The 121,896-nt window shown below is 39.1% G+C and overlaps 1 protein-coding gene across 5 annotated transcripts; it reads left to right on the top strand.

Annotated features, from left to right (window-relative positions):
- The first annotated feature begins 489 nt into the window (after positions 1 to 489).
- PAPOLA (poly(A) polymerase alpha) lies at positions 490 to 49,425 on the top strand. 5 transcript variants are annotated; one of them, XM_065635641.1, is made up of 23 exons: positions 490 to 746; positions 11,069 to 11,239; positions 11,885 to 11,951; positions 13,326 to 13,407; positions 13,914 to 14,023; positions 15,997 to 16,050; positions 18,781 to 18,892; positions 20,142 to 20,231; positions 20,330 to 20,468; positions 21,911 to 21,983; positions 23,456 to 23,576; positions 24,467 to 24,551; positions 29,316 to 29,369; positions 30,112 to 30,231; positions 31,918 to 32,027; positions 34,843 to 34,964; positions 36,623 to 36,765; positions 38,091 to 38,191; positions 39,742 to 39,962; positions 40,358 to 40,420; positions 44,877 to 44,951; positions 45,152 to 45,220; positions 47,082 to 49,425. In XM_065635641.1, the coding sequence occupies exons 1-23, from the start codon at positions 739 to 741 to the stop codon at positions 47,175 to 47,177; spliced, it is 2,286 nt and encodes a 761-aa protein (XP_065491713.1). In that variant the 5' UTR covers positions 490 to 738; the 3' UTR covers positions 47,178 to 49,425. The 5 variants fall into 5 exon arrangements, with proteins under 5 accessions (XP_065491713.1, XP_065491712.1, XP_065491715.1 ...); XM_065635640.1 differs by having other exon boundaries at positions 40,355 to 40,420; positions 47,082 to 49,424; XM_065635643.1 differs by lacking the exon at positions 45,152 to 45,220 and having other exon boundaries at positions 47,082 to 49,424.
- Positions 49,426 to 121,896: the final 72,471 nt, after the last annotated feature.

Below are 121,896 nucleotides of genomic sequence, written 5' to 3'. Positions count from 1 at the left end.
CTCCCGCAGGCAGCCGGCAGGCGCCGGCCCGGCGGCGGGACCTGCGCGGTGCGGCTCCATATCGAGCCCCTTCGGGCGGCCCGTTGCGATAAAGCGGTGCGGTCCCGCCGCCTGAGTTTCCATGGCAATGAAAGTCCGCGCTTCCCCTCGCTCGGAACCCCCCGGTGCCCAGGCACACCGGCAGTCGCGCCGGACTCTCCCCGGCAGCACAGCCCGGTGGCCCCCGAGCCACGTACCCGCCCCGGCCGCCTCCGCCTCGCCCGGCGCGACCCCGCCCCGCCGCACGCACGCGCCGCCTCGCAGCCGTTAGCGCTTTGTTTTCAAACTCCGGCTCTCTCCCCGCCGGAACTACAGCCCCCAGGATGCCCTTCGGCCTCGTGGCCATCTGAGCATGCGCGGGCGAGCTAGCGTGCGCCGCGTGCGGGGGTGGCCGCGCCGCTGCGTCAGGCTCCCCCCGTTCTAGAAGGTTACTTTGGTAGCGTCTGGGCGCCATGTTAGAAGGCCAGAGGGGAAGAGGAAAGTGAAGCGGTGGCGGCCGGGCCTAGCGAACAGCTTTCTCCTCCCTCTGAGGCCTGACCCCGGCCCCTACCATGGTCGCGATTCCCGCTTCTTGGCGGGACGAGTGACCGGCCCGGAGGCGGCAGTGGTGGGGGAGGACGAAGAGGAGGAGGGAGAAGGGGACGACGCGGTGGTGGCGGCGGCGACGGCGGCGGCGGCGGAGGAGGGGCCGGAGAGACGATGCCGTTGTAAGTTGGAAAGCTCACAGGGTGCCTTAAAGGCCTGTGTCGCGCCGGCCTTTACTCCTAGCGCCCAGTGCTCTCTGCCCGCCGTGGCCCTTTCTGCCGGTTCTCGCCCTGCCCCCTCTCCCCTGTCCCCGCTCCGGTCCCGGGCTCTTCCGGTGCCGCAGTGCGAGAGGCTGTGGATCCGCTGCTCTCCGCCCAGCGCGCCAGGACCTGCTTGTTTCTTCCTTGTGTCCCCCCCGCCCCGCGTCGCTGGGAGTCCCGAAGGAGACGCTGATGTAGCTTTTACGTTGTTGTCGTCGTCTTTTTCGTGATCTCGTGGCGGCCGCGGGGCGGATGGCTGCGGCGGCCCCTTTGACCCACACCGAGCCCGGCCACGTGAGGTGGCGGAGCGCCGCACGTTTGTCCTTTTCGCGCCCAGGCCGCAGGAGATGAAGCTCTTTTTCTCTCAAGGCTCCCGACAGAGCTTCTCTCCCCGCGGCCGCGCAAACGGTTTTTCCGGTGGCGGGAGAGGCGCAGGCGCTGGTTCCAGCGGGCGGCCCGAGCGGAGCCACTGCCCTTGCGAAACTCGCCCGCTCCCGGTGGCTCCGAGGCGCCGAGCGCTGCTGGGCTCGGGCCGGGCCGCGCGGGCAGCGCCCCCTGGCCGGCAGCGGCGGCCGGCGGGTCCCCCCGCTCCGGGAGCCCGGGGCTTCCGCGCCGCTCCGGTGGGGCTTGGAGCTGGTGTGCGGTTACCCTGCGCATAGTCATGAGTGACGAGGTGGGACGTAGTTTCATCGCCGTTTCTTGCCGATTTGTTTTAATCCAGCCCCGCTGTGTTTGTGGCTCTTTTTTATTTTTTTTTTTTTTAATTTTGTTTTGGACGACTCCGGGTTGAGACAACAAAACTTCCTGCTCCTCAGTTCCATAGTCCATAATGTCAGTATTTTATTGTTCTATGTAAGTTGAGGCAACCTGCGATGGGTAGATGGTGAAATGGCTTTTAAGAGTAAGGCATGTTTATATGCTAGGTTCGCGTGTTTAATTGAAGAAATGTAAAGAATTTGGAATTATTCACTGTTGTTTCACTATTGGGATTATTCACTATTGTTTAATTATTATTATTTGGGGATTAGTCACTATTGTTTTAAACGTGTAAACTTTATGTGAAGAATAACCGTGCTTGCCTGTTGTGCTATATACTGCTAAGTTAGTCGCGAGGTAGATAACATGAGATAAACTTAACCGAAAGAGTTTATGGCAGGAAAAACAAGTGAATGCAGAAAATAAAATGGTTGTGCCAAGTAGTTTCTAATGTTTGTATAATGAGGCTGCAATGTCTTTATAGATAACTTTTGCACATGTTCATTATGGCAATGAAAAATTACCAGAAACCATCTTTGAAGTTGGCCAGGCTTTTTGGCCTCAGGAAAATGGGAGGGCGTTTATTCTGCCTGCTTCCATTTTTAGTTTATTTCGTTGTGACATAAATTCCAAATGCTTAATAACAACATTTTAAATGTTTGGGCTACTTCTATGAATTGTAATAATAGCGGTCTTCAACTTTGACAAGTTTGGAGTGACTCGATCACTTTCTTAATGTAGGTGTTTATGATACTTTAACTAAAACTCTTGAGTAACATTACATAGCTGTATTTCCACTAATATATTGTAATTTTCAGTATAAACATTACTTGGCAACTTCACTGGTAAAGGAGGTTTATTTTAGTTAGGAAAAGCAAAGCTTTCTCAGATTCTGCATTTGCTCTTTCATTTTGTATGTTTGGAATGATTGATTTTTGTATTATTCAGCCAAGACTTCAAAGTTAATGTTTTAGTGCTAGTAAGTTGCAATAGTAATAATGTTAATTCTTGAGTTTATGAAGTGATGCATCTGACTTAAGTTTAGATGAAAAACAAGGAGAGCTTAGGAAGTTCCTTTTTTGTATAATTCTTTCCAGTCGATGCTTTCATGCTTTTGGATAAACTTATTGAGTGAGAGTAGAAGAACTGTATGTCACTGCAAAAAAAAAAAAAAACACAAACAAAATACACCACTTTTATTTTTTTTGTCCTGACCTTTGAAGAAATCCTTTAAACTTCATTTTTTAGGGTGGTGTCTACAATTGACAACCCTAGTCAGTGCTGATCTCCCATACAACCAGAGATTTGTTGTCATTCTCTACTTGAAAAGCAGTAGTTCAGGGTTCCGCATTTTTGATACTGCCCTCCATGTGTATGTGTGTGTATTTCTCTTAGCAGTATGGTACAAAACTATAAAACCAAGCGAATTATTTACGTACAAGGCACATCAGTAATAAGAGAGCAAGCTCTGGTTCTGGTGATGCTGATAGCTGGCATTTCAAAAGCCTTTTAATGTTTAAAAAATACTAAATTTATCCTAGGAATATGTGACTTCTTGTTATGATTCTTATGTTATCTCTTGTGTGAAGAGATAGCAGCTGCATAAGGGAAAACTCTTTAACTTTCAGCTGTTCAAAGGAGGTGATTAGAAAAAGGTGAATATTTCCCCTATTATAAAGATACATTTTAGTGAACTGTTAGGTACAGAATCTTCTTGTTTATCATCTGAAATGTAAGATCCTAAGAAAAAAAATGAAGCTCACTATCCTGTCCATATGTTTCAGTTAGGGCTAGGTTTTACACAGAAAGGCTACTGACTCAAGTGAAGCAGCAGCTATGTGTATGTGAATTGATGATGTGGTCTTTTTATGTAACCTGGGCCTTTCTGACCCTCCAAATAGAGATGTAGCACCATGAATCTGTTTCTTGTTAAGCTGCTGATATTATTGCACTTACAGCTTCTTTGCCGAACTTCTGTATCCGCTAAAATAATGGTAAAAGACTTTTGTTTTTAACCAGAAGTGGAAAAGTGCATTGAGTGATATATCTGAACACTTAAAAGTGCTGTAAGTGCTATAAATTTCAACTATTGTTGGTATTGGAAATAGAGTTTTGGAATTTTTTTTTCAGTCTTTATTGTGGACAGTCAAGCTTATTCTCACTTCTGATGTAAGACTTCTTATATGTTTTCTTTCACTGAACTTTGCTTTAAATATATGCAAAGTCATTGTTTTCTTGACTTAATTAGTGACTGTCAATTTGTATGCCAGAAGTAGTACAACACTATATTTAATATGGCTTGTACCAATTAGGAGTGGATAAATAGCATATTTCCGAACAGAGGGCTCAGGTTTTTATAGACCGTAATTGAAGGAGTGACATTATCCCTGACTTTGCAAAGCACAGGACTTACTTTAGAAGAACAGGTGCCTTAATTTAAAGTGATAGCTTTATTAATCAAGAAGAAATTAATATAAAAATCTATACTGAGGATTAATTTGTTAGCTGTACTACAGAGGAACTGGATGGCAAGTCATGTGGTTTTGCCATAGCTTTCAGTTTTCTAACATCACTCCAAAAAGACCAAGTTTATACCTGTTAACACAGAGGCACTGCACACAACTTGGAAACCCAGATATTTTGGGCTGCGCAGATTTCACTGCTGAGACAAATGAATCTCTTAGAGTGAAACGCTTCATGGGATTCCTAGTTCTTGTTTTGATACTTCCTGATATCTTTGGATTCAACCATGCTGAATTTCTTAAATTGGTACCTCTGGAGTTTTTTGTCTCTGTAATAGCAGTACACCTAATTTCTGGTTAAAGTGCTGCCTGCAGATTTTGTTTAAACTTGAGAAACTTTCTGAAACTGTTGTTAGTAAGAATGTTGTGGGTGGGTGTGTGTCTGGACATGCTGCCTTCACTATTCTGTACAAATGGAAGAGCCAGAGAGAACTCAGAATTGAGTCAAAAGTTAGCAGAATATGTATGAATGTTCTTTCTTTTGCCATAGGTGAGTCTCTTCTTCCAGAGGCCTGTCATTGCTCCAATACCTATGTTCGAATCTGTTTGGGCTATCTTGAACATTTCATACTGACAGTTGAAAACTTAATTAATTGTCTAAATGATCCAGCAGCTTTCTGCTACATATTTAAACTTCTGTCCAGGAAGGGCAGCTGGATTGTCTCAATCATTTAAGACGTGTGTTGCCCGGTAACTGATTTGCACAGACTTCGGTGAGATTTTCTGCCTAGATTTCTGAAATTTTGCATGGAGTGATGGTGTTAGCATTAAGCCAGAAGCTTTAGTCTGAAATTGCAGAAGTCAGTACTTGGTGGAGGAGAACTTAAGACAAGCAAACAAAACTCCTCAAAATGCCTCCTCTGAAATGTGGCACAGTGTAGCTTGAGCTTTGTGAATTTAGCTCCAACTGATTGAGATGGTGTGATGACCAGTATTGCTTCAGGAATCTGACTTGAGTATCTTGCATCAGTAAATAAGACAGACTGAATTTTAGTGAGGTAATTGGTAGAGGCAAATAGAGAAGAGAGGATAGTCATTGAGATTCCTTAGGTTGTGTATTTTGTCTTGGTATATGGATGTAAGACTGAATGAGCCAAAGGTCCTGACTGAAGTTAAAAGTTTGAAGTCTATGTTCTGTGGGTTGTTGGCACTTTTTTAAGACACTTAACAGCCCACAGTTTGCCTTCCTTCACTGGCGCTGGCCTTAATGTGCATGTCTGTGTGGACAAACTTAATCCTCAGCTGAGGTTTAGTGATATGAAAAGGGTTATATAACTTCTAGCAAAAGCAAGGCTTGATCGCCAAAAGCTGGAAGGGATTTTTGCATGTACTTGGCATGCATTTAGATGAGTTAGATCTTGGGTGGTTAAGATCTATTTCAGGATCAGAGATGACTTTTAAACTTACACAGGATTCAAACTGTTATCATGTGTTAAGTATTATGGCATCTGGTTTTAAGATTTCATCTATTTGTTATCTTTTATTTCTGTGAAGTATCCAAATTTCAGGAGCATGATGTTTAGATAATGTGGTGCTGATTGCAACTGTATTTTGTTTGTAATAAGAAACGTAAAATCTTAATTCAAATAACATGCTAAAAATATCACCTGTAGATCTGAGGTAGAGTACAGGGAGTGAAGAGGAAAAAGTGCTTAGAACAACAGGGATTTTCAAGTGGATGTAGGAGGAGAGTTAAATACAAAGCATGTTTGGAAAAAAAAAGTTTGTGACAGGATACTTGTTTCTTCTGAGGGTGGAGAAAGGTTCCAGTGTTGTAAAAGAAAGTAGTACAGTACTTCGAATTTGTATCTAACTCATAGGTATGGGGCAGCGTTGTGTAGATACACCTGTATTTGCTCTAAGTCTATTTTCAGTTTAGGTGGATATATGTTAACTTTGTAACCTGATCTTTAAAAGATGCATTAGAAAGTTTTTTCCCATATCTCACAATTTTTCCAGCTCTCTACCTTGGAACAATGCAATGCGTAAGTCACTTACATTTGAAGGAGTTTTAAGGTGTACAGCTCTGTATAGTTTTAACAGTGGCCATAGTAGGGGGCGTTGTTCTTTTTGATTCAGTAGTTATTGATAACAATATAAGAAGATACTACCTAACGTTTTCTTCAGAACCCAAAGTTTTTAGTTGTACTGTTGTCAGCTTAGTACAGACTAAACTTTGTGCATTTGTGGTTTTATATGGAGAAAAAGTATATGTGCATTTCTCTGGGAGATGAGATTCATAATTGAATATGAAGTATTGGCTCATAACACTTCAGAATCAAACTGCGGTTGCTGCTGCTCGATTTGCAGATGGTTTAAACTGTCGGTATATGCTCTTCAAAAATTGAGGTCTAATCAGAACAACAACAATAGCATGTTAAATTTAAGCCTACATCATTTTCTGTAACTTTATTTTATGTTTGTCCTATTGACAGGTAGCTCATATTCATAGGAGAGCGAGAGCAAGATCTTCATGTGTATGTGTGGTTGACTAGAAATAAACAGAAGAGCCCCAAACTGTACCTTAATTTCTATTGTGATGTTAAGAAAAGCTTTTTTTAATTAAAAAACAAGCCCTGAACATGCTTTGAGTTGAGTGTCAGACCTTGGCGAGGACTGCTAAATGTGCCTCAGTGGTAGTCAAGATTGAGCAGCTGGGATGGGACTTTCCGTTGCTGTTTAATACTTTTTGATTTTTGTTGATGCTTAACTTCAATGGCTAGCAGATATGACATGTCCCAAGGCCTTAACTTCCCTAATCCTCTCTGGTAGAAGGTTAGCATTGCTACTTACCTGTTCTTTCTCTTGGAATGAATATCCTAGTTTAAATTAAGAGATTCGAAGAGTGATATATCATGATGTATCACAGGTAGAAACTAGAATGTCCATATGACTTTTCAAGAGGGAAGATGCTGGAGTACAGTGTGATCTTCATGGTTTGAGGAAAAAGTAAAAGATATGCCTTAGTGTTGATCGTTAGCATTTTCTGGCTAAAATGTAACATGTAAATACAATATTGAAGTTGGAAAAATGAGCACTTTATTTCTCAGAGATAGTTCACTTTTCATTTAAAAAGCAGCTAGCAAATGCTTTATTTGAAGTTTCTTGGCTTTGTGGGATGTAGGGAGTGGGGAGAGGATATACCTTTACTTGTTTGTTTTTATAACAACTCTCATGACTTGCTGTCATTTAAACAAAATAACAGTTACTTAGCACTGGTTAGTTTATTGCTTCCTCAAATGAGTTTAACTAACTTTTTTTGCTAAGTACTATTTTTTCTGTCATTTTGCAAAGGCACTTTTCTGCTATCTTTTGGTGTGCTAGAGAAACTTTAGAACAGCCTTCAGCCTTACACCTTCAGTAGGTGTAAACAGCTGAGCTTTAAATGTTTTTAGCTGGATATAACCTATATTCTCTTCGATACTAACATGTTTAAATGTAAGCTTTATTGTATCTTCTGGAGTTGTAACAATCCTCAGCACAGTTGCCTTCCAGATTTTATGTACTGTCCCAGTGAAAGTGTTCTTTTTAACTCCTCAACCTTCAAACAGGTGAAACATTTGCATAGGAAAGTTGTGTGCTGTTGTCAATATCCTTAATTCATTCTTACAAAATACATTAATATAAAAGCAGAAACTGTAAAATCTGTAACTGTTTTTGTGTAACAATTACTAAAGATGTACATCAGCTGATTGTTTGTTAGTAGGTTGTTTAAAGCTGTCATTTTAGTGACCAGTTAAAGCTTATTTCATGCCCTGTGACCATGTGCCGATGGTCCTGTAGAGGCTGGAGATAATAGTGGTTTAAGTCATGTTAACACCTTGTTCTGCGAAGACAAACCTGCACATTGCACTGCCAGGATTGTGCTGTAAACCAGATCAGGGAAGTTATCTGATGTTTGGTTGGTTTTTATGAATTACAATTTTGGGGGCAAGGTGAAGGATTATTTTTTTAAGTTATTAGTTCTCAAATTGGTGAAGCATGGCCCTTACAAACACATGGAAGATGGAGGGCTCTGTCAGTATTACTGACTTCAGGAGTCTGCTTCACAGAATCCGGGTCTGAGAGATGTTTGTGTCTCTTTTTGAAATGTAGTGACAGCCTCTGCCAGCCTGTGTTTTGTCAACCCTTTCAATGAAGACTGATGTCTGTTGAATTGGATACAGTGTCTAGTTATGAATGGGTGAAAATTACAGTCAGACCATCAAGAAATTGTCACACTAAAATATTGTTTGCTTTAGGTTACTGCTTGAAAAATCTGTAAAAATAAACTGCAAAATCTTAAATTGAAAAGGAAATTTACTTTTTCAAATTAACAGTTGGCAAAAGTGGAGAAATTGTAGTTCAAATTTAACTACCTGCTTTGTGGTGTAAGTAAAAATATCCAAAGGATGCTTATGTATTCAGACTTTTTGTCTTCTGACTGCTTTTTTTTGATAGGAGCTAAGTGACTGAAGCTACTATTTGTGTTGACATTCCTAAAATTTTTTCTTTTGAAAAAGAGAAATTGTTTTGGTGATTTTCTTTGTCCTTAATTTGAATTACTGTTTTTTATATAATTCATCTGAGCGGGTTTGGTTTTTTTTTTCTTGTATTTACATTCACACTCAGTCCTAAGATCTATGTGATTTGTTCAGCTGCTACCAGATTCTTCATTAGGTGACTAAAACCTCTTACCTGAAGGAAGCAATGTCAAATAATGCTCCCAGACATGATTACTTGGGGTTTGCTGTTGTTTAATATACAACGGCTTTTTTCCTGCTTTATTTTTTTTTCCTTTTGCTAACAAGCAAAGGAACAAATGTGCTTGAACTTGTGAGAAACTTGCTTTGCAACTGAATTCTTGATTTCAAACAAATTATTGTACTTGGTTTATAAAATGGGTTTAACTTGTAGGAAATTACATTAGATTTTGTTGATTCCTGTCAATTTAAAGTTATTTTGTAATAATTAGTCCTCATGGAAATGAGGAATGAAATCCTGAGGAGATAACAGGTTACAGAAGTAAAAGTGGAGTTGTTTTGTAGTTTTCCGCACGTAATATGTACTTAGCCTGAAAAATAGTTTCTTTTTTTTATGACAGAAATAGTGTAATATGTAAACATGGACTGCTTGTACAGCAATGTACAGGGGAATGTTGTGTTTGCCAATGGACTTTCACATAAGCAGTCAGCTTGAATTTTTGACATGGAGGATTTTTTCTTTAGACTTTATCTTTGTGAAAGCTGAAGGAGACCAAACTGATGATAAAGTTTTTGCCCTAGTCAAATGAATAATTGATTTCAAGGAAAAAAAGATATTAATGCATAATCTGAATTTTAAATACTAGTTATACATTTGGTATTAAAATGTTACTTTATGCCTTTGAAAGGGAGTAATCTTATGTAGTAGGAGTGTAACTTAAATAATGAGGATTTGACACTTTTATACATGCGTTGCCTTAACTTTCAGTTAATACTTGCTTTAACTGTTGTTAGGGCTTTTTGAGTAGCTGTTGATATAATAGCCACATTTTCTGAAACATGTATTTTAGTGAGAGATGATAATGCTTTTTACTGGTCACTGAAAGGTGATTATTTTAAGTAACAAGTTGATTTCAGGAAAGAAGCTTTACAGTATGTTTAAAAAGATTTGTCGTTTTCAGAAATCAAAGGTGGGGGAGTAATAGTCATAATTTAGAGAAAAGTTGCCTATATATCAATATAAAACTAGTATTTAATGCTGCTAGTAATCTTTAGAGCTTTTTTAAATACAGATTTAAGTAGTGTATTTTTTAAACTTGTAAGGTATATAATGAGCAAGACTAAGTGTTCCTAGACTTAAAATTTGGCTATCTTAAATGTTAAAGTATGTAATTTATTCTACAATACTGAATATGTTTAAGATTTTTTTTTAATGACTACCTGTTGTTGTTAGTATCAATTCAAAAAAGTTTTACCTATATGTGTATAGTGTGCAGTAATCACTGAATCCAAACACTTGTATGTTACACAGGAACGAATTCAGCTTTGAAACACTTAGAATTACTAGCTTTAAAGCTCAGACTGTTCTGAAAATAAAACTGTGTTTCAATGTGAACATCATGAACAAATATATGCCCATTATGAAAAAATGCCTGGCTGTTTTTCATCTAGGAAAGCTGTTAGTTTTCACAGTATGATAACTTCTGTGTTTCTTTTGAAGTTCTTTTGTGTGCTCTTGTGTCCTTGCAATGTCGAAATATGGGCAGTTGATTTGAGAGTATCGTCCTTGTGCTTGAAGGTTCGCTCCATATCTGTTTGTGTAGCTTAGAAAAGTGCAAGGTGAGGATGCTATGAGGCTTGTAATTAAACTGTTTACTACTGGACTAGGTCCTTGCAGATTTAACCCATTGTAGTGGGTTGGGTTTTCTTGAGGCTTACTTTGCTGTTTAGAGAAATAATTACATGAAGTAAAATGTCATGTTATGGAAACATGAGGGATGTGGAGGGAGTAGTGCTTGCTTCGTTGGTACTTGTGCTAGGCAAAGTCTAACACAAACCTCTGTTCTCCCCCCATCCCCATAATGAAGCAAGGCTATATGTAATATTGCAACGTGGACTGAACTGATGTTGTTCATCTAACCATCCTCTTACGCTAGCCAGAAGAGAAGTCGGCTTAAAGCTAACTGTATGATGCTATTAGGCTCAAAAATATACTAAAGCCTCCTTACTTAGATAAATGTTTTGAGTGTGTGAAGTCAGCTGATATAAAATCAACTTGTAATCCTTCAATCAATATTTAGAGTTGGAGAAAGGTTATTCTGCTGTTGTCCTTAACAACACAGATTTAACACAGATTGATCTGGGATATAAATGCTAACAGTAGGCTTAACTTCTTGTTTCCTTAGTATACACCTATTGTCTTCTACTCTGGAAAAAAAAAAAAACACAACTTTTTTTTGTTGTTCTGTTTCTGTCAGTAACTTTATTTAATTGCCTTTATTAGTCCCGTTACAACCCAGGGATCACAGACACAGCAACTACAGAAGCATTATGGCATTACCTCACCTATCAGTTTAGCTGCCCCCAAGGAGTCTGACTGCATGCTTACCCAGAAATTAATCGAAACCCTAAAACCTTATGGTGTATTTGAAGAGGAAGAAGAACTGCAACGCAGGTGAGTTAACACTCACTCTAGCAGTGGTTTTCTCTGATCTTGAGGTTGACTACTGAACCCCAAGCATGTTTATGTTCTTTCAGATGCTTTCTTAAAAGCCTAGTGGAATACTAAGATTGATTTCTCCCTCCCTACCTGATCCCATGCACCTTAAGTGGAATATCTCAGAACACAGAAAGGAATTTAAATGGCTTTTAAATTATGGAGGCTGTGCATTTTTTTTCCCTTTCATAACTCTTTTGTTGTAGTGGCCCCTATACTTTTTTCCTTACTAAGTTTTCTAGAGTTTTTTGTTCTCGGTACTGCTTCTCACTGCTTTTAGGTGCATTTGTTTTATGAATTGAGGTTTTATTTTGAAAGTGAGTAGAATTCATATAATTCACATATGTGTAGGCCTTGCATGCTTGCATTTTTTCTGATCTTAAATCCCATGAATGTCTTTGAAAGAGAGAAAATATTAGGAATGTTTTAAGAGTGAGTTTATTTCAGTGTATGTATATATATAAATATATATAAAATAAGATCTGTAATTAGGCCTGCAACGTTACTGTAGTTGACTTACTGTGTAATGGTGATCAGGGTCTTAAAAAATACTACTAGTTTGGTCTAAGTTCGTGACCTGTGATTCTGCTGTTTTATCAATAGGATTCTAATTTTGGGAAAATTAAATAACCTTGTAAAGGAATGGATACGGGAAATCAGTGAAAGCAAGGTATGGCTGTATTTTACATGGAACTGCTTATACTAAGACTGCTGTAGGAGAACAATTACAACATAAGTTCCCAGTTCAAACAGGATGAGTCTTAGATTTGGGGATCAAATTTGATTAAATTGTAAAAGCAAATATCACCTTTGAGTAGCTGCTTTTGTTTCCAAGCAGCATCACCCCTTGAAAGTAGAACCTTTTTAAAGAAAGAAACTGATAAATACTGGAAAAAGTCATGGTAGTGGTAATAGGAATTTTCAATTGTTCCTTCTTCTCCCTAGGTAGAAATGTAAATAGACTGACTTTTTGTTAAAATACATATGTATAATAATTATATGCTTAGATTATTTGGCTTTGTGAACCAGTGCTAGCTCTAAAAATAGACTTCTTGCAGCGTTATGATCTGTGGTCTTCTTTAATGTCAGTCCTGTAATGTTACTTTTGTAGACTCTGATAGTAAGGTTTTTTTGTCAGGTTATAGTCCCTCTCCACCCCTACACACACTTTTTTTTTTTCCCGAATGATTATAGACTTGCAAAAATGTGAAGATGGAAGTGGCTTTTTTTAAGGAGTAAAAACATAATTTTTTTAAGCTATTTTGCTTTAAGTATATGTTGTATTTATTCTGTACACTTCTCCTATGAAATGGGATTTTATACATGAACAAGATTACAGAGAGAAGACCCTGGTTGATCCTTGAAATCAAAATAGTGAGCGTGTCTTTACTGGTGTAAGATTGGAAACTGCTTAAGTTAATCCAATATACTTTGCGAAATAATTAATTTGATTTATTTATATCTTTTGTTGTGTGACCATTAGTGTAGGGCTTCAAACTGTAACATTGAATCTTGTTATGGAAAGGTAATTGTCTTTGCCCACAGTACTGTGGATTCAAGAGGTTTTTTTAAGATACCTGAACAATTTTAACATAAGTATCTTTCCCAAAACCACACTTTAAAGAATGTAGTACAGATGTCTTTGAAAGCAGTTTATTAAACACTGATACTCTAAATAGTATTTTTCTGTTGCTCTAAATTGGAGTCCATCAATTTCTGAGGCAGTCTAAAATGCCAGAGTATTGGGCAAAATGTGTTTAATGTCCGTAATATTTTAAAGCTGTTGTACCTGAAGTGTAGAACTGCTGAAACAATTACTAAGTCTGAGGCAGTAATGCGTGATAGAGTAGAAATGTTACACATAGTTTGCAAGTGGCAAACATACTTCTGTCTTTCCTGTAAATACTAAGGTTATTATTCGAGTAGTAGCTATACCTTAAACAACATACATTCTGTGCAGTATTTTTCCTTTTGTTTTAAAGTAAATTGTTTATGCCGTTATAGCTTGTTAAGGTAAAGTAACTATTTTTTTTTCTCCATTTAGAATCTTCCACAGTCTGTTATAGAAAATGTTGGAGGAAAAATTTTTACATTTGGATCCTATAGATTAGGGGTTCATACAAAAGGTAATATTTACTTTTATAGAAACTCATGTGCTTGAGCTAATGATGTGTTTGTAAATGTCACATTTAAGTAACAAAAACTTGGTATCTTTTGAGGTGGTGTTAGATTTTTGCCATTTTTTGTCAGTCATCTCCATTCTTCGCTCTAAATCAATATGTTCCTATATTATGTTCATGTCATGGGTTGTGGAATGGACAAAAATGTTGGAAACAATTTAAAAATAGAGAAAGTCGTATACTTGGGTTTTCATAGTTTGTTCTTTGAAAATTACTACGAGTGTTTTGCAGTTGAAAGAAGAATGAATGTATGTATGTATTCAGTATGCTTAATGGCCATTAACACTTAAATTTTTTTTTCCTCATTTGTTTTGACTTAGTATTACCAAAGAAAATCCATTCTACAAGTAGAGAAACTGATTTTTCCTATTTGGTTTCAAAAAAATTTCTGGGTATTGCTGGCATTTCATGTACATGAAGTGCAATTTATTTGTTCTAATAAACAATTTCAGGTGCTGATATTGATGCCCTGTGCGTTGCACCAAGACATGTTGAAAGAAGTGATTTTTTCACATCGTTTTATGAAAAACTGAAACAACAAGAAGAAGTAAAAGATCTGAGGGTATGTGAACTGCCTGATACTGCTAGCTGAAAGGATGATACTGAAAAGCTAATGGTGAAAGATGATATATTAAATAAGTAAATATAACTTTACTATTAAGGCTTGCAGTGGATTTTTAGTTAGCTTGCAGCAAAGCCTATCACCGTAGTTGAAATAAACAGAGATTCGTCCAAATTTTCTGTTTCTACTTCCTAGAGACTCATTTAAAAATCTGGATGTCAGAATGATCTCCTAGCATGTGTTAGTATTTCAAAATTGCTGCTTGCTCTCTACCAACAGGCAGATGCAAATAGAAGTGTTTGGTCCTGAACCCTTTCAAGCTAAGTTTTGTGTTTTTAATGAAGGTTTTAAAGTGTATCGTTATGCTACTGTTCTATAATTTTATGCTTATATAAACAATTACAATGATTGATATTAATCACAACTTCTATATTGGCCTTCAACTGCGCATTTGGAGGCAAATGGAGGTTACATTTTTAGTGTGTCTTATTAGATGCTTGTGCAAGATTTTTAGCAGGTAAAGATGCAGATTTCCTCTGTAGGAATGGAAGACACAATGGTATACAGTATTTTGTTTTTATTATACCTGAATGACAAGCCTCCCTAGGCCAACTGGTGAGAGTCTTAATGTTTTGTTGCAGTGTTGCTGCAATTTTTTTTTGTTTTGATTTTGTTCTTTTGGTGAAGGTAGTTGCTGGCAAGTATTATGCTTTGTTTGTTTTAGTCCTGCTCCCATAAATGGATCTGTCTCTACAGCGTTCATTCACTCTGTGCACCTTGTAGTTGGTAACTACCAGGGTAGTGCAGACATTTGGTGGTAATATTAATGCATTAAACCAACTGTTTTGAATGCTTTATTATCACAACGCTTTTAGTAATCTTTAAATCAACACGCTTTCATTAAGAGGTTTATGATTTTCAGATTTCCAATTAACTTTGCTATGAACTCTAACTCAAGCTAATGTAGTTGATTTAGCAGCAAGGTAGATCAATGTATGCTGTTCAGTGTAGCTCTGCAGTGATGCAATAACCTTTAGATCAGGGTTCATTAACATTTTTAAATCATTCCAGCTCAGTCTAAGAAAGTTTGTAAGTCTCCATCTTTAGGGAACCTAGCTTTCTTAATGATCGCTCTAGCAAGTGAGTCCGAGAGACTTGTGAACTTCATATTTTGCTTAGGATCCATTCTGCCAACCAGTAATGTTAAGGTAACCTTAACTAAGGTTAAGCGCAGAGTAGTGTTGTCTTCTGCTCTTGTTAATATCTGGAACACTTTTAGAACTGTTTAGCTTCTGGCATTACCCAACATTTCTTATCTGGAAGTATGCAGTGTCGTTTGCTTTTATGAAAGTAGCACTCTGCACATCTGCATTTAGTTCAGATGCTCAGTTCAGGAAGATGGCATTCCTAGCTGATTGTGGAGTAGATACCAAGTTTCATGGTTTCATCATGGTTTTTACTGATTGTCAAAGTATCTTACTAATGACTACATTTAGAGAAGATGCTTGAGCTCTGGAGGCTAGTAACTTGCAATTGATTTAGGTGGAATCAGACTGCAGAGTTGTACAGTTGTCTCTTTGTCATTTCTCAAAAACCTGACTGCAGATATGTAGAGATAAGAGGCCTCTTAGAGTAAGAATCCCTATAGGTTGGCCTTAGAATACTTAGAGCTGCTGTGAGGAGTAAAAGATGCTTTGATTGTGTCCCACGTGTAGTGAGGGACTTGGACCTTGAGGTAGTCAGAGCTGATTGATATGAGTTTGGATTATAATTAGCATGTAGCACATAGATCAGTGCTTACTGCATAAATCCTCAATGATCGAGAAAGACATTTCTGTTTTCAGGGCAATTTTTGTCAGCAAAGCATCTGTATAAATAGCATTTCATTGTGATTGTTTAGACCTGGTAGTTATTGCTTGTAAATGTGTTTTTCTCTATACTGAAAATAAAATATAACTATTTTTTCCCCCCAGGCTGTTGAAGAAGCTTTTGTCCCAGTTATTAAACTTTGTTTTGATGGAATAGAGGTAAAAACCTTATTTTGTTTTGATAGAGCATGCTTAAAACAAAGTTTTCAAAGTCTACATGACTCATGTAGTATTAATATGACTACTACTAAAGTGACTCTTGTAAGTTCATAGGCAAGTGTTTGACAACAGTCTTCAGTTGTGTAATTTAAAGTGGGGCTTTAAGACTGAAACAAGGCTTTCTTGATGTACTTAATGCTGCTTGTAGAATATGTCCCCATTCTTCTCTAGGCACTGCTCCCCACTTGTACTGATTAGTTTACTGACCTGTAAAGTACTGGTATTGGCATTATTAGCACTTAACATTTAATAGAAATTAAATTCTTAAATAATGTGGGTTTAATAATTTTTTGGCTTCTAATGGTGAACTGTCCAAACCTTACCTTCAGATTTGCTTCAATACCCTATACTATAGGAAGTTGTGTGATCTTTGAGTTCTCAAGGATGTACTGCTGAAGGCAGACAAGTTACCCCTGTGTCTTGATCTCTCTGGACTTTAGTAAACATATGACCAAAACAATGGTTTGGGGATGCCAGTTTCTGTCCAGTTTGCCTGTAGCCTGATAAATGGGCTGTCTTGAAGTGATGAACTTGCTTAACTTGATTTTTAGTATTTTGGGAGAAGTTGCTGAGAAAACAGAAACACTGCTTTCAAAAGATAACTCTGTTAATCTTTTTTGGACTAATTTATAGTCAACCTGTCATCTTTTCTTGGTGACAAGACAAAAGCGTATGAACTGTTCATATGCACAGTTCGGCAGACTTGTACTCGGATTATGTCAGCCAGTAACTGGTGGGTACAAGAATGGTACTTCACAGTGGGGAAAGAACTCCCATGTTAATCTTCTGTTTGTGTTTTTTCAGTCATTTACATTATTTCAAGCCAGTATTGTCTCTTTTTTAAAAAATGAAATTCAAAATAGAAACCTAAATAGGGAAATAGAAGGATTGTCGGCTGTAAGAGTAGCAGTATCTTGCTCAAATGTAGTAATTTATGGTGGGCTCTGACGGCTTGGGTTTATGACTGAGACTTAACCCGTTTTGCTGACAGTACATGAGACTTCTCCGGTCTTGAACACCAACTTGTCATAAGTACTCTTTTGTATATATACCAGTGTTGTTAGGCCACAATTTCTGATGGTTGCATTTGTGCCTAGTGTGTCTGTATCAGAAGATTTGAATTTAGTTTTCCTAATCCAGGCAAAAGGTGTTAGAAGTTACTCTCACTGTAAAGAAAACCTTAGAACTGAGGAAAAGAATTTTAAAAGGATTTTAAAAGGATTTTAGCTTTGTGGTGATCCCGTCAATTAAACTTCAGAAGTTTTTGCCAGTACCAGTTTATACATATGCATCTTATGTTCTTGCTTAAAATAAAGAAGAATCTTCATTTTTTTGGTTCTTCCTGTAGAAAACTCTTTCCCTGTCCCATCTGCATATGCCCCCTCCCCCCGCAATGACATAGGACAGGCTATTAATTTAGTGATTTGAAAAATACTTTTATTGTCAATGAACTTTGGATCTTTAGAGGTGTTAGACCTTCTAGAGCTCAGAATAGAGCTTCAAGCTCAATTTAATTTTGAACTTCTTTTACATTGCAAAGTAATACTTTTGACTTAAGTAGAAACTTCTGCTTCTAGTACTGAATGTAAAATCAAAAGTTTTTGATAGTTGGTCTTAAAAGTGCATGGAATACTTTAGAAATTACTTTGGAGAAGTGCTTTATAGTTTGAAACAGATGGATGCAAAGTTTTAAGTGCCTATGAAAAGTTCTTCATTTTAAGATCTCTTCAGCTGCACTTTATCCAAAATAATTTTAACATAACTGAAATGGTTTTGTTCTTGGTGCAGTAGCACTAGCTATTTCACTATCTTGTAGGTGAAGTGGTATCAGTTCACGATGATTAAAAGCCTCATCTGATGAAGGGGGCTTGTTGCCTTGCAGGGGAGGTGCTAACATGTAATTTCTATTCTCATTATACTGACTGACTGATACCTAATCTAAGACTGGAATGGCAAACTGACTTCTCTGTGTAGGTCCTTGCCGTGTATGGGACAATTTAAAACTCTAGTTCAGTGCTGAGTAGTCTTAGATTTTCTTGACCTAGAAGAACTGGTGTCAAATAATTGCAGACATAATGGCAAACAAATTGAACATGATTTCAAAGATTTATACAAATTTATACACTTGCTTATCTTACTGCATTTTCACAACTACCCGTTTTCTCTAATCAGATGAGATTTTGTCATAGATACTCATCCTATACAGAGGGAGCTAGTTGCACATCACGTGTGCTTTACTGTACTAGATGGAAAAGATCTCTTTTTCTATAATTCAGTGATAATTTTGAGAATATTTAGATTAAAACTAGGTTGTGTTTTCATGACTTGCTATGATGTAGTAGAATTTTATATTCTGGACCTGGAGGTGGTGCTTATCCCCAAATGATTTTTACTTACATTGACAGTTGATGTAGACTTTCATGTACTGGTTCTGTATTTATCTTAATGTGTACTTTATTGTCTTGGAAAAGGAACCATGTGATAGATGAAGCATCTGAAAGTGTTTCTTTTAATGTATGTGAAAGGTGTTAGTATGTATTGTTTAAGGAGATTCTTTGTGCTAGGAAGGCTGCTGTTACTGTTAGTAAACTTGATGAAAATTGGGTTATAGAATTAATTCTACAGAAGAAGAAAAAACAGTTTTTAATTTCCTTTTTTTTTTTCTTCAAGATTGATATTTTGTTTGCAAGATTAGCACTGCAAACTATTCCTGAGGACTTAGATCTACGAGATGATAGCCTACTCAAAAATTTAGACATTAGATGCATACGAAGTCTTAATGGTATGTATATGCAGTTTTGTGTATAAACTTCTTGTCTGAACTTTAGTAAGTATCCTAGATTGTTTAATACAGTAGTTTAGTTGTGGACTTGTCTTACATATCTGGAAATAAAGTCGTAGCCAGTTGTATATATCTTTTTTGGAATGAAGTGTTGTTTCTTATTGGCTAGATTTTTATAAAACTTTTAGTTTGGGTAGTAAATGGTGCTGTCTAGAAATTAATGGGACTTGCAAGACTTATGTGGAGCACTGTCTATTTCTATAAATGTGCGCACGTTTTTTAATTTGTACGTGTTACGGTATGCATAAACATACACACAATTGCTTCAGTGATAAATTGGGGACTTCAGAATACTGTCAGTTTGAGGTCAGGTCTTTAGTAGCTTACTAGCTTGTGTAACCCTTAACTTTTTTATAATACTGTAGTTTAAAAAAATTGTTTATGTATGGAGCAGTTGAGGCTGCAACTTGGCAGGGAAGAGGAGTGTGTGATGTCACTGACTTCTGTTATGATCTGAAAACTTGATAATTTGACACTGCCACAGCAATTTGCACTGTTTTGTGAAATTCACATTTGTGTAGTCTCTAGAATTCATACTTGCCTCTAACTTGCTTTGAAAGGAACTCCTAGTCTTAGATAATACTATTTTCTTGCAACCAGCTCTCTGTAACTATTTAGTAACTATGAGCAACTACCTGGTTTTGATTTTTAAAAAAAGGTGGTTGATATTGTTATCTGTAATGTTATTTTTAAGCTTGAAAATATCCCATCAAAGTAATGGTACAACTCATATGTCTAAAAACTAATTTTTTTTGGTCTGTTCTCATAAAAATTCAAACAAAATTTTGACCTCTGACTTCAAGGTTTTCTGTAGGTCTGTGGAGACTCATGCTTTTAAAAATGCCTGCATGTTTTATGGTATACTGCATGTAATTCCATAACAGCAGAACTTAAAACTCGTTTGTTTCTTAAACAGCTTTTACAGTTCATTAATAACAGAAAATCAAGTAGCAGTTCAAAACTACATGTGCATGGATTGTCTTCCTGTGTGCTGCTGTAAAACAGTAATAAAAGGAAAAAAACCAAACTGAAATATGTTGAGCTTTCTAATTCAAAACAAAAGCAAAGAAAATACCAACTGAGTTGCCAGCATGCTGATCTAAAAAGTTTGGTAGCTTTCAAGGTGAGGGAGGGTAAACCAGCAAAATCTTTGGAGGCAGCAAGTGTAACGGATTCTTTCTTTTGGCAGGTTGCCGGGTAACCGATGAAATTCTGCATCTAGTACCAAACATTGACAACTTCAGGTTAACACTGAGAGCTATCAAACTGTGGGCAAAACGTAAGCAGTTTTATTCAAAAAATCTGTGAAGTTTTCATTAACTCTGAGGTTTTCATTAGCTCTAACTCCTTTTGTCTCTTTTCCTTTTCAATCTGCAGGCCACAACATCTATTCCAATATACTAGGTTTCCTTGGCGGTGTTTCCTGGGCTATGCTAGTAGCCAGAACTTGCCAGCTTTATCCAAATGCAATAGCATCAACTCTTGTACATAAATTTTTCTTGGTATTTTCTAAATGGTATGTTTTGGTTTTTTTTTTTGTTTTGATTTAGATTACACTAAAATAAAATTGTTTGTAGACACTACATTTTAGTCCTGTTTTTATGGTATCATTTTCAGCTGTTAACCAGACTAAGATGGTAGTTATAAGCATTGTTCTTGCTGACAGAAGGCTCTTAGCTTGAAGTTTTCAGTAAGTCATCTAACATGTCTTGTACTTAAAGTATCCAAAATGAAAACACTTGTTTTTTAATTAAAATTTTCTTAAGTATTTGTCGTAATTCAACAATACTCTTCAGATAAAATACTTAAATAGTGCAAAATAAGAGTAGACACCCCATAATTAGTTGTTTAACATTCAGATACTGGAATAATGAGAAAAGGAGATATGTCACCATCTCTTTTAGACACATAGCTTAAATGGAGTTCAGGAGTACCAATAGTGAAAAGTGTAGTTTTTAATCTCCTCAGTGTGGAGAGGTAGGTGTTTTGGAATTACATACGGTTTCATACTCCTGAGCTAGTTACCTCAGAAGGATGGCTTGAATAACTTATGGGAGCAATGGTAACACTCCAAGGAAATTTAGAATGAATGGGACAGAAGTATACTTTAGAGATAACAAATGAGTACTCTTGTTCTTGAAAGAGCATGTCTGGATACCTATATTTGTCATGAGACATTGACATATTTTAAGAAGCATTGTACCAAGTTGTTGCTTCAAGTATAGTGTCTTGCCTTCTTAATGTGAAGATAATTTCCATTTTCACTGTCTTGAATCCATAGGCTTTATAACCTCTTTGAGATACCTGGTTTTTAATAATATCTTGCCATAATATCTTGTCCTTACACTGCTGTCCATTTTACATGTGCATAGCATAGGAGCAGTTATGTAGAAATACCAACAGATTAACAGACTTCTACTCTTTATAGGAAGATAACGTTATTTGTGGGAGTAGAGATGACTTGAAGAACAGAAATGTTACTTTCTTTTTTTAGCATGGCTTCTTGTCTTGATTTGAAGGTTTTTTTAATACATATGCTTTGTAATGATACTATAATGCTGCATTCATGCTAGCTGTTTCTTCTATTGTTTGTCCATGAAACAGCTAACTTGAAAATGGACCCAATGTCAACCTTCATAGAGGAATTTCTGTTTGATAGGTATATTTCAAGACAAATTTAGAGGAGCTTACTTTAGTTACTTAAGACAGTGTTTACAAAGGTCCAAGACTACAGAAAATTCGTTGTTCTACTGCCCTGAAAAAAGCTAGTTACAGCTGTGTTGTTGTTCATCAGTATAGTTTTGTTTAAGCAACTCCAGTTAGACCAACTTAGTCGTGAGGAAATGATGCTATACCTTGAGAGCAGGGTTAAGAAGGATCACATTCAAAAGTATTGTTTGTTGAACATACATGGTTGTATCCAATAGTCTTATTCAGTGCTACAATCTTTTTGAACAGGGAATGGCCAAATCCAGTGCTATTGAAACAGCCAGAAGAATGCAATCTTAATTTGCCTGTATGGGACCCAAGGGTTAGTGTATTATTTTTTCCCCTTTAAGTCACACTGTACAATAAATTCAGTTGCTTAAAGAATCCTAGATGAACTTCATTTTGGGTTTATTAAACTTAATATTGTGGTATCATGTCATCTTTATAAATGACCTCTAGTTCTGAGTGTGGAACAAAGTTAGTTTTGTAAACTGACCACTTGAAGCACACTTGCTGATGAGCAATGTACTTTTTACTTCCAACTTTTGTAATATGTGATCTTAATAACTATTCAGTATAATTGGATACATACCTTAAAGCTATGCATTTTAAATCTGCTTATCTTAAAACCATTTGCTGCTGACTTAAAACCTGTTCATTTTGCAAGTATATTGAATTCACTTCAGTACAGCAGTCACAACTGGATAGATTTGGTTCCATATAGTTGTAGTAATGTGTCTTCATCTCGGACCAAAGAAGATCTTGTGTATTATTTATAATATTTAATCTCTATCTTTGTAGCACTTTTATATTAAGGTCATTGGACATGAATGTCCTTAAGGCAGTCAATAAAACAGCTTGCAGCAGATGCACACTCACATTCTGAGATTTGAGTAGGGCACAGTGTGAATGTGTTCAGTGCTGTTTTGTCAATTTTGGAAAAGTTAGTGTTCAACTAATCTTTCTGGAGAATAGTGTAAGCACCAGATGTTGAGTTGTATGCCCTTCTGTACTTCAGATTTGCTTTTCTGATTGACAAAAGTCCATATTTAAATAACGTGAGATGGTTGAAAAAGTGTTCTTGAGTCTTACTGGTATTCCTGGAGTAGGGGGTTTGAGATCAGTGTGTGTGGTGGGAACTATGTTGTAGTAGCTAAATGAAGTGGGGTAAGTTAAAGTGGGGTAAGTTAATGACAGGGTTTTATCTTTAATTTACCCTCTAGAAGATTGCTACCCTAATGCTACTTTAAATGTATTTTGTATGTGTGTTTTGTCCCTTTTTTTTTTGTTTCCCAGTGTGCTGCTTAATAAAAGATACACTAACACAAGTGATGCTTCTGTCAGGTTACCTAGAGCCTCAGCCTCTCTTCTTAAGCTGGCTTTTTATTTTCAGTACTATTACAAAAATAAAGTAAAATTTTTCACAAGGTCTAAAGACAGTCATTCTTCTGAAGGTGCTCCTGTGATAAGGTATCCTTGTTTTGACATGATCACAAGCTAATTTCCTTTAAAGAGAGGAATTGTTCTGTTCAGTTGGAATTTCCGCACTTAAGAATGCCTGCAACTTGATCTTGCTGTGCTGACAGATTACAGCCCTCCGTCACTGATTGAAAATAATGTCCTTTGTGAAAATGTTATCCTTGTTTTCTAAACTTCCTCAGAACTATTGGTAAATTTCCTTGGTCTGCAAACTAAGATCTCTTAGAAATTCTCAGTTGTAGTAAAGGGAAAAATCCAAATTTGGTAACTCATGTGTATGCTTGAAGAAAACTGATTGGCTGTTGTTATACGTAGGTAAACCCCAGTGATAGGTACCATCTTATGCCTATAATTACACCAGCATACCCACAGCAGAACTCTACCTACAATGTGTCCGTTTCCACACGGATGGTCATGGTTGAGGAATTTAAACAAGGTAAGTATTATCTTATGCTCTCTATATAAATGTATTCAAACATTTAAAATAGATCTGTTGTGGGTGTGCTTTCTGGGGTGGGGGGTGGAAGGATGTTAAATCGCTTCTTGATGTGAGACTCTCTTCTGAGGGAGGTAGAACTTGGTCTGTTATGTGGCTTAAAGTTCCACATTCAGTGGACTTCTGCAGATCTGCCCTTCACTCTTAGAAACTGAGGGTAATTAATTAGAATGCCTTGTGCTCTGAAAATGAGGACTAACAGTACAGTATCTTTGTTTGTTTTAGTGGCCTTAGATTGTGTCCTGCCACATGGAAGATTCTTATAGTAATCCCATTTGATGGCCATTTCCAGGCCTAATGTAAGACAATATACTTGCTCAGAGATGAGTCCTCTAGATTTGTCCTAGTAATCTACTTGGATTATAGTAGACATGAAAATGTTGTCAAGGCAAGGAGTAGACCTGATGCAGAGAGCAGCTAGCAGCAGCTCTCTCAGGCAGAGCAGTATCTTATTGTATCACTGTTTTTTGCCTTGTACAATGCCTTGCACAAGAGATGATTAAAGTACTATAAGGAAAAAGAACTTTCTTCTTTGGACTGAGTAGTTACTGTGGCATATAGAAAAGATTTAATTGAGCTGTTACACTGCAGAGCAAAATAAATGAAGTCATCAGTCTGACCAATTAACATACATCTCTAAACTTACTGAGGTTCTTTTTAATAATATGATTTGCACAACTAATGACCACTTAAGGTATGACTGGAATATAAAGCTTGTTGTTAAATTCCTTTGAATTTGAAGGGGGGAAATAATTTGTAGTAAGCTGGTTTTATTCTGAGTATTTAACTGTAATTAAAAAAAAAAGATTAAATGTTTTTTTATAATTTAGGTCTTGCTATCACAGATGAAATTTTGCTGAGTAAGGCAGAGTGGTCCAAACTTTTTGAAGCTCCAAACTTCTTTCAGAAGTACAAGTATGTATTTTATGGCATGGCAGAATATTTTAAGTTTTATCAGTTAAATTATTTGATAGCGCACTGTAGCATAGGATCTTAGATATACATACATTAGAATTCCAAAGTGTTTTGTTACAATTTCTCTATAGAGAGGGGGAGTGAATGCACTATTGTCCTTTCTCTTAAAAAATGAATTATTTCCTCAGATACTACTTTTTTCTTTGTCTTTAGTGTGTATTTCAGAAACCCGTTAGTCCCTGACCAGATATTTAGAATGTCACCAGTTAACTATACAATTGGTATTCTACCAATAAAATTGAAGACATATCAGCTGGTTTGACTAACAGAAATGTTCTTTACTGGTGTCAGTAAGCGTTCTGAAAATGGGTCTTGCCTCCCAGGAAACAAGATATTAAGAAAACTAATTCTGAAGGTCAATATTTAAGATGAATACGTACGTGAAACTGCGTGTTTTCTTATGTCAATATAGTCAACAGTTCACTCTAATAATAAAATATATTTTTGCAATTGTGTTGACTAACTGTCAGATGTACCAGTTACTACTAGATTTTTTTTTTCATTAAAACTTAAGGCTTTTGGCTCTTCGTTAATAATAATCTTTCACAACTAGATTCTTGAATTTTGTAATGTCTCTAAGGGAAATACTGAAGTTCACACTTCACACTTTTAGGATTTCTAGTAATATGCTTGTGGGGCAGAAGCTTGTTAAATGTATATGGACTTGCTGAAAGTTGTATTTTTATAATAAATATGGATTATTAAAATATGGACTACATCTTCTTTGCCCTCAGTTGAAATTTGAGACCCATTTTTCTTGAATCAAGATCAAATATATTTTACACTTGTTTCTGTGTTGGGTGGTTGGTTGGTTATGTACTAATCTAAACAAAATTGAAATATACAGTTCCCCCATTAAAAGAGACTGATGACCTTCATGATGTGTCTGTGTTTTGTTTTTATACCTTTTGCATGATAAAAGCTTTTATGTTGTACCTTGGAGATTAAGCTTGAAAACACTTTAAAGAGCACTGTAAAGTTATGTTATAATATTTTTTGAAGTTAAAAGTGGCCTGCAGATAAATCAGTTTCGGCTCAAGAGGTTGCTAATAAGTTCCCTAGTACATTTCCTTTGTTTCTTTCAAAACTAGGAAAAAATAGGAAATATTAAATGTTATTTGAAATCTCAATTTTTAATGCGGGTTTTTTTTTTTGGTCTACTGGCATTAACCATTTTGTCAGTTTTAGCAATAAAGGCTTCTGTAGCCAACACTAAATATCCAGGTTTTGTATTTTTTCCATAAAAACTCTCTGCTTTATCTTTTTTTTTAAACTGTGGAATGGTGTTATAGAGCCTACTTTAAATTACCCTAGGTTTTATCCATTTTACCTTAGTAGATTAATTTAAAGCTTTGATTAGTAACCTTTACAAAATGAAGTCATTATATGCCATCACCACTATGCAATAAATGTGGCTCTATTGGTCAAATCTCCATCTGAAAGTTAAATGTTTCAGATTTTTTTCCCTCTCTTCATGCTCCCCTCCTGTTTAAATTGTAGATGGCTTGACTTGTTCCTGCTGAAATTCAGAGCAGTGTGTAGTGCTCTGCCAGATAAGAGAACATCTGATACTTGCTCTGAGATACTTTTAAAAAACGTTTATTCTCTGAAAGCATAGTTTTAGTAAACTGTATCTCTCAGTGGCAATTAGTTGCTAAACATCTGTGGTGATTGTAAACACTTTTGACTCATGAGCCATGTTTAAAATAAACTTCAATGATGTGTGACTACAGAAATCTGGAGGCTACTGCATACCTGCATGACAGGGGCAGATTAGAAATTGCAAAAATGGGGAAATCTGGTTTTATTTATTTTATTTTTCTTATTTTTGAAATGTCAGCAATTACTTGGAGTTAGGGAGTTGCAACATGTTGTGTGCCCCTTCATGTAGGTGTAAATTTTTAAAATGGGGATAAACAACAACAAAGAACATAGACTTGCTGGATAATGGTGTTTTACAGTGAAAGGATAATAATTTCAAACGGATATGACACTATGAAGTGTTACATGAGAATGAAATTATTAGAGCTTAAAACCAAGAGAGAAGTACAATGATGAGAGAAGTAACACTCATTTAATGAGCTCTAGCATATTGTTTCTCTGCTAAATGAATAGAATATAAACATACCTTTTAGAAAAGTATGTTGAACACTTGCATTGATAGGACTTTATCTAAAGCACTGGATAATTTAAAGTATAAATCTTCAATAGCTTAGTGAAGAAAAATTAAAATGAACATGTTCAGGTGTGTGTTCTCGTCTTTTCAGAAAGTAGTATGACTCTTAAATATACTCTGGATTTTTTTTGTAGGTACAGATGTTAATGGTGTAAGATAATTCCATAATATTTACATTAGGTTATTCTTATAAAAACAGTACAGATAGGGAGACAGTGAGAGAGAAACAGCACAATTTTCAAAAAAAGCAACAAACCAACAACCAAAAAGCAAAAAAAGCAACAAACAAACCCCAAAACATATACTTCAAAATAATACCCTGCATCTAAAAATTGCCACTGAATGGTAGAAGCCTAACTTTAGAATTGGTTTTATCATGAAGTAATGAATACTTCTGAATTTGACATGTTCTTTGTGATAAAATTATGAATGAAGTACTGCTAACAAATCTTGCTGTGGTAAAATTTTAGTAGTGAGACCTTGAGACTCTGTAACAGAATAGAGTCTTAATTTTGAACAGCTTTTGCTGTTTACTATTTATGCTTTACTGAAAATGGCAGTAGCACATTTCCAGTGATTGATTCCCCGTGAGCGCTGTTTAACAACTGCGGCGAGCAAGTTGCGGGGGTAGAAATTGCATCTCTTCCTTTTCTTTCTTTTTCAACTAGCACTACCTGAGCAAAAATAGTGAATCGTTATACTTATTTTCAGAAATTAGTCTTAGCTTTTTTTTTCCCCCTAGGTGCTCATCAGCTAGTTGAGGCTGAACAATAGCCAAATTAACTTTTTTTAAAATAAGTCTTCAAAAGTTTGTTTCAAAGAGCTGGTTTTAATATGTAACTGGCAAATTAGTTTCTTCAAATACTTGCAGATTTGAAATTTGTGTCTTTCAGTTCATACATGCATGGTTAAAAACAGCAAAAAAAACCTTAAGTTGTCCTTCCTACTATATGAAACATTCTGCAAGTGTGTGTGGTATGTAGGAATCTTATGGGTGATAGCTGCATGTCTAGTGCTCCTTAGAAGTTGAAATTAGACATGAGTTACTTCTCATACAGAATTCGAACAAAGGACCCTTATTCTCTTTTTTAAGGTTCCTGCATCATTGCTAAATTCCACTTGAGTTGGCAGAATGTGTATTCCCGGAGATACTTAACTTTCTGGAAAAATCTATTTATGCTTCTGTTTTTTTCTTTATTTTTCCTAAGCAATAATTCAGAAATTTTAGGAATAGAAATGGTTGAGTTGTATCCTATAACTAAAATGAGGATTTAAATAAGATAACAGGAAAGAGTCCTTAATGTTTTTCTATAAAGCAGCTAATATTGCCAAAATGCAAAAAGTCAGTAGATAAAATAGCCTATTCAGGAGGGGGAAGAAGTTTCTCCAAACCTCTCTCTTCCAGTCCTCTTATTTCACTGACATTCTCTGACTGAATTCAAAGTAGCGTTTAGCAAGTTTTTTTTCTATTGCCACCTAAAGATAAGTGCAGAAACATATAGCTACTGATTTGATCTGTTGATTCTGATTTACTGATATGATTTGAAGGCCGATGGCATCAGAGAACTTTTTATACCGCAGTTTTTCACCATCATTGACTATGCATTCTTGTCTATGACGTATATTATATTGTACTAGGGTCTAATCCCTCATGTTACTACTGTTCTTTAAATCCTTCTCTGCAGATACCTAAATATACCATATCAGTATAGAGTAATGCCAAATTGGGTGACTTAGGATGTTAAAATAAACTTCCAGAAAACTTCTGAAAAACCCGACTGTAAAAATGTAAGGTTCCCTCATCTCCCTCATTATGAACTCAAGTTGAAAGTAATTGCCCATTCCATGTCCTTGGGCTTCTTTGTTTAAAATACCATTCTTGCTTTGTATACTGTTTGGAATTTACTTACAGTGGGTATACACTAATTATCCTGGAATATAATTGAGAGCTTAAGAGTTATCATGAGAGGAAACATTCCTTGTGAAATGTCAGATAAGTGTCTTCAGACAATTCTAAAATGCAGATATAATTTTTTTTAAACCCCACTTGATAGTGTTATTTTTGACTTTGAACAAATGAATGTATGCTAACCACTCTTGTAACTGTTCAAAAATAGTGTTGCAACTAAGGCTACTGACATACTTGTGGATGGTTGTATACAATTGTTTTTACTTGCAAGGAATCTTTAGTAATTGGCTATATCCCTGATCTCATTAAGTACTGAAATTTCTGTACTGTTTTTCAACTAGTGCTGTGTTCCTAGCCTTTTATTAAGGTTATTGGTATTAAAATGTTGTTTCAAATGTCCCTAAAATCTGAAATGTTTTGAGAAGTCCATTAGTCACATGCTTGGGGGGATATAGCTTCTTTGTCTACTTAACAATGCTTAATTTTATTATAGGGCATATACTTAAGCTAATAATCAATAGTTTGCAATGTAGAACATACTGCTAAGTGTTAATATTAAGGTTTGAATGTCTAGTTTTAGAAGTATAAATAGAATAGCATATTGTCTTTATCTCCAAAGGCATTATATTGTACTTCTAGCAAGCGCACCGACAGAAAAACAGCGACTAGAATGGTGAGTATAATGCTTGCTATTTAAAAGAAAAACAAAAAACACTGAACAGCAAAAACCTGTCAACCTTGGATGCAAGGGAATATCTAGTGTACTTTTAAATGCAACAAAGTGGAGCTTCAGTGTTTCAAAATGAAATGAATGAAGATGGTGTGCTTCTGAAAAACAGTAAAAATAAATAATGAGGGAGTGAAGGCTGTCGCTTGAGTTTTGCTTCCTTACAGCACTCTCAGGATCACTTTACAAAGCCTATTTTCTTAAGGCTTTTGCATCTTTTTAATAAGTGGTATGAGGAGGTATGTTTTCAATCTCTGTAACTACTGTTTCTGAAAACAAAAATACCTCTTGTTTCTGCTCTGTTTTATTAGAAAAGTTATGATATTGTCAGGTACTGGGAATTTCTTAATATTTAAAATTAATGATCTGATGCCAAAAGAATATTGGAGAAATAGGTAGGAGTGTCTTGCTGACCGCCTTTTACTGATGTGTAATGTCTTGCTATTTAATTCCATTTGTAAAATGAGGCCATAATGAGAGCTTCAGGGCTTTCTGAACTTTCCCTTGCAGCAGTTTTTGAAACACGTTCACTTAATGTATTGATCGGAATTACTCTGTCATGTATAGTATGCTACTTCATTTGTAGTCCCAAATATTAGTATAAGGAGGATTTATCCTGATATATGAACTTAGATACTACTTTTATTTCCTGTGAATGAGAACTTGCTAATAAGTGACATCTATGCAGGGTGGGCTTGGTGGAATCAAAAATCCGTATTCTAGTTGGAAACCTGGAGAAGAATGAATTCATTACACTGGCTCATGTGAATCCACAGTCATTCCCAGCACCCAAGGAGAATCCTGACAAGTAAGCAAATCCATTTTTTCATGTAATGCTGAGAAACTAACTTAGCTAGAATACCAATTCATTAATAAATAAAATAACATTTTTATATAATCTTAAATGGATTAATTTTTAATGACAGCATCTAAAGGCAAACAGTTTTAAGCTCTTCCCACATACTATTTGTGAAATTAGATATTCTTCATTGTGTATCAGAATGTTGTTAAGCCAGAAAATAACTTTAAGGAAACGATACATTTTTGCTAATAGCTGTTGCATAATTTTTTGCCAATGATCCATGTTAGCTACTGCTAGGTAGCTGCTGTTGTTCGAGCATCTAATATTGGTTGGTAAAACCATTTTAATTGAGGCAGCACTGAGAATTGGGTAGAGCATGGGGCACATTGGACCTGAAATCTTGAATGACTACATTTAATGTTACTAGATATAGCAGTTGAGATTAATACCGTTTAACCTTGGTAATGGCTGATGTTAGAATTCCTCAGGATGTAGAAAAGGAGAGAATACCAAGCACTTCAAATTGTTTAGGATTATATTTTTTTAAATTGCTTCCCCTCTCTGCCACTCCTTTCTTCCCCACTCTAAGGATTGATTGCAGGTATGTGGGCCAAAAACTTTATTTCTAGATAGTGTTGTAATTAACTTGTAAGGAATCGTATTGTTTGTGTTAATTGTAAGCACAGGGAAGAAATTTGTGTTTACTGAAGGTATGTGAAAAGCATGTTTACCTTCCACACAGCTTTTTCCAGATATCAACTGCTTCGAGTGACAGTATGGTGCTATTTTTTTTTTTTAGAGTTATATACATAAATTACCTGCATGTTTCAAGTGAAGTTGGACAAAAGCAGGGAGTAACTCTTTGGGATCATTTTAGTGAGTAAATACAGCTACCAGTGCCTGCATGATCACAGGCTCCGCTTAGCTCTTTTTTTCAGAGGACTTGGTGTGGGCAATGCTTTTAGGAAAGGTCATTTTCCCCATGTAAGCAATGTATGTTCTTTCACCTGCCTGCCTAAATCTGTTCATTGATTGATTGGAAAACAGTGTTGTTCTGAAATAGTCTTACAGGGAAAAATGTTTGAATTAAAACATTGAATAATGTCTTGAGCTGCTATAGAAGTGTTACACTATATTCTGTGATAGGATATAATAATTCCTCTTCCATTATACTATGTGAAGGTGAGCTGTCAAAGGAAGGCTCTTCTTACCTGAAAACTGTACTTTGTGGTCAGTTACAGCTGAGAAATTTAAAAGTTGAACACAAGTTTAGTTGGCAAAACAGAAGTTGTTTAGTCAGAGAATAGATTCTATAATTACTTTCGGTGCCAGGTGCTGAAAACCTCATATCCTTGCAAATCTATTTCCTTTACAATTGTGATGGCTAGTTGTAACTCCTAAAAATGAGAGAATCTATACAGAAGCACAGTTGAATGACATAGTCTACTGATGATCTTAGTTCATTGAGTTTGCTGGAAATAGATGTCAGTGTTTCATGGCTTTTTTTTTTTTTGTACTGCAAATGAAAAAGAAATATCTTTAAGTCAGCCTTGTTTTTTGCCTTTCTATAGCTAGTTCCCCATTGCTAGTGGAGCTAAAACATACAACTGTTGTCTCTTGCTGTAGATACCTTACTAAGTTATTCAGTTCTTCTGTCAGTATTATATGACTATTTTATATAAAATTTTCCAGGGAAGAATACCGTACAATGTGGGTGATTGGGTTGGTGTTTAAGAAAACAGAAAATTCTGAAAATTTAAGTGTTGATCTTACCTACGACATTCAGTCTTTTACAGACACAGGTGAGTTTTACTATCTACATGTTCTGGTATTAGTAAACTTGTTGAAGTTACTGTCTTTGTTCAAAAAGTAGTCTGTTTCTGTAGTAGGATTGTATCTAGACATAAAGTAAAAGGAATTCAGCGAAGGATTAGGGTGTTATTTAATGAATTACAGTTTTAATGAGTTTTAATGCTTCTAGATGCTCGAATGTAATAATTTTCAGTTCTTTTCATTAAAACTGACTAAAATGATGCACACAAATATTTCGGATCTCACTAAAAATGGTACATTATATTGTGATCTTTAATAAACAGATAAATGGCTTACCATATGGAAACTGCCTAGCCTAACCCCATTTTGGTAATGTGTATAGTTTAAATATTTCTATTACTTGGTGAAACAGAATTTGTTAGTGGATTAAAGCTGAGTATATGGTAGACTCTAGAACAAAATGCCTTTTATTCCATGGTGTTTCATGCTAGTAACTTACTGTCACATCCAACAGTCAGTGCAAGAAAACCATGTTTGTTTTTTGCTTCATGAAAATGATTTAGAATGTGCATGTGAAATTTGTAAGCAGAGTATTGGTAACGGTGGGAGTGTGACTCTCCAGAGTCAGAGACTAAGAAAAGAATAATACCTTTGACAGTCTTTTCTAATAAATTTGCTTTTTTTAAAAACAAAACACACACACACACACAAAAAACAAAACAAAACAAAAAAACCCTAACCAAATGACAGTTAAGGCTCAAGTATTACATATTTACAGTGTTAAAGAATAGGTTCAAGTGCTACCTAATGCAACCCTGCTCTCTGGGTTTCTAAGACTGGAAGAAAGGAAATCCCCCAATCCTCTTCCACCCCTCGCCCCCCCCCAATGTGAGTGTATAAGTGAATATATTATAAATATAAACATATATGTGTATAAGTAAATCATGCCAAGGTTTGAAAGTTCATTATCATATATAGCTGCAGTGAGAGGTCTGTGTGTGTATATATATATGTGTGTGTATATATATGTATATATATTTGCCTTTTCCAGTCAAAGATATTTTTATTTTCTTAGGCGACGTGGAATATTCCTTTTGATTTTAAGTGTTGAAGGGTAAAACTATAGACTCATCATCTTAATTTTAGGAAATTTAGAAAAGGCATAACAGCTTGCCTGCTGTTTTGAAGGAGCAATGGAATCTATGAATTAGTTTCTCATGTCTTTTATTGTTTATAAACAAAAATTTCAATACTGTACTTGTCAGATTTTTGGTATAAAAATACTAAAACTTGCACTTATTATGTTAATCTGATTTGTTTGCACTACATGCAAATCTGGAGTTTGTCTAAATATATGCAGTTTTATATGAAGTAGCATTTTATCAAAATCATTGTAGACTGTTAGGCATAGTTTTATGTTCAGTTTGTAAATACACTTCCAAAGGTAACCAACTAGTGAACTTTGTGTTGTCAGTTTCTTTGTTCTCTCAAATTAATGTGGGTCTGTCTTCATTGTTTTTAATTCATCCCCAAAACTTCAGTTTGCCCTCTCTTTTGGAAGAGATGCTAAGGTTTTATCAAAACTGCTGAAGCATTTTCAAGACTGAAATTAAGGAATAGCTTGCTTTTCAGTGGGAGCAGGGGGAGGAAGAGTGAGCTAGATTTTCCTTGTGTTGAAACTTTGGTAAGACCTAATGTCAGGAATATGGAATGCTTTACAATGTCTGGCTTTCCTAACTGTGTCCCTATCTTAACAGTAACTTGTAGAATCCTTGTGTACAGGCTTTATGACCTTCTTCGATACCAAGAATTAGTGTAGCAGGCTCTTTAATAGGCAGTATTCATTGAGCCATTTGTGTGTTTGTCTCATAACAGCTCTTTAATTACACATTCAGAGCCTATTCAGTGAGATTCCTTAACATTTGTAGAATAGACACTGAATAAGGGAGATACCTCTTAAGTTTTTGTATTTACGTCCTACAGGACAATTTTTTCATTTGTATGTCTGCCACAGCTTTGTTCAACATCATATAGAAAGCCAGCATGAAAGAACAACAAATTTTTAATTTTTACCTGGCTTTACTTGAACACAAAATATTGTGTTATAGTGTAGTTCCTTTAATAGCACCATGTTGATTTGCCAGAAAAATGTTCTCAGGTGAAGAGAAATAGCTCATTATAGTAGACATAATTAAAAACAAAAAGGGGAAGAAAACCCACAAACCAAAAAAACCCCACAACCAACCAAAAACAACAAAAAAACTCCACAGCCCCAAAACTAAAGCAAACCAACCAAAAATTACCCAAAACACAGCAGGAGGAAAAACAAACAAACCAACCATAAATCACTTTTGTATCTGAGTTGCCAGAATAATTTGAAATACATTAGCTGGCACACAAGCATTCAATTCCTGAATTAGACTCCATTTGTTACAGGAGCTGCAGAAATACAAGCTGCGTCAACTTTGAATAAAATAGTTTCATGTAAATATTGTAATTCTTATGAAGAAAACTTATTTCCATCTTTAGTCCCTTTGAGATGAAGAATTAACTTCAGAGCTGTTACTGTTTAAAACTTGTTAACAATATAGCTTAGAGAACTGCACACTTGCAAGATATTTTTCTTGGAAAATAGGTCACATATTTCCAAAATAATGTTTTGGTGTTTGTACTATCAGTGCTGGCATAGTAGGCAGTTAACTTTTTTCCTCCAGAACAAGGAAGACTCTATGCTTATCCTTGAGAGTAATAAATGTTCTGAAATGCAAATTGCTTCTGCCTGTGCAAGTTAAGTGGACTTTGCAAAATGCTTCAATATGTCTTAATGTTATTTTAATTGTGTAGTTTATAGGCAAGCAATAAACAGCAAGATGTTTGAGATGGATATGAAGATTGCTGCAAGGCATGTGAAACGTAAGCAACTTCATCAACTGCTACCTAGTCATGTGCTTCAGAAAAAGAAAAAGGTAAACTTTACAAATATTTGAAAAAACAAAAATGCCATTAAGAAATGATTCCTCAGCTTTCTAGGTTTACTAATCAAAGAACTAAAATCACATTTTGAAAGCTTAGTTTTACCTGTATAAGCAATGTGATCTCATTTGACTGTAGCAGTTTTACTAGATGCACTAAATATAATACTGGATTTCGCAGAACATCAAAAACATAGATAGTATCTTCAGGTCTGGCTGGAATATGATATTTTGTTGGCCTTCCTAAATTAAACATAGTTAAAACAGTGTAATAATAATGTTTTAAAGCTCTCGCTATTTTAGCATGCAGGTCACCTAAAGGAAACATCTGTAACAATACCAATAGAACAGTCAAGCAATACTTGCTATCTCCAGCTTTTTCCTCTTAAATTATTATTACTTAGATTTTCCTGTAAGTCTCCTAAATGTAAAATTTCAAGTCATCAAATAGAAGCAATGTAGAATGTTGAACTTGTTGCTGCCTTTTGTATCGAATATGAGTCTGTTGCTGTAACTGAGACTGAATACTTTGAGAATAATCTGAAGAGAAGTATTCTTCAACGTGCAACTTGACAGCTTTTAGTATTGTATACTCTTGTAATGAAGGGATTTAAATGACAGTTTTGACATAAGAAAATTGCCCATTGCTTAGCCAAGACTATTTTCTCTCTCAATATCTAGTTTACCTGTGGAGTCATACATGAGAATGGTAGCATAATTTTTAATTAAGCCGTTGTGTTAAATGTGATTTACTTTCAGTGAAGGCAGAAAGAGGAGGGTTGAATATTGAATTTAACAATTTAGTCTATATTTCAGAATCTCTGCTTCTTAGTGTTAGCTTAATGTGAGAGCAGTACAGGTTTGCCTGTTTTTGTGAATACCTAAAGCACTGTTATATACTGTGTTTTAGGTGTATCTGAATAATGTTTTATTACTGTAGCTGTTTTATATTAACAGCTTTTTTAAGGAATAGGAAATCTTTTACTGGAATCAAGTGTAAATCTGTTTGTAATGCATTTCAGAGGACAATGTAAATATTAAGTAATGCATCTCTGTAAGTAGTACTATGTCGTAGGAGGGTTTTTCTTCTCCAGTCACTGTCTTAAGTTCAAATCGTTCTCTGAAGTCTTTGTTTTAATTGTGGGTTTGGTGTACATTTGTATTACTTTGAAGTTAATGACAGCAATATCTATAAACCCACAAAATTAAAAAAATGAAATAAAGCTGAAAATAAAATCACTAAATATAATAACAGTTTATGTTATGGTTTTGAACACCACTGCTTTAGACAGATCTGTACCTGAATTGTGAACGTGAAGATGTAAATGCTTGTAGTGACAGGGTAGAGGATTATTGGCATGCAAAAGAATTTGAAAATTTTTCATTTACATTTTGTGTTTTTTAAATGCTCCTGCTTTTTATTTCTAAAAATGTACTTAAATTTAATTGCATTTAAGGCATGCATACATGGCACACATACATGCTTAGTTTATGGTAGAAGCTTGTTACTTTTAAATCATCTCTCGTTTCTTTTTTCTTCACAGATGTAACAGCTAACACTTTGCATAACTGAAATATTACGTTATTTGAGTTCTGCATTGATGTTTTTAAGCCCTTAATAAGACTAATATATTTTCTTTTGTGGGTTGCAGCATTCGACAGAAGGGATCAGGTTGACAGCTCTGAATGACAGCAGTCTAGACTTGTCTATGGACAGTGATAACAGCACGTCTGTGCCTTCACCTACTAGTGCTATGAAGACGAGTCCGTTGAACAGTTCTGGAAGTTCTCAGGGGTAACGAAGACTTTGTCTTGTTGCTGCTTTTTCTGTTCCTCAACTACTTGTGCTAAAAGCGTAGCAAATGCTGCATGTGTGAGATACTACAGTTATCAAGGTGTGAATGTTCCAAAATGATGCTTGCATACATTTGTATTTCCAGTTTGAGCACTAGAGCAGGGCTAAATCTGGGGGATAGGGAACTTGGCATTGGGCTTTAGAGAAGGAGTTAAAAGGTTAGGTAAAGATGCCGGGAAGAAAAAGGTAATGTAAGAACTTGGAGGTGTTGTAGCAGGAGGTTGTGAGAGATGTTGAGCAGGAAGTTGATGTCTAAGAGTCAGGAAGTTACATGAGTTTTGGGTTGAAATGTGAGACAGTAGAGAAGTTTAGACTTTCTGTCTGGGAAACCAGTAGTGCTACTGCTATTACTGATGATATCTATGCAAATGAAGCTTAGGAACATATATTCTGTTGTACTTTCAAGTTAACATATTAATGTTTATCTTGATCCTAGCTTGCTGTATTCTTTTCCTATGTAAACTTCAATTTGCCCAAGTAAACAGGATTCTACAGTCTCTTCTTTCAAGAGCCTTGAGTTTGTCTATTTGATACACGGAGAAGTTAACATCGTTCTCCTACAGTTGTGTGGTACTAGATGTATATTATAGGAAGTTGTGTAGGATAAAATACTTCAGTGAACTTATTCCTTTTTTCAGTTGCTCATTTAGTGAGTCTTCCTTGGTGATTTCCAATAGTTGATGCCACTGGCCATGCTATTAAAACAAGTTTGTAATATCTAGGAATGTCACACTTGAAGTGGAAATGGTCCTGTGTTGTTTTTAGGCACGTGTTACTTCCCTATTTCTTGAAAATGAAAAACCACTTTTTTTTAATGTGAAATCCTAGGCCTTTCCTTGGGAAGTCCAGACTGAAATCATAAGTCATAATAGTGTGCGTAGATGAAAAAGAAACTTTCTATTCTTGTCCTACTATGCTGATTTTGTTCTGTCCTTCACGAAAAGAGATGCTGTGTTTTCCCTTGCACCTTATTTGGGTAAACATTGCCTTAATTTTTGACTTTGTTTAATGCATCATCTTACTGGTCTGAAAAACTGTCTTTGAAGAGATTCAGATATTGAATATTTGAAATAGCTGCTGTTGCTCAAGTTTGATAGTAGATTGCCAATGCTCATTTCTGTCTTTCTACTGTGACATAATATTGCAAGTTCTGTTCTGTAATGTAGGTAGAATCCTGGTGACTATGATATGATGTGAAGAAAGGCAGATCATAGAGCACCATAGCTTTACTAATGTTCAGCATTTTGTCATTTTTCTCTTTTTAGCAGAAGCAGTCCTGCGCCAGCTGTAACTGCAGCATCTGTGACCAACATACAGGCTTCTGAAGTAACTGTGCCACAAATAAATTCCAGTGAAAGCTCAGGGGGTAAGAAAAATGGCACAGTATATTATTTTTATTCATTTTCATAATGTTTGTAAAGCAGGTTTACTTAAAAGTCTTTACTTAACACATGTTCTCCTTGATGTACAAATTTAAATAATTTTAGGACTGAGGAAATCATGGTGGAATATTTTGTGCCACAATGTTTGTTTACTCTTTTATTCTTAGGGATTTATATTTGCCATTCACAATAGCAATCCTTTTCTGATCTGATGCAGGTCTGTAATTCAGCTGATCAAAGGAGGAAAAACTATCTAAAGCTGGAAGAGCGATATTTTTTTTTTTAAATTTTTTTTAATCCATTATGTAGAGGTGGTTCTGTACTGTCTGTAATCTATGCTTCCGTGTTCCTGCTCCTTGTGCTTCACAAAATTGATTGAGTATAAAAAAGACTCAGATATAAGCAGAACATGTGCTGCTTACTGATGTCTTTTCAAATATGTCCCACTTCATCCTCGGTAGTTTCTCCAAGAAAAAGTATTCTTCACTTAATTTATTTAAGAAGTCAAATTTTTTTTTTTTTTGGTGAAAGAGCAAAGGCATCTGGTAAAAATGTTTACTTAGACTCAGGTGCTCTTCTTTTTTGATAGAACTTCAGCTGCCTATAAGCAGCAAGTGAGAAATGGATGGAAGAGAGGACCAAGTGGTTAGCCTTTGAAGATGAGATCTCTCTTATTTCACTCTCAAATATGTGGGACAGCAGAGTCCTACTGTTCTCTGATATTTTTTTATTTTGTATAAGTCACAGGTGCATCAATGTGCGTGAGTTTGTCCATGGGCACTAAATGGAGCTTAAATGGCAAGGCTGTTTTTGGATGTGGAAGCATATCAGGAGTTCTTCATTCTTGTATTTTGGTTAATCAAAAGCAGTCACCTGACAGTTAATGAAAAATTTCCTTAATATAATTCTTTTTCATCCCGGAGCATCTCCCTATGTGTGCTTATTGGTTTGAGGTAGGCTGTTGATAAGGTGGAGCTTTGTCATCTGGAGCATTTTTCAAAAGGATGTATGGAATGTCAGATCTTTGGTTGGTGCTCTGTGATAGCTTCATATCTGTCAGCAAACTTCATTTTTGAGTGAGAAACAACAAACATCATGTTTGAATGACAAAGAGAGTATCAGATCGTTCTTGGATTTGATTTAAGGCAGTCTTTGGCACTGCATATGTATATCAGTACAGAAACAGTAGGACTTTGGATATCAAGAATAATATAACTATTTTAGCACAAATCTCTGGGCTAGTATACCCTGCTGTTAAGCAGGTTGATTAGACAAAGCATAATGTCACTGACATGACTGTCTGGTACAGGAGTTCTCTCTCGGAATGAGCTTGAAAGGAAACTGTGCTGTGGATGCACATCCGTTGTTTCAAATGTGATGCTTGTACCATGGACTGTAGCACTAACTATACCACTTCCTTGATGGCTGCTTGATAACAATGGTTTTGCATAGAGACCAAAAATACTAGTGATTGAACTGAAATGGTTGTGTTGAAAATCATCCTGTTGACGCTTTTTAAATTATTTATCTATAGGTACTTCAAATGAAAGCATTCCTCAAACTGCCACGCAACCAGCCATTTCTCCACCACCAAAGCCTACCATCTCTAGAATTGTTTCCTCTGCATATCTATTAAATCCATCACCAAGAACTTCAGGAAATGTTGCAACAAAAATGCCTAGCCCTGTCACAGCAGTGAAAAGGACATCTTCTCCACATAAAGAAGAGTCTCCCAAGAAAATGAAAATTGAAGAGGTATTTGAGATTTTGAGTTCATACCATAGGAATGTCTAAAACTTGGAATATTGATTTCAGACACAGAGTGCTGATTCTCATATTCCGGGTTTCAAATATTTCGTTGAATTTTCTACTCTGATTGCCTTGCTGCTTTATGTATTCAACTTGCTTGTGTTAGTGATTTTATTTTTATTATGCTGATAATTCATCACATGACACATACTGTGTTAGCACAAATGCTTAGATTCTAAATTCTTAAAAGCAATTTTTTGTTAGAATATAATCTTAAGTCTCACAACTGATTCTGTCATAAAGTGGTTTTGAAGACCTTATTTTCTTGCTTATTTTTTGAAGTTTGGTTTTGTGAGGGTTTTTTTTTTTAATAGTTTCTGGTTTTGTTTGCATTTCAGCAGGATGAAATAAGTGAAGATACTAGCTGTATAGATTTGAATGAGCATGAAAAAATGGAAACTAAGGTATCTATGCCTAGACCATACAACTTTGTATATATTAATTGGGACTCTTTCTTGTGAAATGCCTATGTTTCCCTCTAGGAATGACTAAGAGGATACAGATATAGTAGACTATATAGTAGATATATAGTATTATACATCTATATATAGCAGATATATAGACTATATAGTAGATATAGTATAGACTCTCCAGTAAAGATATCAAAATGATGTTATTTTTCAATGTATATGTCAATCTGAATAAATTGCAGTACATTACCTGCTGCCAGGCTAACCTGAGCCTGAGTCCATGGTCACATAGGACAGTGATATCTTTACTGGTCATTCACACATTATTATGCATAGTGAAAAAATTAATGATATTTATGTTTAAATGTGTTAGGTTATGGGTATGTCTGTATGCTTTGCTTTTGCCTGCAACCCAAACTTGTGTTACTTTAAAGAACAGTTGTTCTATGTATTCCATTGGGATTTTTGCAAGCTGGGCTGAGAATCCCAGCCAGGTTCTACCTTGTTCACTTTTTAAATTAAAAAAAAATTCAAATGGTGGTAAATAAACATTTTCTGATAGTAAAACTATTGTATATAGTAACAGCATACACTTTGAGGACTTCCAGAGATTCAAGCGTGTTCCTTCAGTATCTTGTAATTCAGCAGACAATTTTTCTGCATATTGGTTGGTAACAGAAAGGGTGACAGTCAGTCACCCTTTAGCCTCAGGATAGCAGCTCTCCACTTCGGTGCATACAGATTTACAGGGCACGTTCTGTTTTCTTTGGAATACTCTGGAAAATATGCCAAGAAATTAAAATATCTATAAAACGTTTAAGTTCTTTGGTGTATAGTTTCCACACCCTGAAGTGAGGAATTGTATCTTGTTATGTAGTTGCCATAATCTCTTTGAACTCTAGACAGGTGAAGGCAGAAATGCATGTAAGCATTTAATTCTAACATGGAAAATAGATCCTCTGGATACAGATCATAGATAATCCCGTTAGCTTTTCTTGTCAGTCTCCTTTAAATCTCACGTCCTTAACATGCATAGAAGGAAATGGTGAAATGAAATTCTTTAATGTAAACATAAGTTTTTCTCCATTGAAATGTATGCTTTTTTGTTAGAATATGGTACAATTTTAACTAACAGCTTGTTTTCATTAAAATGAGAATGTGCCGCTGTCCTGCTTTAGCCATGCAGTCCAACTGTTTTACCTGAAAAACTGTCTCTGACATTTATCTCTTTGTCCAGAAAGCTGATTCAACCCATTAAAGTAGCAGGAAAACTTTTTTGGCAGAATGGTGAAAGGATTGGAAAAGCAGTTGAATTTGTAACAAATTCAGTAGCTTTTCACATGGTCTTCCCTGATACTGGTGGCAATTACAGAGACATGGTGGGACAGCTCACATGACTGGAATGTGGTCATGGATGGCTATGTCCTTTTCAGGAAAGACAGGCCAGCCAAGCGTGGTGGTGGAGTTGCTCTTTATGTGAGAGAGCAACTACAATGTATAGAGTACTGTCCAAGCGCGGTCGAGGAGCGAGTTGAGAGTCTGTGGGTGAGAATTAAGGGCCAGGCTGGCAGGGCTGATACTGTCGTGGGAGTCTATTATAGGCCACCAGATCAGGGTGAGGAAGTTGATGAGGCCTTCTACGGGCAGCTGAGCGTGGCCTCGCAGTCGCAGGCTCTGGTTGTTATGGGGGATTTTAACTACCCAGATGTTTGCTGGAAGGACTACTGAGCCAGCCAGCCTCAGTCTAGGAGGTTCCTCCAGTGCATTGATGATAACTTTCTGATGCAAATGGTGGAGGAGCCAACTAGGAGAGGTGCGCTGCTGGATCTCGTCCTCGCTAACAAGGAGGGTCTGGTTGAAGCAGTAAAGGTGGAGGGCTGCCTTGGTTGCAGCGACCATGAAATGGTGGAGTTCAGGATCTCGAGTGGCGGGAGCAGAATACCGAGCAGAATTGCAACCCTGGACTTCAGCAGGGCCAACTTTGGCCTGTTCAAACAATTGCTGGGGGAAATCCCATGGGCAAGACTGCTTGTAGGTAAAGGGGCCCAAGATAGTTGGTTAGCATTCAGGGACTGCTTCCACCAAACTCAAGATCAGTGCATCCCGACACGTAGGAAGTCAAGGAGGGGAGCCAGGAGACCTGTGTGGTTAAACAGGGAACTGCTGGGCAAACTCAAGTGGAAGAGGAGGGTTTACCAATCATGGAAGGAGGGGCTGGCCACTTGGGAAGAATATAAGGCTGTTGTTAAAGAATGTAGGGAGGCAACTAGGAAAGCTAAAGCCTCCTTAGAATTAAACCTGGCGAGAGGGGTCAAGGACAACAGAAAGAGCTTCTTCAAATACATGGCAGATAAAACTAACACCAGGAGCAGTGTAGGCCTGCTGATGAATGGGGTGGGTGCCCTGGTGACAGAAGATACAGAGAAGGCAGAGTTACTGAATGCCTTTTTTGTCTCTGTCTACTCTGCCAGAGGCTGTCCTGAGGAGCCCCGTACCCCTGAGGCCCCAGAGGAAGGCAGGGCAATGGAGGAGTTTGCCTTGCTTGATGACGACTGGGTTAGGGAGCAATTACGCAATCTGGACATCCATAAATCCATGGGTCCAGATGGGGTGCACCCACGGGTGATGAGGGACCTGGCTGAAGTCATTGCTGGACCACTCTCCATCATCTTTGCCGAGTCTTGGGAAACGGGAGAGGTGCCTGAGGACTGGAGGAAAGCAAATGTCACTCCGGTCTTCAAAAAGGGCAAGAAGGGGGACCCGGTCAACTATAGACCGCTCAGCCTCACCTCCATCCCTGGGAAAGTGATGGAACACCACATCCTTGGTGCCATCTTAAAGGCATATCAAGGATAAGAGGGTCATCAGGGGCAGTCAACATGGCTTCACCAAGGGGAAGTCGTGCTTGACCAACCTCATAGCCTTTTATGAAGACATAACAAGGTGGATTGATGAAGGCAGAGCGGTGGATGTAGTCTACCTTGACTTCAGCAAAGCATTTGAGACTGTCTCCCACAGCATCCTCATGGCTAAACTGAGGAAGTGTGGACTGGATGATTGGGTAGTGAGGTGGACCGCAAACTGGCTGAAGGAAAGGAGCCAGAGAGTCGTGGTCAATGGGGCAGAGTCTGGTTGGAGGCCTGTATCTAGTGGAGTGCCTCAAGGGTCAGTTCTGGGACCAATACTATTCAATATATTCATCAACGACTTGGATGAGGGAATTGAGTGTACTATCAGCAAGTTTGCTGATGACACCAAGCTGGGAGGAGTGGCTGACATGCCAGAAGGCTGTGCTGCCATCCAGCAAGATCTGGACAGGCTAGAGAGTTGGGTGGGGAAAAAATTAATGAAATATAACAAGGGAAAATGTAGAGTCTTACATCTGGGCAGGAACAACCCCCGGTTCCAGTATAGGTTGGGGAATGACCTATTAGAGAGCAGTGTAGGGGAAAGGGACCTGGGGGTCCTGGTGGACAGCAGGATGACCATGAGCCAGCACTGTGCCCTTGTGGCCAAGAAGTCCAATGGCATGCTGGGGTGTATTAGAAGGGGGGTGGTTAGTAGGTCGAGAGAGGTTCTCCTTCTCCTCTACTCTGCCCAGGTGAGACCTCATCTGGAATATTGTGTCCAGTTCTGGGCCCCTCAGTTCAAGAAGGACAAGGAACTGCTGGAGAGAGTCGAGTGCAGGGCAACGAAGATGATTAAGGGAGTGGAGCATCTCCCTTATGAGGAAAGGCTGAGGGAGCTGGGTCTCTTTAGCTTGGAAAAGAGGAGACTAAGGGGTGACCTCATTAATGTTTATAAATATATAAAGGGTGGGTGTCACGAGGATGGAGCCAGGCTCTTCTTGGTGACAACCAACAGTAAGACAAGGGGTAATGGGTTCAAGCTGGAACACAAGAGGTTCCACTTAAACATGAGAAGAAACTTCTTCTCAGTGAGGGTGACAGAACACTGGAACAGGCTGCCCAGGGAGGAGTCTTCTTCTCTGGAGACATTCAAAACCTGCCTGGACGCCTTCCTGTGTAACCTCACCTAGGTGTTCCTGCTCCGGCAGGGGGATTGGACTAGATGATCTTTTGAGGTCCCTTCCAATCCCTAACATTCTGTGATTCTGTGATACTACACTTCTGTCTTTAATGAGTTAAATTATGTTTAATGTTTTCCTATAGGATTCTGTATAAAAGGCATTAAGTGGTTAAACAAGTGGCAACTGAGGAATTTTGTGGCTTGTGTTGATGTCAAATTCCTAATCAGTAAAACATCTTCTAGTGTGGTGATTTCCGTATTATAAAAGCATGGGTATTAATGCAGCATGTATTGATACTTGTCTTTTTTCTTTTGCTGTATATGCACAACTTAAGGCATTCTGGTTAATGGAGTTTGGTATAAATAGCTTTTATAATTGGAAGTGGTGTAACTGTTGTGATGCCTTTTTTTTTTTTTTTAGGAGCAACTTGAGACAGAAGTGAATGTTAATTCTCAAACAGAAACTCTTCAGACAACTTCTCTGCAAGCTCCTCAGGTACTGTTTTCAAAAACAACACCTCGCTCTCTATGTGTGTGCTAATCTGTGGTGAAAACATTGAAATTGAAATGAGTCCAGATTTTAAAAATAAATGTATAATTTTTAATATAAATCCATTGTATGGAAAGCTGTTTGTTGTTACTGTCATGATTTTTGTGTTTTAGATGGTCATTGATCTTATTGAATGTGCATTGTAGCTAAACATGTATGGCTTGCCATACAAACTGACCGAAGCTGGATTCGCTCTTCTGAATTGTGCCTTCAAAGTAAGGGGCTCAGTTTATTCCTTTGTGCTTTGCACATCACAGAATAATCCTTTCTAACAAGGAAACAAATGCTTTAAATAGCTGCTGCTCAAAGATATCTTGGTAGAGGTTGAGAATGTCTGAAATGTAACTTCAGATTCTGATATTTGGTATAAGAGAGAGAGAAGTGGTAATCTTATAATTCATTAGCCAGCTGTGTTGCTTCACTGCAGGTATTCTAAGTGTAAGGAACATTGGAAAAACAGGCACTAAGTTAAGAATTGTGTCATTCTCTTGAATTTTTGTTCCTAATATTGTAACAACTTTTAGAGAGTCTGTCTTTACTAGCCTTTTTAAGCTTCTCATAGTGCTCTACTGATTAAAGTTTCGCTATTGCAAAGCATTTTATGCACTTTACTCATGATGTGTAGTAAATACATTGATTAAAAATTGAGATATATTGTGATAATATTAATGGTATTTCTTATTGGACTTTTTGAACTACATGAGCAGTACTGAATAGAGGTACCAAAATTGTTTGGCAAAAATTCTAGATGTTGCATGAGCAACATGTAACTGCTTCAGAAAAATTTTTAAATCATTTAGTATACCAGGTTTATTTTGCCTGTTTTTGAGGGATGATTATGTAAAACTTTTGTAGCTTTCACAAGTGCAGTAGTTGTTGCTTTAGCAAAGGTAATCTAGAAACTGCAAAACTATGGTGGGCTTCTTCAGTCATCTTTCAGTATTCTCTTGGCTTTGTTTAAAACACTGCTCACATTGCAGAAAATAGAAACATGTTAAACTGCAGGTCAGCACTGACCAGAGTAGGCTAGAGGGGGCAGGGGGAGCTGGGAGCTCAAAGCTATTTTGCCTTGAGTCCTTGTTGCATTGTGCTTTGCTACTGTATCAGTGTTAACTGGATTGACTACTTCTTAAAAAAACAACACTTATGGGCAGTCATTTTAATGCAGTTTTTACCATGTATCAAATGTACCTTATATTAGTTTTGAGTGTTTATAACAGAAAACATTTTACGATAAACCTTGAGAAGCAATGCATAATAACTATGTTATTTGGGTTGTCAATCTGCCAAAGTGAAGGAGAAATAATTCAAAATAATAAAAATAAACCCCAACAACAACACACTTAAAAGCAAACACCACCAACAATAGACTTACTAAGCATATGAGAAATTAAACAATCATGCTGAATCTTGAGAGTGCTCTTTGTTTTCCTTTATTTGGCTTTAGATATAATTTTGCTGAATGGGGTTAGGTCTTTTGAGGGAGAAAAGAATGTTCAGATAATTTTCAAGGTGGAATTCTTAACCCAGTCATATAGGACTCTTTTAGAGTTCATCGTACCTTTTCCATGTAAATCTAAACCAATATGAAATGTTGGAAATTTGGCTGTAAAGAGCTTTTAAACAGTCTGAAATGTGAATATATGAAGACTCATACTTTGCATTGGGGACAGTTTTTCTTCATTCAACTTTGAGGGCTGAGGCTTACGACTGCATTGTTCAAAAGAATTTTTAGATACTAAAGATGTAGATCAGATAGTAGATGTCACCAATTGAGCACTGTTATTATGTGGATATTATGTTTTATTATATTGCAGGTTATTACTAGGCTCAGCTTTATCTGCAGCACTTCCTAATTTCTTGCAGTTGTCGAAAAAGGAAATGCACACTATGAAAGACTGTATAGGCAAAGGAAATATCTGCTTCTTTATTTATAATTTGTAATTTTCCTCATCTTGGTATATTCCGAAAAACTCCTCTAAAGATCTTGTTTTTGAAAGTTAGTGCAAATTACTACCATATTTTTACTTTGATATTTACCAAGTTAGAATATAACCAAACTTCTTTTTTTTTCAGAAAACACCCAGTACAGACCTTTCAGATATCCCTGCTCTCCCTGCAAATCCTATTCCCGTTATCAAGAATTCAATAAAATTGAGATTGAACCGGTAAAAACAACCTCAGGGGTCCAATAAACAGTATCTGCCAACTCAACCTGTTGTCTTCTAATGCTAGAAAAAAGGAGAACGAAGGGTGCAAGACTAGAACATGACCGCAAATGGATTTAGGTATATTTTGTGCACTTCCCTTTCTGGGCTAAAATCACCACTTGGTTGGATGTCCAGGTTAGTATGTGAAGCCAGGAGTACAATTAATGTGTTAGCAACAGTTGCATTAAATACTTCGAAGGATTACTGCCTTTAAAAACATGAACACTATTTGTAGCCATATTTGACATTCTGATTTGTTTGATTCATTGTTTCAAAATTGAGATAAAACTGGCATAAGAATCCCTTAAATGCACTTTTATGTACTTTTTTTATTGAAGTATGACTAATTTTAGATCTTCAGCTGATACACTTTGATTTTATTGAAGAATCTCTTCAGTAGTAGTAATCTGCAAATTGGATGACGTTCTATGATATACTATACATAGAGAACAAAGTGTACAGTATATCTAGTTCAACTGCCATCAAGCAGCAGTAAGCCTTTAAAATGAAACGTCAAATCTTGAGGTTAGAAGACTTATGTTGAGGAAGTAATTGGGAAGTTTTGGTGTTGGTGGGACATGATTAAGATGTGGTCTACTTTTATTTATAGGATTGTTTTAAGGTGCATACGGATCAGCAGTCAAACAGCAAATAAACTTTTCTTTGAGCTAACCGAACTCCTTATTCCCTTTTTGATCCCTTTATTTCTTGGGGAAAGCTTTTGTGTTTAATGTTGGGTTGGTGTGTTGTGTTTTGGTTTTTTTTTTTTTTTTGCAGCTTGTATGCACCATATAGGACAATAGCTACTTATGCAAAAGAAAAGCCAGATCCTCATTTGGGTTTCTCCCTGCCCCTTACCTAATCATAATAGCTTGTGGCCTGTAGGCACAAATTCAAAATTTTGTCCCATGACTGAAGTGTTTTAGAAAATATTGCGTGCCTGTGAAATACAACACCTGTCTTGATGGCCTTTGAATCACTAAATATAAGATCATTTTTGTACACTCCACAGAAGTCCTGTATGCAGTAAAAAGCTTCAAATTTTAAATAGGCAAAAATATTTTCCCTAAGAATTTTAATCTTTTTTTATTTTTAGATGGCTCGTGGGAAATAGTTTTACATACTGAACAACACTGAATTTATAAAAATCATATTTCTAGTAAGCACTTGACATCTAGTAAGCTCTCTTACTCCTATGTTTTGTTCTTGTAGTCCTATCAAAAAAGATAAGTAACAACTTTTTCTTTTGAAAGAACTGAATCTCTCATGGCAAAGAACAGCAGTATTTGAGGAACGTGAGGAATGCCAACAGTAATACCAGATGTAGATAACAAACTTCATGTTGTTATTACTTAAGTCTGAAATACATGGGATGTCAAATCATACTTCCCATACTTTGATTAGCATGTTTTATGAACTCCCTTCTCCTGTTGTGCTCCATCCTATTACATGTGCATCTTTCATGTTAAAATTAAATTACTTACACTCTTGCCCTTATCCTTCTAAATTAATTCTCCAAAGTCAGAGTGTAGCTTCTCTTTTACTTAGGCTGTGCAGTAACTGAAGGGGTTTTTTTGCCATTTGTCTAAGATGTCTAGTATACAATATTTCTCTTTTCCTTGCCCTGTGCAGCCTGCTGTTGTCTGCCCCCCAAAGAAGGTTATATTAACAGTTGAAGTGTACAAGGTGTCTGTGTATTTTGTGTAGCTATGGAGTTTAGATTGAAATTGCCAGGCACAAATTTAGTCTTGTCATTTTGTTTACACATCGGAAAATCTTTTTCATTTTATTAAACGTTTCATGTAACTGCACCCAAGTTTTGCCAAGCTGGAAACTTGGAACTTTTCTGTATAGTGACTTTTTAATTCTAGTTTTCATAACCTGGAGATCAGACTGTTGCTTTCGCATGATGTACGTAGTGTCTCATGACTGGAGTTTGCTTTGTTTTATAGTATCTGTACTCCTTGTATTTTTCAAGAGCTATTTTGTAAACAGATGATGTATTTCTCCATTGAAAACACAATAAAAAACAGCACAATCCCATAGTTGTCTGATTTTTCTGAATTCATAAAATTTGTTTTACTCAATTCATATTTAGCTCTTAAATTTTCTGCTAAGACAAAATACGGTATGTCCTAAAGGAAATGATACACAAATGTTCTCTAAATAAGCCTGATATTAGGTACAGGAAGGGGAAGGAACACTCAGCAGGATATTGAGTTCTAGGCTGTTAGAGGGAAAGGTGGTGGATTGTGCAGTTGCTTGGTGGGGGCGGAGGTTATTGCCAAAAAAACCCCAATTTTTAAGAGCATCTGTTCCTTGTCTCCTGACTAGGGGTCCATCTCAGAAGCTTAAATTCTTAAAAGCTGACAAAAAATATAAGAAATCTGTGCCTAAACAATTTTGGGGTATACTATTTTCTTTAAAAGTTTGAACTCCATTTAATTAGCTGTAACAGTTTTGGCATCTAACACTTGCCTTTCTTGCAAGTGACTATTTCGTATGTCAGCAGATGGCACTGTTTCTCTTTTTGTCAAACAGTTTAAGCTTGCTTTGAAATAAAAATAAAAAATTACAAGTAGCTGTGCATCACTTAATTGATCTTTGTATCAGCATGAGCCCAATCCTCCAAATGCTTGATGTGAGTAACTTTAAGTAGCCTCCTTTTGACTGAATTTCTTTAACTGCTAAAACTGCTGATGATTATGGTCTTCATATTATAATTATCCTGCCTAAAACAATAAAACTTTGTGTTGTATATATTTTTCACAGCACGCAATCGCTTGTCTTGTTTAGAATGGATTCATCATCTTTATATCTTGCCCATGCCCTCTCTGTTTCATCACAGCTGATGTTATTTATGACTTTAATTCCTCTTTTATTTTCTCTGACCAATAAAAATCTACTAGGAGATACAAATTTCTGTTCAGTGTTTCTCGATCTGCTGGCTATAGGCTTCAATAGACTTGTTTCTCTGATTTACCCACCACGAACCTCCAGAAGTAAGTTCACGGACTCATAAGGATCTGCAAACAAAAAGCTGAAAATTACTGTTGTAGCCAAAATAATTAACATTAATAAGCCATGATTCTAACAGATGGCTTTAGACATACTGATTTGAATCAGACATTTGAGTTGATGAGTTCTAGCTGACGTTGTGCTTCCTTCCTGTAGGTAGTATGTGTGCATGCCATTTCTTAGTGCATTTTTTTAACTGAAATCTTTGAAATTGTAGCTACAACTATATGATAACTGACTAGTAATGAGTGTCAATTGATGGTAAATGTACCTTGATGAGAACCAATTTTAATGAACAATAAAAGGTAAAACAGTTCTTCAGCTTCTAGAGTAACAAAAAATAATTCAGTATAGCAAGAACATGCTTACTGAGCCAGAATCTGTACTTAAGTGCAAGAAAAACTACTGTAGTAGTTACTGAGGAAGCAGAGTGTTTTTTCTCGTATATTTTTTTTCTTGTGTGCATTTGTGCAGCATTTTGCATGTTGAAGTGATACTGGCATTCTTATATAACTTTATAAACACACTAGTCATGTAGCTCTGCTAGGCTTAATCTCTCTTTGGCATCATTGTGACTTCAAAAATTTTGTCACTTTAAAATGTGCAAGTCTTGGTAGTACACTCACAAATGTCTATACACATACATTAGCTGAGTACTTGGGAGGTTCAATTTTTTTTCAAGATTCAATGTTTGTATTGGAAAAAATTCAGTAATCATCTTTATTTTAATAATCTTAGTAGAATTAAGGATCTGTTCAATAGATACAAAGTGCCTTGGATTTGTTGATAGAGGCAGATGCAATTTGATACGCCTACAAAGTTCAAACTAATAGTCTGAAATATCTACGAACATCAAACATCTGCCGCTATCATCACCAAAAGAATGTGAACTTTGGTATCAAACTTCAGAGGGCATGTTTTATTATGAAAGAGATAATACGATGAACCACTGCTGGATGTCCCATCTGCTTTTCAGATACTTAAACTCTAATGATTTTTTTCATAAAGTTTAGGCGTATTTGTATTCTGACTAAATTCTGGAATGCCATCTTTAGGTAACTTTTTTTTTTCTTTTTCCCACTCTTGGTGAATTAAGCAGATCACAGTTCCTATTCAGCATGCCTGGTTTGTTAATGACCTTGGTATTTTTATGACCTCTGTATTTATTGGAATGTTTAAAATAAACTAAGATTGACAGTGTCGCACACACTTTATTAGATTTTTACTTCATAAACTCTAATGATACTGAGTTTAGAAAAGTCAAATTGAACAGCATACTAATGATAGGAAAAAAAACCTGTTCAATGGTATATGCAGATATTATTAGGCTTGCTTATTGCAGTAAATTACTGTCTTTAAGAACTGGAATCCAGGCAAATAATAGGAAAGGATAAAGAGGAAAATTACTGTTGATGTAGGGTGATAAAAACTCCAGCTTGTTGGGTAAGGAAAGCTGCATTTATTTATTTAACTTAAGAAAATAGCCAATGCATTTAAACCGCCCCATAATAACTGTGGCCCACACAGATAGGGCACAGCTTACAAGTGCAAATGTCTTTTGTTTCTATTTGTAAGCTGGCACAACTACTTCATTCATTTTATGTTTGTATCCTTAGAAGTAAATTTCCTCAATAAGGCTACTTCAGTGTTCTACATGCTTAAAATCTACGTATCAATTAAAACTTTTCAGCTCATCTAAAATTATCTATTATTAAATACTTATTCAGTTAGGATAACATGCTAACCTAAATCAGATAAACTTATTAAAGTTGAGTGGAATGTTGGATCACACACCCTTCACTGATTGGGCATTTCAAATGGCATCAAAATAAAACTGGAGTATGTGTGCGGGGAAATCCTTGACAGCTGAGGAATAACCTTCCCCCTGCCCCTACCCTGGCCTCTCCCCAGTTAAGAGTTTAATTCTAAGTAAATATTACAAACCATGATACTTATTACAACAGCACGGAAGAGTTTTGTGCTGCAGCTTCTGCTTCAGCTTTCCGGAGCCCTGCCTGGCGCGGCTGCCGCTGCCCCCCCGCAGCCTGCCGTGCGCGCTGCCCTCCCGCGCCTTCCCAGTCTGCGGCGGAGCTGTTAATAAAGAGATTGATGATAAAGTTGTCGAGAAGAGACAGTTGGACAGGACTGCTCGCCATGAGTGACAGAGGGCACGCTCTGCCTTCACAGCCAAGAACGGTGCCCCCAGCAGCGCGCTGGCCACGCCTGGATGCTGTGCCAAGCCTCTTCAGCACGTGGGGAGAGGAGCCTGCAGCTTATACGGAGGATTTCTATTAGATTTTTTAGCTTGTGTTCTTAAAGTGAGATTTCCTTTATTTAGGATCGTCGCATAATTTTTTAACAACTTTATGTGGCCTCCTGAGAACAAATGCGGTTTCGGCAGCAATATAAAGGCTAGCGTTAGGGAAGTTCTGAAATTGGTGTGAATGATCTGTTAGGACTTTTTAAATAATTCATTGTGGTCTGGTTCGATGAAGTGAAATAGAGATCTCTTGTTCTTAAAATTAACAATTTTTGCTTTTATGGGGAATAAATGCATTATTCATGTATTCAGTCTAGGAATTAGCTTCTGTAGGAATCTCCCTGCCAAGGTGTCATAAACTTGATTCAACTCAGTCACATGGTTGGAATAAGAGAAGCCCAGAATGATGGATGGAAGCATTCATTATCTCAGCCACTGTTTATCATGTATATTTTTTTATCCATCACAATGTAAGAAACAGCAAGGCTGATAAAACATTTGATAGTTCAGGCCATCTGCTCACACAGTATACTAAAATTATTAGTGATTATTCCTACTGTTTCTTATTTTCATGCAGAACAGTGTGTGGATTTTCTATACACTAATAATCACTCTGACCACTAAATGCAATGTCTTATTTAGAAGGTTATGGTTGTGGTTTTTTTTTTTTCCCTTGTAGCACCTAGTCCTTACAGGTAAGCGAGACAAAAAGATCCTCACAACTGTAATGAAGAACAATGACTTAAAAAGCAGTTTCAACAGCCCACATTCCAATGTTTTTCTTTTGAATGTATTTACAGGATGAAGATCAATCCTTTTGGTCTGATCACATTTTAAGTGGTGGTAGATCATTTTCTGTGGACAAATTGTACAAGTACTACTATAGACTTTTCCCAGGGTTGTTTCTCACTGGATTTTGTTTCCTAATTTATTTTAACTGGATTGAAATATGTAGTAGTTTACCAATGAATTAATAAATTCATTCTTTATATATGTATACTTTCTCATTCTTAAAACAATAAAATGGCTAAAGAAAAGGGCTTCTGTTCTATGAGACTTCAACCTAGATAGGGATGAAATCTTGTTTTGTAGTTGCTGTGAATAAAAAAATGCTGAATTCATGTAGTAACATTTTTTCAGCAGCTGATAGAAGCACAAGAAATTTATTCTTAATTTTTACATTTTGCATCTTGACTGAGGCCACTTAAAAAAAAATCAAAGTTTGTTATATGAAAATGTGGGTTAAATTGTTGAGAATCTCAAGTCTGTCAATTAACTGATTGTGATAATAGTAACCTAAGAAGTTTTGGGGTTTTTTTGTTTGTTTTTTGTTTTGTTTTGTGGTGTTTTTTTGGTAGGGATATAAAGTAGCTCCATCTTGCGTTAATGTTTGTTTTGAAGGTATATGAATTGGTTCATAGTCTCTGTAGTGTTGCTCTGAATAGGGCCTGTCTAGCCAGAAGCACACCCGATGTTCTGTCTTTGCAAGTCAAAATGGCAAGTTTGATCTAGTACCATTAGGACTTTTTTTTTTAAGCTTAAATAATACTTTTATGTTTGATTTACTATAGGTTGTATGTTTAAAAATGCATGGAAGTCACACTTTGAGCTGTTGCAGGCGCCACAAAGAGCCAGTATTCCTTTCTGGTCCATTAGTTTTTCAAGGGTAATCTGAACATTCATTATGAAAGTAAACTTCTAGTTTTGTTTAAAGTAAAGATATATTTACCATTTATTACTATTCAATGTTCTAGTATGTTAATTTTTTAGATTACCCGAAATTACTCATTTATTTTCAGCACCCATGTGTGTCAGACTGAACCAGACAAAACATTTCAAAGAACTGTGGGAGTGAATTGTCCATTCCTGTGCATTCCACCAACATCGCACGTCATCAGTGCCACCTGCAGCTGTAACAGCCTATTTTGGTGCTATAGGATGTTTCCTGTTATAAAATAGTGCCAGTGGTTTGGTTTCATCAAAATTAAACATGTCATAGTCATATTATTTGAAAGATGCTTTAATGTGGCTAAATGAGGAGAAATAATATATAATGTGTAAACAAACAAACTCCAGCTATGACTCGTCAGGATGATATGAAGCAGTTTGTTATGAAGACTGGTGCACAGCAAAGCCAAACCTGAATTCTAATTCTGATGTGTATACGTGACCTTGACAGGGCTATTGACTCTTTGCTTCAACCTTCCTGTATATGAAATGAGATTAGTGATTATCAGACATTTCACACATCCTGGCTGTTAACATTTGAAAATGTCTTGGAATTTTCACGTAGAAGATACTTGAAAATTATTCCATGGGATTTTAGTGTAAGCATGAATCACACACCACTTGAAACTCGCACTCGTTTTCCAGTCTCTGTTGTGTATCAAATACATCATCTTTATATCCTGCTGTAAATAAGTTCTAAGGGCATCATATGAAAGAGGAAAGGTTCCTGTACGTGCTATTAGAACAATCTTCCAGTAGAGGAAAACAAAATTGGGCAACTTAAAACTCTTAAAACTGTTTTTATTTCTTTAGAGACATAGTGCATCCTATTTTGCCACTTTTTTTAAAAATCTGTATAAACACACAGACCTGCATGTGGTGCTTTTTCCCCAGGAAAAATACAGTCATTTAAATCCTAAAACCTGTTTACCTACTTGCTGTTCTGATTATCAGCTATTTAATGCTGATTTTGTCTTTCCATTTGCTTATGTATTGTCTGCAAGCTTTGTAGCTCACAGATATGTTGGTATAATGCATGTCAAGTATAACATATCTGAAAAGACATTTTGGCCACACCAATTTTCAGCTTCTGATGATACAAACTAATGATGTAGATCTGTGGTCTGTCTCACCCTGGAAACAAAACCATAAAGGTGGTGAGGGCATTGTTGGAAGACTGGCTTCTATTTGTTTACAATTTATGAATTTTTCTAGTTGTCCAAGCTCCAGTTGCTTGCATATGGAAGCTTGTCTGAAAATTGGGGAAGACATTCTTGTATGAGTCTGTTCATGGTTTGCATTTGGGTTCTTCACAAGCGTAAGTGTAAAGGGTTTCAATTTTTTTTAAGGAGAACTTTTGAAGTGCAATTCACCCAGTAAATGCAAAAATAATGTACCATTTCTGTTTTTCTATTGATTTCAATTAATTAAAAAAAAAAAGTCCTTTTTAATTTAGTACACTGGACAACTCTAGATGAAAGAAAAGCATGTTACTTTTCCAAAGCTGCAGAAGGCAGCGCGTTGCTACTCCAGCGTGCATAGTGCTGCACGGAAGCGCTACCAGGATATATCCAAGTTAGTCTAAGCAAATAGTGGACATTCAAGTTTACCACCTTTTGACGGTCAGCCTGTCCAGCACTGCGGAATGAAAACTGGAAGCAACGTGGATCCCTGCAGCTGTTCTGTAGATAACTACTGCTGGGCCGGCTGACTTCATCCCAAACCAAGCGTCCTGTGCTAGTGAACAGGATGTCCCCTATGGCGAGCTCCTTTTCCCTCAGATCTTCTCGCCTTCCAATGTTTTCTAGTTTACTTCCAGCACTCTTCTAAGTAGTCCTGTTGTTTTAAAACCCCCTCCTTTGTTTTTCTACCTGGAGAACTGAACTGAGGCAGCAAAAATGAAACATAATCAGGAATTACATCAACGTCTGCTACGCTGAACACTTGCCAATAATGCTTTGATTGCTGTCCACATCTTTTACCTCATGTTATCCAAGCCTGTCTCTGTCACAGGCCCCTCAAAGTATCTGAAGCTTGGCCTCATATCTTCTGCTTTAGCTGTATTTTTTCTTGGACAGGATGAACATGTTCAGTGCTTTCCCTTCCCACAGAAGCACCCTTAAACTTTTTGTTTGTGGGAGATGGGTTGCAATTAAAAACTGGGAATACAAAAGGTACATACGCTGGGCTTTGGGGTGGGTGGGTTGACACGTCATGGTATTGAGCAAATCCACCTTCAGCTGGCCTGGTCCTGCCTGAAGTACCACAGGACCCAAGAAGTGAAGCTGTGTTGCATTATCTTGGATTGCTTCTGTGAGCAATTGTAAGGCCAGACTACTTCTTGTCAGGAAAATAATGAGAACAGTGTCTTCTGATGGGGATCCAGTCAGCCAAGGCATAGAGTTGATTCGGGATCTTGGAGGTAGTTCTAATTCTTTAGTGAAAAAGGTAATAGTGGTGACCTAGATGCTATAGCATTAGGATCCTTGGGGAAAGGGGAGTTTCTTATTCATTCAGCCACTGGTTATGTGCTTGCAGATATTAAATTCAAGCTCTTCCTCATAAAACAGGCAAGGCAAGATGCTTCTCAGTGTCCATTGATCAAAAAATTACAGTATATAAAAATGTTAAGTCAAGCTCTGTATGTGCTGCTGACTGCCACTGGGAATTTTTCTATAGAGTATAGAACCACTCTGGAGGAAGGACTTCTTTTGTGTTGAAATCAAAGTGTAATAAACATCTTCCCAAGAGTTTCTTTTACAGCTTTCTAACTGTTTTCAGATCTACAAACTGTGGTGACTGGTTCTGTACACAGTGGAACACACATGAGACTTTATTTAAACAGCCGTGCATATTTCCACTGATAAACTGGAAACTGAAATATGGACAATACTGATAGGAGAAGCCGTTTGTCCAATTGACTCTCTTGGCACCTATCCATTTTTTTCTCATTTACTTTATAATACTTTGGACTTACATAAGCACCTTTCATCTCACGATCTCAAAGCTTTTTGCAAACATTAATTAAGCCTCTCGATGCCCCTGTGAGCTAAATAAATACAACAGGTGTGGTTTAGATGGGTGAATGAAAATACAGAGTAGTTCTCTTGCCCAAGGTCGCCTAGTAATTTAGAAGTGGGGCGAAGAGGCAGGAAACTATCCGTGTCTGATCCTTTCCAATCACTACATTTAAATCAGATTTTCCCAGATAACTGCAAATGACAACAATCTTTCACACTGGGAAAGATGGACACAGCAAATAATTGCAGTTTGTATTCTGACAATGACCAGAGCTTTTGTACAATTCTGAACTGTTACTAGTCTCTGCAAAAATAATCATCTGCCTCATGTAACCAGCCCAGTGAAAGAATTAATTAAAATAATAATAAAGTCACAACTCAAAACTGTAGTTCTGGTTAATATTTCCTATTTTTACTTAACACTTCTTAAGTTGTCATCATATATTTTCATGGTTTACTCATCTGCATCCAAGAAGAGGCTCTGCAACACTTTAAAAATATCCCATATCAGGAATGGAATTAGTGGGAATATGGAGCAGGGATGAGGAAATAACAAAAATGGAGGTAGATCTCAGAGGACCTTAAGCTTAGTATTTCTGATAGGAATTTGTTTCTCATCAGAAGGTTATTGTATCTACTTTGTCACCTGGATACAGAAAGCACGTACCTACTTTTGCTGCTAGGCTGAAAATGGAGAAGTCTGGCTTGCTGTTTGCAATATGTGAAGACTGTGTATGTGTAAAAGGGTACATGTGGGAGCATTACCTTCACAGAGGACATGGGTCTTACATTCAGAACAGGAGGACGACTTTATTTCTCCTAGTTCTTTTAGTGCAAAAAATGTTTTGGAGTCCTTTTAGGATCTGACAGTGTCAAACTCATTTGGTGTCGACTCTTCTTGCTACTAGTAAAATAGCTAATGCTGCTAGTGACTTCCATGATAACTTCATTATTTATAAATTTTTGCTTTCTGCATCAAGTATCTTTATTAGAATAAGAACTAGTTAATGATCTCCTGCCATCCCGCTGTGTTTCTGAGCAGAATGCTGGAGATGCTGTGCCGCTAAACTCACAGAGTGCAACCTGCATCTTTCAGAGGGAGACCGCCAAAAAGTTACAAATTAACTTCTGCAGGAAGACTTACACTTTCTATGCGGTATACTGCTGCAGGAGTGAACACCTCGAATTGTTCTGATACTTGATGGAAGTGGCAAGCATTTTGCAGGCTGGTGCAGGGAGTTGGGAGACAAGAGTAAATGAGTGAACACAGCTCAGTTTAACAACTGTTTAGTTTTCTAGTTGATGATTCTCTTGCTTTTTGGTTCTGCCTCTTCCTGATGCAGAAATAAGGACATAGATTAAGTCTGGAGTTAGGCAATGGAAACACTTTTCAGTTTCTTTTAACATTTGGCAAAATATGTAGGTTGATACCCAGTGAAATGCAGCTGTTTCTAGTCTGGCAGTCAATGGTACATGGAATGCAGGGCAGTAATGATGGAAAGCTATCAGCTCAATAACATCCTCATCGAACTCAGGCTGATTTGACCTTATGGTACCTTGCTTACCTCAGAAGTGCACAATGAGGTGATTGCAGTGCCTTTGTTTAGTCAGGAAAAAGAATTAATCCAAATCAGAACACACATTGCAGGAACAATCTTGCAAAGTGTAGAAAAGTTGAATAAATTTAATGTAGGAAAACTATAATACATTTTTGACCAACTCCAGTTCATGGGCTAGAGGTGAATTTCTGATTTTTTTAACATGCCCACATAATTAATATACATCAATCTAATTTTAAAAATTCCTATTTGAATTTCCAAGTATCTGCACAAATGTATAGGAAATACATCTAAAGTTTGTTGTCCATATCTCATTTAGAAACATTTTTTTCTTAGGTACATGTTTAATCAAGTATACATTAAAGAAAAATATTTTTTTCTGTCAAGCTGTCTCATGAATGTTATTCTGTTTTTTTGTGGAAAATCCTGAGAGATGAGTTTTGCTTCGTGATCTGAAGTTCAACACCCACAGGTCCTGACAGGTTTGGATGGTAGACAAAGCAGCTTCTGAAGATGAGGGTTAATTTCAATAGCCTGCCTTCCAAATCACTGAGCTACAATGCATTTTTTTAATATAAAAATACAGTAATAACAATAATAACAGCAACAATAGTAATAATAATAAAAATGAAAAAATCCCGCCACCTACAACTGGCCAGGGTACCTTTAATTAGTTTCCCTAGCACCCTGGCAGCCACTGAGCCCAAAGCCTGAGAACCACGAGGAATAGAAGAATTTTGGCTCATGTGTCTACCAATGCTACGAGGACCGGATGACGTATGTAACACACAGGACTTATATACTGGATAGGACGAGGATGTGTGCTATAATCTGAGCACATATACACTTGGTTGTAGCAGCTCCACACGCAGTTTGTGTTGACACACGCTCCCTCCATCAGTGCGCTGCACCTCATTAGCAGTCTCTTTCCGTGGAGTGTAAGAAACTCCCTTTGACCAGGGCATGTTGTTTACTTCCAAACCTATGTACAGCTGGCGTAAATCCCTCCAGGCTGTGGTCAGAGCTGGAAGTTGGCCATTAATACAGGCTTCTTCTTTGTCGTCAGATAGACTTAAAGAAAAGAAAGCAGGTGCCCTCCTGGCATTTTATAAAGAGTCATTCATGAATACAAGATACCGCATTTTGCATATTAGTGTGAGTGCCAATATAAACCCAGCTGTGTGCAAAATAAAGTGAAATATGTATTTCAAAAACTAGGCCACAGCTTTTCTATGGTGTAATCTGAAAGCATTTGAATCAACTTTGCATATGCATAGCCTTTTCTTTTAAAATTATATTTTTCCTTGGGATTTTTTCTTTTTTTTTTCTTTTTGATTTTTTAAATGTGGTGATTTTGTGATGCTTCTCCCAAGGTAGTAAGACAATAACAGAAGCACAAGCAGATGCCACAAAATGCATCTTGAAAACGCACCTCTGTGACAACCTTCCAGCCTTGTCTCTGGTCCCAAACTGGAGCCCTCCTCTGGAGTGGAGCTCTCCTTCCACACGCAGCTATTTCTGAGAAGGCTGTTGACACTTGTGCTGGGGATTTTATACTTTAGACCGAACTCTGCAAAGCTAAAAGTTCTTTAGTGCTACTTTTTGATCCTAGAGGTTGAAAAATATGGATTTTTAGGGCCCACAGTAAAAAACTAGTACTGGCTGATTGTCTTCCTGCTGAAGGGAGGAGAAATAAGAGCGACAAGGGAGCACAGGAGAAGTAGAAGAAAATGCTCTGGACCATGGTGGAGTTATTGACCATAGCAGGTAACACCCACCAGGCAGGTAACATCAGAAGTCATCTGTTCTGTGGGCCTGGGTGTAACTTGGCCCTTCTTGATCCCTTTATATACTTAATTGCTTTTATTGTCTTCACAGATAGTCAACTATTTCAAGAAACACTTCTGTGGAAATAAAAATGACGTGTCCAGTTTTTTTGGTCAGGTAATTAAATGCGAGATGCGTTTGATGGCCGCACTGATGGCAATGCTTATTTTCCAGTAGTAGCAGGTGATGTGTGGTTGTGAGATGTTACAAGCTTTTCCTTGCACCAAGTTTCAGTACTGTTTCCGAAGGAAAATGAAACTGAATTCTTGTTGCTGTGGTCCTGTCATACCCTGCTGCAATGAAAATAAAAAGAGGTGAAAGCTGAAATACAGGAAAGGGAATTTTTTTCCTTTGCCTGTTAGTTTTGGGGAGTTTCTCCACAGATTTAACCCGTACATTCATCAGGAAGAGGTCATTTGTATAGCAAATGTGGGTCTCCACTGCCCAGCCCCTGTGGGACACAGTTTCAGGACTGCAGTAATTGCAGGTGGCTCTAAGGATTCACCTGGGGGCTGCTCCAGTCCTGGCGTGAAGGGGAAGGCAATGTCCTGCTGCTGAGCCTCTGTGGGGACCTGCACAAGGGACAGCTGAGAGGTAAAATAGGTTTGTCCCTGAGCATCCCTTGCCTTCTCTGCACAGTCCAGGGACACGAGGGATCATTGCTGAGCAGCTGGTGGGCCAGGCTCGAGAGCCTGGCTGTGGATGAAGGTGAAGATGCTCTCATTTAATAAGTGAAGATATTCGGGTGCTGTATTAAGCTACGTATGGGGCTGCAGAGGGAACTAGTGATGCAGCAGGAACCTCTGCACCACAAGCTATGCTTCCAGGTTCTGTAATCCAGCCAGCAGATGACACTACCTTCTTTTTTTTTGTGCACTTCTCTTAAATCCCACAATGGATCCATCTGCATTCATATGCAGTTTAAAAGTCTGATCCAATGACAACTCATTTCTCTGCAGTGAATTGTGACCGACAGAGTGCGGCGCTAACAAAACCAGAGGAGTTTTAAACTGCCTGTATGCACTTGTGAAATCAAGACGTGGGGGGTTCGAGATGCACTGATAATAGAAATTTGTGTATGTAGAACTATAACTGATTCATTTTGATCTATGGTTAGCAGTGTTTTGTTTTATTAGGATTCTTTTGTTTGTGCTAACAGGTGCTTGGCTTTACCAATATCCTTTCACTGTTTGGTTCTGGTAGGTTTAATAGCATAGTTGCTAAATTGAGTTTAGATAGCTTACCCTGTATATATTTAGAGATAAGAAGTTCATTTAGGGATTAGGGAATGCTTCTTCTATATGCACCATTAAGCATAGCGCATCTGCTACTGAACTAACAATCAGCAGAATATTGATAAAAGTTATAAAGAAATCTTTTTGTTCATGTGAACACGTTTATATGCAAGGTTCTAGACGCTTACATGATGAATTAAGTAGCTCTAAGAGCTGTAAATTTAATACAGATTCGTGCTATGCTTGGCGAAATACAAGTACTGGTCTTGGTTAGAAACTGTTGCAGTGGAAGTGGGTCAAAAGAAGTGGTGATTAAAAAATTCATCATACAGCAAAAGAAAGATTTACCTTTTAGTTGCATGTCCTGCTTTGAAGAGAGAAAGAGGAGATTGTTTCCTAGTATATGGGAGGAAGCCGAACAAACAGTAAGTTGTGAGAATAGTGAAGAGGAAAAATTAAATACAGACATTCATATATTATTCGTTTTAACTGGAGAGTCAGGCCTCTAAGAGCAGCCTTCAGAGCAGAAATCAAAACACAGCACAGTTTTTCTTTAAAAAAAAATATGACAAAAGAATCCAAAAAGCTAAGTGCTTTAAGTAATGGGGAAGCAGTGAAATTCCCAGACCATTTGGGAGAGTTGGGGAGCAGAGTGACCACATCACTGACACTCACCAGCTGGTAACCAAAACCAAGGAGGGAGCAGTGAAAATGAAGAGATTCATCAAAATCGTTGGGTTATCTAGTCCTTATTCATAGCGAATGCAACGCTTTATATTGCAATTAACAGAAAAGTGATTAAATCTTTGAAACGTGGAGATGAGCCTTTCAGACATGCAGGTGGTCCTTCTGCAATGCCTGCTTGTGGAGGAGAGATCTGTGTGTCTGTTTGCGCACGGGCAGCTCTGCTCCCAGCAAGCAGCCCAAGGAAGCTTTTCTGGGCTATTTATATACTTTATGGCAGGCTTTTTGCTTTATAAGAGGAAAAGCTGATTCATGCTGGTGTGGCAGCTGATTGTGCTGCCAAAGGGAGAGGCAAATTTGAGGTACACGAGGATAATTCAGCAGGAGATATGTATGATTCAAAAATATGGATATATTTTTCTAAATGAGATGTTTGCGTGTTTGTGCATGGGGCTCAACTGCAGGTGTCACTGTGAGATTTAAAATAATGGTTTCCTCTTTCACTATTGCTGTCACAATAGACTCATTTTCTTACCAAAGTCGCACTTGTGATAGTAATATAAAATCTAGAAAACGTGTAGTAAATAGCAATCAATTCAAGCTCTATGTGTGAGTCCATGTGTGCACATGTGCTTGTGTATGTACCAAGGGTGTACCTGTACTTTGGGTGGATATCTGGGCATGTATATGCGCCACCAAGAACTATAGCAGCATCTTTACGATGAGCTCAAACATCTCTACAAATCAGACTTACAACTTTTAGTCTGAATGTTTTGAAATCTTCCCATGCTTTGGGATGGATATTTAACTTCCACTGACCCTTAGCAAAGTGATGATGGAATCTTTAATACAGCTGTAGAATGTGTAAGCGTTAACATGGGGATTTGATAGCGAGCATCTGAAATTGTTTACAGTGATTTGCAATAGCTCAGTAATTCCATTCTCCGCAAATGAATTTGCTTGGTCTTATTTGTGGTTTTTTTGTTTGCTTGCTTTTTTTTCAGGCAAAGAGGCCTGACTCTTTCATGGTTGTTATTCAGATAATGCATAAAGTGCTGCAAGTTGTTTTTCACTCTCTTTCACTTTTTTGTTTTCTCTTTTTTTTTTCTTTTCCTCTTTTTTGAAGAAAAAAGAGGGAATGAAAAAGAACTAAAGAAAAGGGATTTAAAAAATCTGAGTAAAACCTACCCATGTGCCTAATTTGAAATGTCAACATACTGTTTAGAAAACGAATAAAAAATATGATTCTGTGTGTGTTTTGGAGTAGCTCCACAACAGCTTTTTATACAAGAAATGCAATAATTTATAAGAGAAATGCAATACTTCCATTAAGTGCTAATCTCCACAGCCTGTTCTTCCCCACCTGGATACCATGCCTTCAAAGCTGGTAATCTGGCACATGACACTGATTAGCTCACTAAATTAATGTTTATGATGCTTTGTCATTGTTTTGTTTGGTTGGTTTGTTTTGCTTTTTTATTTTCTTGGTGGTAGCTTTTTCAAAGTATTTATGTGCTTTTATGGAGTATATCCCTAATCTAGATCACTTTATCACTATTGCTTCATTCACAACTTTCACTTCTTAAAATGCTGTGTTACACACCTATTTAGGGGTTTTTTTGTTTCTTCTCAATTCCTGCCAAATGTATTTGGTAAAGCAAATGTGTTAGTGAGATTAAAAAATACTCTTTCCTCGAATGAGACAATGGAGTTTTTCACTTGAACCAATAACTGCATATATCCCTGAATAAGTTCACTCTAATTGAATCCTGAACATTCTGGAGGGATTTAGACCTCCCTTTTTAATTTTTCTCAAAACAAAACCTAGAAATGAGAAAATATTTTAAGGTGGGAAGGAAAGGGAGGGGGAATAGGAAAATAAAGCAAATAAATTTTTGAATAAGAATGACCCGTGTACTGTGACCGGAGGGCAAATGCAAATGTCTGTTTTCAAACACAGACTCGTGAATTCTTATTAGGGGTTCGTGACTGTGCCTCCAAGCACATCATTACATATTCATAAGTGTGGGGAAAATAGACTCCTTCCACATTCAGGTGTGTTCAACTAAATGCTGGCCCTTTAATCTTAAAGAACAGCTCATTTGGTCTATTTTCTTCAGTTCACAAAGTGTTAAGGGAATATGAGATAAAAGATGCACACACACAAAAAGAAAAAGAAGCAGCAATATTCCACAAAGATCTTTTTAGTGTCAACTTAAATGCACACAAATAGCAGATGATGATCTCTTTTATTGGACTAACATTTATCCAGTAATATCCACACACTTTTAAAACCATTGAGACCTCCTCTTCAGGTGTTCATTTGAATAGAAATAGCTGAATGAGTGTTTTTATAATTGATCCCCTGAGTACTGAATGTCTAGTGCTGCATAACCAACATTTTCCCATTGCTGATTTTTTTTTTTTCCAAATTGCTACTCTGCAAAATTAGGATTTTGTATAGTTTTGATAAGAAAATTAACCTTCCAAATGCCAGATCCCCTTAATGTTACTTAGGAACTGGTGTGAAGGTATAGCTGGAACTCTTGTTCTCAAAGAGATTATTTCATGTACGTGAGGAAAAAAAAATCTTTTCTTCCATAAAATTACACAGAAACTAGAGCTCCCCACTTAAAAAAAGGTTGGAAGTTGTTTGTTTTAGTTGAATTTCGTATCGCTGTCCCTTGGATAAGAAGCTGTCATCTTTAGAATGTGCTTAATGAAATGCCTTTGCTTTCAACAGCAACACAGAAACTTCGTAGTACTTGTTTGCTATTGCTTGATTTTTGTGCTGGATGAAAGATCGGATATATTTTCAACTTTTCTTTTTATCTTTAAAGTCACCTTAAGAAGATTTTTCTTGTAACATACATTGTGTGTCATAAGAACTAAGTTTTCCAGAGACACAACCAGGTACAGCGCATATGTATGTACTTACTTATTAAATATGAAAAAATACCTAGGTAATGCTCGCAATTTTGGACATAGAGTTTAAAAAACCTGTTGTGAAGATTAAAGGAGCTGAAGTTTAACAGCATGCATTACAGCTGGCTGTTCCTTCAGTAGCCCCTTGAAGGAAATGGAATTCCTAATTGATATGAAATCATTTTGTAGCAGCAACACCTGAAGAGTAGAGAGAAAAGGAAGAACATATGATAATGACTGTGTGATAAAACCGGTTAGCATTTGTGTGCCATAGTAAACACTCCTGAGTATAAAGAAAATACTAGCTAGCCACTAGAGATATCCACTTATGTTCATGATACAACCACTACAAACTCTAGTTCTATCAAACTAGCATCAAGCACAAGATCCATCTCTAATTAATTTAATCCTGTAGAGCTGAGACTCATTTTATTTGTGACTGTGCAGAGAGAAATTACACTTTCATACTTGCCTTGAACTTCAACCTTATCCTTCCCTATCAGTCATATTGAATAACACAAAAGCACATGCTCTGAAATTCATGTCCCATTATTTTTTTCCCCAAAGATTATTCAGATCTTCCTACATGTGAATCACTCAATAAAAAGCACAGAAAATGCCTCCCCCTGTTCCTCCTCCTTTAGGAGAAAGAGTGATTTCTTTTGCAGAGGGGAAACAGCTTATCAAATCATAAGTCTTTCTCATAATGAATAAGAAGCACGTAAATTCTAGAACAAGGCAGATAGGTTTCTTTCCTGTCTTTGGTGCAGGAATGAACAAACCTTGCCCCGCTGAAGGCCATACCTAATGGAGATAGAATGGTGTGTTTTGCCTTTTTTCCCCCGCCTTTAAAAATGTACTTTGTGGAAATTACATATTCTGCATGTGCTACTTTCTATTTCTGTAACTCATTGCAGATGTGCCATGGTACTGCACACGCCTGGGATCAGCCCAGCACTGAGGGTATGAAGGGCTCCTCATGGTCAAGTCATTTCCCGAGTTCACCTCTTACAAGGAACAATAGATAAGTTCTTTTAAAGTTGTTGGGGTTTTGTTTGTTTGTTTGTTTTGTTTTGTTTTGTTTTGTTTTCCGAAGAAAACAAAGGCAGAACTATGACCCACCCCAGGGGAATCAGCCAGTGGTGAGCGCTTCATGAAACTTTAAACCAGCGCAATTTCTAGGGCAGGAGTGCTGCTTCTCACCTTGGATGGCCAGACTCAGTGTGAAGTTGTGGTATCACTGCGTAAGGCATGTGTCAGGGTTTGTGGCATCTCTGATACAGCCATGAAAATATGTGAATTGGGGAAAACACTGTGTGCATCTTGGTGGCGCGTCTTTAAGGTGCAAAAAGCTCCAGGTTTCATGCCAGCCCCTAATTTGTGGGCCCTAGTTGTGGTTCTTCTCATGTACAGGGGTGCAGGGAAGAAAGTTCCTCGCCTGCCACTTAAAAATAAAACAGTATCTCTCGCTTTTTCCTCCCCAAAATCAGCAAAAGCTAAAGGAGTCCAATAAGTAAACTCTAAGGAAAAAATTGCTGGGCTTCCCTTTCCCAGCAGGCTGCTGGAAGGCTGGATGTGCCTTTGCTCCCACATAAGCCTTTTGCTTTGGGATGTGTCCCAGGGAAAGTTTTGCTTTCTCTCAAATTCTTATGCCAGCCCTGTGTGCAGGAAAAAGGGTAGTAAGCATGGCCAACCTTGCTTGGGTAGAAAAACTTCAGGAATACCATAGTTTATTTTGATTTACAGACTAAACACTGCCAAGCTTTGTAGACAGCAGTTATTATCTCTTTAATTTCCTCTTATCCTTGTGGTCATCTGTCAATCTTTAATCCCTCTGGTTTGTTACTCTTAATAGAGATCATAGCCTAAGCAAATACTCATTTGCGAGTTTGAGAATCTCTGCATTTAAAAAAAATGTTACTGGTAATTTGCAGGCATACAGTAACATTGAAGTTACACATAAGGTATTTCACATAAGTTAAATTACACGTTAAACCTGGAACTACCTCCAGTTTACAGACAGGGGAGTGCAGAGAATAACATGAGCAACCTCTTCAAATGGGCCAAAAAACGTTGTGATTTCTTTTTTTTAACTGCCAAAATTAGAAAGACCTCAGTCAAAATTTCTGTGCATTGCACAGTTTTGTTATTTCCAGCTGAATCTCTGCATGGTCTGACTTCTAAAATACAAGGCCCAGAATGTCTCAGTGCAAGACACAAAAATCAAGACAACTCTCAAATAGTTTGATCCATGGCTCTTCCTTCCAGTCCTGCCCACAAGAACTCTTGCCTTCTTCAGAAGATTACTGTTATGCCTGCTTACTATTTTTTCCTCTCAATATTTCTGTTTTCTCTCACACATAAGAGGAGAGAATAAGAGAATTAAATGTCAAGAATTACCTCATTTTAATAGGTAGGATTTCTGTGATCTGAGCCTGCTGCCAGCCTACCATTCAGCAAAGCCAAGTTCCTGTGTTTTATCACTAGCTTTATCAACAAGGCCTTTGCTAATTCTTCACCACCTACAAACACAGTCTTTATTAGTATTTTTCCTATTAAAACCAGTCCAGTGGTTCAGTTCATTAGTATGAAAAAGCACTGCTTTGGCATTGCATTTCAAAGTTTCGGCATCTTGCTGCTCTCTGCCGTTCTTGGCTTACATTTTGCTGCCTTTTGACACACTTTATTTTCCTTTTGTAAATTTTACTCCACTGGTTGAATTCCTGTCTCTTCTTTTGCAACTTTTACTCTGGTGTGGAAGAAAGGATGGATCTCCTATATGAATATTTCCTGTGCCAGGCCATCTTTCTCTGGTAATGGAATTGCCTCTTGCTGTGACTGAACAAGAGAGTTATTTTCTACCCTCCTCCCTATAACGAAGTCACTTCGGGCTCTTAATTCCACCTTCCTCTGCTTCTATTCTGGATTTATTTTTCTTATGGGCTAATAATAATAATACTTACCTGCCTCTCAGGAGTGTTGTGAAGATTAATTAGTTAATGAGCTCCAAAGATGAAAAGTGCTGCATCATTGCTAAATATTATTGTTGTTCTTATTCTGTATAGATTGAACTCATCAATATCAGTATTTCAATTATAAATCTCACCCTACCATTTTTCAATTAGGTCCACTAGATCAGGTTATCCATCATTCACTCTACCCTCTTGTGCCCCCAGCTTACTTCTACCTTTTTGTTTTTTAGAATAGACACATAATGACTGTATGTTCCTGTAAATAAAGGATTCACCTTTTGTTTCAGAATGCTCCCATCTTTTTATAATATTAAAAATTAGAGTTATCAGAGGACTCTGAGCAAGGTGATAGTTCCTCTTCCTTTATCTGAAGTAAAATCTTCTTTAAAGTCTATTGCATTACTGTATAAAAATCGTATCTTCAGCAGAACGTCTGTAGGAAGTCACATAACCAACTGGTCTACAATACCTCTCTCTTGTTGGATCATCATGATGGGGACAGACTTTTTAGCAGGGCCTGTTAGAACAAGACAAGGGGTAATGGTTTTAAACTAAAAGAGGGGAGATTCAGGCTAGACATGAGGAAGAAATTTTTTACAGTGCGGGTGGTGAAACACCGGCACAGGTTGCCCAGAGAGGTGGTAGATGCCCCATCCCCAGAAACATTCAAGGCCAGGCTGGACAGCCCCTGAGCAACCTGATCTAGTTGAAGAAGTCCCTGCTCATTGCATGGAGGTTGGACTAGATCAACTTTTTAGATCCCTTCCAACCCAAACTAATCTATGACTCTGTGATCATCATGAGCTGTTTTCTTGCCTTCTTTCAGCAGTTATCAGAGTTATCTTTGACTCCATGAGATCTTCCTTTGCTCCTATTGATTGCAGTGGATCTGTTGAGTGAAACAAGAAATAAGGATTTCACAGAATCACAGAATCACAGAATGTTAGGGATTGGAAGGGACCTCAAAAGATCATCTAGTCCAATCCCCCTGCCAGAGCAGGAACACCTAGGTGAGGTTACACAGGAAGGCATCCAGGCGGGTTTTGAATGTCTCCAGAGAAGGAGACTCCACAACCCCCCTGGGCAGCCTGTTCCAGTGTTCCGTCACCCTACTGAGAAGAAGTTTCTTCTCAAATTTAAGTGGAACCTCTTGTGTTCCAGCTTGAAACCATTACCCCTTGTCTTACTGTTGGTTGTCACCGAGAAGAGCCTGGCTCCATCCTCGTGACACTCACTCTTTATGTATTTATAAACATTGATGAGGTCACCCCTAAGTCTCATCTTCTCCAAGCTAAAGAGACCCAGCTCCCTCAGCCTTTCCTCATAAGGGAGATGCTCCACTCCCTTAATCATCTTTGTGGCCCTGCACTGGACTCTCTCCAGCAGTTCCCTATCCTTCTTGAACTGAGGGGCCCAGAACTGGACACAATATTCCAGATGAGGTCTCACCAGGGCAGAGTAGAGGGGAAGGAGAACCTCTCTGGACCTACTAACCACCCCCCTTCTAATACACCCCAGGATGCCATTGGACTTCTTGGCCACAAGAGCCCAGTGCTGGCTCATGGTCATCCTGCTGTCCACCAGGACCCCCAGGTCCCTTTCCCCTACACTGCTCTCTAATAGGTCATTCCCCAACCTATACTGGAACCTGGGGTTGTTCCTGCCCAGATGTAAGACTCTACATTTTCCCTTGTTATATTTCATTAAATTTTTCCCCGCCCAACTCTCCAGCCTGTCCAGATCTCGCTGGATGGCAGCACAGCCTTCTGGCGTGTCAGCCACTCCTCCCAGCTTGGTGTCATCAGCAAACTTGCTGATAGTACACTCAATTCCCTCATCCAAGTCGTTGATGAATATATTGAATAATACCGGTCCCAGAACTGACCCTTGAGGGACTCCACTAGATACAGGCCTCCAACCAGACTCCGCCCCATTGACCACGACTCTCTGGCTTCTCTCCTTCAGCCAGTTTGCGGTCCACCTCACTACCCGATCATCCAGTCCACACTTCCTCAGTTTAGCCATGAGGATGCTGTGGGAGACAGTGTCAAATGCTTTACTGAAGTCAAGGTAGACCACATCCACCTCTCTGCCTTCATCAATCCACCTTGTTATGTCTTCATAAAAGGCTATGAGGTTGGTCAAACACGACTTCCCCTTGGTGAAGCCATGTTGACTGCCCCTGATGACCCTCTTATCCTTGATATGCCCTAAGATGGCACCAAGGATAAGGTGTTCCATCACTTTCCCAGGGATGGAGGTGAGGCTGACTGGTCTATAGTTGCCTGAGTCTTCCTTCTTGCCCTTTTTGAAGACTGGAGTGACATTTGCTTTCCTCCAGTCCTCAGGCACCTCTCCCGTTTCCCAAGACTTGGCAAAGATGATGGAGAGTGGTCCAGCAACGACTTCAGCCAGCTCCCTCAGCACCTGTGGGTTCCCAGAACTCTTTAGCTCATCCTGAAAATCTTCTCATGGTGCTGCTTTCATGGAAGCTAGGAAGTACCATGCCTTGTTATTTCCTTTAACCAAACTGGAGATGTGCCTGGCTGTACTCTGAGTTGAGTGGTCAGCCAGCACCACTGCTTTTTTTCTGATTAATCTTTTTCCTTTTCATCCATGGTTCATGTTCTGTCTTTGGACGCTGCTTAGTGTCATGTTCTTCAAAATGTGCTGAAAAGATACCTTTAAAATATAGATTTGCCTGGGACTCCGTGTCACCTAGTCCATCTTTTCAGGTTTCTGTCTCAATTTAGTCTGCACCACCCTGTTTGAGAAACATGGTGACCATTCCATAAAAATGATCCTCAACCTTAACTTCCACAAGTTCCTTTGGTATAGATAACAGAATACTAAAAGCAAGGGCTGCCATTCTGCAAACATGGCAGGGGAGCCAGAGATGCTCTGGTTTGGGTGCAGGGTTTCGCTGTGCTGCAGTCTGTGGTTTCTGGCACAGCAGGCAAGGATTGCTCAGGTGCAACTCCAAGATTTTAATTTCTTCATTGAAGCAAATCTGCATCTCCCTTAAAATCTGTAAAAGTTAAATGATTCCCACCACCCTATGAATGCACATGTGGGAGTGGACACAAATTTGGAACAATCAGAGGCAAACTGCCTATTTACATCCCAGGCAAATGCCTTCAGCCCAGGACTATAATCTTGGCCGCCTTTTCTTACTCTCCTCAGAGCTTTTCCAGCTTGCACAAATAATTAAATAGTCATTGCGCCTGAGAGAGGGAGGTATCTACAACACTGCTTGCAGTAAGGCAAGGACATGATCAGCCCAAACTGCTTGCAAAAGAGCTTCTAAACTCAACAAACCCTGTCAGATATCTTAACTCTTCTGTCTCATGTCTAGACCTCGGGAAGCATAATCTTTCTTTAGAGAAGCATTGTCAGATCAAGCAGAAATTATGCTGGCTGAGCTTAAAGAACGACCATATTTGATATTTTCTGCTGATTGAGCTGTCCAGTTGACTGGAAAGGGCTGACAGCAGAGAGAGCCCTGGTCTGAGCAGAGCAGCTCCCAGGCCAGCTGGCGAGGGAATGGGTCTGCGCCAGGTAATTATTGCCTAGTGCAGAGGTCGAAAGCCTCAGAGAGGCTGATGTACTAATGAAACACAAATGGGACATCTGTGTTCAGGAGTTCAGCAAAGCACAGAAAACAGAGCTTTGCCAGGAATATATGTACTACTCAAAGCAAACTCACTTTCCTGAGCTAAGGGAAACCCACTGAAGAGTAAAGGCATGAGAAAGCCTTTTGCGATGGACAACTTTTTGTTTGCACGACAACTTAAAGGTTTCTACTGATTGCTCTAGATACCGCAGCATTACAGAGGGGAAATGGGTGCATCCGAATAGCATGATTCATGGTCACTTGTGAATACTAAGCGGGGTTGAGAGAGGTAGTAAAAGAAAAGTTGAGGTAAACGAGATTACCCTATATTGACATGAAAAAACAGCATGGTACTGAGTAGGTGGGTTGTTACTTCTCAATGGCTGTAGTTACAGATGCATATGAATTCAAGGTCTGATTTTTTGTGCCTCACATAGCCATGTCATTAGAGCTGTGTTTCTAAATTTTCTCTGTTTCACACTGGCACAAAGTGGACATATTAGATATATGCACACATGAATATTTGTAAAAGTATAAGAGAGCACTTTCTGCAAAACAACTACCAGAAGGCTCAAGGCCCTGACATTACTGAAAACCACTGTCATAGTCACATTTAAGTGGAGACTTAGGGCACATATCAGGTAAAAAGGTTTCAAGTTAAAGCCTGCACATCAAGAACAGCCTCTCAGACTGGCCAGGATTGATTTGAGCAGTTCTTTAGGGCATGCTTATCAACTTAACTTTGCTATGTGTTCAGGGATGTTAGTTACCTATTCTGGAGGTGCAGCATAGTTTGGTGAAGGGGAAGAAGCTGTGAGGCAAGGAGCTGAAATTCACCTTTTCGACTGGAAAATAAAGTTTAATTGTGATATCCTTCAAGTTTTTGCAAGCTTCACCGAAGTGGAGGGGGAAGGAGGTGCACTGAGGTTTGTGCAGGTGCATCTGTGTCCTTGGTGCAGCCAAAGGCCTGTGAGTACCTGTCCTGCTACTCCCAGCAGTGCACAGGCTGGGTGGGAAGCACCGGCACCCAAGGCAGGTCTGTTCTGGTGACCATGAAGCTTGAGAGACAAAAAGCCCCAGGTGCTGCTCAGCCTCACTAGGAGCTGGGGTTCAAGCTTCTTTGATCCCCATGTGAGCAGCTGTTCAGCAAGGAGGGAAAGCCAGGCTTATCCTTGCCCTTTCCCAGCTTTGTCCTTTTCCACTAAGTTCACAGTGAGAAAGGAAAAATAAATTAACTTAGCTAGAGCTATTAATACTATACCTGGATCTCTCCTAGCCACAGAAATCCTTGCAGTGTTCCCCTACCCAAAGTTATCAAGGTGCCCTCAGAGCAGTGGGACTTGAAGTTAGGTGTCCTTTTCTGCAGAGCAGAAGTCAATATTTCTGTTGGTTGGAGGAGGTTTAGTGAGCCCTCAGGTTGTCCCTGTGAAGATGAATACAGCACTTCTCTAATATTTCATTGCGGTCTCAGTGCTGGGTGTGAGCTGATGTCTGATGCAAGATGAATCTAGGACCTTCTGGCTGAGAGGTGAAAGTGTGAATGCTGACACAGAGGTCTTGACTCTGAAATGTCATGAATGAACTTTGCTCAAAAGTGGTCTCTAAAAATAAATAACAGCAATTGTAGCATAGGTGTTTCTCTTGCACCTTCTGGGTTGCTGGCTCTGAACGTTTTCATTTTGCCCATAAGCTATTTGAGGACTCATTTTAGAATTAATGCCTCCAAATATGAAGAGTATATGCATATTTCCTCCCTGATATTAAGATTATAATCAAGAATGTCAGAGTACAAAGTCTGTAGCACAGGAAATCTGAGCTAGAATTGGCTGGTGCTGTGACACTGCCTCAGGATGTGACCTGGCCACCTCCCCGTAGCCAGGCAGAAGGAGGATCTCAGGGGAAACACATGTTGGTTTTGGCACTTAACAAGGACATTCTTCCCATCTGGAAGCTGCTAATTCTCCCCCAACACAGAAAGGACTCTGTGGCTGGCTTCTGTGTGAGGCATAGTCAGTGTCTTGCACTGACATCTTACAGTATTACTTGTAAGAATGGGGCATTTGCTGTGTCCTCCTATTACCCACCAATTTAGGTAATTGTGTTTAACATATTGAATACTTTCTCCTGTTTTCTTAACTGCACGTAGTATTCCTTGTCTTCTGTGGTATGTTGCTACATCATGTTCATTTGCCTTGTTTGAACATTGCAGATCTTCAACGGCATTAATTACAGTGATGGGTGAATCGTAGGTATTTAAAGCTTCAGCTTACTGAACATGGTTTGAAATCCTTATCTAAAAGTGGAATTTTTATGTCATCTGTTATTGTAAAAAACCCCACCGACCTACACTTGGATAATGTAACAGGGCAAGTAACACAATGCTGCATTCTGTCACCACTTTTAGGCCCTGCTTGGATTCCTTTCCCATGATTCTCATATTACAAGTTGTTGTAATTCAAGAATTTAGGAGATGATAACTTATGCTTAGTGATGTACTTTGATTGGCTGTCCTAGCCTGCTTCTTGCACACTGTGAATGCTGACTGCTATACCAAGCTTTTGGTTACTACATTCGTCTGTTTGCATATAGGTATGACTTGTCTGGAGAGGAAGCTAGATTGTGATGAGCCAGTGGCTACTGGATCAACTGAGACTTTATCCAGGTGAACACTGGATTAATTGCTAAATCTGAGAAAAAACCATTTGGAGGAGGTGAAAGTGAACTCATTTTTTCTAATGAGAAGCAGCTTCTTTGGTGCTTCTGGCTCTTGAGTAAACTTGTGGGAGCAGATACACAAAATACACTTGGCTATTGCTGTGATTAAATCTTAACCCACTTGTTTGAACTACTTGTGTAGAAAAGAAGTGGTCTCTTTTTAGACTTGTCCTAGTCTTGGTGAAGGATGCCTGTCCTTCGAAGTAGTAGGAAAGAGAAATCTAGGCTGAGGAGCCCTGAGTGATGAAACCCCAGGTAATAGGAAGAGCCAGGAGTGCAGCACTATGCAGCAGAGCTCTGGAAGCAGCCATCAGTGGAATTAAAATCAAACCAAATTACTTTAAAACAAATTCCTCTAGAAAAGCATGAAATACTCAGCATAGGTGAGAAAGAAGGCCACATGGTCTTTTGTTTCACTACTTTATCAATGGAATGAAAGGTGGGAAGCTGAAAATGAGCTGAGTTCAACTTTCTTAGGATTATCCAGAAGTTCTATTGTGTAGCACAAGGAATGATACCAGATAATTTTGTTCATTCAGATACTTTTCCTCATATCCTGCCTTCTCACTGATGGAGCTGGCTTCTGGTTACCCAACTTTAAAGAAATTCCAGGCACAGCCAGGGCAGTCTGTGTTGACACACATACAAACAGCCACTACCCAGATATGAATTTCTCCCTGTTAATATTTGTGGGATTCTGTGGACATAAGTGAAAGGAGAGCAAAGTGTGCTCTGTAGTGAGTGTCTGTGCTGATCATTTGGCCAAGACAGAGACTGGTTGGATGTAGCCACATAAATTACTAAGGTGACACCGGAAGCATGGGGTCAGCCCCAGTAAAAAGCTACCGTAAACAGATGTATGGACCTGGGATGCATACTGCAGTCCTGGAAAAGGTGGTTGTGGCTGCCACTCAGGTGTAATCGGAGATCTGCTACTCCAGATATTGCTTCCTCCCGCCCCCACCCCCCGCCGCTCCTAGCCATTAGAGATGTGGGAATTTGAAGTCTGCTATTTACTGAGCATTGTGGAGTGTATTGTGCTCTTAGCTGAGAGAACAGTTAGCATCATAAACCTTGGCTAAGTCTAAAGCTGGTGTAGAGACCTGAAGGTTGAAGCTAAAATAGTCATTTTACCTGCCCTATCTGTTGCACTTCCCTCTGTGTACCGTATCTATAGTAATAATTTTCTTACATTTTCTTTCTAACACTCTCTTTTTCTTACACCTGAAGAGAAAAGGAGACATCCCAGCCAGCCCTTGGGAGCCAGAATTATCTTAATTGAGTTAATCCAGATCTCAGTCCAAATCCCTTTGAATTATTGTTCAGAAGAAATGGTTAGCCTGAAAAATCTGGAGTACTGCACGGTATCTCCAGCTGGGTGGCTTTGTTTAATCTACTCAGTGACTCTACAATACACAAATTAGCTCATTTAATATGAGGGAATGTAGATGAAGCTGGAATTGTTTGTCCTAACAGCTTTGGGGAAGATTATCAAAAGGAACTAGCACTGGAGCCTAGAGAGAAGAGAGGGAAAACCTGTCCAAGTTCTGCAGACTGTAACTGTCAGTGGATACTACTGACAATGGTAATCAGATAGAAGGTTTCCCTATAGAAAAAAAGGGCTGAGAAGTGGTGTCCCTTCTTTGGACCATTCTTCCAAGCACAGTTCCTGCTGTGTCAGAAAAATTAAGATATGTCATAGATAAAAATCTATTACCTGGAAAGAAAAATATGCCCATAATGCCACTTGAAAAAGGCAGTTTGGAGGTATCAGAAGTCAGCTTGTAGGAGGGGGTGACTTTCCGTAGGCTTTCAGACAGCAGTTGCACCACTGGGTAAGGAGGATTCGGTCTAAGCTCGTCCTATCCTCATCGCCCAGCTGAGTTTTGGAAGCCACCAAAATCTACTGTTGCTCATGTCCTTGGACCATTCTCAAAATCGATTCTGGCTTGGACTCACAGGCAGTTTTTTTAAAAAGGCTTTTCTTTGTTTTCACTGTACTATGTGGAGGTTCCATCCACACCTCAGAGGACAACATCCAGGGGACAACCGTGTTGTAAGGTCAGCTGTAAATTTTCTGAATGGCCTTCCAATGAGCTTCTTCCTCCTTTATCTCCACATGTCTATCAGAGAAGTAATTGCCCAGCTGTTTCCACAAAGAGACAGATCCTCACTGCCAGGAGGTGCTTGCCTTCCTCTGGTGACCATTTAGCTCCCCAGGGTTTGTTTCTCAGAGTTGCTCCAGTCCCTCCATCACCCACTGGCTCTGCAATCCACCTGGGGTCTGTGGAGTGTGGCCTGAGCAGCACCGAGTTAAACAGCTGCGTTTTCATCATTGTTGAGGGAACGCGGGCACTCCTACCTCCCACCCTTTTCTGTAGGAGTGGAGCCCTCACCCTCAGGGCAGCTAGTGCTTGGGCAGGGACCAGGATGTTCTCCTTGGTGGTGTGGAGCGTCGCAGGTGCTACACCCCTGCAGTACTGCTGGGCAATGAGACTGGTCAAGGTTGATATGGAGCCTTGCTAGCTGAGAAACACCTTAATGGCCTGGATGGCCATCTGGATGGCCACACATGGCTTGGCATGACTCCTGTTGAAAATGATGAGTGAGGAAAGACTGGCAGTTGTGCTTCCCATTAGGTTCCGTGCACACACAGCAGAGGCCCAACAAAGCCCTCAGAGGGAGAGGAGAAAGGGCATGTTCAGTCTGTCTGATTTTTCTGGCTTTGCTTGTTTGAGCCTTTTGGGGTGATGTATGGAGTACAGAGGCCTTGCCCACTCTTCAATGAAGATAGCCAGGAAATAACTGTGTTTGAGGAGGAAGAAGTGGATTTCAGTGGTTTGGGCACAGGGTCAGAACTCCAATACCTGGCTCCTGACTTTGCCACTGGGCTGATGAAGGACTCAGAGCAGGTCACAGCCTGGGAGGATGGAGAGGAAGCTCATTCCTGCAGCTGGTGCAACACAGGCCGTGGTTCTGTGACTCTCCAACCTGGGTTCTTCAAGGGTTAGACTGCTCTCCCACTGGTCTCGCCTCAGTGCTGGAGATAGACAGTCACAGCACTACTTTGGAAGTTTTCAAGACCCAGCTGGTGATCTGGTCTGGGCTCAAGGCTGACCTTGCTTTGAGCATGAGCTTGGGCTAGAGCCTTTCAAGGTCCGTGCCAGCCTGAATTGCCCTCTGAGCTGAAAGCATCAGACAAAATGGTGAGTCACTGCTTCCCTTGGCTGGAGATGATGGTGATCGCAGCTGGCAGGGCCTCAGTGCTTTTCCTTGGTGGCACTGTGGAAGTGCCTTGCCCTCCTGGCTGTGCTCTTGCCTTTCAGAAGTTAAGGGCGTGACCGAATTTGGGGCTTCCCAAATAATAGGATTGGTGGAAGTGACAGAGATATTGACAGCCATGGCCTCTTTCATAAATGCCTGTAGATTTATTCAGATTATTCAAAGTGCTGCATTTACCTTGAGTCACCAAAGGAAAGGTCTAATTATGGCACTAAGTTGGGAGGTGCTGAGCTTCTTTGAAACTTTGGCTGCAAACGTGGCCATGGGAAGAGAAGAACTCCTGGTGCTCTCAGGAACCTAAGCCTGAAGTGTGTAAGTGGGATCTGAGTGCTGCTGAAAGAAAGTCTGATGTGGCATTGGGTGCCTAGGCCTCAAAAATGTGTCCAGAGCTGTATTTCGGCTTTGGCTCAGAGCTGTGAAAATGAGTATCAAAGGACACTGTCCTGTCTTCCATACACTCATCATGCTGACATGCGTGATCACTTACCATGGAGCTCAAGGGAGAGGAGGGCAACACCATGTGAAGGCAGCCAGGGGCCAGGCTGAGTGCTGACAGAGATGTCGAGAGGCTGAGGATACAGAAAATGCTGCCTAAGCCCAGTTCTATGCTCTGAGTAGACGGTACAATACAGAAGAGGAAAAAAAAATCATGCTCTGGTCTTAGAAAAAATCATATGCTTTCACTTAAAAATGGAAAGAACACACAAACAAACAAACAAAAATCCCCAAATAGGCTTTTAATCTTCATAAGTGCAGATGATCTGTACATTCGACAAAAAAAGAGATGTGGAAAACACACACACACCTTTTAACTAGTGAGCAATTTAAAGACTAATAGGATTCATCCATAATTACATAGTTAAGTAAAATTTATGTATGAAGGAATTAACTGATTTCCCTGAGGGCAATATAAACCATAGAGACAGTGCTCTCATTTAAAAGCACCATCTCAATGTTAAAATACTTTGTCATTCTTCTGTAGCGGTGGTTAGGTGCTGTGAGAGCCACATGGAAGTTTATTTACTGATCCGCAGACAACTGATAACAGATCTCTGCTTTGTTTGGAATAGAAAACTTGAACAGCTTGTCTGCACCTCTCCACTCGGACATTAAATCAACATGGCTCTATTAGTGGCCCTAGGATGCCAGCTGAGCCATCTCTAAGCCTGTCACCGTGATGTCTTCATCTGTAACCAGAGCAGACGTGAGCTCCTGGCAGCTTCGGGAGGTGACAACAAATCCAATTAGCTCCTCTCCATGGCGCCACAATACTACTGTGAAACGGCCTGACAGGGAGGGTGGCTGCAATACCCCGCACAGTGGGCCATATCCTTCGTATTTAAAAAAAAAAAGTCTCCCAACACTTAATTGCTGGAGTGACTTTCCAGGCGGCTGCTGGAACCTTGTGCACAATCTGGTCAGAAATGTGAGCTGTCCTGGAGGGCTGGATCATGCACAACTTGGGGAGGGCTTTGTGAAAGGGTAAAATGCTCCAAGAGGATAACTCTGTGCCAGTGCTGTCGCACCCCTCCCTCACAAGGAAAATTTGGTCTGGAAATCATGCAAAAGCCAGCCCTTTCCTGCTCCAGTCCCATGTTGCACAAAGATGGGTACTTCTGGTGCCCGGAGGTGGTGTGTGTTCTGTGCTGTCTCTTTTGGCTGTGGTGTAAGCCAAAAGATGGAAGCAAACTCCCCACTCCAGACTTTGTCTCCTGGGTGGAAAGTGAGGGAGCTGTTCAGCAGATGTAGAATTTGGAAGTAGACAATCTAGCAGAACTCTTCCAGTGTTGAATGGGAGGGGTCGATAACACTGCTCAGAAGTCAGAGCTTCCTTCTTCCCAAACTGGTTAGCTAGTGGGAAGAAATGTTTCACATACTGACTAAAAGCTGCTGTTGTCCCATGGGGCATAATGCATTGAGTCATTTAATTCTTTTAGGCTCTATCGCTAATGTGATTTTTGTGCATTTTCTCACCAGGACTTGTATCTAACAGTGCAAGGTGAAGTAAGCTGAGGAAAAATAGAGACTGAAGTTAGAGTCCTCTCAAGTGAGAAACTAAATCTAGTTTCTGCTGCTTTGTTCTTAAGGTCACAGAGGCCATCAGCGAAACCCAAGCATCCCTGCTGCTGAAACACAGTATACTTGAGATGCAAGAGTGCTTCCCAGTGTTTGTGTTCAGGTGTTCTCCAGCTCCATTCATGTAGGTAAATTCTAGCTCTTCCAATGTGGGAAGTTTTGGGAATCATTGTAACCAGACACTAATCCTAGACAAATGATTAAAGCTAGTAACTAACTTAATTACTCTGCTTTCAGTGGAGTGAACCTGGAATGACATCAGGGTAACTGTGTTACAGTCTTTAGTCAGTCTAAATCAGACACCTCTGACAGTATAAATTCTGTTTTTTAAGGTGGAGACTATTTGTCTTTTGCATTTCGTGACTGTGTTAATGTGTAATGTTAACAGAACTGGTTTGCAGCTGGCTACGAACTTAGAGGAAGGAATGGTCCAGCAAAGCAACAGTAAAATGGTTGCATTGCTGCATGTCTGCAAACTTGTTTGAATGGAGGATTTTCGTTTCTCCAAGGACAGCATGTCTTAAACCCAGAGAGAAGACAGCATTCATCTGGAGCCTGGATCTGCCTTGTCTGTGTAGTTACTGGTGATTTGGGTTCAGTGAAGAGAAAAACAACTCAAAAACCTGCAGAAATGGTGTTGAGAGGGAGCACAGTATTATTATTTCTAGCAACTTAAATGGATGGTTTTTAACTGGTTCCTCTGATGCTCAACTTCCTTGCTTTAAAAGTGCAGTGAGATCTGGGAACATTTCAGCACTAGTCATGCTTTCTGAGGATGGATTTCTCCAGGGAGAGCATATTGCAGCAGCATTTGCCTCCCACAGCCAAGCACACACTCCAGTCAATGGGTAGCAGTTGGCAGGCCACCTCTCCCTTGTCAAGAAGCCAGTTGTGCTGTTGTATCCTGTCACATCCCTGAAGAATACCTGTGGGCACTGGCAGCCACACAGCTGATGAGAGAAAGGGAAAAAGGTGTAACTGGGTTAAAACAAATTTCTGTTTTGTTTTGTTTTGTTTTTCGTTTTTTTGGTTTTTTTAACAGAAGCAGCTTTTTGCAAATATACATTGTTAAATCAAACTCATTCCAGATTAATTGGGCACGATATCTAGGCATGTGGCTGGTTTACAGAGCAACCAAACACTCAGTGAGCCTTGGAACTAATGAACTGGTTTTGGAAACCAATCGAGTGCTGCCAGGCCCAATTATTTTCAGCAACGTCTTTCTGCTACCAAAATGTGGCACTGTGGACTTTGTCCTGCCTGGTAAGAGCTACTCTGCTAGCTCACTGATGAGCACCATCCAGACTGCAGACCTTGAAATGAGCCTGCACAGCACAGAGAAAAGGATACCCTGGTCATCAGCAAACTGCTTTATCTTAACCAGAAATTAGCAGCGGTAGCGGTTAAGCCTGACTTTTATTTTAGGCTAATTACACATATGCCGTGTGTAACAGTGCAGTAGGCAATTGAAGGAAAGCCTTGCATTCTTCAGGATGAGAATGCAAACAGGTGATGGGACTTAAGGTCCTAGTTACCCCAGCTGCAGATGTACATGGACTTGCATCCATATAGCAAAGAGAAAATTTCAGGGAGAAATATTTCTAGAGATCTGGAGCAGCATGTGAGACCACAGAGCTGATTTGTTGGGGAAATATTCCCAGCACAGCTCGCATCACAGCCTGCTCAGCTGGTCTTATTTGACCGCAAACTTCATAGTCAGGCCAGCTCCGCCAAGACAGTGGTGTCTAATGTAAATACTTCGCAGTGAGTCTGATTGATGCAGTTCATGAGTTGGCTGAGAATTTGCATTATTGTGTGGCTTCAAGGAAAAAATTTGTGTGGCTTTGCTGGTGGCAACTGAGTTTTGCTTTGCCATTTAAGGGAGACTGAAGGGACGGCTACAAAGTGAAGCTTCAAGATTGCTACTTCTGTACTGGGCATCACTGAAGCTTTTAACAAGCCCTTGTCCCCTACCCCTGCCTAAGTTACACATTTCTAATGTGCTTACAGACAACAGTGCCCTGAGCATCACGACTTCCCACCCCAGCATGCAAGGAGAGCTTGCTTTGACACTTTGGCAATGAGAAATAGGACATGCTTTTCTGTTGACATGTTGGTCTCCTCCTAAAATTCAGCTTTTATGATGAACTCAAAAAAAGTCTGGCCATAAAACTCTGAGTCTCACTGAGGTGTCAGGACAGTGAAAATGGCACTGAGATTGCAGAGACTTCAAATACAGGGACAAGAGGAAGCCCAGGTATATTCTATCTGGGAAATCAGATGGAAGAACAGAAGACATTGATAAAGTTACAGCAGAAACGTTTAAAGAGCAGCAAAGAAGCAGAGAAGATATTTGAGGGGCTAGGAATGGAGGACTTACCTCATTTGACAGCTGAAGCTGATAAAGGCACAAGAGGAAGCAGGAAAGGAGAAAGCATGAGGCCATATGCTTCTTAGGCAGGTGCATCAGGGAAACACAAATATGTCTTATTTCCTGGAGTTTTTGCACCAGCTAGTAACATTGGCTATACAGAGCCCTCCAACCTACTTCTCTAGCAGATCATCCCAAACTGAATACACATTCCAAACACTAACTTTTTGCTATTCTCTAGTTAGCAGTAAATACTGGTTGCAATTATGTTTCCTGCCAAATCTTAACTCAATAGAACCTCTATCAAAGCAAAACATATGGCTTCAGTTATTGGGAAGTTTGGGGAAAATTAGCTGCCTGGATTATCACAGGAGCTGAGAAACCAGCCTTGAGACATAGTCTTTAAAAGGAAATTTGACGACTGAAAGTCTTCTCTCCTCTGGAGGTCTATGAGATACTGCTCTACAAAGATTTGACAACAAAACTGGAGGATTTTCTCAGAAAACCTTCACCAGCTCTCACAAATTCAAGACAAGATCTGCCCTGTCTTGAAGGAGGAGTTCCTAAATACGATCATTCTTTCTCTTTGTGGGATGTGACCAGCTGCGACTGGGACTTTCTTACTGAAATCTCTGAGACACACACTGTGGAGAATGGTGCTTGTATAGTCAAGCATCAGTTGTAATTTCAAAGCTAACTAATCAGAATAGCATGTCTTCTGAGCATTCCTAACCTGTTTAAAGGTTGGAGAGGCATCTCACAAGAGCTGGCATTAGTCAAACAGCTCCCTCGGTAGACAAAGGGTCTGTTCTGATAGCTTCAGGGAGCCTATAGTTTAAATCAAATGGATTTTGTTGACTTATTTTCTTTGCATGAAGTTTTTAAATATGTCAGAAGTATCTGCCTCTGTTGGAAGCAGATGGTGGTTTACACATTTGTGTCACCAGACCTACATGGCACTATATGATTTCCTCTCTTTAACTTGAAGAGAAATCAGGTTTAGAAGCTACAGTTTTACAGTCTCTTGGGCTGTCTTGCAACTTTGGCTCCTAGTAAGACTGGAATCCAAGTTTTTTAAAAAAACATATTCTGAAATGGGACTCTTGGAAAAGTATAGTGTTGTTATGAAGAAAATAACTAGCAAAGATGGTGGCACAGCCAAGACAATTTCCCCTTGGTTTTTGGCCAAACCCTCTAGTGCTTACATAGATACCATCTGCCACTTTTCTCTATGGTACTGCAAATCCCCATAGGCTTTAGGGCTGCTGTAGGCAAAGAGATATAATTGCACCAAAAATCATTATTTGAATCACAACATTAAGTTTCACTCAGGACAACAGCTTCAAGAAATACTGTCTTCTACCCAGGCTTGGTTTTATCTACCCAGATGCCACCTTTCCCTGCCTTGTAATATTGCTGTGCTGAGTACTTGCATTACTCTAGTGCCCAAGAGTCCAAGTCATGGACTTAACTCTTTTAGGGGCTAAGCACAACATTAAGGTTAGTTTTCCTTGGCGAAATAGAAAACAGAGCAACGAAAATATTGTTCAGTAATCCTTTTCCTAGTGTTGGGGCTTGCTCAAGGTGATGTTCAAGAGGAGTTCCCACTCTGAAAACAATTTGCCTGGCAGGTGATGGAATTAGGATATTCATGCAAGATTATTTAAGACACATGACTGGAGCAATGGGGAGAACTGTTTCTCCTCTTGAGGTGAGGATGGGTTAGATGGTTTGTTCTTGCTTCTTCCCTAGCCTTGGCTCAAAAGACCTAGAAATCTCTTTCTCCCCATGGCACAGCTTTTTCAAAAGTGGGGGGAAGTGTTCCTGCCTGAAGCCCAGTTGCTCTGCTGTGTTTCCCAAAGGAACATACTGATGAAATATAGTGGAAATATCCCTCCAAGGGGTCTGGTGCCATGAGACAATGTAGCTCAAGGCCATGTGGTGGTACCAGCTCCGATTGCCCAAGCAAAAAGTGTCATGTTCATGTGGCAGTATTGCACGTGAGGAAACAAGCCCTGTACCTTTTCCAGACCAATAGGACCTTCTGCATCTTGCAAAACCAGTGAGTATTCACACTGGCTTCTGGGGAAGGAGTGCTTGTCTTGCTTTTACATGTTTTCAGGAAGAAGCTGAGTATCAGAACACTGTTAGTTGGGTTTAGAAAACCTTTCTTCCCAACCTGGAGGCTTCACAGCTCCTGGCAGCTTTGGAAACAAGCTCAACCAGGATTCAGACCTAGGCCTCTTACCTGGGGCTACGTAACATTTCTTCCAGACCAATAAACCATTTTGTAGGTGACTTCTAAACATGCAAAGAAAATTAAATGATTCCTTCGAATATCCTTAGTCAGAAGAATGGCTGAGGGTTATTGATTTTTTTTTTTTTTTTCTTTTTGAGTGCACCGTTCTTGTTTATTTGAATGCTGCATCAAACCTGAGAGAAAAGGCCATGGTGCCTTTGGTTGGACTGGAATTTTCTGCACCAGCATTGGCCAAAGGCGGTCTGTCCTCTTGCAGGTTTTCTTAGGTGACGCAATGGGCAACGGGGGAGGGAGAAAACCTGACAGACAAGCAGACAGATCAAATACGATACTTCAAAGAGGAGAAGAAATGCAAGAGTGAAGCAACCCAGCACTACAGTCCCTAAATGCTATGAAACAAAGCAGACAACCCTCTACACATGGCCATTCCTGCCATCCAGAGACTGAGGCTGTATACATGAGATCTTACCAAAAGCACTAGGGAGTGGTCTCTAGTGACTACATGACCAGTTATTGCACTATCCGTGCTCAGACACTCTGAGGGGCTAATTAGTGCTTTTAATATGTAAATCAGAGCCTGAACAGATTAAATCTAGGGGAAAAAAAATAACCCAGCTGGTGAATATGTTGTTTTAATTATTGCTCTAAAGAAAATATGGACATGGCTGAAGATGATGACAGAGAAGAACCTATAATACCGCTTTATAGAAGCTGTTCCTGTTCATAGAGAACTAGTAGGAGCAGCGTGGTGCTGAGCTGGATCAGAGAAGGAGCAGCAGAAGCACAGGCAGGTCCAACTGCAGATCTTCCGGTCCAGCCAATGGAGTTTTCAAAATCATCTTAGTGTTACTGCCAACTGTGCATGTGCCCAAAGGCTTAGTCAGGATTTGATCTTGCTGGGTGTTGTTGAAACACGGAGAAAGAGCTATTCCCTGCCCCATAGAGAGATGTGGGAGGATGCGGGTGGGGAGGATTAATACCACATGTTGTACTGTAGAGATGAAAGTCTGTAATCTGTTCACCTCCAGATGTGCTTGAATCCTTTGTGTTATAAGGGGACGGGGCTTGGAAAGGAATAAAAATTGCATTTTCCCAGGCTGGGTTTGTCCAAAGGCAGAGGAGAGAAGAAGAATTTAGCTAGAATGAGTAGGAAAAAAAGATTAGGAAGAACTGAAAGAAGGAAGGGACAGATTGGATTATCACTTGTGTTTGGTATAAAAACTTGTAAGCACGAAAGAGGCTATTAACTTTTGTTGAGCTGTGTCCACTGATACTGGAAGAAAATTGCACAGCAAGCCTGGACTGCAATCCTCTCTGCCAAGCCTGAGTTGAGAGGAGGAAGTTTGCTTTCCAAGAAAAACTTTTCAGAAAGGAGGGCATCTGTATGCCTCAAAGGCCTCTTGCGTTATTCAAGTCAGATCTGCCTTCCAACCCGCCTGAAGGAATTCAGAACAACTTTCCTCTGTGTCAGTTGCTGAGGCTCTTTCGCAGCCTCTAGTGAAGTGAACACTTTTCTGTGGATCAATTTTTAGCTTCTGTCAGTATTGAAACTCTGAACTTTTTTCCACAGAGCAAGGGAATAGCAGGTAATTATGTTCCCTTTGAACATACATGCCCTTTTATCTGTGCCCTTCTGCCTACCTGTCTGCCTGTCTCCTTATTTATCTGTGTATTGTAATTAAGGACTGGGAGTTGCAGGAGAGACAAGTTCCTTTTCCCATTCTTTTCCTCTCTCCCCTTTCATTTTACTAGTGTCTTGTATAGATCCATTGTTTGAAACAGATTATTAAAAATGTCTTTTGTTTTTCTCCCAACACACATATAGAGATACATGTACACATCTATCTCCATATATTTAGCCATAAGATTGTACATAACTGGATCTTTTAAGTCACATAACAGACTCCTTCATTAGAAGATCTCATTAAGTACTCCTGATCAACTATAAGAATTAGGCAGTCGGACCCGTGTTACATGGGGTGTAGATATTCCTTCAAGATAATTTTGGTAATGCCATTTTAATAGAGCACAATTTACCCTTCTTCAGCTTCAGTCTTCCTCCTGTTCTTTCCATCCTCTCCTCCCTTCTGCTGCACTGTGGATGCCCTAGAAGGCAAAAGTGCCTCCCCAAAAACTCTTTCCCTTTAAACCGTATAACACAGTGACTGTGAGATGTGATCTTCCCAGTGTTAGCTCCTCTTTTGTAAATCAAAAATGTCTTCGATGGAGCAAATCTGCATTCACATCACTGTACATTAACCTGTCTGGTTAAATTCTTGAACTCCCTGGAGTGACAGAGGAGTTAAACACAGGATGAGAATTTAGGAAATCTCTGTCTCCCATCTTGACTTTGTCACTTTTTTCCTCCATGACCTTGGATAAATCCTTTGTGTCATGTCAATGCTTCCCAATGGCACACGGTGCTGGTATCTCCAGGCATGCTCCTGTATCCACGTTATGAAGTTCAGCACCTTGCGAAAGTCCTAGGTCAATTAGCACTGTATGACTGAGAGCTAATAAGTGCTGGTGCCATCAATGTGGAGCTTCTGATCGCCGAGTGAGCAAGGGTCACAACCGGTATAGGCACCTCTACAGTGTTACTGCTGCCAGTGTAAATGTACTGCTGGTTTGTCTGTGCTTTCTGTGGCTAAAATGCCAATCACTTCTGTTGGTTTCAAGATCTGATGCCTTAGTACACAGACACTTCCACTTAGTGTGGACTTTGGACTTTCAGTACATACATACATAGACAAATAATTTTCCTCTTCTAGGAAAAAAATGTTACTGCTAGAAATTTGAATATTGTGTTTGTTTGATACTCTTGTTCCTGTCGCTTTCCCTCCGATACAGACCCCTTCACATGTGCCCAGCACTTCCTAGAGAGACCAAAGACAACCTGACTACCCTAAGGAGATTTTGCTTTAGTTGTCATACAGCTGACAATATTTAGCAACAAAACACCAAGCAAGCAAGGGGCTCAAAACAATGGACGCTCCTTGTTTCCTCAATTATTTTGTCACATTTTTAGGATTGCTAACATTTACTTTGTCATAAATACAGATGCACTGCTGTGGGAGGTGGGCATCAGGAGACAGCAGACAGGATATATTGGCCATGGAAGAGGATTTTCTTTCTGATGCAGAAGGTGTGAATGTCAAGAAATGGGCATGAATAGGCATGAATGGGAGAGGAAGAAGTGGAAGAAATGTATTTGTAGGAGATGGGCTGGATAAATGTGACAGTAGTGCCTCTGTGTGTCTGTTACTGACAGTCACTGCAGTAATGCCCAGGGAGTGAGAGCCTGTGATGTGGAGTCTTTGCTGGTTCCAAGCAGTTAACAATTGCTCCTAGGTCAAACAATTAGTTTGATATGTATCTAAACAACTCTTTGGCCAGACCCTGCATGAAGGAAGCAGAGTGTGTGGCATTTCCATTACAAGCCAAAGAGAGGTGACATCATGGATGCATGATGTATCATGCTTGACACCATGACTTGCCATCCTGCAGCAGAAAATTTCCTTCAGATGCCATCTGTGTGTTTTGCACTCTCACCAGCTTCCACTTTCTGCCTTTTCTACAGTGGGACGAATGCAGTGTAATTAATTGTAAAAGGAATTTAAAAGCAGTTTTAGCAACACATGTGATTGTCCAAATGCCTTTGTCACTGTGCTCTACAGCTTTGTGGCACAGCTTCCTGTTGTGGCAACAAGTCCCACATACCTAATGAAAGCAAAACCACTCATGTTTTCTTTCAGCCACTTTCCTAGCAAAGATAATTATTTTGTCTGAGCTCTAGGAGTTACCTGGTACAGACACCTGCTTCAGCTCCTATGCAAGAGTGGAGGTCTTCCTGTCCCTACCAATGCAGGACTTCTAATTTGGGTATCCAGTAATGGTTAAACCAAGGTTAAAACCCTAAGCACAAAAATCTCTCTACCATGGACCTCGTAAGATGCATGCTGAAGTCACCATAAGGGCTGTGTGTGTCTTGCTCTTAATTTAGAACTTGGATAACAGCATGAGATTTTGTTGTTACCTTGCCTGGGAAACTGCCAAGATGGCCCTTGCTTGCACCATGTGTGGGCGACCCTTCAGTTAGCGTTTATTCTCCCAATATCGATACACTGATACCCCCAGTTTACTTGAAGTCCTCTCATATGCTGTGGAGACTCTTCTTTGTCTTGAGCTAAATGTTAACAAGGGAACTCAATGCCCATCCGTGCAGCCCAGGAGCACAGTATTACAACCGAAGCCCATCCTTTCTTCAAGGAGACATAAAAATACTGGTGAAAATGGCTCCTTGCCTTGGGCTGAACTTGTTGAGACTTTGGAGTGAGAGCTGCCAGGTCATGAGGCTAAGATGTAACTTTAGGGAAACCACTGGTTATAACTTCTCTGGCTGAAGCTACAGCCCTATAAATCCCATGTCTTCAGTGTTGCTATTAGTATAGTGACTGATTATCTCCACATGAGCCTACTTCGAACTTTGAATAGTGCGTTCCTTCCAGCAAAATCAACATCTCTATTTGCTCATGCTGTTTTTCTTGCTAGGTCTTGCAGACTAGGGCAGTTCCTAATTTTTCTAACCATTAAACAAGACAAAGATCCCCCACTGGCTTGTTGTTTTGTGTCTTCCTGACACAACAGACCAGACCAGACTACTGCAGATGCATCCATTGCAGCTGATTTTTGTCAGGTTTCTTGTGGACTATGTCCAAGGGGAGAATTAATGACCAATTCTGCAGGAGACTGTCCTGTGATTCACAATGCCATGAAAGAAATCTCAGTTGTTTTTGTCAAATTTTTGCATTCTTGTAATTAATAAACAGATACAAGCTGCTGAAGCAGCCAGTCCTCTATCATTTACCTGTAGCTAAAAATAATTGCTGGGAATGATATTTTGCTGATATTTCAAATTCGCAAATGCAACCGAATTAATTTGGTCTAGACATTTTCCATTTTAGTTTCTGTATACACATATATAAAATATAACCACATCCATATTTATAAGTATGAAAATGAATATATTTTGTACCTAGAAATATTCCCGTGTACGTCTTCACTTGTCATTGGGAAATACACACAGGACTCAATAGTAAGTAATAAAACCAGCGGAGGTGATATCCTAGGGTTTGCTATCCCCACAGATTTGTTTTGTGGAGGAGGCCCCTGACAAGGTGCATGTCCCTGAGTGTTGCAGGTCAGGTTTTTTGGCTGTGCTAAGGAGTAGCCCTGTACCATGTCCTCAACGATTTCCTGCCTGAGCACATGAGGATGCTGTTTCCATCCTACGTGACCCATACCCATAACCAGACTTAGAATTCTGTTTGATAAGCTATTCAGCTTCCAGGATCTGATAATGTAAAAATACTTAAGCACATGCTTAACTTTAAGCATGTCTTATTGTCTCAAAGCCACATTGCCCAGTATCTGACCAAGCAGTCTGGGCAAGTTTGCCCCCTCAGCAATTTACGGTGCCCTTCCTTTCCTCCTTTAGGAGAAAGATACACCTCTCTTCTTGCCAGCTAGAATTATGCCCCAAATAAAAAACATGTAGTCTATTGAAAGCTAGGTACATTATGGCAAATAATACTGTCATAGAAAAATTTTATCTGAACACTCGCTTTCTTCCTTAAAATATTTTCACTGCAAAGCCAGTCATTTCATCGTATATAAACATAACTTTAATGAATGAGTGAATGCATTCAGCTGTCCAGGGCAATGCAATATGTATCTATGTGTTTGGATAAATCTATGCACACACACACACTCATTTATAAAATGTGTCTTTCGTCTTACACTGAGGGATGTATAATACTTCCTGGGAATTGTATGTTTTTCCCCTTTATTACAAAACTATAGAAAGCATTGCTGTATCTCTAACAGAGAACTACTTCATGGTCTAGCATAGCCAAGTATCTGCAGGCAAAGATAAGCTATGATTACCCATTTTTCTTTACAAAATTAGTGATATAAAAGCACAATAAACCACCAGCTCGTGTCAACAGGGGGGCTAGTGGAAAGCATTTAGTTAAAAAAATGATAATATAATAAGTTTTAAGGGTGAAAAAATTGAATAACGGAGGCAGGCTTCTACACTTTTTTAAACTTGAAAATAGTTTTGAGATAAAGATAAATTTCTGAAATTATGTGGAAGGATTTGCAAAAAATTAATTCAGTGAAAAAAGGGATGGCGTGTAGCCAGTAGCCATTTAAAGTTGATATTTGCAAAGAACTGGAAAAAAGTAGTTTAGGGGAATCTCTCTATTCCTTTTCATGCGATATTTTTAGATCACTGTTTACTGTCCAGAAAAAATGCCCTTGGTTATACAATTTTTTCACAGGTAATAATTTTCAGAGCTTTGCTTGACACTATTTTTCTGTTAAACTGATTTTAAGGCAAAAGTACACCCAGTTACATATGATGCTTTTCTGTAAATTTTAAAAGCTTTTTTTTTTTTTTTTAAAGCCCAGAACAAAACTGATTTTGTCCCCTGCTGGTGAGTTTTGCAAAATAATTAGAGAGAAAAAAAATCCTTCCACTGACATTGGCTCTAAGTGGCAAATGTGGGGCTCCCACTGCTTCTTCTGAGCTTTTTAGAGGCTCAATATGCTCCTAACTTTGCAGAAAGCCCAGCCTGAGGAACAAAGCCTGTGGACCACCACAGGTATTAGCCCTTTCCACAGCCTTCCCACTGTGGATGCATGCTCAATTCTTGGATAAATGCACCTTTTAAACTATATTAATGTAAAAGTTTTATTTGAAAGATGCCAGCTGTGGTCCTAGCCCAGGTTTATTCATGTGGGACATTTACTGGGTCAGCTTAATACTTGACTACTGCTTATTATCCCATCAGTCTTCAGGGACAACCCATGATCTAATTGCCCAGCATTTATGTTGCCCTGGCAACTATAAATACAGAGTAATAATCCTTAAAGGGGCAGTGTAGAATTTCATGCCCCTGCAGTGAAGTACACTTCATTTCCCAGAGCACCCTGTGTTTTTTAATTCAGTGAATAAAAATGTGTAATGAATAATTAATTATGTGCTTGGAGGCACAATAGCTGCCTACTTTTGAATATTCATCAGTGACATTATTAATTCACTAGAAATCCCAAGGAGCAGTGGGATAGGCTTTTAGCCTAGCTGGAGGACTTACAGATAATACTCTGCAACATGAACAAACTTTTTCAGGCAGACTTTTCTTTTGCAGAGTTTTTTAAATTTAATTTACATCTTAATAAAATAATAATAATAAAAAGTTCTGTGCTGGATACAGCCAAGCAGCAGTGAGCCATAGCTGACCACAGTAAGAAATCCAGCAGGCTGGAGCCTGTTCCTCCCTGACCCACTGCCATGCCTGACCTCTGCTTTAGAACGTGGTGTGCATCACTGCAAAGAAGATAAACCTTAGGAGCAATTTGAGTAAGACTGTAGAGAAAAAGTAGATGGCCAGTCATAATTTCTAGTAATGTGTCAGGTTCTCTGATGAAAAAAATCTTGTTTGCCTGTCAAAAAAGTAAACACCAAAAAAACTGCCTATGGTAAATAACTTGTTGTCAGGTTACAAAGAGGATTATTCTACTGTTGAATAAACCTGCAAGTCTTCCAGAGATAGGAGTGTGACTTTCCACGTCATCATGTCAGTTTAGTGATGCCATTCCATTTAAAGCAGGGGATTCATGCCAGGTGAAAACTGATGCTGAATTGCAGAGAAAAACCCCATCATTTTCTTAGCAGAGAAGAAATGGAATGATCAGAAAGCTAAGGACTTTTTGTGAAGTTTTCATTTTTTTTCCCCATCTGATTTGCAATGCCAATGCACTTGTAATGCAGTCTCTTTTCACCACAGATACCTAAGGCCAGATTCTGTGCAGAGACAATTTCTTTGACTTGAGAGAGAATTTGATCTTCAGTGCTTTGGGCCAAACGTTGCAGAGCCCTCTTCTCACAAATAGTCCACCTTAGGGTCTTGCTGGGAATTTTACTTCTGAGGAATTTTTAGATGAAAATGTTGTTTCTGCAAAGATCAAAATTCATGGTTAAAGTCACCTCAGCTCCTATAAGGTAGTGCACTATCAGAAGTTAATGTAGTTTAATCCTTGAGCCAGTCCAACAAACCTAGAATATCTGTAAAAATTCTTCTTTTCCTCCAGGGTTTATTCACAGAATCACAGAATGTCAGGGATTGGAAGGGACCTCGAAAGATCTTCTAGTCCAATCCCCCTGCCGGAGCAGGAACACCTAGGTGAGGTTACACAGGAAGGTGTCCAGGTGGGTTTTGAATGTCTCCAGAGAAGGAGACTCCACAACCTCCCTGGGCAGCCTGTTCCAGTGTTCTGTCACCCTCACTGTGAAGAAGTTTCTTCCCATATTTAAGTGGAACCTGCTGTGTTCCAGTTTGTACCCATTGTCCCTTATCATTGGTTGTCACCGAGAAGTGCCTGGCTCCATCCTCCTGATACTCACTCTTTACATATTTATAAACATTAATGAGGTGACCCCTTAGTCTCATCTTCTCCAAGCTAAAGAGACCCAGCTCCCTCAGCCTTTCCTCATAAGGGAGATGCTCCACTCCCTTAATCATCTTTGTGGCCCTGTGCTGGACTCTCTCCAGCAGTTCCCTGTCCTTCTTGAACTGAGGGGCCCAGAACTGGACACAATATTCCGGATGCAGTCTCACCAGGGCAGAGTAGAGGGGAAGGAGAACCTCTCTCAACTTACTAACCCTCCCCCTTCTAATACACCCCAGGAAGCCATTGGCCTTCTTGGCCACAAGGGCACAGTGCTGGCTCATGGTCATACTGCTGTCCACCAGGACCCCCAGGTCCCTTTCCCCTACACTGCTCTCTAACAGGTCATTCCCCAGCTTATACTGGAACCTGGGGTTTTCCTGCCCAGAGGCAAGACTCTACACTTGCCCTTGTTATATTTCATTAAATTTTTCCCTGCCCAACTCTCCAGACTGTCCAGGTCTCGCTGGATGGCAGCACAGCCTTCTGGCGTGTCAGCCACTCCTCCCAGCTTGGTGTCATCAGCAAACTTGCTGACAGTGCACTCTATTCCCTCATCCAAGCCATTGATGAATATATTGAATAGTACTGGTCCCAGTACCGACCCTTGAGGGACTCCACTAGATACAGGCCTCCAGCTAGACTCTGTCGCATTGACCACAACTCTCTGGCTTCTTTCCTTCAATCAGTTCATAGTCCACCTCACTACCCAATCATCCAGAGCACACTTCCTCAGTTTAATTGTTACTCAACTATAATTCCTACTGGACTATTTGCAGGCCTGACTATTTGTAAAGAAAGAAAACATTTAAATCCTTCAAAAGGCAATTGGATTGCTATATCACAGACACATTTTTAAAAATAAGACCTGTAATTCACTGAGGTTCTTAATGGAAAGAAATCATTATGCCTAATTAAATTGAAAGTAGCTCAATTTGCGTAAAGTTAATGAAAACAGAGCTTACTTGGAGCATATGCTTGTAAGTTATATTTAAACTAACTGGGTGTAATAGCATCTTCTCTATACAGGACTGAAACCTAAAATTTAATTCTTTTCAGAGTCTCATGCTCCCTTTTCTTTATCTTTGACCTTCTTCTGGTCTGTGATGAGCTGCACCTGCTCTGCCACCTTGAAGTTCAGTGGCTCCCTCATCTTTCTGTCATTTATTCCAACAGACACCTCCAGCAACAGCAAACAGAACCATGCAAGTATGTACGTTGGGTAATGCGATATAAAAGGCACCAGCAATTTTAGCTGCTTTCTCTCCTGTAGGAAGTTTGTGGTGTGTGGTTTTTTGTTGTGGTGTGGTTTTTTTGGTTTTGTTTTTTTTTTTCTTTTTCTTTTTCTTTTAGCAGAAACCCTATTTAGCATCAATTTTAGCTATCGGAAATATTTGGCCTTATTTCCTGTACAGTCATGGTGTGTATACCTTGAACAACAGAACGGATACCATCCAGCTTGGTCACAGGTTAAACAACAGTCATTTTGCTCAGCAATTCAAACTTTCATTACAATTTGTAATGCAGTAGAGCACTTGGGTTATGTAGTCATTTATTGCAGTGATTTGCATTAAAGAGGGTGTCATTGTATTACCTCTTAGCTTTGTTTGAGATTAGAAGTAATATCTACATTTATCTTTCACTCCTAGGAGTATAAAATTGTGCTGATAATAACAATAATAAAGCTAGTTCCTAAAAGCAAGTGAACTCTACACAGCTTTTTTCCCTCTTTTTTTTTTTTTTCATCTGTTCAAGTGGGGGAGTAGAAGAATCATGAATAATAAATATGGAGATAAGAGAACTGAAACTGGGAAATCAATTTACTGCAAAATATTTGCATATTTTATTAAAAGAAACTGTGCATAAACCCCACAACAGGGTGGAATGATTTATATTTTGATTTGATTTGTATACATTATACCTCTGGGAGAACTGATGCAACTTAGCCATCCCTGCAGGACTTTTTTCGGGTAGGTTTTTGTTGTTGCTGTTGTTGTTGTTGTTTTGTTACAAATATCTTAGACAGGGGAACAGTAGGTCCACAATGCAAATTTTAAGTCAGTTTGATGTTACATGATCTTTTTGGAATCTCAAACAATCAAGTGTCCAGGACTGTTCTTAGCAAATACCCAAGACTGTATCCAGACTAACCCCAGGGTGTCTCCAAAACTGTGGTTCCAGTTGGAAGGCTTTCAGCTCATGCTTCTTAAGAAAGATACCTCAGTTGACCTAGGCAAGTATTTATAATCTGTGAGTAGAAATGCACATCATTAACATACAGGAGAGTGCTTGTACTCTCCTGTCTATATAAGTCTCCTATATATATTAGCAAAATCCTGCCTAAAATCACAATACCTAACTGTTTAATTACATATTCAAGGTGTGCTGTTAAGGATGTGTTGGGCACAAAAGCAGGTTCTGGGTGAGCAGAAGAACTTGGGGTGTTGTGACTTCTGCTGTGCAGGAGGTCAAGTGTCTTATCAATGACTTCTGGCCTTCAAATTGGCAAGCTCACCGGTCATGAACAGTTATACTGTTTTTTACAACACTAGAATTTAAAAAAAAAATTGTTTGAGTTCACAAAAGGCAGTTGTGAAAATTAGGCTTGCTTTTTGAGCAAGAAAATATTGCCCAAATTCTTTTACATGTCAGGTATGTGCTTCAGACATGAGAGTGCCCATCTGGTTATTTCGAGCTCTGGCTATTAAACTTGCTTGATTAAACAACACAAAATTTTTCCGCTAAGCATGGAAATCCTATGTTACAGCTGTCTTTCCAACAATAACTTTGTCAGTGCAACCTACTTTCAGGGGCTGAAATTTGACCTGAAAGGTAGTAAAGAATAGGGAAATTAGCTGTTCCATCCCATTTCCTGCCCAGGGAAAACACTTCTACATTTTCTTGGAAATGCCACAACCTGGCATATACTGGACATTTTAGCATTTAATGAAGGAGACAGGAAGGTCTCACCATGTTGAACTTTTGCCAAAAAAGATTTTTTTTCAAGTAATAAGTGAGATATATATACATATATATATGTTTTTTTCAAGCACATCTCAGAATTAGAGACTTTGAAAAGCAGCTTAAACACACGTGGCCCAATTCTACTCATGTCCATGAAGTCAGGGACTTCACATCAGGAAATCAGTCATAATATTTCAAGAGCAGCTTGAGGTCTTCTCATGTTTCAGTATTGGCAGTGACAATATTTCTAGCAGCTTCCAGGGGGCTGTAATTGAGACCAGTGAGAACATGAAAATAATTCCAGGCTAATTTTTACCCTTTATTGCTCAGGCTTTGCTTTTTATGGGGCTGCCTAATGTTTGTATATGTGCTCTTAGAAGTTTTTTAACTGCATGTTGGATGTTTCACTCTTGGAGGTCAGAACAGCTTCTTTGTGCTTATGGTATCAGTGAAAATCATGTGTTCTTTGTCAATATTAAAAAATGCATTGTCAGACATCTTATGGGTGCATGAGCAGTGAAATTCAGAAAAGCTCCATAATTAATCCTTGCCATATATCCAGGTTGTTCAGCTTACTTCAGTTGGCTCCTGAATGTAACTTATTTTCTGAAAGCTGTCTGTGAAGCACCTCCACGAATGGGCCCTAATGATTTGGTGAGGGGCATTTCATAAGTACATAATATCACCATCACCACCATTGTGTATTTGAAAAATAAATTATGTGTCTGTATGTTTGATAAACCATGTAATTCACCATTTTCCTCAACACTGATGCATTCTGTAGAACACATTGTTTCCATGGGACCTTTAAAGGTTAATATAGTCCTCTCTCTTGCATTGTGATAGGATTAGTTTAATGATTTACTAATCCACTCATCCAAATAACTGTTCCAATCCATAGTCAGCTCTGTATATTCAGATCTTTCTGTCTTTACCCGCTTCATCCTCATTCCATGTATAAATTACAGGGAAGTATCTGAGATGCTGTGCAGTAGCAGGGGGCTGCTTTAATGAGATCAGCTCACCTAACCTGAGAATTGAGTGCGTGATACACCCACATGGCATCGTGGAGTAACCTAAACCAGTGAGGGGAACCCATACATACATGAGAGTGGAAAGTATCTATTTTGGTGGGAGAATTATCCTATTATGTTCTACAGGGCTGGACTGTGACCACTGGGTGAGAGAGCAAGGGACTAGGCGAGGGAAGTATTGGTAATAACCAACTTTGGAAGAAAAGTTTCATCTGGTGTTTTTGTTGTTGTGTGGGTTTTTTTGTGTGTTGAGTTTTTTTTTCCTTTTTGTTGTTTTCAGAGTTGTCAGTGAAGCACGGCACAAAGGAATCCGCAGGGTATGATTACACTGCGTTCAAAGCAAGGTATTATTTGCTTGTACTTGTTATTTTTTGTTGTGACTTCATGGATTAATAGTGGTCTTCCTATCTCTTCCCATGTCTAGGAACTGCTCTTCCATCTCTGTTCCACTGCCTAAGCAAGGCCAAATTCTTTACCTTTCCATCACAAAAGCTGTTTGCAAATTCTTGTGCTAGTTTTCAGTTTTGTTTTCTCCATGCTTTCCTCTGTTTGTTTCAGTCTTTTAAAAGGTAGGATATAGTCCTGTTCTCATGATATGTTAAGACACCACTTGGTTTCTTTTGGCCACCGAAGGTATATGGATCTTTAACTTAAATTTGAAAAAAGAGGAAACCCATAAAATTAATGTAATTTATTTGTATGGCTGTGTAGCTTTACAGGCAGAGCGTGGCCAGCTTTAGGTGTTGAACCTCACCAGTTGCCAGTCATCCCTGGTGACTCTTTCTAATTTTAAAAATTTCCTTCTAAACTCGAGAAGCCTAGAAACCCCTGGTTGACAAGAGCTAAGCAGTTCAGAGAGCAGCAGAAGGTCAATGCTGCAGTCCTGACCCCATGCCTTCAACTTGGGTTGTCCCAAGCTCATGACATATGAGCTTTGATTGATTGGTTTTTTTCAACCACTGACATTTGCAATGTCTATAACCTGTTTGAATTTGCTTGCGTCTAATGATGCCAGTGAGATCAGTTTTCATCCTTTTCTGTAGTAGAGCACTAATTTGAGTTCCACCCCTCCATCTGATCAACCATTTACACAAAACTTGTTGAAAATTAGTATATTTGATAGAATCTCTTAGGTAAGTTTGCTTGAAACTGGCCACTGAATTCCAGTGTTACAAAGAGAAATTAGCACACACGCACACACAAATTTGCAGAAGGCAGTAACTCTAATTTCCTTGGCAAATTAGACTAAGATAAAACCTGCAATGCTATGACCCCAGAGCTGGAGCCAAGCTGGGGTTTAATAACAGAACTCAGTGTATCTACAAAATCATGAAATAAATGTAGCCTTATCAGGGCCTGCCAAGGCTTTTTGGAACATGCTGCTCAAAGTCATGGGAGGCAGTTATATGATTTCCTTGAATTACATTAGCATTTCTAAATCTAGTCTGAAAGCGAAGAACAGTGAAAGTCAGTAGGAATTAAAAATGAAATACTGAACATTTTCTGTTTTGGGTTGATTCATTTAAATGCATCTGAGGGTGAGAAGGCAAAATTCCTTAATCCTGTTACCTCTGCTTTCAGCTTAATATAAGAGAGGAAGCAGCACAGATGACAATTCGTAACCTTAAATGAAGTAGGATCCATGTCTACACAGATGAGCTTTACTTTACTTTCCCAGCTGTGTGGATGCAAAAAACCTGTGGTTCAGAAATTACATAGCTCTCTTGCTAAGTCAGCATGTTCAAAGGAAAAGTATGCTGTTCCTCTCAGCTAATGCTGAGGTGAATTTACTAGTCTGGACACTGTCAGACAGACTACGTGGTCAATGTGGTCTTTGGCTTTTATTTGACAGCTTGGACTGGGTGGGATGAAGTCTACTCTGCCTACGTGCCTCTAGCTGAATCAGAGACTTTAAAGTCCTCTTTTTGAACCAAATTTTAATGGAAAGCCAGCTTTTTCTGCAGACAGAACACAAAGTGAATTTTTACTTTCAGTTTACAAACAGCCCACATCAACAGGGACTGTATATGAACAGGAGGAAGATACTTCTTTAGCTCTAAGACTGTTTTGAACATGCAGTTGAAGTCTATTTCAAACTCGTGACAGCACCCACTTCAAATGGCTTTTGATGTCAAGTCAGTGATACTCATGAGGTACATTAATGCAAATCCTGGGCTGGACAGGGGTGGACTCCTGCTATGTTTCTGCACAGTGAAATTCAGATACTAATGGGTCAGTTGGGTTTAAATTTTCTTCCTATGAGGGCAAAAGTTTCTTGGGACCATGGATATTTGGGGCACTCTTACAGACTTAACATGGGAGTGGTTGTTTCAGTTCTCACTACCCATAGACATTTACTATAACGTTGCTTTTCCTTCTCACCTATGCAGCTACTCTCTCCTGCACAGAGTGTCAGGCCCTCTCTGCTGGTTAAAGAACATTTTGCTGACTCTGTTATTTGCTCTTTTCAGCAGCTATTGTGGACTGAACTCTCAGCCCTTTCACAGACAAGTCATGATGCCAGAGTGCGTGGTTCCCAGAGCGGCATGAATGAGAGGAGCAGGTTTATTTTATAGCCTGAGTTTGGCTAACACACCCTTGTTCCAGTAAAAATTATTTTTAATGCATCCAGCACAATGCAGAAAGTGAGTAACCTGAGAAATTATGATGAAATTGAGAGAAATGAGAGTCAGGAAAACAATCCTGAAAAAATCAGGATAACTCTATTGCCAAAAGAGATTTGAACGCAGTAGTTGTGCCCATTAGCTGCTTAATCTGCCCCAAAGACCAACAGTTTTGGGTAGAAGGGGTCTTAGTTTCAACTTTAATAATGAAGTTAGGGCATTAGCGACAGCAGCTTGGATATATTCTAACATTTAGAATTTGTTCTTGAAGTCACAGTAACAAGTTCCATATTTTTACTTCTGATTTGATGCCTTGCAGCAGCACATCCATTTTCTGCTATTAATGAGTTGACGGCTGGAAAACGTATTTTCAGTTGCAGTGCAGCCTTTGATTTCACAAAACTCCTCCAAATGCCTCCAGCTAATTGTGCTTTCAGTAATAAATTGTTGAAGAAATCTTGGCTTAGCTGAATTTACTTCAATTTGATTTAATTAATGTGTTTAAAAACACTATCCTGAGCAGCTTGGACTACTGGATTGCTTACCTTATTGCAGGACACTGCAGAGAGGACTGATGCAGAATTTACAGCCTTCTTTCACACTATCTATCACATCGCAATGCCATCATTTAAAATAATGGCATCTTCTTGCCTTCATACAAAATGATTTTTGCAGCTGTGAAGACTCTGACTAACATGGACTTTGTTTATCATATAAAAACCAGAACTGAACATCGGTGGCATGTTTGCAAGCTTGACTGATTTAGAGGCCAGTCACTATTACAGGTGGATTACAAAACTCCTGAGCCAGCTCTCACTTTTTCAGTCACAGGCATCTTTAAGGTGATTTGTACCAGTATTACCTATTTGCTGTATTCATGTTCTGCTTTGTCTCATATTTAGACTCTTGGAATTTACCCATTCTTGCTTCTGTAAACTGAAAATCTGATGCCATCACAGCCAATCTTTTCTGTCTTCCCCAACCTATTTACCCAGCCCTTCCACACCAAGTAATTCTGGTGAGATCTAAAATAGCAGTTCAGTTTTTAGGATCAATCATGTATAGTCTGTAATTCTCCACTAGAGCTGCAAGGCACAGAGATGTCATAACATGGAATTCACAGATTAGTGTTATCTGATAATGTATGTGATCTGCTGGACAACGTGGCATCACACTTTAGAGACATGAAATTTGCTTGCTAGAAGTAAAAAAGCCTTTGGTCTGAGGCATGGAGCTGTTATTTATAGCCAAATTTTAAACAGGAAAGCACCGTTGTCAGTTTTCTGCATTACCAAGAGTTGCAGAAATCTTTGCAAAACAGTCTTTCTAAGACTTCCCAGATGTTTGATATTAAACAAACATCTGTTTTGAATAGAAGATATTTCACTCCCCTCTGCACCTCCTCTTTAACATACCAGAAAACGGCTGGAAAGAACTGTCACAGCTATAGTTTTATTTAGTTCTCTGAACACTGCTGTCCATAGTGTCAAAAATGCACCAAAAAATAACCCTTGGAAAGGTTAATAGTGGCCTTTCCAGTGTCATATTCTACACTTTATGTGTTGTGGTAATTATTATCATTATAGCTGTAAGGATGTCTAGTTATCTTTCTTAATCACATACTATAAAAAGTGCTTCTGAACACATATCTATTATTTAATCAAAATTTCACAGTTATTGGCATTTATGCTCTGGAAGGGCTGTGTTTATTTTCTGTTTGCAAAGGGGAAGAGTGCCTCCCAGAAGAAAGGGAGACCTCCATCCATGCCCACTTTAATCACTGTCATATCATGTGACAATCTGTACTATTAATATCAGAGACAGCTAATACATGTTATTATGTCCTGTTGCCTTGTACTTTTTGCACCCTAGGAAAGCACTTTCATTAACGGACTAAAAAAAGTAGTGTGAGAACTGAACTGTCTTCCCAAGGCAGAGCCTAGTGTGAGAGCTCTCCTGCCTGGAACAACTTGAGATGGTTCCAGGAATGCCTGGATCTAACAGGGTCAGCCATACACCTCAGATGGCACCTGTTCTCTCACCACTGCATTTTTTCTCTGGCCTTCTGCAATAGAGTGCTGAACCAGTTCTCCAGTTCCTGTGTCAGAGACCAACACTGAGTCTGTTCAGAGGACTCAGTTGCTACTGGTATCTGCTTACTTCTCTCTTAGATCACTCCTAATGATTGCCTCTTGTAAGATCATCCACTCTGCCAGCTTGGCATTGGCAAAGAAGATCTGGGAGGCCATCATTCTCCTATATCATTCACCTTACCCCAAATGTCATCTCAGATTTCAGAAGAACATGGTGCCCAGTTGTGCCTGCTGTGCCACGGCACTGATGGGACACAGCTTCACATGGTATTCCCCTACAAGAACTTCCTGGGTTTCAGCCTTATTTTGTGGGTCACCATTCACACTCCTTACTCTCAGTTGTCACGCCATGATTTTGGTACTCATGTCAGCCATGGTAGATGTGTGTGCATGAGGCTTTTGTCTTCTGCAATGTCTCTGTTCCTTGAGATGTGTGGATACCCTCCTCTCACTCAGTGACACCGACATCCATGGGTCAGAAAAACTACACATATCATTGCCAATAGTGCTTGCCTCTTGCTGGGTATCTTGTGTCCAGCATTATCTCACTAACCACAGTGCCCACAAGGAGTTAGTTGCATTTTCAGCATTCTGATGGTGTCCTTTGAATGCTCTTGGTTCAAGGACTTTTCATGATACCTGGAAGACCACTTGACACCACTACAGAAAATGTCACGATAGTCATTATATGGTGCTGAGAAGTAAAGTCCTTCTAGCTGACGTGCTTTCAGCCGGTCCGGACATGTTTCCTGTATTGGAAATGGTACAGGTGATATTGCTGTGCATGAACCTCAAGTCAAGGATCAATGTGTCCTTGAGTTACATGCCCATACACCTAGGGTCCATGAGGTGAGATCTCATTAAGCTAGCTGCTGGATGAACACAAAAAAAGGGTTGCTTCAGTCTAAACAACGAGTAGGAAACACACAGAGAGTGCTGGAAGGGATGCAGTAATACCAAGAGACTGTTGTTAGGTGTCTTAGAGCTCCTGTGAATAGCCTCTGATATACATGTTGTAATACATCCTTCCTCCCCTCAAAACAAAAACAAAAAACCCACACCCCACAACCCGACTTTGTTAGTGCTTTTCTGTTGTCAAATGCAAACAGCAAGAGAGAGAGGCTGCTGTGAAGGAGCAAACCCTGAAGTCCAGTCCACACTTCCTCAAAGAACCACTGCCTTACAACAAAACTGAAAAAAACCCCCATTAATGTGTAGACCATCCACTACTATTTGTATCTCCTCATATTGGACACAAGTCTGACACACGTCAAAAAGACCTTGCTTACAAAGGCCATCGAGAAACCTCCTGCCTATTCATATGCAAATGTATCTAGGAGTCCTTCTAGGATATTTCCTTGCGCTAATTGCTCAAAGACACCAGACAGCACATGTTCTTCCCTGGCCTCCAAGGCAATTTAGCCACAAAGACCAGGCTGTTAAATGCATAGATCCACAGGACCCAAGTCCAGAGACTTGCTTTTTCAGGGGTGCACGAGGTGGTGCACACCATGTGCCGGCGCAGTGGGCTCAACATGCCCAGCTGAAGGACCACTTTCATGCTGGTCTTTGGATATGGGTGTTATGAACCATGTCTTAGGACAGTGCTGTCATGTGAGTCACACTATCCGTTTCCTGGACATCAGAGGCTTGGAGGTCTCACAGAGAGATGCTGTGCACAGTCTAGGGGGTTGCTGGACGAGGACATGAGACATGCTGATGTAGCCATTCTTCATAGCACTTTACTGCCAGAGACTGGTAGAGTTTTGAGGCGGAATCTGAGGGGAAACACATCTTCATCGTGTATATTACATTTCCGTGATTAATTATTATTAACAACAAACAATTGATAGGATTATTTTATTCTTTAGCCTTCAATCTGAACAATTTCATCTAGTTCCTCAATTATTAAAGTGGACTTGCACATTTATGCCTGTGGTAGAATATGTTGACTTAGTCACAATACATGTTTGTCTGATAGGAATAGCATGAAATTCCTGATTTTCTGATTCAATTATGTATAGTTTATTTACAAACAGCCCAAAGTCAAGAATTACTTCTGGCTGAGGAAGTTTTTTTCTTGTATTAGGACTCATAGAAATGCATATGCTTGTGAGCCAATTTAGTGTGTTTAAAAAAAAGCAAAGAAATATACTTTCTAATGCAAAACCCAATAGCAGTGTATGTGACACATCAGTGCTACTATCGATTCCATTTTGCTTAATATATCTCACCATGAGATTATTCTTAATTTGAAAATAGCCATCCAGTACATTTTTCTATAATGAAAATGCACTTGCATCTTGTAGATATGCTAATAAATTTAACACAGAGGTGCAGCCATTGATTATTCAACAACAAGATGAGCATATCTGCTGTAAAATATATTTTTAAAGGTAATCTCTAATAGTCATTTCATAGTAGCTAGGCTTTGCACTAATATGCTTGTCTAATGTCCCATTTAGATTCTTATATCCCAAATTAGTGATAAATCATGGGTGGAAATTCATATTTTATATTCCTAAAGCATCAAAATAAAGTGTGACTTCAGCTATATAGGACTAGAAATGACTAGTGACAGTTACAGGAAACACTTGTGCAGACATCTCAAGAGAGAGTCTGTCTTTTGCCATAAAACTTTAGCAGAATTGTCCAGTTTTTACAGGACCTGGTAAAAGGATGTGAGCACTGTTTAACTCAAGCCAAGACAAAAGCACAGTTCTAAATTAATGGGCTAGAGTCAGCTCTGAGCAAGGCTGGAATAACGTTGAAACCTTCCTGAAGACACGCAGACACTGATGCGCTTAGGGAACTTTGCCTCTCCTGTGGGCTGGGAACAGGCATGGGAGTCTGACATCTGCACCTAAACCAGCTGTTCTCAACACAGGGCACTTCATCTTCTAATACAGAAGGTAAGACTGCATCAGGAAAATTTGTGGACGACATGTATTGGTATATTTTGAGTACTAGATATGTCATTATACTCAGTGCAGTTGAGGAGCCTGGGATTTTTAACCTGTTTATGTTCCTGTCCCTTCATTGTCACACAGAAAAATTTAGAGGTAGCTTAGGTGAGAGGTTCCTACTCAGCAGGATGCACTGTAGCCAGATATTTGGAACATAGATAAAAAGAAAGATGCAGAAACACAAAAAAAGAAGGAAGGAAGAATGAAAGTAGGTGCTGCATGACATGGCCTGGGAAACTATGAGAGCTGTTTGACTTCATCCAGAAATTGTGTTTGGAGCTTGAATTTTCCTTCACGTGTTTATAGCTTTCAAACATAATTGCATTCATGTTTGTAAGATAACTAAAGAATGAAAGGATGGAACTTTCCTGCTGCACTTGACTTCTCTCAGGGTTTTCCAGAGTAGTTTCCTGAACAAATACTCAAATTCCAGTATCCTTTTCCAAAGCCAGTCTGTTAGCAACAGCTACTGAGTTGTAAGGCAAAAAAGCCAGGAGGGATTGAGTGGCACAAAGATCTGAACACTGCAACATGAGCACCTCATGCAGCTCCCTCCGGCTCTCATCTTGGCATTCCACTACTTTAACCACAAACCCACTGGGAAAAGTAGACTTACAGAAGGAGGGATCAAACAGGAATATGTCTTACTGAATAGAAATCACTCATTCTTGGGACAAAACTTGTCTTTGCTCAATTTTAATTTAGATGCGAAGTACTTCTAAAAGTTATATTGTCCATATGAATATTCAATTTAGTGGCTGGAGAGGGATTTAATGGAGAGAAGGCATATTATAAATGACAGCTGTGATATTCTTAACACTTACAAGGCTAGTGGCAGAGGTAGTGGCATAAACGTCCTGATTAACAGAGAGTTTAACGCATTAGTAATCAGAATCAGCACAGCAACATCCCAGACTCAGAATAACCAAGTTGTTACAAACACCACTATTTTCAGAGAGGCCAGATCTGGTTTCCCAGCCACATGCACTTCTGACTTGCCTAAAACATGAAAGGAGATAATCAGTAACCAGTTTCAAATGGGCACGCTGCCCTTCTTTCTGACTAGAAAAAGGGAGAAATAAGAAAACTGGAGAACAGTATTTTTCTCCCCCTATTTCAATGATCTGGGAGGAAAGCAGAAAACCCACTTGATATATCCATGCCATCAGTTTCCTCCATTGTTCCCCCAGCCTGCCTTGGCACAAGAGAAAGCACTCAGCCCTCTGAGTGCTTTGTACACTTCTCTCAAGCCTCTTTCCTGCTCTTCTCCCAGTGTTTCAAGCTATGCTTCCCAACTGTCAACATTTAAAATTCTTAATGATGCAACCTGAGGTTACTATGGCAACTAATGTCATTGCCTAGGTGGTGGTGATCATACGATGTGCATTGCCATTGAATTTTAAATTTATTTTCCATAGATCTATGAAGACCATGCAGAAGGTTGCACTCTACCCCATTCAATCCCCTGAAAATAACCACCACAACCCTAGCAGGCATTACAGAGGAAGTTATGACAGTCTTTTGGAACACGTATTTGTACCTCATTAGTATATGGAATTAAACTTGCGGCTCTGAAAAAGGCGATATTTTAGATATTTATTTAGTGTGATCGATATACTCCTGAGCAGCATAATTTTTTTCTGTCTTCTGTAACCCTAAACTCTGGCTATTTTCAGTGCAGCTCAGGTGTATTTACTTTAGAAAGCAAATGATCTTGATTCACACGAAATACAGATTTTTTTCTCTACATTAATCAACCAGGGGAGCCACTGAATTCTAATGACGTCACTCAGATTTTCCTCAGGCAAACATCCTAATAAACTGCTGGCACCTTTTGGAGAGAGAGTTGAAAGTCAGCATTTTTGATGGTTATTTCTAGCTTGCAACTCAGTTATCAAAGTGTGTGGTTACTCTTGGATGGGCACAGCATTTAAAGCTGGGTACACAGGGATTAATCTAATTACGTCAGTTAAATTTCATTCCAATACATAATCTAATAAATCAATACATTTCCATAGCAGGGTTTCTAGGAATAGCTTTGACCCACAGAAACAGTGAGTCCCTCAAGGGAGACAGTGGAGTCCCTCAAGGGTCGGTACTGGGACCAGTACTATTCAATATATTCATCAATGACTTGGATGAGGGAATAGAGTGCACTGTCAGCAAGTTTGCTGATGACACCAAACTGGGAGGAGTGGCTGACACGCCAGAAGGCTGTGCTGCCATCCAGCAGGATGGAGAGTTGGGCGGGGAAAAAATTAATGAAATATAACAAGGGCAAGTGTAGAGTCTTGCATCTGGGTAGGAACAACCCCCGGTTCCAGTATAGGTTGGGGAATGACCTATTAGAGAGCAGTGTAGGGGAAAGGGACCTGGGGGTCCTGGTGGACAGCAGGATGACCATGAGCCAGCACTGTGCCCTTGTGGCCAAGAAGGCCAATGGCATGCTGGGGTGTACTAGAAGGGCGGTGGTTAGTAGGTCAAGAGAGGTTCTCTTCCCCCTCTACCCCCCCTGGTGAGACCTCATCTGGAATATTGTGTCCAGTTCTGGGCCCCTCAGTTCAAGAAGGACAGGAACTACTTGAGAGAGTCCAGCACAGAGCCACAAAGATGGTTAAGGGAGTGGAGCATCTCCCTTATGAGGAAAGGCTGAGGAAGCTGGGTCTCTTTAGTTTGGAGAAGAGGAGACTAAGGGGTCACATCATTAATGTTTATAAATATATAAAGGGTGGGTGTCACGAGGACGGAGCCAGGCTCTTCTCGGTGACAACCAATGATAGGACAAGGAGAAATGCGTACAAACTGGAACACAGCAGGTTCCACTTAAACATGAGAAGAAACGTCTTCACAGTGAGGGTAACAGAACACTGGAACAGGCTGCCCAGGGAGGTTGTGGAGTCTCCTTCTCTGGAGACATTCAAAACCTGCCTGGACACCTTCCTATGTAACCTCACCTAGGTGTTCCTGCTCCGACGGGGGGATTGGATTAGAAGATCTTTTGAGGTCCCTTCCAATCCCTAACATTCTGTGATTCTGTAATTCTGTGATTCTGTAAAACAGAAGTGAAAGCACAGTGGCCTTTTCATTCTTCCTAAGGGGATTTCTTTCTGGCTCACATCTCCGCAACAACAAAGACTCTGCAACCACTGTTTGATAAAGGAAAGCAGATCTGAACCAGCCAACTTTTCGAGCCCTGGGTTGGTGCTGCTATCTGAGTAGAAACAAACCTACTTGCAAATTAGGACACAGCACTGGAAGGGGTCCTGCAGGTCATCAGCAGGCCCCCAGTTACAAGCAGCGAAGCTGTATAATCCCCTTCTTGTATGTATCAAGCTTCATTAGAAAACTAATTGCCTGGAGGTTTTGCCCATGATTCTTATAATGGAAAGCTATTCTAGACCTTGTAGCTAGAAGTCACTGTAAGCAACTTCTTTCGTATTCTCTCTATATATGTTTTTAGGTTTTTTTATCATTGCCAGTTGTACATCTAGTCTTTTCTTGTATAGTGAGGAGGATGGCTTTATATATAAAGTCAAAACAGGTATTTGCCCTGTGTCTAATGTTGATATTTTCAGACTTTATCAATGGATGGTTTATTTGGAAGCTATAAACATGGGGATGGGTATAGAAAATTAGCCATTACTACAAAGAGATAGATACAGAGGCTGGTGAAAGAAACAGGTGCAAGGATTTTGTGTCACCTTGTATATATGTCTGATTTTTTAGTAGCTGGAAGGTAGTTCTACTATAATTTACAGATTATTATAGAATGTCTTATAAAAATTTTCTTATTGCTGGAAATAACACAAATTCTGTTTCTAGGGATTTTACATTGTCATTGTTCTCTCCCATATCTGACTGATTTGCAAACAACATGTAATACAATAAAGGCTCTTACAGGCTCCATCAAGTCTCTGTCTGCAGGTCTGCGAATAGAGGAAAGTTTCAATGCTAGGAAGAGGCTCTTTCACCAAGTAAAATTTTCAAGATTTCTGAAAGGTGATGAGGTTATAGATTTGTGTGTTCTTGTGCTGGTTTGACTGAAAATGAGTTAATTTTCTTCATGCAGTTAGAAATCTTTCTTTTTCATAGCTAGCTAGGTTGTTGTTTGATTTAGTTTGAGAACAAGAAGATAACACCCCTGGACAGAGTTAATGTTTTTAATTGCTGTAGTTTGGGAGCCAAGGACATTCTGAGAGCTCTGCCCACAGGTGTGAGGCAGCGAGGAAAGGGGGCATGGGTGGGGCAGACATTAACTGACATCCAAACTGATCAATAAGAATATTCCATGTTATTAGCTTCATGCTTTGTATTTAAAGAGGGTTGGGATCTCCCATTAGCTCTTTTTCGGAGCTGGGATGGAGGCCTGTTGGGGGGAGTTCTGTTTGGGACTTTCATTAGTTCGGCCTTTTGCCATCCTGCCGTTTTGCAGAGGCCTCTGGGCCTTTCTGCCTTTTTTTCTCTTTTGTCTCGGCTGTTCAGGACCAGGGTGCTGCTCCCTGGGACTGGCTGCTTGGTGCAGAAGGAGTTCGTGAGGAATTGCATTGAATATATTTTATTTTATATTCTATTTCCATTTTTATACAATTATGAGTAGCAGCATATTAGTGTTATTTTATTAAACTGTGTTTATCTCAATCCACAAGTTTCTCCCTTCCCTTTTGATTCTCTCCCCTATTTGGGGGTGGGAGCTGGGGGGAGCAAGTGAGCGGCTATGGTGGTTACATTGCTAGCTCGGGTTAAAACACAACAGTTCTTTATTTTGTTCCCTAGCCAGTTACTCATGCCCATGAGCATTTTCTCTTCTGCTGTCACAGATTTTGTCTTGCTAGAGTTACAGACACTCCACATACTCAAGTTTGGTCTTTAATGTATCTTGGAAGTTTTAATGTATCTTGGAAGTTTGACCCACTGCTGGATCATTTATTGTGGTGGACTTTATTTATGATTTTTGTTTGTTTGCTTGTTTGTTTGTTTCCTCTCATCCGGATATTGAAATATGAAATTACTGTGATATTTCAAGTTCTTTTTGTAGGCTGCCTTGGCCAGCTCAAGGCAGCAGCTACTAGGAATCATATGAGCGCTTAGTGCAAGATTAGTAATCAAAAAGTTTCACATGAGCTGATAATTAAGCATCGACCCTGTACCTGAGAAGTTGTTGAAGTTCAGCCACTGCTACTTCCATAATGCTTTACCTCTTCTTCATTTACTAAAGGGTGGTGAAGAAAAATAATCTCTGAAAGAGTCAGTGTACGGTTTTTTTTTCTTTCCCTTTCAGTCTTTTCAGTCCCAAAGCCCAAGATGATGTATCAAACATTCCCTGAGGTAGAGAATCAGCTTGAATAGAAAGAGAATGTATATCCATTCATTTTGAGTGTGAGCTCTCTAGTTCTTTCATATTAGGAATCCATAATGCCTGCAGACAATAAACACAATTGCAGGAGTCTATGTAGTATCAAAGCGAGAGGCAAAGTTATTTACAGCATGTCAAGGTCTCTCTGTGACAGTGTAAGAACACTTCGATAATAATAATATAGCACTTAGAAGTAATGATGTACTTACAAGTATAGATGAAGCACCTTTACTTTATTTGATAAAGTGAAAACTGAAGAGGGCAGCTTCATAGAAGCGTACACCTCTGGTCCTCACTTGCACTGAGTGTTTACTCTAAGAGTATGTGAACCCCTGCTGAAGCTTTTTCATTAACAAAAGAACTTTATAAATGCAGAAAATAAGATTTTTTTTCCAAATAGGGAAAACTTGTTCGTGGGCAAATACAATATGCATGTTATCTGTGGGTGAAGCTTCTAGCATCCAGAGGTCAGCTCTCACCTTCCGGCACAAAGGGTAAGTCTTGTCTTAGAAAAATGTCTCATGAGTTTCTTTCCTTTAAGAGACAATCCGGATATGAAGCTTTTAGGCTGGTGTTGTTGTGGGTCTCCCTGAATATTTAGGTTAAAATTCACCATGATGCAGGGTGCAAATATTACCCAGACTAGGCCAGTCTGCCTTGCTTTCTGAGAAAACCCTTGAATACAGGATTTCAATTTGCCACAATTACTCTGTCATGTCTGGGGGTCTAAACTGCAAACATGTACCGCTTCCACCTTCAGGCTCTAATTTTGCCAGATGTTTTGGATCCCAAACAGGGATACTCCTCTCTTTCAAAATTGTCTCTACACAACAGCTCTTCTCTAAATTCTAAGGTCTTCTCCATTCAGTTAGGGTGGATCTGATTTTAACGGAAAGCCAGTTTATAAGCAGCAGTAAAAGGGATGTATTTTCCTTTCTATATCATACAATGGGGGAAAAAAAACCTCTTCAACTCTTCTGTGAAATTCAAAATCAAACTCAAATGCTTCACTACATTTCTGTCACGCCATATACACAAGAGGCAATCTGGTGGAAGGCTCCTGCTTATAGAAATAGACCACATGTATTTTCAGGGACAATGAAGATGTCTCCAAGAACTACACTATTAAAACTGGGATAAGACAGAATGGAACTCACTAGTGACTTGGAAGCCCTGCTGAGATCTATAGGGGATGGTAACTGGCAAGTTTTGAGCTCTCGGTCATATGCTAAACCAGTTCATTTAGTTCTGTAGGTCCCTATTTATAGTCTCCGCGGTTTCTGTCCAGGAGTTGCAACAGAAAAATTGTAAAATAAGTGCAATTCTTTGGCCACCCAACATAGAGCAGAAGAATGCAGCTGACGATGGAAGCCAGGGAATGGCTGGAAGGATCCAGGGGTGTATAAAAGTCTCAAGTTCATGTGTGTACTATGTTTTATAGGGAAAAGCAGAAGAGGAAAGAGTATGAATGTTACAGAATATTAGGTCAGCTTTAAATATTTTGTTTCCATTCAGAGAATAAACCCAATAGCCTGAGCCTTTGATAGCCCAATTTAGAGTTGTAGATATCAAATGCTCCCTCACAGCTGTCATCTCAGTGAAGCAAAATCAAGACTGAAATATACCTATATAAAAGGGAAGTTTAACAATAACTAGTATGAAGATAAATGGCCTGCTTTGGGTCATTCATCAACAGAACTAGAGGATAAATTTAATCAAGACATACTCAGAATAAAGAGTTAGTTCACTTCCAACTCATGTATTGTACAGTGTTGCTTCAAAGGGAGACCATTTAAAGATGCAACCTGTTCCCTCCATGGTGATTATTCCAAACCAATCTATTCTGCTGAGCATGAATCAGCCTTACAAAACAGGCAAACTGCAGAGAAATCTGTAAATCACAATGTTATTTTTTCATTCAGCTAACTTCTTCAGATCAAATCAAAACATGCAATCTGCTGATAACTATATTCCTCTAGTCGCACGTCCTTAGAAGACTAGTAATTTCCACAATGTTTCTCTTTTCCTTTTTTTTTTTTTTTAAGTAACATCTAATCCTGGTAGCTGCAATAAAAACCTTACAAATGTAACTCAGTACAAACTTATCTCTCTGTGCTTTCAGGCATCCAAGTCAAAGCTCAGAACTGAGACTAAATGCAACTAAAGAGAGTCTATGTTTGATGAAAAGTTCATTTCTTCATTACCAGTATCACTTCCGTATTTAATCCAAATTTGTTCACTTTAACCTCATGCTGATAAAGGCACACTAAAGTTTTCCTTTTCCTTCCCCTTTCCCACACATCCAAAGTCCTCCCTTACACATCCTCTCTGAACAAGGAGCCAGTCAGGTATATACTGTGTATGCTTCTATAGGGAATTTTCTCAAGGTAAGCTAGGAAGTTTTAAGAAAAGAGGTGGAATACGGCAATTTCTTTTCTGGGTAACTACTGCCCCACGCAATGCTGCAAGATTTCAGTCCTCACCCACTGACGTGCAGTCACACCACAGGGCTTGGTTGGCCTATTGTTCGTGGAGCTGTGGAAGGGCAGCGGGCTGCTAACAAAGGCATGTGAAGGACAGGTCTCGGTCTGGCAGCACACAGTAGAGCTGAAATGCCTGGTTATCTGTATGTCTCCAGCTACAGCCCAGCCTTCCTATCCACCAGAGGTGTGGGTGCATAGCAGCAAAAGCTGATACGGCTGTTGCTATGCTGCCTGCTTCTTCCTTCTTCTCTCTTTCCTTCTACACCAAATGTGCACATGTTGGGGAGTGGGTTAGCACCACTCCACCAGCATTATGGGGCACAGCCATGCCAACCCATGTTTATTTTGGCCAAAAGGTCCCACTTAGGACAGCTTAATTTCCATCTTTTTTCTGCAACCCAGCTTAGGTTTGTTGCAGTGCATTGGACTGTGGGTTTCCCTAGACTGCAGGAGACAGACGAATGTCTGGTTTCAGAGAGCAGGACAAACTCCTTTCCTCACCTCTCTCTGTGCCTCCTGCTAAGGTCTCACAAGCATAGTGCTATGATGGAGGAAGAACAGAAAGAGGCAGAGAGGAGAGAGACTGGATCTGAAAGGGACAAAGTCAGGATGCCAAGGGAAGCAGGATAAGAAGACTATCCCCCAAACCCTAGCCTCCTCCTGCTTTCCTTCAACAAGTTTTCAAACTGTCCAAGGATTTTTCTTATACCATGTACTTATCTTGTTTTTTTTAGCACTATGTTCCCTCTTGACAGCCCCAGCATCTCAGATGCACCGCCTGGCTTTTTTTCTGCTGCTAATTGGTATGGAGACGAGGTATCCACTGTCCCATATTTTCTGCTAAAGTTTAAGGCAGCTGAAGAACTTACTCCTTGGTGAAATATTTCACACATTGAGCCATGCTAAAATTATGAGTTCTAACCAGTTTTGTCTAGGACAAACATGTCTGTTTATTAAATTAGAAATACTAAGCAGCATTCCTGATTATTCCACAATTCTATCTCGAATGCCTCTTTCACATTTCCTGCTTCTATATTTATTTCCTTCCTTTTCCAGCCCACTATGCTCAAGATCTCAGTAGAGACTTTTCATACCCCTTGAAGTCCCAAAGTTGGTAGTAACATTTTATTTCCAATTCTATGATTGAATCAACTAGGTCAGTACAAGTCATAGGGACCATCGCCCACATGCACACGAACATGCTGAGTCAGTGGCAGAAGGCTGCACCTCACAACACGACTCCATTGTTATTTTAATTTTCTCGTTCCACAAGTGCTCTCCCACCATTTCCCTCCCACTGCAAGAAGCTTTGCTACAAAATGAGCACAACTAACAGCGCCCAGGGCTGCTATACAAAGGAAAAGAAAAGCTGGGGGAAATTACTACAACCTCTCATGTCTGCGGCAACTTTTATTATGCCACTTGACACAGCTTGAAGGAAAACTAGAGATTTCACAAAAGGCAACATTTAAAAATAACCTCTTTTTTTTGTCAATTAAATCTAAGTGTTTTAAAAAACCTCAGCATTGACAAGGTTTATTTGTTTTTCTTTTCTTCTTCCCCCTCCTACCCCTCTTAAAGGGAACTCTGAGCAACATGTTTTCTTCTAAGCCATATATATTTCATGCACTCTAGTACAGAAACATAAAACATAGAAACTGACTTGATCCAACCATGTCCAAAATTGTCTGATTACTCTGAATAGAAGACAGCTACAGCAGTATGCAACACTCTTGAGCGAGGAAATCTGAGGGACTAGAGTAGGACTGGATATAATTCCAGAAGTTCCTTCTATCTGAATAATGCAAATGACACCCTATAACAAATACTCTCTTTGGTTTGACTTTCAGTGCCTGCGTCCCTGCTACTTTCAAGTTGACATGGTGCTGCTGAGCCAAATGTCTCATAAACTGAACTTGTTATTCATTCAAGCCTCTTCAAAAGCAATGCATTGAACAAGGAAAGCAGTATTAAACCTGCAAATAAAAAGACTCTGAATTTCTGGGATTGCCTAATCCTGAACCAGCATGATTTTTTTTCCATTTATTCCAAAAAATCATCAGCCAGATCACAGAAAGCAGATTCTCTCCTGCTTCATATCATATGAAGGCCACAAAATTGTTTTCACATTTTAGTTGCTGTCTTGATAGAAGCTGCTACTAATACTTCACCTTCTATCCTTCAGAATATCAGTGCACACAACCACAGTGCACACAGATAGCTGAGGACATAATTTGGAAGTTTGAAAAACGCCTTGGGACTCATGATCCCAAATTATCTAGAAAGCCCAACATAAGGATAAAGAAGAAGTGAACAGGAGCATCCAGGTCAGGCCAGGATCCTGAAGGGCCCCTGTCTTGAAGAAGAGACCCAGGACCTGTGGGTCCTAAATGAGCTCGATTCACAAACGTCATTTCCACTTCTTTGCTTAAAGATAGTTGGAAGGTCCTTCTCCAAACATGATGGGAGAGGATATGCTAAGGAAATGGCTTTCCATGCCCTGAGCAGTTCAAGACACCATTTTGGTGGGATTCTAGGAATAACAGACTACACAAATGAGCAGGCAGTTATTAGAAATCAAGTTCATGTGTGATTGTGATACCCTACATTTGCAAAGCCAAGTTATGGCCTTTGTCTGTTGTGAGCTAAATGGCTGGTGGAGATTGATGCCAGGTAGGAAGGGATCGGCATTGATTGCAGAACCTAAAGAGTGAACTTCCTGACCTTCATATTTTAAAAAAATTGAATTCAGCATTAACGGGGAATTTCCATGCATGCTAATGTTTTATTTTTAGAACTAATGTGAGTTTTTTTAGTTTACTTGCGATATACGCATGAGTTTAACTTTGCCTTAAAGAAGTTTTTTTTTCTGAGGATGTAAGACCATTATCACTCCCATTACATACTGTGCAAATTATCTGATATCTATATGGGTATATGTCATTCAGCATATTCACAAAATAATATTTCTATGGCATGCTGCAGGGCTGAACAAAAATAGATTTGTCATCTCTTTTTGCAATAGAACACTTTCAGCATTTTTTTAACACAATATATTATTCCCTTTAAATAAGAGACTGAGGCAGAGTTTTTAGTTGATACAAAGCTTTTCTATAGTGATGACCTTTTCTGACCCTCTGTAAAAGTTAAGCATTCACTAACAACCAATAGAGATGATATCTAAAAATAAACATCTGCATACAAAGAATTTTAACACTGGATACACATTTGGGTAAAAAAAAGGACATTTTCAGGAGACACTTCATGACAGCCTAAGATGAAACCACTACAGATGAAAATGACAGATTTTTGTTGTTGTAATGCTCCATTCATTGTTTACAATAAATGGGTTATTCATCACAAATGACAATGAGGTCATTTGGTTTATTTGAGAAGGTGGGAAATTTAGCACCAGAAAGACTTGAATTGTTGTTCCCAGCTCTGCTGCTGGCCTTGAGAGTGAATTGGGGCAAGTCATCTTGCCCTGTGGTGTCTCTGTTTCGCCATCCATAAAGCTGTCAGATGACTACTGATCCTTTGTAAGGCGTTCGGAGATCTGATGAAATGTGCTGTCTAGGAGCCAGGTATTATTATTGCTAATTTTGAAAGGATTAAAACTTTTGTACACAAGTGGTGCCTGTATTTAGTTGTAGGATTACTGTGGTCCTATGTGCTAACTGGGTCATTGGGGGAGAGGCTTAGTCTGTCATTTCAAACTGCTTGGTTACCTGGAAAAAATATATGACTGCCTTTAGAAACATTTATGTGCTAAAGCCTTTGTATTCATACCAAAGGTTTATTGGAAAAAAAAAAAGTGCCCGTGGCATATCATTAATTCAATGTTTCTAGAGGTCGTGTACTTTTTTAGTGCACATCTGACCAGCATAGCTCTGGCCAGCCCATGGGAATTCTTAAATAAATGGAAAAAAATTCCTCAAACACAGTAAGTGTGGCCAAGGGACCCTGAACAAGAGATCAAAACTCTCCTACATATATGCAAATCCAAATATTCACAAAGATGAAGAATTTGGGGTGTTTTGGAGTTTGTTTTTCCCCTGTTTTGCAGAGAAATTGAGTGACTGCATTAGTGGACAAAGGAAGAGCTACTGATGTCATCTACCTGGACTTCTGTAGGGCCTTTGACATGGTCCCCAACAAGATTTTTGCCTCTAAATTGGAGAGATACAGATTTGATGGATGGATAAGGAAGTGGCTGCATGGCCAAATGCAAAGAGTTACAGTCGATAGCTCAATGTGCAAATGGAAAACAGTAAAAAGTGGTGTCCCTCAAGGGTCTGGGGTAAATACTGTTTAACATCTTCATTAATGGCATAGACAGTGGGATTGAGTGCAACCTTGGCAGATTTGTGGATGAAACCAAGATGAGTGGTGCAGCTCATTTGTTCGAGGGAAAGGATGCCATCCAAAGGAACCTTGACAGGCTTGAGAAGTGGGGCCATGTGAACAAACCTCATGAAGTTCAACCAGGCCAAGTACAAGGTCCTGCACCTGGGTCAGGGCAATCTCCAATATCAATACAGACTGGGGGATGAAGGGATTGAGAGAAGCCCTGCAGAGAAGGGTTTGGGATTACAGACATGAGCTGGCAATGTGTGCTTGCACACCAGAAAGCCAACGATATCCTGGGGCGCACCAAAAGAAGTGTGGCCAGTGGGTCAAGGGAGGTGATTCTGCCCCTCTACTCCACTCTGGTGAGACATCACCTGGAGTACTGCAGCCAGCTCTGTGGTCCCCAGTACAAGACAGACATGGACCTGTTACAGCAGGTCTAGAGGAGGGCCATGAAAATTGTCAGAGGGCTGCAAAAATTTTCAGGGTGCTGGAACACTTCTCCTATAAAGACAGGATAAGAGAGTTTGGGTTGTTCAGCCTGGAGAAGTCTGCAGGGAGACCTTATTGAGACCTTTCAATACTTAAAGGGGGCTTAAAAGAGAGACGGAGAAAGAATTCTTACCAGTGCATGTAGGGGATGAGGGGAGATGGTTTTAAACTGAGTGAAAGTAGATTTAGACTGACTATGAGGAAGAAATTTTTTACTATGAGGATGGTGAGACAGTGGAACAGGTTGCCCAGAGAACTGTGGATGCCCCATCATTGGAATTGTTCGAAGTCAGATTGAATGAGGCTTTGAGAAACATGATCTAGTGGAAAGTGTCTCTGCCCTTAGCAGGATGGTTGGACCAGATGATCTTTAATTGTCCCTTCCAACCCAAACCATTCTATGACTCTATACCACTATTTCTGCTGGAAATAGAGCCCATGTGCTTGCCACAGTGGGATCATGGCTCAGCAAACCTCCTACTGCACTAACATGACCAATTTATGGGTGTTTGATTCCAGCTGCTTGCTCCTACCCCAATGAACCATGTCCTTAGCTGTATGTTCATTGAAAAATAAGTGTTTTCAACTCAAATCAGCTGAAGGTGAAAGATGGTGACAACTCCAACACTGTCAACTAGGAGAAAGAGCTGTGGACCTGTACTACTGGATGTCTGAATCAAACCATAAGAATAATAGTAAAGAGTAAGAGTAAAAAGCCGCCTTCCACCTCGGTGTGAACTATCCAGATCATAATATAAAGGAAGCTTTTTGGAGGTGACTGGAAAGCTTTAATTGGAAGAAAAAGTATTTTGGAAGAGTTACTTTTTTTCGAGTATGTGGCGTCACTTTTGACAAAGCTTTGCATCTAAGCTAATGTTTTCATTTTTTTTTTCTCTCATAGCATTTAGCGTTGGGGAAAAAAAAATAAAATTTAATGTCACTGTTAACATAGTTGTTCCTTGCTACTTCTGATTCAACATTAACTTAATGACAGCAGAAACATTCTATTACTTTATGTTATGTTTTGTTCTATTTTATTTTTCAGATCATTTAAGGCAGCTGGTACAAAATACATATTTAAATATTTGTTTTCTATATCAAAATGCCTCCACTTTGTGTTGAAACAAAAGTTTGACATTAACTTATTCTCTTGCTGAAAATGCCAAACTGTTTAATTTCAATGCAAACAAGAGACACATTCAAAACAAAATACAAGCAGATCGTCATACAATGTCATTACTGTTCAACGAAGCTATATATTCATATGGAAAAGACAGTATTTCAAACTGTACTATGTAGTGGTTAGACTGAATTATTTTTACAGTAAGCTAAAACCAATAAAATATGAAATAAATTATGTTAATATTTTAAAAATTTTGTCATGTCATGACAGAATACAGCATAACGCAGCTTTGAACTGTATAAATCATATTATGCATTTCGACTTCTGGCATGTCCTTAAGTAACACAAAAATAATCTAAAAATGAAATAAAATATTACAATAGCCTATGCAGGTATGTTTCAGAATTTTTGGAAATATAATCAAAATACTTTTTTTTCAAAATAAGAACAAATTAAAACCGCACAAAATGGAAAACGTAGGTTTCAAATAGCTCTGCAAGTGATCCCACTTTTCTTCTACACATGGTGGGATAAAGCTCGAGGTCTGCTCCCTGATCTGCAGGGCAGCACAGACGAGGCTGCCAAAAAGCCATCGCAGTTTGCTGTCAGCATATGTCAGCAACAAACAGCTGTATCCTTCCTTCTGAGCATCCACAACAAGAGAGGTGACACGTGAGTGTCCAACAGACAACGTGCCTGGCGGGTGGCTGGACCTTAAAAACATGAGCAGTGAAAATGGATGAGAAACAAGAAATTGGCTCTTACCTGGAATTTATAGTATCAAGATTTATGCTTACTGGGAGGTGTCTCAGGTAACTGATTTAATTTAATGACAGTGCATGGTAATGACTGCTGCTTATTAGTATGAATTTTGTTTAATAGGGAGGCATTTGGCAGGTGCCGAGTAACTGCATGGTCAGCTGACTCTGTCAGGTCAAATTAGACTCAAATTATAGGTTCCATAAAAAAATAAGTGTTTTCTGGTGCTAACGCCAGCAGAAATGTTTTCTTTTTTAAATTCAAAAGCATCAAAATATATAAATGCACAGCTCAAAGAAGATTTTGCAATCACAAGATTAGCTTCACTAAGACTGAGGTAACTTTGGTTTACACTTGAGAAGGTCAGCAAGGTAGTGTGAACGTTCTTGTGGCTTCTGCCACAGCACCATGGCACAAGCTTATTTCCATGCCTACAGTTAATGTGATACCACAGCTTTTGCTGCTGTTCTAGCTACCTTAAGTGTGTCCAGAAGGGGCTGAAAGTCAGGCATCAGGCAAATAAATTACACTGTCTCGTCTCTGTTGTTTTATAGCAGCTGCAAAGTACGGAGGTAGAGCGGCCTAGAAATGCTCTATGGTCTGAGGTCTTGTAATGGTCTTTACGAGCAGGTCGCCAAGTGTGGCACATGCAAACATTGCCCCATCTCAGCCCTGTGGCTTCCTTTCTGGTTGTGCTTTACTCCAGTGCAGGTGCAAGAGTGGAATTAGGGATGATTCTTCTGGTTATAGGAACAGGTTTGACTCAGTCCCAGGCGCTGCAATTCTGGGCCCAACTGAGTATTGCATGAGAAAGTCAGTTACTATTCTCAGGTGATCATATTATTGTCAGGCACTTTCAAAGCAATGAGGAGGCTATTTAAGAGCTCAGGTAAGTAGACAGCTCAACTTTCCTTATAAGTTGTGGTGTGGTGATTTTTTTTGGTTGTTGTTTATTTGCTTGTTGGGTTTTGTGTGTGTTGGGTTTTCTGTTTGTTTGGTTTTTTGTTTGTTTTTAGTTGAAAAGCACTCAATATTCTGCAAATGCTATTCCTTCACAGTGGACACACTGTTTGGAAAACAAAGAGTTTTTCTCCTAACTGATTCACACATGCAAAGGAAGTGTCTTCATACCCATCTGAAACTGCTGATCCTTCCCAAACAATTCCAAGACGGGCACAGTGCAAGCCCAAAGCTGGCAGCAGCTCCACTGTCACTGCTGGTGTTTCAGCAGCAAGGTAAGTACTGACAGAGCACAAGAGGGTTTCTGGCTTTAATAATTCAGCAATTAGAATTGAAGTAGATTAGAACTGAGAGAGTCTCTTGTCAAGAGTATTAATGTTATCCTTGACCAGTATTGCAAAGATTTAAGCTATTTCTGCTCATAGATAATAATCTAAAAAATGTGAAGCTAATAGAGTGTGTGTGCAAACTAGGGCAGGGGAAAATTTAAGAGGAAGGAAAGGGATAATAGAGGCATAGAGGAAGAAAGAGAAACACAAAAAGAACAAACATATTTAATTTATTACAATTTTGTGTAAGGAAATAAGCCTTTCCAGCCACAAAATAATTTTAACCCTCATTTGCCAAAGTATACTTCATCAAGAAGTAAAGCAACTTCAATTTAATCTCTTTCAGTATAAATCGAAACACTTATTAGTAAAGGTACCAACATAAATGGCTATTTTACAGTAGCTCTAAAATCTGTGGATCAAATTTTACGCTTACCTACCCCACATAGATTGAGTCCACCTGCTGGGATAAATTCTTCGTGAAAAGATACTTGAAGGATAATAAATCCTCTTTCTTCTTCAGTGATGCATTAGGTATAAGATGACTATAATTTCTCTTTGTAAGGATTCTTGCTCAAAGAAGAATTCCTACTTCCAGAAAGGTATAAACGAAAGTGTGAGAAAAATTAGACCAAGGCATGAAAAAAGATGTAATCATAACAACATTGTATATTTTTCTATTATTCTGATTGTTCTTGAGAGAGAGAGAGTGAGAGAGCAAAAGAGAAGCAAACAAAACTGCTAGCCTCCAAAATTTACAGGAAATTAATAACAGCATCTGTGGATTTTTTATAATAGTGAAATTTTCCCTGCTGTTCTGAAAATAAGAAGAGTATAAAGGCACAGAACATCAGTTGGTGTAAATCATCACAGTTCCATTAAAAGGATGAATTTGTCCCAGTAAGTTTAATAAGAAAAAAATATATTCATATTGATCTAGTGCTGGACAATATTTGGAATGTACGTGCAACACACATTTTGATGTTTTGTTTTTATTACGATTCCTGCAGCATCAATCACTGGGAGCTTTTGGGGGCTCAGAAACCTTTCTTATCTGAGCAGATGCTCTGAGCGATTGGGGTAATGTTTTGC

Source organism: Caloenas nicobarica, chromosome 5, assembly GCF_036013445.1.
Source record: "Caloenas nicobarica isolate bCalNic1 chromosome 5, bCalNic1.hap1, whole genome shotgun sequence".
In the NCBI taxonomy this organism is placed as follows: domain Eukaryota; kingdom Metazoa; phylum Chordata; class Aves; order Columbiformes; family Columbidae; genus Caloenas; species Caloenas nicobarica.
This window is presented reverse-complemented; position numbering and strand designations above follow the sequence as displayed.

Coding starts and splice junctions, on each gene's coding strand:
- PAPOLA (XM_065635640.1), top strand. Junction 30,232..31,917: donor CCCAAGGAGAATCCTGACAA/GTAAGCAAATCC, acceptor AAAATTTTCCAG/GGAAGAATACCGTACAATGT. Junction 38,192..39,741: donor TTCCAGTGAAAGCTCAGGGG/GTAAGAAAAATG, acceptor ATTTATCTATAG/GTACTTCAAATGAAAGCATT.